Source organism: Vigna unguiculata, chromosome 4, assembly GCF_037176805.1.
Source record: "Vigna unguiculata cultivar grain cowpea cultivar isolate G323 ecotype 2 chromosome 4, ASM3717680v1, whole genome shotgun sequence".
NCBI lineage: Eukaryota > Viridiplantae > Streptophyta > Magnoliopsida > Fabales > Fabaceae > Vigna > Vigna unguiculata.
Genome location: NC_140795.1, coordinates 46,083,372 through 46,189,722, shown reverse-complemented (window position 1 = coordinate 46,189,722; position 106,351 = coordinate 46,083,372). Strand labels below are relative to the sequence as shown.

The 106,351-nt window shown below is 30.6% G+C and overlaps 13 protein-coding genes, 1 long non-coding RNA gene and 3 pseudogenes across 19 annotated transcripts; 10 read left to right on the top strand and 7 right to left on the bottom strand.

The window, feature by feature from the left end:
- The first annotated feature begins 6,199 nt into the window (after nucleotides 1-6,199).
- LOC146887293 (uncharacterized) lies at nucleotides 6,200-9,394 on the top strand (annotated as a pseudogene).
- Nucleotides 9,395-9,509: 115 nt separating this feature from the next.
- On the top strand, nucleotides 9,510-12,368 carry LOC146887292 (uncharacterized). Its single transcript, XM_085672088.1, has 10 exons — nucleotides 9,510-9,794; nucleotides 9,879-10,085; nucleotides 10,165-10,413; nucleotides 10,490-11,121; nucleotides 11,235-11,453; nucleotides 11,528-11,689; nucleotides 11,764-11,868; nucleotides 11,938-12,013; nucleotides 12,095-12,190; nucleotides 12,273-12,368. The coding sequence occupies exons 1-10, from the start codon at nucleotides 9,510-9,512 to the stop codon at nucleotides 12,366-12,368; spliced, it is 2,127 nt and encodes a 708-aa protein (XP_085528214.1).
- Nucleotides 12,369-20,106: 7,738 nt separating this feature from the next.
- LOC114182286 (U4/U6 small nuclear ribonucleoprotein Prp31 homolog) lies at nucleotides 20,107-24,809 on the bottom strand. Of its 2 annotated transcripts, XM_028069124.2 has the most exons (8): nucleotides 24,666-24,809; nucleotides 24,479-24,544; nucleotides 24,224-24,361; nucleotides 22,820-23,712; nucleotides 22,631-22,701; nucleotides 22,077-22,179; nucleotides 21,845-21,920; nucleotides 20,107-20,664 (listed from the first exon to the last, which is right to left on the bottom strand). In XM_028069124.2, the coding sequence occupies exons 1-8, from the start codon at nucleotides 24,666-24,668 to the stop codon at nucleotides 20,557-20,559; spliced, it is 1,458 nt and encodes a 485-aa protein (XP_027924925.1). In that variant the 5' UTR covers nucleotides 24,669-24,809; the 3' UTR covers nucleotides 20,107-20,556. The 2 variants fall into 2 exon arrangements, with proteins under 2 accessions (XP_027924925.1, XP_027924927.1); XM_028069126.2 differs by lacking the exon at nucleotides 24,666-24,809 and having other exon boundaries at nucleotides 24,243-24,361; nucleotides 24,479-24,545.
- Nucleotides 24,810-27,128: 2,319 nt separating this feature from the next.
- On the top strand, nucleotides 27,129-27,888 carry LOC114182768 (subtilisin inhibitor CLSI-II-like). The gene has a single exon (XM_028069707.2). It carries the CDS (start codon nucleotides 27,165-27,167, stop codon nucleotides 27,777-27,779), a length of 615 nt encoding a protein of 204 aa, XP_027925508.1. The 5' UTR covers nucleotides 27,129-27,164; the 3' UTR covers nucleotides 27,780-27,888.
- Nucleotides 27,889-32,925: 5,037 nt separating this feature from the next.
- Nucleotides 32,926-33,748, top strand: LOC114182613 (subtilisin inhibitor CLSI-II-like). The gene has a single exon (XM_028069511.2). The coding sequence runs from the start codon at nucleotides 32,960-32,962 to the stop codon at nucleotides 33,575-33,577; it is 618 nt and encodes a 205-aa protein (XP_027925312.1). The 5' UTR covers nucleotides 32,926-32,959; the 3' UTR covers nucleotides 33,578-33,748.
- A 1,995-nt stretch (nucleotides 33,749-35,743) lies between these two features.
- Nucleotides 35,744-38,002, bottom strand: LOC114180899 (protein PLASTID MOVEMENT IMPAIRED 1-like). The gene is made up of 3 exons (XM_028067194.2): nucleotides 37,711-38,002; nucleotides 36,616-36,992; nucleotides 35,744-36,382 (listed from the first exon to the last, which is right to left on the bottom strand). Exons 1-3 carry the CDS (start codon nucleotides 37,951-37,953, stop codon nucleotides 35,977-35,979), a joined length of 1,026 nt encoding a protein of 341 aa, XP_027922995.1. The 5' UTR covers nucleotides 37,954-38,002; the 3' UTR covers nucleotides 35,744-35,976.
- Nucleotides 38,003-41,306: 3,304 nt separating this feature from the next.
- LOC114181438 (protein PLASTID MOVEMENT IMPAIRED 1 pseudogene) lies at nucleotides 41,307-44,439 on the bottom strand (annotated as a pseudogene).
- A 5,351-nt stretch (nucleotides 44,440-49,790) lies between these two features.
- On the top strand, nucleotides 49,791-51,101 carry LOC114182636 (kunitz-type trypsin inhibitor-like 1 protein). Its single transcript, XM_028069548.2, has 2 exons — nucleotides 49,791-50,132; nucleotides 50,737-51,101. The coding sequence occupies exons 1-2, from the start codon at nucleotides 49,841-49,843 to the stop codon at nucleotides 51,054-51,056; spliced, it is 612 nt and encodes a 203-aa protein (XP_027925349.1). The 5' UTR covers nucleotides 49,791-49,840; the 3' UTR covers nucleotides 51,057-51,101.
- A 6,324-nt stretch (nucleotides 51,102-57,425) lies between these two features.
- LOC114181016 (kunitz-type trypsin inhibitor-like 2 protein) lies at nucleotides 57,426-58,932 on the top strand. The gene is made up of 2 exons (XM_028067331.2): nucleotides 57,426-57,765; nucleotides 58,455-58,932. Exons 1-2 carry the CDS (start codon nucleotides 57,471-57,473, stop codon nucleotides 58,799-58,801), a joined length of 642 nt encoding a protein of 213 aa, XP_027923132.1. The 5' UTR covers nucleotides 57,426-57,470; the 3' UTR covers nucleotides 58,802-58,932.
- A 7,176-nt stretch (nucleotides 58,933-66,108) lies between these two features.
- LOC114181727 (kunitz-type trypsin inhibitor-like 1 protein) lies at nucleotides 66,109-67,707 on the top strand. Its single transcript, XM_028068262.2, has 2 exons — nucleotides 66,109-66,434; nucleotides 67,307-67,707. The coding sequence occupies exons 1-2, from the start codon at nucleotides 66,149-66,151 to the stop codon at nucleotides 67,642-67,644; spliced, it is 624 nt and encodes a 207-aa protein (XP_027924063.1). The 5' UTR covers nucleotides 66,109-66,148; the 3' UTR covers nucleotides 67,645-67,707.
- A 4,707-nt stretch (nucleotides 67,708-72,414) lies between these two features.
- LOC114180898 (kunitz-type trypsin inhibitor-like 1 protein) lies at nucleotides 72,415-74,009 on the top strand. The gene is made up of 3 exons (XM_028067193.2): nucleotides 72,415-72,760; nucleotides 72,842-72,989; nucleotides 73,676-74,009. Exons 1-3 carry the CDS (start codon nucleotides 72,463-72,465, stop codon nucleotides 73,887-73,889), a joined length of 660 nt encoding a protein of 219 aa, XP_027922994.1. The 5' UTR covers nucleotides 72,415-72,462; the 3' UTR covers nucleotides 73,890-74,009.
- Nucleotides 74,010-77,559: 3,550 nt separating this feature from the next.
- Nucleotides 77,560-78,496, top strand: LOC114180897 (kunitz-type trypsin inhibitor-like 2 protein; annotated as a pseudogene). Its single transcript, XR_014994346.1, has 2 exons — nucleotides 77,560-77,891; nucleotides 78,053-78,496. The product of XR_014994346.1 is annotated as a kunitz-type trypsin inhibitor-like 2 protein (transcript).
- A 96-nt stretch (nucleotides 78,497-78,592) lies between these two features.
- On the bottom strand, nucleotides 78,593-79,708 carry LOC114182510 (22.7 kDa class IV heat shock protein-like). The gene has a single exon (XM_028069394.2). It carries the CDS (start codon nucleotides 79,373-79,375, stop codon nucleotides 78,824-78,826), a length of 552 nt encoding a protein of 183 aa, XP_027925195.1. The 5' UTR covers nucleotides 79,376-79,708; the 3' UTR covers nucleotides 78,593-78,823.
- A 3,987-nt stretch (nucleotides 79,709-83,695) lies between these two features.
- On the bottom strand, nucleotides 83,696-86,957 carry LOC114181036 (Pentatricopeptide repeat (PPR) superfamily protein). 2 transcript variants are annotated; one of them, XM_085672114.1, is made up of 3 exons: nucleotides 84,835-86,957; nucleotides 84,207-84,312; nucleotides 83,696-84,024 (listed from the first exon to the last, which is right to left on the bottom strand). In XM_085672114.1, exon 1 carries the CDS (start codon nucleotides 86,896-86,898, stop codon nucleotides 85,330-85,332), a length of 1,569 nt encoding a protein of 522 aa, XP_085528240.1. In that variant the 5' UTR covers nucleotides 86,899-86,957; the 3' UTR covers nucleotides 83,696-84,024; nucleotides 84,207-84,312; nucleotides 84,835-85,329. The 2 variants fall into 2 exon arrangements, with proteins under 2 accessions (XP_085528240.1, XP_027923156.1); XM_028067355.2 differs by having other exon boundaries at nucleotides 83,696-84,312.
- LOC114181037 (22.7 kDa class IV heat shock protein-like) lies at nucleotides 83,820-84,380 on the top strand. Its single transcript, XM_028067356.2, has one exon. It carries the CDS (start codon nucleotides 83,820-83,822, stop codon nucleotides 84,378-84,380), a length of 561 nt encoding a protein of 186 aa, XP_027923157.1.
- Nucleotides 86,958-88,936: 1,979 nt separating the features above from the next.
- Nucleotides 88,937-90,741, bottom strand: LOC114181017 (uncharacterized). The gene is made up of 3 exons (XR_003603720.1): nucleotides 90,641-90,741; nucleotides 90,446-90,523; nucleotides 88,937-89,210 (listed from the first exon to the last, which is right to left on the bottom strand). It is a non-coding gene; the product is annotated as an uncharacterized LOC114181017 (long non-coding RNA).
- A 3,493-nt stretch (nucleotides 90,742-94,234) lies between these two features.
- LOC114181946 (uncharacterized) lies at nucleotides 94,235-98,783 on the bottom strand. 3 transcript variants are annotated; one of them, XM_028068633.2, is made up of 3 exons: nucleotides 98,591-98,783; nucleotides 98,247-98,372; nucleotides 94,235-97,220 (listed from the first exon to the last, which is right to left on the bottom strand). In XM_028068633.2, the coding sequence occupies exon 3, from the start codon at nucleotides 97,052-97,054 to the stop codon at nucleotides 94,637-94,639; it is 2,418 nt and encodes an 805-aa protein (XP_027924434.1). In that variant the 5' UTR covers nucleotides 97,055-97,220; nucleotides 98,247-98,372; nucleotides 98,591-98,783; the 3' UTR covers nucleotides 94,235-94,636. The 3 variants fall into 3 exon arrangements, with proteins under 3 accessions (XP_027924434.1, XP_027924435.1, XP_027924436.1); XM_028068634.2 differs by having other exon boundaries at nucleotides 98,247-98,351; XM_028068635.2 differs by lacking the exon at nucleotides 98,247-98,372.
- Nucleotides 98,784-106,351: the final 7,568 nt, after the last annotated feature.

Here is a 106,351-nt window from a genome sequence, read left to right as displayed (position 1 = left end):
AACTCAATTCAATGTAATGTATATTAAAATATGTTATGTTTTATTTATAATGGAGTTAAATCAACCCAAAATAAACTATCACACTCTTCGTTAGGTGTCACCACGAGAGTACGAGAAACTTGAGTTCTAATATGAAATGTATTTTGATTCTTTTATTAATTGTGTTATACTTTTCTTTATATTAAATGAGTTTTGATAATGTGACAGTTCATTTGAAGAAGTATTGAATCAACGTTTGATCGAAATAGTTTATTTTTGTTAGTAAATATTGAAAATTATAACCTTAAAAAAATAGTTTTACATTATCTTGATTCAATTGACTTGCCTAATCTTACTCATCTAAAAGTAAGTTGAATTTGAATGAATTTAACATAAAAAGAGTACAAAAAAATCCTACAAAACTCAGTATCTTTTTAGGATTTGATTATAATTTATTTGTCTTTTTATCAGCACTATTATAATTTATAGTGTCGTTTTAAACAACAAGACATGTTATAAGAGGAAATGAAAAAAAAAAATCAATGACAACATTATAAAATTGGGACATTTAAGAGGACATAGTATTTGATCTTTTATAGAAAAAAAAAGAGTTGTTGTATGCTTGTTTTAAGGGTTGTTTTTTATAGGCATTTGTGTACATTGTTTTAAGAGTTTCTTTATTTGTTTGCTATTTTTTTTTATATTCAGATTATTTTACAACTTTATCCTACAATTTTAAAAATTTCTAATTTAGTTTCACTTTTTTTAAAAGTAAACTAATATATTTATTAATTAATGAACGATGACGATTGACATTAGGGTGATCATGGATTGAATTTGTAATGATCCAATTCACATCCATTTTGGATCCAACTAATTGGATTAGATTTTCGATTCAAATCCATTTTTTTAAAAAAAGTAGATTGAATTTTTTTAAAATCTAGATCCAAATATTTAGATCAAGTTTAAATCCAGATCTAAATATTTGAATCAAGTTCAAAATCTAAAAATCCATTTTTCATAAAATAAATTCAAATTAAAGTTTTGAAAACTTGTGTCCATAGGGCTGACACCATAGAATTTGACAGATTTTTTGTCGAGGTCAACGAGGCCAAATTTCAGCATGGGATGAACTTGGATGACTTTCGAACGAATTTCGGTCGGAGACGACGTGACCAAATTTGGGCCAAGGTCGACTTGACAAAATTTCAGTCGAGATCGACTGGACTGGATTCGATTGAATTTCGGCCAGGGCCAATTTTACCTAATACGACCAAATTTTGGCCAGAGCCAACTTGGCCAAATATGGCCACATTTGGGCTAGGGCCTGATCAGTCAAGTTTCGGTCAGGGTTGACTCCACTAAGTTCGTCGGCCGGGATCGACTTGACTGAACATGGACAATTTTCGATCACAGCCGACTAAGTTGAATATAGTTAAATTTCGTTCGGGACTTACTCGACTGAATACGGCTAAATTTGGGCTAGTGCCGACTCGACCAAATTTTGGTCATGACCAACTCGACTGAATTTGGCCAAATTTAGGTTAGGACCGACTCGCCTAAATATGACTAAATTTCGATCGTGATCGACTCTGCCAAATACGACCAAATTCAAGCCAGGACCAACTCAGTCAAATTTTGGTTGAGGCCAACACGACCGAACGATCGTGGCTGACTCAAATGAATACGGCCAAATTTTGATCGTGACTGACTCATTTGAAATTTCATCTTAGGTCGTCTCAGCCGAATACGACCAAATTTGACTAGGGCCGACTCGGCCAAATCTCAATCGGGGCCAACTCGATTGAATTCGACCGAATTTTGACTGGAGCCAACTAGGCTAAATACAGCCAAATTTTGGTCGCGGTTGTCTCGGCCGAATACAGTCAAATTTTGTCTAGGTAGACTCAGCCCAATGTAGTCAAATTTGGGTCGAGGTGAACTCAACCGAATACTTCCAAATTTTGTCTAGAACCAGTTGGGCAAAAATTCGATCGGGACCGACTTGACAGAATTTGGCCTAATTCAACCAAATTTTGTATATGGTCACGCCAACTCAATTAAATACGACTATGGATATACAATCCATAAAATATATAAAATGTAGATGAGATTGATATCCAAATCCAATAAAATGGATTGGATTTTTAATAAAATGAATATTAAATGGATTGGAACATAGCAAAAATGGATTGGATCATGAAAATTAGATTTTTGCCATCATTAGTTTAACTTTTCAGATCATCCTCTATTTTCTTCTGCTCATTTAAGAGTTCAATAAATATAAATTATTGTTGTTATCCTCATAATTTTGATTTTTATGTGTTAAATAAACATTAATTATTACTTTTACCCTCATATTTTTATTCTTTCAATTTTATATGTATTTAATCTCTTTTTATTAATACATTTTTTACAAGAGTATAATTTAAATTTGATAGTACAAATTTATTGATACATTAACAATTCTTTTATTAAACTTCTAAAATTTTCAATTAAATTGTAAGCTTTAAAGTTTATGAATATAAATTTCAAGGTTTAGTGTTTACGGACGTCGCACGTCGTACGTCGCACGTCGCACGTCTCACGTTCCACGTCCCACGTTCCACGTCTCACGTTCCACGTCTCACGTCCCACGACTCATGTCTCACGTCCCACGTCTCACGTCTTACGTCTCAAGTCTCACGTCCCACGTCTGACGTCTGACGTCTCACGTCCCACGTCTCACATCCCACGTCCCACGCCCACGTCCCACGTCCCACGTTTCACGTTTCACGTCCCACGTCCCGCATCTCACGTCCCACGTCTCTCGTCTCACGTCTCTTGTCTCACGTCTCACGTCTCACGTCGCACGTCTATGTCCCACGTCTCACATGCCACTTTCCACGTCCCACGTCTCACGTCTAATGTCTAACTTTCAAGGGCTCACGTCCAACGTCTTACGTTCCACGTCCTACGTCTCACGTCTCATGTCTCACGTCTCATGTCTTACGTTTCACGTCTTACGTCTCACCTCCCATGTTTCACATCTCACGTCTCACGTTCCACGTCTCACGTCCAAAGTCTCACGTCCCACGTCTCACGTTCTACGTCTCACATCCTACGACTATCGTCTCACGTCCCATGTCTCACCTCTCACCTCTCACATCTCACCTCTCACGTCCCACGTTTCACGTCTTACGTCTCACGTCTCACGTCTAATGTCCCACGTCCCATATTCCACGTCTAACGTCTCTCGCCTCACGTCTAACGTCTCTCGCCTCACGTCTCACGTCGCACGTCCATGTCTCACATCTCACGTCCCATGTCTCACGTCTCATGTCTCACGTTTAACGGCTCACGTCCAACGTCTTGTGTCTCACGTCTTACGTTCCATGTCCCATGTTCCACGTCCAGCGACCCACGTCCCATGTTCCACGTCCTACGTCTCACGGCCCACGTCCCACATCTTAGGTCTCACATCTCACGTTTCACGTCCCACGTCCCACGTCTCATGTCCCATGTCTTACGTCTCACGTTTCACGTCCCACATTCCATGTTTTTCGTCCCACGTCTCATGTCCCACGTTCCACGTCCCACGTATCACGTCCCACATCTCATGTCTCTTGTCTCACGTCCCACGACTCACGTCCCACGACTCACGTCTCACGTCTCACGTTTTACGTCCCACATCTCACGTCTTACGTTTCACGTCTCACGTCTCATGTCTCACGTATCACGTCTTACGTCTTACGTCTCACGTCTTACGTCTCACGTCTCACGTCCCACGTCCCGTGTCTCACGTTCTAAGTCTCACGTCGCACGTCCCACGTCTCACGTTTCACGTCCATGTCCCATTTCTCACGTCTTACGTCTCACGTTACACGTCTCATATCTCATGTCTCACGTCCAACGTCTTATGTCTCATGTCTCATGTCTCACGTCTCACGTCTTACGTCCCACGTCCCATGTTCCATGTCTCACGTCTTACGTCCCATGTCTCACGTTTCACGTCCATTTCCCATTTCTCACGTCTTACGTATCACGTCTTACGTCTCACGTTACACGTCTCATATCTCACGTCCCACGTCTTATGTCTCATGTCTCACGTCCAACGTCTATCGTCTCACGTCTCACGTCCAACGTCTTACGTCCCACGTCCCATGTCCCACGACTCACGTCTCACCTCTCACGTCTCACGTCCCACGTCCTACGTCCCACGTCCCACGTCCCACGTCCCACGTCTCACGTCTCACGTCCCACGTCCAACGTCCCACGTCCCACGTCTCACGTCTCACGTCGCACGTCCCACGTCTCACGTTTCACGTCTCACGTCGCACGTCCCACATCTCACGTTACACGTCTCACGTTACACGTCTCACGTTACACGTCTCATATCTCACGTCTCACGTCTTACGTCCCACGTCCCACATGCCACTTCCTGTAACATCCCTTTTTTTTAATAAACTGTATTATTTATTTTAAATAAAACAATTAGAAAATGTTATATTTTTACTAATGTTTCATATTTTATCTAAATGCATTTTAAACATTAAAAAATATATTTTATCATGATGTAATTTTACTTATTGAAAATAATAAGAATAAAACAAAACAAATATTATATATATATATATATATATGTATATGTATATATTAGGTAAAAATATTTTAATTAAATAGGTGTGTGTGAAATATATATATATATATATATATATATATATATATATATATATATATATATATATATATATATATATATATATATATATATATATATATATATGAAGAATTTTTAAAAGAGAACAAAAATAATATAGAAAAGAAAAAGAAAAAAAAAAGAAAAGAATAAGAAAGGATAAGAAGATAAGAAGAAAAGATAAGAAGAAAAAAAAAAGGAAGATAATGATGATTTGGATAAACATGTACATGGTTTGCTTTATATATATATATATATATATATGGAATGAGAGAAGTTACGGTGAGGTGAGAAAGTGAGAAAGTGACACTAATGTATTTTAGAGCTTTTACAGCGCTGTATATGCCTCGGTTCATGCGGACCCGCTGCATAAAAGCACGCGGTGGCAGTTTTGTAATTAAATTGAACTTTTATGCCTCGGTTGTCATAATAACCGAGGCATATAGTGCTAAAAAAATTTGACTCAGCGCGTTGACCACTAATTTAATTTATTTATTTTTTTCACTGATGCAATATGCCTCGGTTCTCTCTTAACCGAGGCAGTAGAGACACTTAATTATTTTGACCACTGCGTTGACCCCTAATTTGAATTTTTTATTTTTTTTTACTGAAGGAATATGCCTCGGTTCTTTAATAACCGAGGCAGTAAGTGTAATATATGCCTCGGTTTCGAATAACCGAGGCAGTATCTCTTCGTAGGGTTAAAAAACCCCAATTCCTTCGTTGTTCTGCGATTTCATCTTCTCCGTTCTTCTGCGAATTCGTCTTCTTCGGCCAACCTTCAGTTCTCCGACGACCAACACCACCTTCACGCACAGGTCCCATCGTCCGACGCACCTCCGGCGCACCTCCGACGCTCCAGCGCGGCTCTGCGCCACCGTCTCGACGCTCCAGCGCCGCGGCTTCTTCTTCTTCGACCAACCACCACCGCACTGCTCCGCCCTTCTCCGACGACCAGCGCAGCTCTGCGCCACCGTCCCGCACACCTCCGACGTTCCAGGGCATCGTTTCGTCGCAGCACCGCACCGCCGCGACTTCTTCTTCTTCTTCGACCAACCACCACCGTCGCTGCACCTTTGAGGAGTCGTGCACTGCCACCGGAGCCGCAGCGTGTTTGTTCTTTGAGCAACCATCACCAACGGCTACTGCAATTCTGTTCAGTCTGCCTCCACCGCCACTGCACGCAGCTCGAGGAGGTTCTTCTGGTGCCGTTGCCATTGCCTCCATTCAATCCACCGCTCCTTGGTATGTTTATTTTTACGATTTGGATTATTTTTGGATCCGCTGGATTTAATTTTTTTGGATTGCTTGTATGTTTTTATATTTTCAATCTTGAATTTGAGATTATTAAAAATATGGAAGAAATTTTGGATTGTTTGTACTAGAAGATAATTTGGATCCTAGGAGTTAGTATGTATCAATTTCATGAGAATTTATTTTAAACTTTTGATAGTGTTGACGTAGTATCCCTGTTGTCCGACTGTGGGTACTGAAATTTTAAAGATTACTGAAATTGTTCACACAATTTCAGTATATAAACGTATGGATCGAGACTGGATTTACTTGCCACGCATCAGTGTTGAGTATGAGAAAGGAGTAGAAGAATTTATACAATTTGCGCAACGTTATGAAGGTAGAAGTGATGATGAAGTGAAGTTTAGATGTCCTTGTGTGAATTGTTTGAATGCGAGAAAGTTGAATGCAACTGCAATTAGGGAACATCTTATTTGCGATGGTTTCCTTCCAAGTTATACAATATGGACATGGCATGGCGAATTAATAGACTTTCCAACTGTCTCCCGAACTGAAAATTTTGTGGATTCCATCGTGGAAGATCAACATGAAGAAGACAAATTAGAGGACATGATTCGTGATGTTGGCGTTGAAGCTTTTGCCCAAGCGCACGTGTATGAGACAATCTCTACTGATTCAGAGACTCCGTTGTATGTTGGTTCAACTAAGTTTACAAGGTTGTCAGCGGTGTTAAGATTGATGAATTTGAAGGCGACTAATGGGTGGACCGATAAGAGTTTCACAGAATTATTAGTGTTGTTGAATGAAATGCTTCCAGATGGAAATACACTACCCACTCGCAACTATGATGCCAAAAAAATTCTTTGTCCGATGGGTATGGAGTATAAACGGATACATGCATGTCCTAATGATTGCATACTCTATAGGAAAGAATTTGAAGGATTGAAAAAGTGTCCGAAGTGTGGCTTATCACGGTACAAGGAGAAAATCAACAATGAAGATAAAGGTGAGTTAGAAAAGGATGGACCCGCTTTGAAAGTAGTCTGGTACCTTCCAATCGTACCTAGACTTAAGCGTTTGTTTGCGAATCCAAAAGACGCTAAAAACCTTCGATGGCATGCAGATGAGAGAAGATGTGACGGCCTGCTTCGTCATCCAGCTGATTCAATGCAATGGAAAAATATTGATCACGAGTTCCCCCAATTCGGTGAAGAATGTAGAAATATTCGCTTTGGTTTAGCTACTGATGGAATGAATCCATTTGGTAATTTAAGTACCAACCACAGCTGCTGGCCCGTTATATTATTTATTTACAACTTGTCTCCTGGACTTTGCATGAAGAGAAAGTACATGATGTTGTCTATGATGATATCCGGTCCAAGACAGCCTGGAAATGACATAGATGTTTATCTCAGTCCACTAGTTGAAGACTTGAAGATGTTGTGGGAGGATGGGGTTGAAACATTTGATGCTTTTACTTCTAAGACTTTCATGATGCGTGCAATGTTATTTTGCACAATTAATGATTTTCCAGCTTACGGTAATTTGTCAGGATATAGTGTCAAGGGTCATAAAGCATGTCCTATATGTGAAGAAAATACTGCAGCTCATCAATTGAAATACGGAAGGAAAACAGTATATATGCGCCATCGAAGATTTTTGCAATCGAATCATCCTTATCGAAGGTTAAAAAAATCATTTAATGGACATCAAGAGAATGATGATGCACCAATTCCATTGAATGGCTTTCAAATTCATGAAAAAGTTAATAAAATACATCATGTATTTGGGAAAACCTCTAAGAAATCATCTACAACGAGCCCTTGGAAGAAAAAATCAATATTTTTTGATCTTCCATATTGGTCGAAGTTAGAGGTTAGACACTGCATAGATGTAATGCATGTGGAGAAGAATGTGTGTGATAGCTTGATTGGTACACTACTTAACATTCAAGGAAAGACAAAAGATGGAGTAAATGCTCGGTTGGATATGCTTGAAATGAATATTCGCAAAGACTTGGCACCAAGGGACGCTGGTAAGCGTACTTATTTGCCTCCCGCATGTTACACCATGTCTAGAGAAGAAAAGATAAGTTTTTGCCTTTGTCTTAAAAGTGTCAAGGTACCACAAGGATACTCTTCAAATATTAAGAGTTTAGTGTCAATGCAGGATTTGAAGCTTGTTGGCCTGAAGTCTCATGATTGTCACGTCTTAATGCAACAATTGTTACTGGTGGCTATTCGTGGAATTTTGCCAAAAAATGTTCGACAAGCTATAACTCGTTTGTGTTCATTTTTCTCTTCAATTTGTAGTAAAGTCATCGATCCTTTAAAGTTAGATGACCTTCAAAGTGAGATTGTTATCATCTTGTGTCAGCTGGAGATGTTTTTCCCTCCATCCTTTTTTGATGTTATGGTACATTTGCTTGTTCATTTGGTAAGAGAAATCAAGTTCTGTGGGCCAGTATACTTAAGATGGATGTATCCTATTGAACGCTATATGAAGATTTTGAAAGGGTACGTGAAAAATCAATATCGTCCAGAAGCTTCAATGATTGAAAGGTATATAGCAGAAGAAAGTATTGAGTTTTGTTCAGATTACATGACAAAAGCAAATCCGATAGGAGTTCCTCCTAGATCATGGTTGAACAGGTGTTCTATAAGTAACAACATCCGGGGTGTGAATGTGGTAACCAAATCTCGCGCAGAACTATTGCAAGCACATCTATACATATTGAACAACACTGATGAGGTGATCCCTTACTTATCTGCACACAAAGCCATTGTAAAGAAACAACATCCAAGACAATAAGAGAAATGGCAGTTGATGGAGCATAACAAAACGTTCATGCCTTGGTTTAAATCTGAGGTTTTGAAAGATTCACAATCTTCTGAGACTTTGATGTGGCTAGCAAATGGATTGAAATTTGATGTCGTAACTTCTACAGGTTATGAAATTAATAATTGCACATTCTACACAAAGTCTTTGGATGATAAAAGCACAGTACAAAATAGTGGAGTGAGTCTTGAAGCTGAGTCGCTGCAATTTTCCACATCCAAAGATCAAAATCCGGTAATTGGGTCAATGACGTACTATGGTGTAATAGAAGAGATATGGGAGGTTGACTATACTGTGTTCACTATTCCACTCTTCAAATGTAAGTGGATTGATAATAAGAGTGGTGTCAAAATTGATGAATCGGGTATGACTCTAGTTGATTTTCGAAAGGTGGGTTATCGAGACGAGCCTTTTATCATGGCACATCAACCATCTCAAGTTTTTTATGTAAAAGATCTTGCAACTGAACATTGGTTTGTTGCTCTTCATGGCAAGAAACAAATTGATGTTAATGAAGAGAATTTGAGTAACCTTCATATTGCTGACACTCATTCATTTAAAACAGCGATAAATTTTGATGAGGCCCCAGTACTTGACGATGTACAAGCAATTCGGGAAGATCACAATGAGGGAATATACATATGACCAATCCATAACTTTATGTATGAATCTGAATTGTTTATATAAATTTACGTGTTTTGTGAAATAATATGTTATTTGTTATTAATCTTTTGTATTTTTTTGTTTTAACAACAGATATATGGCTGACCATCAGACTTCATCATCATCATCATCGGAGGATGAATTGCCTAAAAAGAGAACCACCAAAGGAGCCACTAGATTGAGGAAGCTCATGTTGAGAAAAGCTAAAGGTAAGAAGACTCATGTCATTATTGACGTCATCACTGGTCAAGCTTCAGGTCGTAATGGAGACCTCTTTAGAAGCTATTTAGGAGTACTGGCACGTGAAAGAATATCCATCCTTACTCCTAGTTTCGATCATGTGTCTGAAGTTCAACGGAACATGATATGGCAGGATCTAACGGTAAATTATGTCACGTAATTTTTTTAATTTATATTTTTATTATATTGGTAAAACACTTATTGATGTTCATTTTCTTTATTGCAGACGACATTTGATATTCCAAATGTGCCGACACTTAAACATAGATGTCTGGCAGCAGTCGCCGAAGATTTTCGTGGTTTTAAGACAAAACTAACGTCTAGGTATGTCTATGGATCTAAAAAGAATGAAGATCCACGTGAGCTATACACTTCAATTGATGAAGACACTTGGCGTCAGTTTGTTGAGTCTCGTACATCTGAGCGATGGAAGGTTAGTTTACTTGAATTCAAAAATTTGTTGAAATTGTCTACAAGTTGAACTAATTCATAAAATCAATTATATGTTACAGGAAATAAGGACAAAAGCCCAAGCAATAAGTAAAAAAAATAAAAACCCACACATATTGTCTCGTGGTGGGTATAGAAAGCTTGAAGAAAAGATATTGAAGGAAAAAGAAAAATCTAGGCCCCCACCTTCTGAAGATGATTGTCTTGCGCCTCCTTCACCACCATCTCGTCATCAAAAGTGGAAGTTAGCCCGCCTACGATCATCGGGCACCTACACTTCCGAAACTGCACGAGAAATCTCTGAAAAAATTGTAAGAGTTAACTTTACTAAAATATTAATATCATTTTATACCGAGTTTCTCTTAATTTTCTTGTGTTATATTGTAGGACTCCTTGGTTGAGCAGAGCTCCCAAGGTACTTTCATTCCAGAAGGTCGTCATGATATTCTTGCTACTGCAATTGGACAACCTGAGCACCCCGGACGTGTGCGTGCTGCTGGATCAGGAGTCGGCATTCGTCAATTTTTTGGTGGCTCCTCTAGTCAATCTTCATGGACACATAGTGCTGAGTATGAAGAAAAACTGACTCAACGGTTGACAGAACAAATCACTGAAAGGGTTATGCGTCAATTCGAGCAACATTTTGGTGGTCATGGCAACCCTCCGCAACTAATTCCCCAAGCAGAACCTTTTGTGCCCCCAACAGGTAGAAGCAAAAAGGGGAGTTGCTCGGGTCCAGCTGTACCAGGGGATGATGCAGACAACACTCATCGATGTGAACTATATGTTCTGCATGGTACAGGGAAGACACTAGTTGCTCGTGGAACAAAATTTGAGGCAGCCATTATTCTTCATGGTATGGAGCTGGCGGATGATGAGGTTAAGGTCACTGTAGAGGAAGTTATTATACCAGATGCTTTAGTTCCTGTGCCAACAGATGAGGTATATACTGTGGCACAGGCATTTCAGTCTTTCCTCGCCTGGCCTAAAGATTTAGTTGGTTCTATTTCTGACCCTTCGCTATGGATCCCCAAACTCACCTTATAGTACTTTGCATTTTAAGTTTACATGTTATTTATGTTCACAATCAAATTATTTTTTCCATGTACTAATAGTCGCATGAAGTGGAAAGTCCTGAACCTATGAAGATTCCAATATCTTTGGACGATCCTCTTGGTGCATTACACCAGCTTGCTGACATCATTAGTGATAAGGCGATGGTAGTTCCATGGGATTCTGATGTATTTGGGAGAGATAGTGACATCCCAATGTACCTGCATAAGCAAGATGTCTTAGAGCTTGCGTCGGGTACAGAAGAACTGAATATTACCCTTATTCAGTTATGGATGATGTAAGCATCTAAACTATTCATTATGTTTAATTAATTTATATAGTAACTTATATTAAATAAATGTTTTTGTCCAGGTATATTTTTAGTGTCAGTAACAATATGGGGTTGAGTGATGTATATGGGTTCATAGACCCCCAACTCACTCATGTAGGCAATAAATTTGATGACATTCAAGCATACGTCACTGAATGCTTTGGACAAGGGAAACAAATATATTTTGTCCCTTATATTTCTGGGTAAGTGTAGTTTGTTGACTTCTAATTATAATATATTATTTTAAGGTACAACAACGAATTTTTTTATATTGCAGGCGTCATTGGCAACTAGTTGTAATTTCCATGAAGGACAACATTGCTGTGTGGCTTTGTTCCTTGCACAGGCCTCCTCCTAACCATCTGAGACAAGTTATAGATTGGTAAGAACCTTAATTTTATGAACTTTCTTTCTTATATAATTGTATCTTAACACATTACCTTTTTCATAGTTCAATCGCTGGACATAGCATGTTGTTAGGGAAATCAACTGCTATGACAAAAAGGCTAGCATGGTTGAGCCTCAAGGTTTGCTATTTTGGTCTATAGTATTATAATTATTCAATTTCTTTTCTTCATCAATTACTTATATATGTGCATTCATTGTAGTGTAATTTACAAACCGGCTCATATGAGTGCGGTTACTATGTAATGCAATGGATATCAACCATTGTACGTGCTCGTATCACAAGTGGTTGGGAAACGGTAATTGTTTCACTATATGAAATACTTATATGCAATTTTGGCTTAGTTTATATACTAATTTAAATTATTCTCTTGTGTGCAGAGATTTGGTACCAGTACATCAATCCCCGTCAAGTCCATCAAATATTTAAGGATAGCTTTGGCAAAGTATATTATTCAAATATACAATAGTACTTAGTATATTTGTTTATGGAAGCACATGATATTGTAATGAGTGCTACAATATGAATAGTATTTAAGTATTGTAATGAGTCCATCAATTATAATATGATATTGTTTCTGGCTGGGTTTGTATTTCTGGTTCAAAATTTGCAGGTTAAATGTGCTAGATTTGAATGAAATAGGACTAGAATTTAAAAAAAAAATAGCTTTATGCCTCGGTTGTAACCAAAACCGAGGCAGAAGATCATCGAATTTTTAATTTTTTTTTAAATGGCCATATGCCTCGGTTAGACCAGAACCGAGGCAGTAAAGTGCACTTTCTGTTGCGGTCAAAACAGACCCGAGGCAGAAAGTATATTAAATTTTTTTTATTTTTTGAATTTCTAGTACGCATTAGGCCTCGGTTGGGCGGAAACCGAGGCAGTAAATATTTTATATGCCTCGGGTTGTAACCGAGGCATAAACTACTGGCTTTTTACCTCGGTCGTATATGCAGCGGTTGCGGACCCGAAGCCAAAAGCTGAAAATAACGGCTGTCATTTCCCTTCCCTGCACTAGTGTGAGAAAGTGAGAAAGAAAGAAAGAAAGAAAGGAGGGAGAGAGAGAAAGAAAGGAGAAAGAAAAAGAGAAAGAGAAAGAAAGGAGAGAGAGAGAAAGAGGAAGAGAAAGAAGAGAGGGAAAGAAAGTATAGAGCAAAGATTCAAAGATATCTTAGTCTTCTTCAAAGATTATTAGTGTGCCCTTCAATCAATAAGGTAAGGGGGAGTGAGGTTAAGCTCTTATATATTAATCTTGATAAGCTCATGGGTTTTATATTAATCTTTTATTTATTTTGACTCATATATTATTCTTTTTACTTTCATTTAACTTATTTTCATTTATTATCCTCTTATATTTATTTTATTTAATCTCCAATTATATACTGATCCTGTTTATTTATTTATTTTATTTAATCTCCAAATATGTATTGATCCTGTTTATTTATTTTATTTAATCTTTAGTTACGCACTGATCCTGTTTATTTATTTTATTTTATTTACCTCCAGTTACGCATTGGTCCTATTTATTTATTTTATTTTATTTATCTCCAGTTACGCATTGGTCCTGTTTATTTATTTTATTTTATTTATCTTCAGTTACGCACTGTTCCTGGTTATTTATTTTATTTTATTTATCTCCAGTTACGCACTGGTCCTGTTTATTTAGTTTATTTTATTTATCTCCAGTTACGCACTGGTCCTATTTATTTATTTTATTTATTTTATTTATTTTATTTATCTCCAGTTACGCACTGGTCCTGTTTATTTATTTTATTTTATTTACCTCCAGTTACGCACTGGTCCTATTTATTTATTTTATTTTATTTATCTCTAGTTACGCACTGATCCTGTTTATTTATTTTATTTTATTTACCTCCAGTCACGCACTGGTCCTCTTTATTTATTTTATTTTATTTATCTCCAGTTACGCACTGGTCCTGTTTATTTTATTTTATTTTATTTATCTCCAGTTACGCACTGGTCCTGTTTATTTATTTTATTTAATCTCCAATTACGTACTGCTCCTGTTTAATTTATATTTTTGTTTATTTATAACGTTCTTACCCTTATCTAATTATTTATTTAAAGTTCTTGCTTTGATTCTTATTTTATCATTATTTTTACAATTAAAAATAAATAAATGTGAAGTGAAAGTATATATTATTTTATTTAGTGAGCTTGGATATAAGAAAATTGTATGTACATTTTATCGTTGTTTTATATTCTTTGTATAGGTTATACGATGACATGAATTGATAGTCATCACATTTAATGACCTTTGAAAATATCCAAGAGTATGTCGGTTAAGTAAGAGTTAAGTCTGGTTTCAATAAGTTGAGATTAAACCAGTGTCAAAGTGTTCGTATTTGGGAAGTCACAGTTTGGTACACTGCGGGATGAAAGGCAGGGACCATGGTGGGGTCTAAGGAAGTTTTACCAAGTAGGTGAATATCTGGATAGTTCAGAATAGCGCCCTGGACTAGGATATTCATAGGTCAAACTTGGGACTATCCGATACCTGCTCGGCATCGCCAAGGTTAGGTAGTGAGTATATATCTCTTTTGTGAGCCGATGAATGGCTAATATTCTCGAGAAAGAAATAATTATGATTGTACCAATGTTTTATGAGAAATACTCAACTACCTAATCACTTCCCAAAGTAACTTTTGATGTTCAGATTGGATCATCAAAAGTGAAATATGGATCCATATGTCTGGTAAAACAAGATCAAGTTTTGTGGTTGTAGGTCTAGGCCCCCGGTGTCTGCATTGTTTGTTGAGTTTATTAAGATTGATATTTAAGGCTTATAAAGACCTCACTCCTTTCATATTTTTCTTTCATATGTACCTGTTGCATGAGCAGAAGAGGAACCTGCTCAGTGAGAGTTGTTCGGGATATTATTGGTGGATCTTCTGAAGATTGACTCATGGATAATTTTTATTAATATATTTAGGAGATATTAAAAATATAGATAATCTTTTATTCTGATGTAGAACTCTTAATATTTTACAAATACATATTTTTGTAATATTTTATGAACAATTACATAGATGCAAACTACATATATGAATATGAAATTATGTTATTATTAATGTTCTCTCAAGGATAATCGTATGAAAAAAAAATTGATTCCATATCTTTTTATCAAATAATAATTATTTAGTATAATAGTCAGGGCGTCACATTGAGTGGTATCAGAGCAGTTCCTTCTGTCAAGACCTTGGGTATGGTGTCTTCCATGTTTGTAGTCTCTACTAGTAAGTAGAGGTGCAAGTTGTTTGTTCTTACATTTTTCTTGTAAAGGAGAAATGCAAGATAAGTAGACTAATAAAAGTAAGTAATAACAACAATTAATACTTGTAGTAAGGATAAGTTTTAACAATAGTGGAGTCAACCCTGGCCAAGATTTGACTGATCAGGTCGTGACCCAAATGTGGCCATATTTGGCCAAGTCGGCTCTGGTCAAAATTTGGTCGTATTAGGCAAAATCGGCCCTGGCAGAAATTCAGTTGAGTCTAGTCAAGTTGATCTCGACTGAAATTTTGTCGAGCCGACCTTAGCCCAAATTTGGTCATGTCGTCCTCGATCGAAATTCGTTCGAAAGTCATCAAAGTTCATTCCATGCTTAAATTTGGCCTCGTTGGCCTTGACAAAAAATCTGCCAAATTTTATAGTGTAAGCCTTATCGAAAATCTAATCCACATCCATTTTGGATCCAAATAATGGATGTGGATCCAAATTTGTGTCCATAGGGCTGACACCGAAGAATTTGACAGATTTGGCCGAATACTTCCAAATTTTGTCCAGGACCAACTGGGTCAAATCTTAATCGGGACCGACTTGACAGAATTTGGCCTAATTCGGCCAAATTTTGTACAGGGTCACGCCAACTCAATCAAATACGACTAAATTTGGGCTAGTCTGTCTCAACCTTTAGCCTAACCTAACAAAAAAATATAAAGTGAAAATTTGGATTGGATATTTTGGATTATCCATTTTGAAAATCTAGATTTCGAGAATGGATATTCAATTCATAAAATATATAAAATGTAGATTAGATTGATATCCAGATCCAATAAAATGGATTTTAAATGGATTGGATTTTTAATAGAATGGATATTAAATGGATTGGATCATAGAAAAAATGGATTGGATCATAAAAGTTAGATTTTTTGTCCACCCTTAATTGACATTTGTTATTAATAGTGGAATATATATATATATATATATATATATATATATATATATATATATATATATATATATATATATATAGGTTAAATTATACTTTTAGTCCCAATTTTCGTAGCAAAAATTGAATTTGGTCCCTCAATTATTTTTTATCTCAATCTGGTCCCTATTTTGGGAAATTTGACTCAATCAAGTCCTTTCCGTTAGTGGTGGAGTAACGGTGTTAAATGGGGTGCCACGTGTCAGCTTCTGGATTTTTTGAATTTTTTTTTGAATTTTTTTTATTTTTTTTGAATTTTTTTTAAATTTTTTAAAAAATTAAAATTTTGCTACGTGTCAAGCTGACATCGTGCCACGTGGCAGTGACAGTGCCACGTGTCACTATTTGGGAGGTGTCATTTTCTCATTCTCAATTTGGTCCCTGTATTTTATCTTTTGTCTCAATTTAGTCCCAATTTTTGTAAAAATTGTGCAATTTCGTCCCCCTCCAAATTGAAACAAAAATTATAAAATGTTATACAAATATTTTTATTAAATTTGATTTTTTTTTATTCAAATTGATATTTTTATTATATATTTTCAATAAAACCAAGTTTCTTTAAATTTGTTTCACATTAAATTTTACTTAAAATTGTTTTCAAATTTTAAATTTATTTGTTTTTTATTGTTACATAAACTAGTTAATTTTTCTTAAATTATATAATTTTTATTTTTATACTAACTAAAATATTTGTATAGAAATTATTGAATTTTACACATTTTAAAAATATGCAATTATTTAAAATATAAATTCAAATAAAAAACAATATTAAAATATAATGTAATAAAATATCAATATAATTTATGAATTTTTTTATTAATATTATTTTCTATTAACAACTTTAAAACAATTTTAAATAAAGTTTAACGTAAAATATAAATTAAAATAAACTTAATCTTGTTAAAAATATTTACTTGAAATATCAATTTTGATAGAAATATCTCTGCATATTTATATAGAAATTAAATTTGGTTTCAATTTGGAGAGGGACAAAATTGCACAATTTTTACAAAAATTGGGACTAAATTGAGATAAAAAATAAAATACAGGGACCAAATTGAGAATGAGAAAATGACAACTCCCAAATACTGTCACGTGGCACTGTCACTGCCACGTGGCACGATGTCCGCTTGACACGTGGCGAAATTTTAATTTTTTAAAAAATTTTAAAAAAATTAATAAAAAAAAAAAATTCAAAAAAATAAAAATAAAAAAATTTCAAAAAATCCAGAAGCTGACACGTGGCACCCCATTTAACACCGTTACTCTACTACTAACGGAAAGGACTTGATTGGGTCAAATTTCCCAAAATAGGGACCAGATTGAGATAAAAAATAATTGAGGAACCAAATTCAAATTTTGCTACGAAAATGGAGACTAAAAATATAATTTAACCATATATATATATATATATATATATATATATATATATATATATATATGTTTGTGTGTACGTAAGTACAGACGTAGTTACCATTAATTAGACATTTGATAAGTAAAGATACTACATTAATTCAATTTTAAAAAATTAAAATAAAATTAATAACAATGTAAAATTTTAGAACAAACTTAAATATATAATTATGTTAGAAAAGTATATTTATAATACTGTTTAGTTATAATTTATGTTTGAATAATAACGAATATTATGTTTTTTTAGTATTACATGAAATACTTATAATGTTATTTTTTATATTTTTAATGCGATGTTTGAAAAATGTAAAATTGTAGAACAAACTTAAATATAGAATTATGTTAGAAAAGTATATTTATAATACTGTTTAGTTATAATTTATGTTTGAATAATAACGAATATTATGTTTTTTTAGTATTACATGAAATACTTATAATGTTATTTTTTATATTTTTAATGCGATGTTTGAAAATTTTAATGATAAAATTAATTTGGCTTTACATGCTCTTTAAATAAACAGAAAAATATTATATTTTGATAATTGTGAATAAAAAAATATTTAACTTTGATATGTATATATCACATAATATCTTATGGGTGAATATCTATTAATTAAAAAAATTATAGTTTTTTTAGCTTTTAGTTATTCATCATGTAATTTCTCTAAAATTTTACAATTATTGACTTTTTTTAATTTATTCTTGTAAACCTTTTTAACCTAAACATGATTTAATTTTTTTATTTACAAGTGAGACTTATCATTGTAGCATCCGGATTAGTAGAAATTATCTACTAATTATAGTATACACTCACTTAAGTTCAAGTTCGTATTTTGATATGGAAAGTTTGGAACGGACTTAGAGAATATTATAGTCATATAGTTATGGAATATGAGAAATCATATAGTTATGAAATATAAGGGATCATATAATAAACCCTATATTTATCGAAAAAAATAATTCACTTCATTGCAAAAGATGAGCAATCAGGGAGGCATGAATAGCAAATGCCAAGATGTACATCTAAATGATCGTCAACACTTGGAGATTATGAGATTATTGTTTTGTTAGAGCAATCCAAACCGTAGTCCATGTGAAGTATTGCTCGAGAATACGAAGTTGGGGAAAAAGTCATTCGAAACTTGATCCAATAATTTTATCTTTCCAAATACGAATTTAGGTGGGATGCAAACTTAAGTAAATATATAATGTAAAACATTTCAAATTGACATTAAGCATAAAAACTAGTTAAGCATACTCCATGCATTATAGTGCTCCTCAATTTGTTTACATACTCAGCTTTTCGAGATATAATAGTTCATGAAAATAAGGAAGATTCAGTGTAATACAACATAGACTATACACAAATAGTTTCAAAAGCCTCTACTACTCTAAGTAACTATTACTATAACATGCCAGAAATATTCTTTTTCAAATCAATTTTCGTCATTGGAAACTTCATCAGTTCTCACTAACTAAATATCTTTTTCTATGTAAGTTATAATATTCAATGAAGTCTGGATAATCTTAATAATTTCCTACCAAGTCCCTATTCAATAAATCTTGCATAAAAGTGAAATATTTTCTACCTTAAAAGTCATTCTACTTTAATCTCATCACAATCATCTATTTGACACAACTTTCTCATCAAATGTTATCGCTGCATTCATACTCCAACCACCACATTAATATATATCTTACACAATTACCAATTCCATAAATTTATTTTATTATCTTAGTTAAAACCTTTCTTTCTCCTAAGCAGCACTATGTCTTACCCCAACGAGTAAATATTAAAAGAAAATTCTTCAATTTTTTTTTTTTAATTTTGTAATTATTATCAGTCACATTCTATATTTTAATAACAAAATATTATTTTAGGTATCTATACAATAACTTTATGACAATTATGCTTTTAGTTATGAACACATTAACATACTATTTTATACGGTTAACTAACCAAATAATTGCTATAACAGTTAAATAATATGTAACTCAAAAGTTAAAAAAAAAAAATTGAATTACACAATATAAAAATAAAAAATAATTTCCTGATTGCACAATATAAAAGTTAAAAATGACTTTCAGATTATATAGCCGAGAAACTATTATTTTCCTAAAAAAATTTTCGCATTACATGATATACAAGTCAGGTGAATTTCAAGTTGTGCAAATAAAAAATGACATTTTTGGCTTCCAGATTATCCGTTCCAAAAGTCATTTCTCATTTTTGCTTTCACATTGTACAATATCTGAAAGTGTTTTTTTTTTTTTTTAAAAAAAACATTTCTAAAGTGTACAATTCTAAAATAAAAAATGACTTCAAATTTATAATCCAGTAATCTTTCAAATTACATAATCCAAAAATTAAAAATTACTTTAAAATTGTACAATCTAAAAATCTTTTTGTTTTTAGGTTCTGTAATTCAGAAATCTATTTTTAAGAAAAAAAAATGACTTACAAATTGTGTAACACAAAAATAATCTTCTGCTTCCAAAAAAAACAAAAATCATTTTCATATTCGTCGAGATGGACAAATTATAAGGGGTGCAGCAAGAATTTGCTAAAATTGTTAGCAAAGAAGCTTGATCTCAATTGACACAAAAATTGGGATAAAAAAAAATACAGCAACACACTTTCAGTCCAGAAAGGGTAATCTGAAATATAAAACTACATTCCGGGTTACCCTATTCATTGATAAAAGGGTGTTGATTTGAGTCTCATTGGGGTGCATGAAATACCAAAACTTGGTCCATTCCAATGAGAATGTTTTTTTTTTCTCAAGCTAACTCATGAAAATGGTCACTATATCGATCATCATTTATGTTACTACGAAAAGCAACCTGGTACAAGGCATAGCAGAAGTCATATACAAGCGAACTTATCAACAACATAACACGGCTACTCTTCAAAAATCTATGATAAAACTGTGAAGTAATATCCATCGGCATCAACAGTTTCCAGGCATGTTAACCAAGGATTGTTGGGACTGAATGAGAATTTGAATTCATGCACGGTTTCATGTCCTCTTAATTCTCGAAAATGTTCCTGTTTCAGAGAAGTAGGTGCTTTGAGTTCCGCTACCAAGTTGATGTGCATGAGCCTGTGGATTTGTCAGCTCAATCCCCTGAAAAACAATACAAGTAACTCAATGTTAATGCAAAACTTAAACGAAAAAAAAAGTAACTGATTATTGTGCTAAAAGTGCTATCAAAATCAAGTATTCCATTGTCCATCATAAATATCAGTTAAATTATTGATATGAACTAACTCATAAGAAAGAACACGTGTATATGCTATCCGATATAAATCCTGCGAACATTTATCCCAATTTTATATTGTTGTCTAATTTAAAATAGGATTTCACAACTAACGTGTTTAAGATTATTTTCTTGCCTCCTTTACTACCTGCTTCTCTTTTTTTGAAAAAACAGAAGGATGCTTCTCATGTTTTCTAACCTAGTAAAACATATCCAAAATTCAAACTGAATTTACTAAGTATAGTTATAAGATGCATTAGATTACACCCAGTCTACAAATCTTTTACGTCTCTTAGTATCAATCAAAACCAAAAGTGTGGTACCGAAATCATCAGTTGGAAATACCAAGCAAACAGAAGGCAGAACAGAAGCACATAGGGAACTTCGAACTCAAAAGTCTTTCCACTGTTTTATACATAATATAGGCATAAGGTTTCACAAGGGCACATAAGGACAGAACAACTTTCCAAAGCTTAACCTAGGGCAAGAAGACGTTTTTGCCAAAGCTAAGAAGTAATAGAAATATTTGCTGGAAGTATCCACCATAAGCTGTGTCTTGTACACTATATTTTGATGCCTTCACAATAAGATATTGTAGGTATACAAAGAGTTATTACTTATTATTGTAATTATTTCAAGGGTAGTAGAGTTTTATATAATGTACCCTCTTGCACTGGTTTACAATCAAGGAATTGAATCATATTTCCTACTCAATTTTTCAAGTATGTTCAACTTATTATATTAATAGTGAATCTTACTATTCACAATACTATGGATATATAAAAGCTAAAACATTTAAAATGCTAAACAATATTCTCATTCACAGCTTCCCACATCCAATTTGGGAGAAATTCACTAATTTTCCATCGATGGCGGAATGACTGCTATTTCGAAGACTATAGGTACATGCTAAATAATTTAAATGCTAAACAATGTTTCCAGTTACAACTTCTCATAACAATTTTGTGAAAAATTCGCTACTTTTGCACTAGTTAGGTACTAGAGAGCAGGAGAAAATATACAAAAACAACAAAAAGATGAGCAAACCTGCACTGGTGTGAATGCAAGACTTGATGTCAAACCAGATGTAGCACCACTGCTACCATAATTCTTTTCCTTGAATCTGACAAATGAAAAATAGTCCACCAGAATTGTCATCGTGGTCAGTCAGATAAATAATGTACTGGAGACATAGATGGTAATTTATCATCTTGCAACAAAATCAGAATATCAAGTAACTATAACATAATATAGAACTCAAGCAATGAGAAGCACTTACCTTTTTGCAACTTTTGCAGCAAGTTTGCTTTGACCAACAGACACACGCAGTTTGCCACTGCCAGCCTGACCAAGCATTCCATAGCCCTCACCCAGACCATCTCCTATAATTCACACGTGCATAAAAGTATAAGAATAAAAGGAGAGATTAAAATTTTTCTATTTTAAGTTTCAAAAGGATTTCATATTCTCTTCAATCCTCTTTTTCACCAACAGCCTAATAGAATATCACATTCCTTTTTTCCGACTACCACCAACTACATTGGCGGGTGGATATATTTTCACTTCCCTCCCTTATTTTTCCCACTAATCCTTCACTTTCCTTATGTGATCGGTATTGGTTCTTATCATACGGTTTTGCATCACTATCACAACTTAATTATTAAAAGTCTAATTACTTCCCGTTCTTCTTTTTATTCCATCTAAATAATCCCTAACTCCCTGTAATTTTCAATATAATAAATATAAATTCAAGCATCAAATTAAAAAATCAAAAGGAAAAAATTGCTATGCAAATGTAATCAGATAAGGACAAGAACAAACTGGTAAAATTACCTAATGAACTCTCTTCTGGGACTCCAAATTGCATCCTATTGGCTAACTTCCTCATATCTGTTATTGCATACCTGTAATTAGAATCAACAGGTCATAAATTAAAAAGCAAAAGAAAAGGCATAAGGCAGTATACCTTCAACACAGCTACCTAAAAATCCAGTACAAACAAGAATTTAAGACTATGCTAACCTTTCCTTCATCTTCCTAAGCCGTCGACCACCTCTCTTCTTTTTAGGCTCAGAATCAGGAACTGGAAGTGGTTTTGGTTGCTTTGCAGGAGGGGGCTCCTGCCACTTCTCAATTTTTTTGTGAATCTCATCCTTGAAAGCCCTTCCAGTATTTCCAGATGGATCCCCCCGTATTGAATCTACACGTGCTGCAAGTGTCGACTTCGCAGCCAGGAGTCGACATGCTCGCATCCTTAGAGATGGAGGAGTAGTCTGAAATATCTCTGTTTGCTCGAGGTAACCTACACGAAATTGAGATGTGGCTGTGGAGAACCCAGCAAGATTTTTCTTCTTGGCACCTAGAAGCTGAACATTACAAGCAGGCATCTTTGCTAGAGATGCTAGACCACCAGCTGTGCCCATGAGTTTAGCTGCAACAGCACTTCCAACAATAGCAGAGAGATTGGGTGCAATGTAGCCCATTCTACTCTCAACGAAATCTAGAACTTTCTTCTTCGCTGAATCAAGATCAAGTGCTCGATCACAGGCCTCAACAGTCTTACTAAGGACTTCTTCCGGAAGAGGCTTGCCAGTTGTAGTTGAAGCAGTAACAGACACAACCATTATAATGGCTGAGGGTAAAAGCCCTTCTAAATCAACAAGAGTCAAATCCATTTCATTTCCTATCTTCTTAACAACACGTGCATAATCGATCGGGTGATGCACCAACGACTCAAGCTCAGGAAATTTCAATCGATATTTGTCACGAATAAAATTGTGGATTATGACAATTTCATTCTCAATGTCAACTGACAGAGCATTGCAATCCACAATCAATTGATATTCAGGATCATCTTCTAGATCCACTCCCTGAGTCGAGACATCTGACCCCATTTTAAGGGCCTCTTCCACTTTCTGCAATAAAAAGAAACATTATACCTTATTCATACACCAATGTCAATATGTACGTGTCTTAATAAATAAAACACCCTAGATATCAGGAAAAAAATGAAACTAAAAAGACAGAACAACACCATTTACAACATAAAAAAGAAAGAAACCTAAATCCCAGCTTAGACAAACTGATTTTAGATTCTACAAAAGTCAATAAAGCACCCAACAGCAATAGCAATAACAATGACTATTCACAGACAAGCCTGGTTTTAAATTGTGACAGTAGTAGTAGTAGCAATTTTGGAGGTCCCACCAACAACAACTGGGAGCAAGGTTTTAAGCTGACCATGATTTTGGCTGCAACATCAAGTTTTATAGGGTGTCTGCAACTCTAACAAGATCACAATGGTGGCTGCATCAACAACATCTGTCCCCAATTTGGCGTAATATTAAGGAACACGATGAAACAGCGTCCACAATTTAAATGCTTCACTGCGGTCAATCGCTTCAAAAGAAATGAGGAGCAACTAACCTGTATAATATCAATGTACCTCTGTGTTTTCTGCAACTTGGAAACACTGTCCAAGTCATCATAGTTGAGGTTTTCTAGGTCAGCCAGATCACCATCAACATCCTCTTCCATGTCAGCAGCATCAACATCGTTATCCTCCTGAAACAAAAGGAACCAACCACCTTATTCGTAACAAAACTTTTCCTGAATTCTTTCAAACTTGGCAGTTTAGATAAAAAAAAAAAAAAAGACGAAGAAGAAGAAGAAGAAGCTTACCGGAATTTCTGCCTCGTTATCCGACAGTTCATCGAGGTCGGCGAGAAAAGAATCAGCAAGGGTAGCCTGCAATCAAATACGCACAATAATAAAATCCCAAATGTTCATACTTCAAAATTAAAATTTGAAACTGAAAATGTCAATTAAAACACAGAAAACAAAACGGGAAAAAATAACAAAAACAAACCATGTCTATGGACGAGGTTGGTAGAATCGATGTTGTTGTGAATTGGTATTCTGGTTAGTGACCTTCCAGAACTCAGAAAATAGGATTAGAGAATCAAGGATGAAAGCACGAGCGTGAACGTAATGGGCTCAACTTATTTGGATGAAGGGTATTTCTTCCTGCACCCTCTTCTTTTCTTCCTGCAACTCCACAACTCAAGTGAAATGACTTAAGTATTCTTCGTTCAAAAATTATTTAAAACCCTAATATTTCACCTCAGCTTTCGGGACTTTTTTTTTTAATTTATAATCCAAATTTGTATTTCATATTATGTAATGTAAATTTATATTTTGAATTATACATGTTTAAAATTAATATTTTTAAATTTTGGATTGTATAATCAAAATATTTTTACAGATAGTATAATCGAACCTAAACAGGGGGTGATAAAGAAATTCTCTTGGATGAAATACCTAACTAATCCCGTTTTTTCATAAGGAAAATGATATTTTAACCCACTTTTTTTGACCCACTTTTAACTCATTGCTTTAACCACCATTAGATCATCTTTTTTTATTCTTTTTAGTGATGTGATGTATGATCTAATGGTGATTGAAGTGGTGGGTTAAAAGTGAGTCAAAAAAAGTGGATTAAAGTATCATTGTCCTTTTCATAAATCCTCGTCTTCCACGTAATAAAGTAAAAGGTTAAGGATGGGTTTGAATGAAATTTTCTTTTAAGAAAATTAATACAAAAAGTAATTATTATAATCTTTTTAGATATTTTTTACTTTAAAAGAAAATTACAAATTAAAAGTTACTTAGTTTTATAAACTATTCAAAGTAGTTAATAAAAATAAATTGGTAAAGTTGTTTTCAAAAACATAGAGGAACACTTTTAATTATTCAAAAGCTCTTCAATTTTAATTTTAAGCTAAAACAAACTCACCTTAAATATAGTTTTAAACACTGTCAAATGAAAAAGGTTTGATTTCAATATTTATAAGAAACAAATCTTAATTTTTTTATCCTTTAAAAGTTTTTGGTCAATTAATTTTAGTCCTTACAAAAAATGAAAAAAGTTTTCTCTTTGTAAAATATTTTCCCCTAATTTTCACCCTTCTAAATATTAAAATCGCTACTTTGTATCGCTAGCATTCATTTTAAGATAGATAACTAACATTTCACATTTCATGAGTGTTAGATATTCTCATTATATTAAATATATTATTGACATGACTTGGAACAGTTTGTTGACTTTTTATATTAAAATTACATATTACCGAGATCAATAGTAGTGACTTACAATATTAAAGAATAATATATATATATATATATATATATAAAATAAAATATATATAATTAGTAAAACAATAATAATAAAATATATATAAATTTAAATAAAAAAATTATTTGTACATATAATTAATTATAATTTTAATATAATTATTATGTATTGCAATAATGTATTGAATTCATAATCGGTGACTCCTTTATTTATTTAATTGGCAAATTCGTTTGAATGAGAAAAGTTAAAATTAAACTTTTATTATTTGTTGTCTTTACACAATTTTTCGAACTATCTTCTTCTTTTCATGGTATTTGTGCATATATAGCATAGTATTAAAACGAATCCAAACACATTAAGGATAGTTAATGTCTTTTATTGAATACGTTTTTGTGAGTCAAATATATCAATTTCATAATTCTAATACAGTAAAATATAAATACACATATATTAAAACTGAAATTGGAAAAGGATATTCTCAGTTGGTCAATTAATTAGTTTGAAAGAAAATATATCTACAATGAATGAAACACTTTAAATTCAACTAATGTACACACAAGCATCGTTGCTTCTTTGTTACGCATTTTTTAAATATACATAATATTATATTAATAAGTGATATTATATTAATAGATGATGATGATATAATATTATTAAGTTAATATATAAAATAAAATTATATTTATTAAAAATAAAGTAAAATATATAAAAAAAGATAAGAGAATAACTGTTAATAAATAGAAAAAAAAGAGAAGAGCAGATAAATGATTTTATAAAAACTTTATAAAAATAACTATTAATTTTTAAAAACCTTATAAATAATTATATTTTAAAAAATAAAATTGTTATTTTAAAATGTACACGAAATTCTTTATATATTGTTATAGATTAAACATATCATTATTAATGCATTCACCACAGAAAATATTAGTTATTAAATACTTATTACTATATTGACTAATTAGCAAGATGAAAAAATACATTAAGACTCACTAATTACATTACTAAGATGAGATCTACTACATTAATAGAACATTATACAATTTGGAAACACCTTTGAAAAACTACGAATCAAAAGTATTTATTTTGGACCATCAACCAACAAATTCGAAAAAAAAAAAATTGCTTCATATGAAACCCTAAGCGAATCCTTATAAAAGGAGGTTGAACCAGCAACACAAAAAACATCATCGACATCATCGACATAAACCTAAACCAGCCAAACACAGAAACATGATGAAGTCTGCACCATCTCTCACCCTTTCCTTCTTCTTCCTCTTTGCCATCACCACCATCAACTTCACACCATCGTTCTCAGAAGCTTCCGAAAAAGTGGTAGACTCACAAGAAAGACCCGTTTCTTCCGCTGCAAAATACTACGTTCTGCCATTTTTTTCTGGCCCAGAAGGTGGCGGTGTAACATTAGGTCAAGCTGAGAACTCAGCATGCCCTGTTGCTGTTCTACAAACTACCGATGAGAGTGACCGTGGCCTGGCCGTGAAGTTCGGCACCGGAGGAAACACAAGCTCCGGTGACATCTTCACAGAAAAGCCTTTGGATGTTGCGTTTGTAGATAAACCTTCGTGTGCTTCATCTTCCAACTGGGTGGTGGTTTCTGATGATTTTCCGGGGATATGGGTGGGGATTGGTGGCGAGGGAGACCATCCGGGGAAGAAGGTAGTGACCGGAAAGTTTATCGTTCAGAAATTTGACGTGGGTTACAAGCTTGTGTTCTGTTTCGACAGCAGCAGCAATTGTTATGGCATTGGGAGACATGATGATGTGCAAGGAAGGCGTCTTGTGTTAAACAATAAACCCTTTGAGTTTTCGTTTAACTATGGTAGTTAATGCTGTTGGAGGTTCCACGAATTGTATAAAACCTCTGTTTTACAATAAAAGACCAACTATAGAATATGGTTTGATTTACTGGATTGTTATTCAAATGATTGTATATCGATGCATGTAATAATATTTATATGTTATAATAATATTAATTATATAAACCTGTCTTATTATAAAATCAGATTTCTATTCACTTTTATATATATATATATATATATATATATATATATATATATATATATATATATATATATATATATATATATATATATATACGAGCGCGATACTAGCGAAACACAGACGTTATCGCGCCTGTATGTATATATTTTTTAAATATGCATGATATTATATTAGTAGATAATAATATTATAATATTATTAAGTTAATATATATATATATATATTAAAATTATATTTATTAAAAATAAAGTGAAATATATCAAAATAGATAAAAGAATAACCATTGATAAATATTAAAGAAGAGAAGAAGTATAGACATATGATTTTATAAAAAATTATAAAAGTAACGGTCAATTTTTAAAAATTTAATAAATTATTATATTTAAAGGATAAAATCGGTATTTTGAAAATTGGACACAAAAAAAGAAATTTCCTTTATATATTGTTATATATTGTTATGGGTATTATAAATTTTTCTTATTTTTAATTTCTTGATATAAGATTTTCAATCCAGTGTACTTTATTATTTTTTAGACGGTTGAAAAATGTATTATATACCAACTTTACATTATTTATTCATACTATAATTTAAAATGGTACTAATTTAGCTTATCACTAATTGAACTAAAGTATTGTGGTTTTAAAATAAAAATCGGTGTCATATTTATTTATTATAATTAAGTGATAATTGATTTTTACCTTATCACAAAATATAGGAAATGATTATAAATGTTTTAAAATAGATTATGAAATAATTTAATGTGTTACTATTAATATATTTTCATATATAAAATAATTCAATAATTATACTAATTTAACTAAAATATTATACAAGTTTAATCATTATTAAAAATTTTCATATTACACATAACTTTTTCTACAAATTTATTAAAAAATTTATAAGAAATTTTTTTCTTATTACTTTTTCTAAAAATTTTAATTGATAAATAATTTTTTCATGCATAATTATTTTTTAAAAATTATAAAATTTATAAGTATTTTGTATAATTATTTTGCGAAAAAAGGTTTCATATACAATATTTTTGAAAAAAATTGGTAACAACTTTTTACAATTTTTTTTAACTATTTTTTTTAAAAAAAAATTCACAGGAGATATAAATTTTTTCGGTAGTGAACCGTGAAATAATAAAATAGGTATAGTCGTTTATATATATTTTATTTATTTTTTAACGCTCCTGAACTGTATAGTTTTTATTTTTTGTTGTAGCACATGTTTCGCACAATTCAATAACCATGAAATAGAAATTGAAGATGCATTTTAAACCTCTGACAAAGTAGGAAATTATAGATCGAAATATGTGGTAAAGTAGGATACACTTATGATGATGATTAAACGAAAATGGAAAATACCAGAATAATAGTTGCTACTCTCGTCAATGATGATAGCGATGACAATTATAGTGATATATGAATGGTAATACTATTAGGATAATAATAATAATTAATGAAAATGTAATGAATCAATGGTCTTCACTTAATGTGTATAAAAATGGGTTGAATTGTGTTTCTCTTTATTTAGTATAAGATTGATCAGATTGACATACTATTATTTTTTGTTAAATTTATATTATTTTGAAAAGAAATAATATCTAACCTTACACTAAAAGACAATTTCAAATGAGCTTATATTAGTGCTAATTATAATATTCGTAGTTTCTTATATAATAAATAGTTTTAAAACGGTGTTTACACACCTATTGATGTTCTTTTGAATTTTTTCTATATGAATGAACATTATTATTTTCAAGGAGATTTGGAGATGGAGAAAATATGGATAAAAATATAAATTAATTCTTTAGAAATATGTAACAACAAAATAAATATAGATAAATAAATAAATTAATATTAAATGACTGAAAAACTATTTTTTAGAACACATATCAACGTAATAAATATAGATAATAAAATAAATTTTCTAATATAATCTTTTCTTATATTTATATATTTATAGTAAATAATAATAACTATTATAATAAAGAAGGTTAAATATGTTTTTAGTCCCTTAACTTTCGGTAAATTTTGGAATTAGTCCATTTTGAAATTTTGGATCAATTTAGTCCTTAATCTTTTGTGATACGTGAATTTAGTCATTTTAATCAAATTTTGTTAAGTTTATTTGACATTTCAAGCGTGTTTCATAATAATATTTGACTTAACACAAAGCAAAAATGTGTCAAACAGTATAAACAACTTAAATACAATCCTGAAATGCATATGAAACATCAAATAAACCTACCAAAATTTGATTAAAATGACTAAATCCATGCATTTCGAAAGATGAAGGACTAAATTGGTCCAAAGTTTCAAAATAGACTAATTCCAAAATTCACTTAAAGTTAAGGGACCAAAAACATATTTAATCCTTATAATAATATAAAAGTCTAAGGACATATGCTTATAATACACTTATAAAAGAAAATGTTAACACCCCTAATATATTTTTCCAAGATCCACCCATAACTAAGATATATGCTTAAATTGAATAATGATATTTTAACCCATTTTTTTATCTACTTTTAACCCACTACTTCAATCGTCATTAGATCATTTATTTTGATTATTTTTAATGATATAATATGATGATCTAATAGTAATTAAAATGATAGGTTAAAAGTAAAAAAAAAATGGATTAAAATATCATTATCAACTTAAATTATTTTTGAAAAACTCTAAGTATCACTTCTGATTCTTAGACTAGTAAAGCTGAGTGAAGACTTGGATCTTTTGCGAGCAAAAGATGTAACCTTTCTGAACCTGCTAGACTTGAATCTGCAGCGCCTTGATCAACCCTTGATGGCATTGTCTGAACACTCCGGTCTCCTTCTTTCTAACACAAACAGAAAGCCTTAGTCCATTTATGGATGAAGGAAGGCCTTGAGCAGTGACCACTTTAACAGAAAACAAACAATTTAGTTTTTTCATTCCAATATGATAAATTGTCCTTAAAGGGTTCCACCTCCAAATTCCTATCTTCTCATTTTCCATGTTATCAAACTTCTTGGTATTGTTGAAATTAATCAAAGAGTTGTTTGTTTCTTTTATAGTTGCAATAACTATAATATTTCGTGTGTGATTGTAATAACTGTCATCCTGACAGTTTATATAATTTGTGTATTGCTGTTGCAGTTAATAAGAAAATTTTTATCCTGTTTTTCTCTGCATATTGTGTGTGTGCGTGACCTGTAGTGTTAGACAGTTCCAACAGGTATGTGACTGAATGAGAGTTATCTTGGCATCTTCAAGCTTTGGCCTTGGAGACAAGGACATGCCACGAGATCTAGTTACGGATGACTTAAGAATTTGAGAGACTTAAAACAAATTTAAAATTATCAATTTTTATTTTTTTTAAATATATTAATTATAAAAAAAATTAAATTCTTTTATCTTAAATATAATTTCATAATTAATTTAATAAAGGTATATTAATATTAAAAAAATTGAAGTTTTTAATTTTTTAAATATAATTTTATAATTAATTTAATAAAGATATATTAGTATTAAAAAAATTAAGCTTTTTTTTTCTAAATAATTCTATAATTAATTTAATAGAAAAAAAATAGTACTAAAAATAAATTTTTTGAATTTTTTTAGTTAAAAATCTAAATCAAATATTTTACCTGCTTTACTGTTGAGTTGGTTCTAGACCGAGTTTTGTTGTCTTGTTTATTGTTAACTTTAGCAATGTCATTGCCATCTTCGGCCGACGGGACAAAAGGAGACGCGCCTGAGCTTGGTAGAGCTAATGAAACTGTTATTATTCTGGTTCTGTCTGCGGAATGTGATTGGTAAAGGGTTTCACTAAGAGCTTCAAATTCTTGTAGGAGCTCATGAACATTGGAATTTCTCTTATTTTCTGTCATAATTGTGAACGAAGAAGTTGTTGCTACCAAAAACGAAGAGACAGTTTTGGGATGAGTAAGAGAAAAATGATGCTCACATTGGAAAGTTTGGTTAGTTAAATTTGGTGTAGGAGTTGTGCATTGGTGGTGGAAACAGTGAAGGTGTTGGAGCTTTCTCAACCAAGAATGTGATGAGGTATGTTAAATTTGGTTAGTTAAATTTTTCGAACTATCTTCTTCTTTTCATGCTATTTGTGCATATATATATATATATATATAGCATAGTATTAAAACGAATCCAAACACATTAAAGATAGTTAATATCTTTTATTGAATACGTTTTGTGAGTCAAATATATCAATCTCATAATTCTAATACAGTAAAATATAAATACACATATATAAAACTGAAATCGGAAAAGGATATTCTCAGTTGGTCGATTAATTAGTTTGTAAGAAAATATATCTACAATGAATGAAACACTTTAAATTCAACTGGCGTACAGGTCCGTGTATATAAATATACATGATATTATATTAATTGATGATGATAATGTAATTTTATTAAGTTAATATATAAAATAAAATTATATTATTAAAAATAAAGTAAAATATATCAAAAAAAAAATGAGAGAATAACTGTTAATAAATAAAGAAAAAAGAGAAAAACTTATGAACGATTTTATAAAAAAAATTATAAAAACAACCATTAATTTTTAAAATTTTTATAAATAATTATATTTTAAATGATAAAATTGTTATTTTAAAATGTGGATGAATATCTTCCTATATTATTATAGATGAAACGTATAATTATTAATGCATTCACCACAAAAAAAAATGATTAGTTATTAAAGACTTATTATTATATTGACTAATTAGTAAGATGAAAAAATACATTAATTAAGACTCACTAATTACATTACTAAAGTTAGATCTACTACATTAATAGAACACTATACAATTTGGAAACACCTTTGAAAAAACTACTAATCAAAAGTATTTATTTTGGACCATCAACCAACAAATTCGAAAAAAAAAATTAATTGCTTCATATGAAACCCTAAGCGAATCCTTATAAAAGGAGGTTGAACCAGCAACACAAAAAACATCATCGACATAAACCTAAACCAGCAAAACGCAGAAACATGGTGAAGTCTGCACCATCTCTCACCCTTTCCTTCTTCTTCCTCTTTGGCATCACCACCCTCAACTTCACACCATCGTTCTCAGAAGCTCCCGAAAAAGTGGTGGACTCACAAGAAAGACCCGTTTCTTCCGCTGCAAAATACTACCTTCTGCCATTTTTTCCTGGCCCAGAAGGTGGCGCTATAACATTAGGTCAAGCTGAGAACTCAGCATGCCCTGTTGCTGTTCTACAACCTACCGACGAGACTGACCCTGGCCTGGCTGTGAAGTTCGGCACCGGAGGAACAAGCTCCGGCGACATCTTCACAGAAACGCCTTTGGATGTTGCGTTTGTGGATAAACCTTCGTGTGCTTCATCTTTCAACTGGGTGGTGGTTTCTGATGATTTTCCGGGGATATGGGTGGGGATTGGTGGCGAGGGAGACCATCCGGGGAAGAAGGTAGTGCCCGGAAAGTTTATCGTTCAGAAATTTGGCTTGGGTTACAAGCTTGTGTTCTGTTTCGACAGCAGCGACAGCAGCACTTGTTATGGCATTGGGAGACACGATGATGTGCAAGAAAGGCGTCTTGTGTTAAACAATGAACCCTTTGAGTTTTCGATTATCAATGGTAGTTAATGCTGTTGGAGGTTCCACGAATTCTATAAAACCTCTGTTTTACAATAAAAGACCAACTATAGAATATGGTTTGATTTACTTTTACTGTATCGTTCTTCAAATGATCGTATATTGGTGCATGTAATTATATTTACATGTTATAATAATATTAATCCGTTCTTCAAATGATTGTATATCGGTGCATCTAGTTATATTTACATGTTATAATAATATTAATCCGGTAGATTAAATTAACAAACTTTAAAATTGATATGTGAAGAAGTGAGATTTAGTCATACATACCAACAAATCATAAATCAGTTTACAAGAGATTTTAAAAATGATTTTTTATACTGTAGTAATAAGAAGTAAATTTTAAATTTAACTCAATCTTCTAAATCTAATTTGTAAAATGAAGCTTGAATTCATTTATGTATTATAAATTCGCCTTCTATTTCATTGATACGAGACTTTGAAAATAGTGTACTCTATTATCTTTTGGACGGTTGAAAAATGTATTATGTACCAACTTCACATTATTTATTCGTACTATAATTTAAAATGGTACTAATTTAACCTATCACTAATTGAACTAAAGTATTGTGGTTTTAAAATAAAAATCGGTGTCATATATATTCATTATAATTAAGTGGGAATTTATTTTCACCTTATCGCAACATAGGAAATGATTATAAATGTTTAAAAACAGATTATGAAATAATTGAATGTGTTACTATTAATATATTTTTCATATATAAAAATAAATCAATAATTATACTAATTTAACTAAAACACTATACTAGTTTAATCACTATTAAAAAAAATTATATTACATATGATTTTTTCTACAAATTTATTAAAAAATTTATAAGAATTTTTTTTTTCTAAAAATTCTAATTGATAAATAAATTTTCATGGATAATTATTTTTTAAAAATTATAAAATTTATAAGTATTTTGTATAATTATTTTGCAAAAAAAAAATTATATACAATATTTTTGAAAAAAATGGGTAACAACTTTTTATAATTTTTTTTATAACAAAGTTTGTAACTATTATTTAAAAAGAAAATTTAAAACAAAATTTACAAGAGATATAAGTTTTTTGGGTAGTGAACCGTGAAATAAAAAAAAAATAGATATAGTCGTTTATATATTTTTTATTTATTTTTTAACGCTCCTGAACTGTATAGTTTTTATTTTTTGTTGTAGCACATGCTTCGCACAATTCAATAACCATGAAATAGAAATTGAAGATGCATTTTAAACCTCTGACAAAGTAGGAAAGAAATTATAGATCGAAATATGTGGTAAAGTAGGATACACTTATGATGATGATTAAACGAAAATGGAAAATACCAGAATAATAGTTGCTACTCTCGTCAATGATGATAGCGATGACAATTATAGTAATATATGAATGGTAATACTATAAGATTGATCACATTGACACACTATTTTTTTTTTTTTGTTAAATTTATATTATTTTGAACAGAAGTAATATCAAACCTTACACTAAAAAGACATTTTGGATGACCTTATATTAGTTCTAACTATAATATTCGTAGTTTCTTATATAATAAATAGTTTTAAAACGGTGTTTACACACCTATTGATGTTCTTTTGATTTTTTTTTATATGAATGGATATATATTATATTCAAGGTGATTATGGAGAGAATATGAATAAAAGTATAAATTAACTCAGTAGACATACGTAACAACAAAATAAATATAAATAAATAGATAAATTAATATTAAATGACTGAAAAACTATTTTTAAGAACACATATCAATATGATAAATATGGATAATAAAATAAATTTTCTAATATAATCTTTTCTTATATTTATATATATTTATAGTAGATAATAATATATTTAAGTTTATTTGACATTTTAAGCACGTTTCATAATAGTATTTGACTTAACATTAAAGCAAAAGTATGTCAAACATTATAAAGAATTCAAATACAATCCTGAAATGCCTACGAAACATAAAATAAACCTAACAAAATTTGATTAAAAAGACTAAATCTACGTATTTCGAAAGATTAAAGACTAAATTAGTCCAAAGTTTCAAAATGGACTAATTCCAAAATTCACTGAAAGTTAAGGGATCAAAAACATATTTAACCCTTATAATAATATAAAAGTCTAAGGACATATGCTTATAATACACTTATAAAAGAAAATTTTAACACCCTTGATATATTTTTCCAAGATCCACCCATAACTAAGATATATGCTTAAATTGAATAATGATATTTTAATCCATTTTTTTATCCACTTTTAACCCACTATTTCAATCGTCATTAGATCACCTATTTTGATTTTTTTTTAATCATGTGATGTGATGATTTAATGATGTAAAAAAAATGAGTTAAAGTATTATTATCCATTTAAATTGTCTTCAAAAAAGTCTAAGCATCACTTCTACTTCTTATTCTTGGACTAGTAAAGCTGAGTGAAGACTTGGATCTTTTGCGAGCAAAAGATGTAACCTTTCTGAACCTACTAGGCTTAAAAAAATTCTCTTCCTGCTTGTACATCTCAACTTCTCCATCTTTCTCCATGATATGGACCCCAAGTTTCAAAACCAGCTCTCCTCCTTTTGCCTTTCCCGTTAACCCAAAGCTTGTGTTCCACTGCTTCACACGCGTGCCTTGCTGGCTTCTCTCAATGGATTCTTCAACCAACTGGCTCAAATCCACACAGTTTCTTCCGAAACTAAGCTCTTTCACATCAACTGCAATAGGGTATATCCAAAACGGCCTTGGCTCAAACTTAAGTTGCTTCCCACTACCTTGGTTGTAATAAACATGACACCTATCGGAAAAAAAATAAGGGTTAAATATGTTTTGGATCTCTTAATTTTCGGTGAATTTTGGAATTAGTTCATTTCGAAACTTTTGACCAATTTAGTCTTTCGTTTTTTAAAATACATGGATTTAGTCATTTTAATCATTTTTTGTTAAATTTATTTGACATTTCAAACACGTTTCATTACCATATTTATCTCAAGAACCAACTTATTAACAGAGAAATAATATCAACAATACCTTATGAAAAAAATCTCTTCGAAATCTGCAGCACCTTGATCAACCCTTGATGGCATTGTCTGAACACTCCCATCTTTGGTCTCTTTCTTTCTAACACAAACAGAAAGCCTTAGTCCATTCATGGATGAAGGAAGGCCTTGAGCAGTGACCACTTTAACAGAAAACAAACAGCTCAGTTTTTTCATTCCAATATGAGAAATTGCCCTCAAAGGATTCCACCTCCAAATTCCTATCTTGTCATTTTCCATGTTATCAAACTTCTTGGTATATGGCTGAGTGAGAGTTGCCTTGGCATCTTCAAGCTTTGGCCTTGATCTCCACGGAGACAAGGACATGCCGCGAGACCTAGCCATGGATGGCTTAAAAGTTTGAGAGACCTAAAACAAATTTAAAAATTATCACTTTTATTCTTTTTGAAGTATGTTAGTAATAAAAAAATTTTGAAATTTATTTTTATTAAATATAATTTTATAATTAATTTAAGGGTTAAATATGTTTTTGGTTCCTCAAGGTTCAATGAAATTTGAAATTAGTTCCTCTTCAAAACTTTTGACCAATTTAGTCTTTCACATTTAGAAATGTGTGAATTTAGTCATTTTAACCAAATTTTGTTAAGTTTATCTAACATTTCAAGCGCATTTCATGATAGTATTTGAATTGTTTACACCGTTTGACATATTTTTGTTTCAATTTTAACTCATATTATCATAAAATGCGTTTAAAATGTCAAATAAACTTAACAAAATTTGGTAAGAACGACTAAATCCATGCATTTCTAAAGATGAATGACTAAATTGATATAAAGTTTTGAAGAAGGACTAATTCCAAAATTTACTGAAATTTGAGAGACCAAAAACATATTTAACCCTTAATTTAATAGATGTATATTAGTATTAAAAATAGAAAATTTGAAGTTTTTTTATTTCTTAAATATAATTTTATAATTAATTCAATAGAAATATATTAGTATCAAAAGAATTTAAGCTTTCTTTTAAAAAAAATAATTTTATAATTAATTTAATAAAAAAAAATTAATACTAAAAATAATTTTTTTTTGAAAGTTTTTTTATTAAAAGTCTAAAACGAATATTTTACCTGCTTTACTTTTAAGTTGGTTCTAGACCGAATTTTGTTGTTTTGTTTGTTGTTAACTTTAGCAGTGTCATTGCCATCTTCAGCCGACGAGACAAAAGGAGACGCGCCTGATCTTGGTAGAGCTAATGAAGTTGTTGTTATTCTGGTTCTGTCTGAGGAATGTGATTGGTAAAGGGTTTCACTGAGAGCTTGAAGTTCTTGTAGGAGCTCATGAACATTGGAGTTTCTCTTATTTTCTGTCATCACTGTGATCAAAGAATTGTTGCTACCAAAAACGAAGAGACAGTTTTGGGATGAGTAAGAAGAAAAATGATGCTCACATTGGAAAGGTTGGTTAGTTAAATTTGGTGTAGGAGTTGTGCATTGGTGGTGGAAACAGTGAAGGTGTTGGAGCTTTCTCAACCAAGAATGTGATGAGGTATATCTTGTGGTGGATAAAACAACTTTGAAGGCAAATGGTCCAATCGAATTTAATGTTGAATATTTTATGAGGAATATTTTAGTTGACATGTCTAAGTTCAAATATTAATTTTGGTAGTTATTTGTTAATAAAGTCACACGTGTACACTTTATGGATATTTTATTAGACAACGATATTTTCACTGTTAAATTTTGATAATTTTTTCTTATAATATGATATGACATATTTTAAGTGGTTTTAGAAAATTGAGAATGAAAAGTTGAAAAAATGACAAATCACTTAAAAAATAATAATACTTAAGATTATAAGAGAAAGTTGTCAAAATTTAGTACTCAATTTTTTTTTTTTTATTTTTATTTGATTATAGTTTGTTGGGCATTAATTTTTTGTTGGAAGCCCTAGTTGTTCTAGATGGTGGAGGTGTTTATATGAACATGCGTGGTGCATACAATTGTTAACCTCTTTCTGGAATTTTCCTCTTATAAAGATTTTGGCTTTCAATTTACTCAAGAGTTGTCTGTGACGATGTTGACATAAAATTGATAGAGCTCTTGCATCTGATCTTTTGGGATTTTTTTAGTAAGGATATTATTTGATATACATTAAGTTCATTTGATATATTATAAGAAAGTAAAAATTTTATATTTGTAAGAAAAAGAAAAAATAAAGAAAGATAGCACAAATAAATGTAAAAATTTTGTGTCAATGAATATTCGTGTCCTTATCCTTCTGAACTTCCTCTTGAGAATACTGCATAACAATTTCTAAATAATTTTGTGAAAACCCTCTCGACCAGTATTTTTAACAAGAAAAAAAAAAGGTTTTTTAACTTCCTATTACTCAACTCATATGAGTAGTATGATTCATTTTTGAATACAGTATAATTATTAAAAAAATTATATCTATTAAAAAATAAATAAAAAATTTTCGGGTATAGGGTCAAACGTTGGATGGGTAGTATTGTTCAAGATATGAGTTTATCATACCTGATCGGTCAAGTGGGTTATGTTGGATATTAGAGTAACAGTAATAACACAAATATTCACTACTAAAATATAAGATAGAAAATAAAATATACATTAAAAATAATAAAATAGAAAATAGAAAATAAAATATACATTAAAAATAATAGATAAATAATATAACTTTAGTAAAGAAAGAAAAATTTTCGAGAAAAAATAATGACAATCTCTCTTGAAAACAGAGAATAATAAATATAAAGAAAAAAATCTAGAAACTAATTTTTATTCTAGAGGTCACTAATTTTCTATTTTAAAAAAGAAATTAATTTTTTCTTTTAATTCTTCTCTCGAACAATAAAGTAAAAGAAATGAAAATCAAAAAATTTTGAGATGTTCTTCTAATAAAACACTAAACTATTTTCTATAACATGAAAAGCAAGTCTTAAGCTAAGTTCTCACCATGTGAAACTTCTTTTCTAACATTCTCCCACCTACATATTTTGATGAAATTAATCAACTCTTCATACCATATATATTTTATTTTTTGCCATCATGTTGTAACATCCGAGATACCTTTAATGTATCTTAGGATCCTCTACTTAACAATACTTCAATGCTCTCCACTTGAGTTTGTTGGGTTTTTAATAAACTTAAATGTATTAACCACTATGGGTAACTAGTCGTTATAAGAAATTAGCTGTTGTGAGTGGTTAATGCACTAGTCGTTGGAGTCTAGGTAGTTAATGAATTAACCGTTTATAGTTGTTTATAGCCGTTGAGAGTACAATGGTCAAGCAATGTGGATTTATAAATATATTATGTATTGTATGAACAACAACACAATAGGTGAATAAAGTTTTTTTACAAGATTATAGAGTTGTTGTCTTACAAAGTGCTAACAGAACCTACTAACCACTCCCATTGCTTAATGTTTGGTCTTGTATAAATCATAGGATATATAAGACTACCCACCATACGGTACTCAAGACATCTCCACCCCTCTGTTTTACTGCTATGCATGAAGAACAATTAATAGAAAGCGAGGTAAAAATTGACATGTAATCTTGCATGCGTGTTGAAGTGTTGGTGAATCTGCATTCCTAAAATTTTGTTTGTTAGTCTCAAGTCTGTCTGATCAAGCCTTTAACTAAACGTGCCTTCAATTTATGTTGGGACCTACCTCCAACATATGATAAAATCATCATCACCAGACCTATTATAATAAGTATAATGGTCTATAAACTCAGTTTCTTGTAACCAAGGCTAATGGCATAGGAATGAAATCTGTTGCATGAAACACCTAGCACCCGCTTAAAAACTATACACAGATATGTTTAACTTGCAAACCGTACAAAGATATTTTTGTTTGATTGTAGTTTGTTGGGCATTAACTTTTGTTGGAAGCCCAAGTTCTTCTTGATGGTGAAGTTGTATTATATATACTATTGAAAACATGGTGGAGTTGTATTACATATACTATTGAAAACATATACGTATATGTGTTTACTTTCTTGTGATAGAAAAATAACAAAATTATTGTAATTATAAAAATAAACATAAATAATTTTTATAATTTAATTATAGATTGTTTTTATTTATTTAGTAGATAATTTTTATTTATTTAATTTTTGAAAATAACTAAATTTAAATAAAATGTGTGGTGTATATAATTAATTGTTGTTGTGTGAAATTATAAGATGTTCTTACAAGACTTTTTTCTGTTTCGGTGTCCCCAGATATATATTTTTTTATCTCTTTGACCGAGATGTTTCTTCCTGTAGTTTAAAGAACATGGATGGTACATTCTGGATGGTGTCAATTATTTTCTTCTTATATATCAATCTTGGCTTACAATTTACTCAACATGAAGCTCTTGCATCAGATACTTCTGCTTGAGTTTCCTCAAAAAAAAAAAAAATACAATGGATTGATAACATATATGTTTAGGCTCAAGTGTTTCCTCCCATCGTTCAGATCTGAAATGGGAAGAAAAATGATCGCTTTATCCTCTGTAGTGCAAAGATTTGAAGGAAAAAGCATGCTCGCTTTGTTGGTTTAACCAAAATTATCTTACTAAGTCACACAATACATTTGATTCCAACATCAATTATATAAGCGAGAGTAGAAATTTTATATACACTACATGCACAGCCTTTTCTCAAATTAATCACAGAAGAGACAAAAAGTTGTTATCAATGGTTTGATGTGAGGAATGTGAGAAAATTGGTACCAGGTTTTTATTAGTTCTTCAAAAAGCAACTAAGACCCATGAATAATTATTTGGCACAATTATTTTATCTATAAACCTCAAGAACTAACAACTAACAAGAATATTCTCTCCAATTTTTTTCTGGAGCCCATGCACGAGACATGTTTGCAACATTGTGTAGTTGTATATATCGTAACCTGCTAAAACTACCTGCATAATTAACAGCACAGTGGATATATGCTTATTCCTTCTGAAACAAATCAACATCTGGATTTCTCATGGTTTTGAGCCACATGTCAGCAACTATACTTGATGAAATGCTCCACAAAAATCCTTGCTCTTTCACCAATGCATGCTTGCCTTTCTTCTTTGCCTTCCCCAACCCATTTTCAATCAACCAGTGCATTGCAGTTAGTCTTTGCTTCTCACTGTCCCATTCATTGTTGTTCTTTGTAGCACTCCTCACCTTCAATCCTCCCACATGCATGCTTGTTACCTTGAACCTTTTCTCTTCATCATCTTGGTGATTATCACTCCCTCTTGTCTCTTCACTTGATGCATGAATGAGCACCATCACAGGACCTCCAACTGCTTCAAATCTTCTTATAGGATCTCTTAGTTGGACAACAAATATGAGTGTGATATTTGAGGGCTCACCATCAGAACTTCTACCAGTGCTAGTGAAGCTTTGGTCTCTGATCCAATCCTCCAGTGAAACAGCAGAACCTAATAGATCATTGTCTTTGTTTCCTTCCATTTTAAGTGGTGAAGCATCATAGGGAGCTTCTTTCTCTGCCATATCAGCTTGGATTTTCAACCCTTCAACCACCATGAACTCAATCTTTTGCATTGTGAAGGCTAGAATTTTCTCTGCTGTAAGTGGAGTTTCATCCACATTCCAAAGTCCTGTTGAGATCCGCTCTTGTCTTCCTGAACTCATTGCATTTGCCATGCCCTTGAGGGCAGAAACTATACGTGCAGCACTTGAACTGGCTCCTTCTTTGTTTCTTCCTTGTATGATGGCTGAAGCAATGCCTTCGAATGCTATCTGTTCTGCAGTTTTACCTATCAGTTCATCTAAGGGCATCATGGAGAAAACTTGTGAGCTGAGTTCATCAAGACCAATGCCAGCCAATTTCTGAAACAACTCTAACCCATTTAGAGACTGATTTGATGGCAGCACATAAGGCTTTGACATCTGCATTACTAGCTTTGGAGTCTCATTTCTAGCTACAACTTTATCCAAAGGATTCATAGATGTTAAGTAGCCTCCATCCCTTGTTTGAACCACACACCCCAAGCCCTTGCCAAGATCTGGGAGATACACTTCAGATTCTACCTCTGCAACTTCTGATGGAGATTTTTCAGATTGGTTGGTTTTGAAACCTCTGATGTTTTCATCCTCAAGCATGTGAAGAAATTCCTTTGTCACAATTTCTTCATCAGAATCCAATCTTAGTGACTCAGTTTCATCACCTTTTATGGAAGTATTGTTATCTTCCATCATGGACACAAGCTCCTTTATCTGCTTGGCAATTGAATCAAGCTCGGTTAGTCTAGTCTGGCGAAACTGATCATGCACTATTTCCTTGACGACCTCACTTGTAGCTGATTTCACTTTAATGGATTTCTCAGACCCTTCTCCTTCATATTTTTTCTTCTCTTGAACCTCAACTCCTTTATCAACAACCTCAAAATCCAGCAGATCAAAATCCTCCACCTTCTCTTTGCCACCATCAAGTTTCTGGGTAGAGGGAGGATCATCGAGGTTAAAATCATCAACACCTTGAATGTCTTCTGCTAACCTTCTCTGTGAAGGAGTCCAAGCATCTCTTCTGCTTGTTATTCTTGGACTAGGCATGCTGAATGATGAATTAGATTGCTTGCGAGCAAAAGTAGTGAGATTTTTGAACCTGCTAGACTTAAAATTCTCTTCAGGGTTATATATCTGAACTCCTCCATCTTTCTCCATGATTTGGAAGCCAAGTTTCAGAATCAGTTCTCCTCCTTTTGCCTTCCCTGATAAGCCAAAGCTTGTGTCCCACTGCCTCACACGCGTCCCTTGCTGGCTTTTCTCAATGGATTCTTGAATCAACTGGCTCAAGTCCACACAGTTTTTTCCAAAACCAAGCTCTTTGGCATCAACTGCAACAAGGTATATCCAAAATGGCCTCGGCTCAAACTTAAGCTGCTTTCCACTACCATGGCTGCAATAAACATGGCACCTTATGAAAAGGGTCTCCTCAAAATCTGCAGCACCTTGATCAACCCTTGATGGCATGGCCTGAACACTCCCATCTTTGGTCTCTTTCTTTCTAACACAAACAGAAAGCCTCAGTCCATTCATGGAAGAAGGAAGGCCTTGAGCAGTGACCACTTCAACAGAAAACAAACAGCTGAGTTTATGCATTCCAATATGGGAAATGGCCCTCACAGGCTTCCAGCTCCAAAACCCTTTCTTTTCATCTGAATTTTCCGTGTCATTAAACTTTTTGGCTTCTGGCTGAGCAAGAGTTGCCTTGGCATCTTCAGGCTTTGGCTTTGATCGCCATATAGACAAGGACATGCGGCGAGACCGAGTTTTGTTGCTTTGTTTGTTGTCAATTTTAGCAGTGTCATTGTCATCTTCAGCAGATGAGACAAGAGGAGGTGAAGAAGCTCTTGGTAGAGCCAATGAAGCAGTTCTTCTAGTTGTGTTTGAGGTGTGTGATTGGTAAAGGCTTTCACTGAGAGCCTCTAGTTCTTCTAGGAGCTGAACGTTGGAGTTTCTCTTGGTAGAGTTATCTTCTGCCATCATTATAGTGAATGAAGAAGTTGTAGCTATGAAAAAGGTCTTGAAGATTATTATGTCACAGTTGAAGAGAGATTGAGAGTGAGAAAGAGATTTTGGACGAGGAAGAAGAAAAGGTGAAGCTCACATGGTTGGAAGGTTGGTGGAAGTACTATTCATTGGTGGTGGAAAAGAGAAGGTGCTGGACCTTTCTAAACCAAGGATGTGAAGAGGTAACTTGTGGTGGATGAAACATGAACGATGGCATTGGCATTGCATTGCCTTTATGGCTAAGACAAGTTTGAAAATTCATAGCCAAAAGGGTCCCATTGAATTTAATACAGCACCAGAATATGTAATGAGGGGTATCTTAGTTGATATGGCAAAGACCAAATATGCAGAATTTGGGTATTTTATATTTGATCATAATTGTTGGCATTTATTTTTTCTTAGTTCTGTCTGTTCTTGATGATCACGATACACATGAGCTTGTGAAGGAAAAGTATTTGCATTGAAAACTTTACATGTGGTCCATGCAATTTTAACAGGTTATGTCAATTATTTTCCTCTTACATATTGATGATCGTGACTTACAAATTGCTCAAGAGTTGTATAGTATAGTTTATTTGTCTGTGACGATTTTGACAGTCCATGAAGCTCTGGTTGCATCAGGTACTGCTGCCTCTAGGGATTTATTACCTTCTTTTTCACGTCCTTATCTTCTGAACTTTCTCAAATACAACATTACTTAAAAAATACTGTGTTTGGCCTTTATCTAACAACCGTAATAATTTCTCAATAATGCAGGGCAAATGCTCAATCAGTAGTTTTTCATGTTATTATATTACATTCGGTCGAAAATAAGGTTAAATATATTTTTTATCTTTAAATTTTCACGCGAAATTTTATTTTAATAAAAATTATTTTAGGTAATAATACAAAATTGTAAATTAAATCACAAAAACTGTGGGTTAAAGTTTAGATAACAACTTTTTAGGTATAGTCTAGATGAGCATAGCTGTAAGTAATAGGTCACAGTTTGCAAGACGATAACAATTTCAAAATCGTTATTTAAAATTCTCATAAAAGACAACAGTTTTTATGTACATATTTTACAAAATTTCACATTTTCAACATTGTGAACTCTTAGACTTTTCGATCTAAAATCAAATGGAGGGAAAAAATTCAAATTTTTGCATTTTTAGAATAAGGTTTTGCATTTTCAGTCAAAAAAGAGAGAGGGAATATTTCTAATTTAAAAACTTTAATTTTCAATGTATTTTAGACTACATTTTTATGGATTAACCCAAACTTTTTACAAGCAAAATTTTTATAAATGTTGTTTAAGATAATTTTTAAGTCACGTCTAACAAAATGTTACATTTACTCTATTTAGATGACATTTTTATATATGTGGTCTCGTTTAATGTTGTCTAAAATCATTTTTGTTGTAGTGTCCTAAATTTTGATACAGTTTGATCTTTAAATTTTAAATAATAAATGAATACAATTTTTTTAACTCAACTGTGTTAAATTATTTTGATGCGTCAATTACGTTTAGGATAATATTTGAATTGTTTACATCATTTTAACAAGATCCAGCTTAGATGTTAGTCTAAAACACCATTTAACAAGTTCAAAAAAATTAGTGTCATTAATTTAAAAGATCTGTATTCATTTACTTATAAAGTGTTGAGATTAAAATGTATCAAAAGTTGAAACATGACAAATTTTAATTTCAAAACGTCTAAATTTAGGACTAAAAACGTATTTATTATATATCTTTTTATGCGATACAACTTAATTAACTTTAGGTGGAAGGACCATGTTATTAACGATGATTGAAACAATGAAAGTGGTGGACCTTTGTGAACCAAGAAAATCTGAAGCAGTATATTTGAAGTGGATATAACATGGACGGTGGTCTTGGTTACCAAGACCAATCTGAAAATTAATAGGCAAATTGGCCCCAGTAAATTTAATGCTGGTTTTCCCTTGAATATGCATGGTTAATTCTTCACTTGATAAACTTTGTATTGATAGGAAATTTTCTCTATTTTTAATGCTCAGTAGAGGATAGTAAAAAAAATAATAGAGAATTTGGATTCGTGAGATGTAAAGGAAGTACATGTTAATAAAAATCTATAAATGCAAGCTAGAATATCTTGAAACCTAATATGACGTAGGCTTAATAGTATTTGTAACGATGATATGATGTTTTTTTCTTAGGTTTTTTAAATGATTTAATGTAATTTTTCATTAGATCAACGTTAATGTCATTTTTTTTCCATTTTTATTTTTAAAGTAATTTAGGTTTGGCAATTTGATGCATTATGTACACTACTTTGATTCATCAATTAAAGAAATTTGTCGGTCATAATGGTACTGCTGCATGAACTCAAGATCCTACCAAACAGTTCAATTGTTTTCTCAATCTTTGATTTTCAAGGAAATGGGACCAAATGGTTAAAAATGTGTTGACACAGAGTTTGGTCTGCTTGAAGAAAGAAAAATAACAGTGATTGGACCTTGTTTAGCTTACTAATAAAACCCATCACCAGTGATTGGGCCTCGTTTAGACTCAAGAAATGAAAAAGGCCCATTAAATAAAGAACATATAAGTAAAGTTGGTAAAGATTTTTCTCAAGGGAGCTTCTCGGTGCATCTCCAACTACTTCTCTTCTCTTGTACCTCCAAAAAATTTGTTAAGTTCCCACTTTACCCTTCAGTTAAAAGCAATTACTTTTTTTCTCTGACTGATCCACACCAATTTTTTTTTTTAAATGGATGTCACGATCCAGTACCTTATTTTGTTCTACAAATGTTGATATCTGGTATTTTTTTGTTGTTTCAATTTTAACCTGTTATGGATGTTGACATCCAGTATTCAATTTTGTTATACGGATGTTAACATCTAGAACTTCATTTTGTTTTTTCTTTACCGGATGTGGACATCCGGTATATATATATATATATATATATATATATATATATATATATATATATATATATATATATATATATATATATATATATATATATATATATATATATTCTTTAATTTTATTATTTTATTTTCTAATTCATTTTTTATTTACTTTTATCTTGTACCGTTAATCTTTATAAATTTGATATTTATTTTAACCTTTTAATTTATTTACTATATATTTTAAAAATAAAATAAAATATTAATAGATATTTATATTTAAATATATAATTAAGTTATTTTCATATAATCTATGACACAAATAATATTTTGAAATAAATTAAATTAAAAAATTAATTTTCTAACAAAAACACTTAAAAGAGTATATATATATATATATATATATATATATATATATATATATAACTCAACCAAGAGGAGGTGAATTGGTTATCCAATCTTTTACTGATTTTAAATGAATCGTGAAATCCTTTTCAATCTTTATGACCCCAAACAACTAGGAATGGACTCAATTAATCAATTAGGAATGGCATAAAAGATGAAAAAAGCAAAGAACACAACAATTTTTATACGGGTTTGATTCAAGATGCATCTACGTCCAATATTCTTCTAAGCAACCTAAGCTTAGGAGGATTCCACTAAATCAAAAGAGTTACAAGAATTACAAGAGCATCTATATAATTCAAGACCCTAAAGATTAAGAAGTTTGATCTACAAATCAAGAGATGTGATGCCTCCACACAATTGCAACTAGACCTTCACTCACACAATGAATCAACTGTAAACAGAAATACAATAAAAAGGAGCAAGGAACGAATACACCTAGTGGATGTGCATATGTAACCCTTAATCCTAGATCCAAGCTTGACCCTCCAAGATTGAATCCATTATCAGTCCTCTTGAATATTCAAATGAATGATCTCCAAGAAAGTAAGAACTTTGTGAATCTTAATCCCATAAAGAAATCCCTCAAAAAGTCTCTTCGTGATTCAGTTATTCGTGAAAAAACCCAAACTGATTTCAAAACTGTTTTTAAATCAGAGTTCTGCTGCTGAAATTAATGGATTAAGGAATTACCAAATCGAGTATCGTGGGTGAATTTTCACTGCATCAATGCTGTGTCCTCTAATAATCCATTAGTAAAATGTCCAATCCATCAGCAAGTTCTGCATATGACATATTTAATAGACTGACAACTAATCTATACAACTCAACTTAGTTTACATTAAATCCTATATATGCATCACCTATTTACAAGATAAGTTTAGAATTAAGTCTAAAACACTAAAATAGTGATACAATGACTTTGAACATCATCAAAATTAGCTTTGTATTATTAAGCGGGCTCCCCCTTTCAACACCCCGTACCTATGCTGAGCCAATGCAAGGATTCTCCGTCAAAATGGAGATGAGTATGGGCAATACCCACGGGACGAGTTTATTTACCATCCCTAAACACAATTGATAAAACTGAACGAAAATAGAAACCAAATTAATGTTTTATTTTTTTTTTGTGGTGAAATATTAATTGTCTTTTAATTTTAAAAAAAAAAACTTCGACACCTTAAACAATGATACATTTAGTTGAGAACCTATACTAATAATATTATAATATATTCTAGTATTTTAAGTTACAAAATAAAATTTAATGGAAACATTGATTTTCTTAGTTATTAAGTATATATTTTTGTCTTGTAAACATATAAACTCTCTTTCATTAAAAAAAAATATGTTGCCAACTTATACAATAAATGCATTAATTAAATTTATAACCTTTTTCTAGTAATATTATACTATACATTAATATGCTCAATTAAAAAAAGAAAAAAATACGTAATTAAAAATATGTTTAATAGATTTTTTTGTCTTAATATTTGAAAATTTTATTGAATGTGATTCCTCAATTTTGTTTTCTTAGTTCCATTTTAATTTGAAAGAAATTAACCTAGAATTTTTATTGGATTGACATTAATACTATTTGAAATGTGATTAAGTGTTAATGACTCTAGGCTTTTCCGAACTGACCCTTCATTCTTTGTTTCTAATCACTGCATTTCCATGATTTCTGAGGGAGTGAAGGGTTGGTTAGAGAAGTTTAGATTCACTCGTAGTTATTAACTTCCAAAGTATTAACCTCTCAGCATCAATTTAACAAAAGGACAACATTTTTTCCTTTCAAATAAAATGAGAATTGAAATTGAAGAAGAAAAAAATTGAGGAACCACATTGAATAAATCTCTCAAATGTTGGTGACTAGAAATCCTATTAAGCCTTAAAAATATTAATTTATTGAGTTATAAAATAAAGATTTAATTAAGTTTTAAATTTGAGATAAATTTAACTAAATTTGACTATGTTCAGTTGAGCCCTAAATATTTTTTTATGCTCTAATAGAAGGTTTTGTTCTTTTTAATGAGTCCAAATTTTCTCTTAACTAATTAGATGACTTGAGTGTTATTTTATCTTGACATGACACGTTATGTTGTGCATTTATTATCGAAATTGAACTCCAATATGTTTTTTGATTATTATTTCTTTAGGTGGAAAAATATAATGCTATAACGACATGTTTGTTTTATATAAAAAATTGTTTGATATATTATTATTTGACAATTTTTATAAAAGTAAAATGTTCTTCACAAAAATTAACTTTAATATATTTTTTAAAGGAAAATAAAATGAATAATAATAATCGACGGTGTCAAATGTTATTAAAAAAAAAAACTATGATGTCTAAGATAGAAGTTTCCTTGTTCTATATATAAAGATCCAAAATCAATTCACCCCAACATCTCCAAGAACAACATCCACTAAATCAACCATGAAACCAACCCTAGTTGTTGCTCTCTCCTTCATTGCTTTCCTCACCAACCTTCCCCTAACTTTCTCTGTTGATCAAGTCAGGGACATAAGAGGGAATGGCGTTTTCCCAGGTCTCAAATACAACATCTTTCCAGCTTTCGGTAGCAAAAATAGCGGTGGTGGATTGAAACTTGCCGAAACTGGGTTATCAAACTGTCCTCTTACTCTCATGCAAAATCCCTCACGTCAGGCCCATAACCTCACTATGAGAATGATCATACCTGGAATCAGTACTGGAATCATCTTCACAGGTACTCATCGAAAAATAATATTTTAACAACTAAATTTTGACAATTTTCTCTTACAATTTGAGATGACATCTTCTAAATGATTTTAAATATAAAGAAATAAAAAACTAGTTAAAATATGTCACCTCGGACTAAAAGAGAATATTATCAAAATTTAATTATTAAAAAATATTATAATATTATTCAATAATATTTGAATAGTTTAAATATTTAAGAGTTAAATATGTTTTTTTTCCTTAACTTTTCAGTGAATTTTGGAATTAGTCGAAACTTTGGACTAATTTAGTCCTTCATCTTTCGAAATAAGTGGATTTAGTCATTTTAAATCAAATTTTGTTAGGTTTATTTGATGTTTCGTACGTATTTCAGAATTGTATTTGAATTGTTTATACTGTTTGACACATTTTTGCTTTAGTGTTAAGTCAAATGTGCTTCAAATGTCAAATAAACTTAACAAAATTTTATTAAAAAAATTAAATTCACTTATTTCGAGAGATAAAAGACTAAATTGGTCTGAACTAATTCCAAAATTCACTGAAACACATAAGAGATCAAAAACATATTTAACCCGATATTTAATTGTCGACTTTTGGAAACATTGGTATAGGTACCCGTATTGTGATCAAGGTGATAGATACACCACCACCGTGTGCAGCATCCCCGGATTGGTTGGTGTACCTGGACCCAGAGACGAATAAGGCTGGTTTGGGAATCGGTGGTCCCGAAGGGCATCCAGGGCAAACAATTTTTAATGGCACATTTCACATTGAAGAATCCGATCATGGGTATAGGTTTGTGTTCTGCGTCGATGGTTTACAAGCTTGTTCCGATGTTGGCCTCTTGGATCCACGCAAGGGTGAGGATGGAAGACGCTTGAATCTCACTCGTACTGAACCCTTCGAATTTGAGTTCATAGAGACAGTTTAATTAATAAGACATATAATTACTATATATGCTTTCATTCTTGCCTCAGATCTTCCTCTCTTTCATTTCTTTCAAACTTCAATCAAATATTAGGTTTAATATTCTAACTATAGACTCACACACAACACAATTATCCAAAATTAAGAATATCGAGACTTCGAATTTAATTATGGTACCACGTGGTTCTTTTTCAATACTTATAACGTCTAAGAGATTTTTAATGGTTAATGTCTGGCTCAAGAGTTAAAGAGTCAAAATTAAGAATAATTTAAATATACATTATTTCTTTAACTATCTAATATATTTTTAAAGACAAAATTATGGTAGAAATTGACTTGTCTTGAATATATATGGTAAGAAAACTCTTAATTAGTACAATTTTAGTGATTAAGAATTGTTAAGAATTATAGTGGTCAATTTAGATATTAATTTATAAAATTAAAATTATTAGTTACTAAAATAGTCACTATTATGAATAAAAAATTATAATCGACTATTAGAATAATCACTTAGTGTATGTATTAATGTAGGAATTTGTTCGGAATCCAAATGCGAGTCTAAATCCCACATTGAGTAAAAATGATAAAGTTGACCACTATATAAAAACTCAAACCCATCGTTTTAAGATGATGTCAATCCCTTTGGGTTCATGCTCATTGGTATTGTATTTCTCTCGAAAGACCCAACATGATTCAATATTGGAGGTCATCTGACACTCTAATAATCATCCAAACTCATATAGAGGAGGATGAGTTATGTGGTGAGAATAGTATGAGGTCCTAGTCTAGGAACTTTCCCATGGCCTAAGACGAGGGATATAAATGCATGGATCTGGATAAATTGAGTATAACACCACAAGTGCACAACTTGTCAAAATCTGATATAGATGCATGGATCTGGATAAATTGAGTATAAAAGAGTCTTTAATTGTGTGGCTATGTCTTTTACCATTGTTTAACTTATTGTGTATGTTGATACAACATAACATGTTTAATTTAAGTATGATGCTTCTTTTGCAAATTAGTTTACCCTCATGTGTTTCTTAGTGTAGTGGTGTGTTATTTTCTTCTCTTTACAATGATCATCGTATTGGTGTGAACATATGAAGATATAGGTGTAGAGACATTAAGTCATTGGACGATATTAGATCATATTAGGTATAGTGTTTAGAACAAACCAAACTATAATATATATATATATATATATATATATATGTTATATTACTATATATAGTCTTCTCTTTCAAATACTAATATATTACATATCTTAAATTATTTGTTTTTTAAATATTTATAATGAAATATTTTATTTTAGTAGTATTATATTATTAAATAAGACGTTACAATTAATACACAGATAATCTTCCACGAATCTTTACTTTTATTTTGTAAATTTAAAATCCTTAGTGCTTCTTTCAAAATTAAATTCTTATCAATATTGTCTTCTGGATTTTTCTTTTTGTGTGTTATCATTTATTGAACACTAAAATTATACTAATATTAATATATTAAAATTCTTTTTTAACATATTTCAAAATATCAAAATCATCCCATATTCTATATTTTGAAAGCATAATAAAGGAATAACTCATAACCCAATCCGTGAACCTTATATTAGTTTTGCCACTTTTAATCAAGACCAAATACATATTCAATTACATTAATATTTAATGGAGTTCAAACAAAATTAATGAAACTAAAATTTTACAAAAAAGGCTATAATTTCTTTTATTGTATTAAAAATTAAACATGTTAATATTTATCATAAATAACCAAACCCTAAATTATTAATTAATAGTTAATAAATAATTTATTTCACAATCAGAACGTTTTAGAAAAGAAATGTTTTGATGTGAAAATTAATCGTATTAATTGCAGTAATAACTGTTATTAAAGAGGTGCATTAATAACAAATTAATGCATAATGTAGTTATGTAGTGCATTTAATTCAATTATTATTTTTTATCTCAAATCAAATATTCCAAGTGAAAAATAAATTATTAGTTTACTATTAATAAATAATTTATTTACATAATTGTTTGGATTAAGAAAAAAAATTATGAAAAAATTGTAGTTGATTTGATTGATATACCCAAAAAATTAAATTAATTGAATAATATAACAAATTACAAAAAGAATATTTAATTTTTTTTATTAAAAGGGAGTACTAATTAAAATTTTAAAATAATTAGTTTGTAAAATTGAAATAATATTGAAATTTACTTTATTATTCAATGAATTTAAAGAATTTTAAATTTTTAATATAAATTTACATTTCTATATAACTTTAATTTATTTTATTAATATTTGTTTTAAAAGAAAAAAAATAAAAACTATACAAAAAATTCTTATACAATAACTAATTTTAATGATTCAGAATTGTTAGTCATCGGTATAAATACCAATTTACAAAACTACAAATTATTAGTCACTAACCCGTCACTATTAAGAATAAAAAATTATAATCAATTTATAAAGTTAGCTATTTAGACTTTGACTTAAAAAAAGTTACATGTTTTACTATAAACTAAATTTATGTCTTGGAAACTTTGCTATAGGTCCCTAGTTGTAAATAACTCCATTTCTTGAGTTCTAGAACCTAGCCTTGCGGAAAGTTAATATCAAGTAAGAAAAGCTAGTAAAAGTTATACTATTGTTGATTTCGGATTTATGACGATAACGATGATAAGATTGATAAATGAATGAGATATATGAAATTGTTTGTGATTGGGTATTTATGTTGTTTTATTGAGTGAATTGATCTATGATGTATATGTATTGTCAATTGGACTATGTGGAGTGTGTTTTGTATTAGATTTGATGTTTGGATAAGAAAAGAGTAAATGATTTGGGTAAACCCAATAAGCTAATTAAGTACATATATTTTAGTCAAAAGGGTAAAATCTGATCAATCGACCTGAAGGATTGGACAATTTAAGAGCAACAACTGATGCAGATGACAAAATTAAAAAGGAGGTTAAGGAGAAATAAAGGAGGGTGAAGCTAAGAGGTCAAGAAAAATAAGGATAAAGGGATCATTGATGTTACGGAAAGGCAGATCACTCATTGTATTGTCTGGTTGAATCATATTTTATCCTTTTGACTAGAACAACATATATATATATGTTTTTGAATTATGCATTCTTGTTGAGTGAGAATTCAGTGATATTGAATGTGAGTAGATATTTTTCAATCTAAAGAGCTCTTAGCTTTCTTTTCACTAAGCGCAAGTAAATATTTTTCAGGAGTTGGGTTGTTAAGCGAGAGGAAATCGTTGGGCAAAAACAGTTTCTTAAAAATCTAGAGAACAGAATAATGTTGGCATCTGGTCGAATTTGTTAGAAATATGCTCCTAGCATGCAAAACAATTTTTTTAATTGAAAAATAACATAATTTCACTAGGTGAGCCATGCTACTTCTGAGCGAGTCTAGGGATGTCAACGGGGCGGGTATGGTACGAGTAGTAGCTGCCCCGTACCCTACATGCTGGATAAATATTTGTCCCATACCCGTACCCATATCCGTCGAGTATCCGTTATGCGGGTACCTGCCTATTTTTTTCATATCCGCGAGTATCCACGGGTATCCGCGGGTATTTGCAAAATTATTTAAAAAACAAATATTTAATCATAAATTCAAATAAAATACATTACTATTATAAATTTTAAATAAATTTCAAATAAACTCAAGTTGATACAAGTCCAAATAATTGTAAAAGTAAATATAAAATGACGTTCAACACAATGAAAATTCTTTAATTAGTGTTTTGATCAACAAACTCACTTTCTTCAATTGATTTCTGAAAAATAAACAAATAATAAACCTCAATTGCCACGTGCCAAATATTCTTATTTTGATTTCATCATTTGACAACAAACATATCATAAATGTCATTGTCTATATAAGGTTTGATGTATATGTCCAATTTCAAAGAAAGGAAAGAGAAGAATGTCAAGAGGTGTAAGTTTAGCGGGTACGGGTATTCACGGGTATGGATACTATGATACCCATACACGCCCCGTTAACATGCGGGTATCAAAAATACTCGTACCCGCAGGTAACGGATATCCATTTTTAATATTTGTTTTCAACCCGTTGCAGGTTTTATCCGCAGATACCCGCAAATACAGATTTTGTTGACATCCTTAAGCGAGTCTATCTTCCAAGGTAACTCATTGGATGAGAGAATAGAAGTGCTAAAATGCTTTACATATATGATTATATAATTGTGTTTAGGAGAAATTTTTCAGAATTTTGTTTTTATGAATTTGTAACTTTTAATATGTTGAAATTATAAACAAAATTAATTATAAATCGACAGAAAAATATTTTGGTGGCAAACCGAATCTAACTAATATGGTAGAGGATGAAATTACTTTTTAATTTTCCGCTAAATAATTTTATATTTCCTATTCTTTTATTTTTCAAAACTAAAATATTTATTATTTTAATATATAGATTGTGTTATAAACTTTAAATTGACTAAAAATAAAATCAATAAATTTACTAAATATAAATATAAATAGATATAAACCTCATCATTAAATTTAAATCGATTAAATTCAAAATCCACTTCTTACTAACTATAAATCTTTTTTTTATAATTCAATTTTATAAAATTAAATTAAACTTAAAATGTATTTAATAAAGTTCATTAAATATATATTCACTCGGGACTTTATTATTATACTTCAACATAATGTTTTATTAGAGAGAAACAAAATCCTATCCCTCTTCAAAACAAATAAGGTCGTGTTGCACGGGAAACATAAAATATTCCTCGCCACGAGCTTTAATATTATAATTGATTTATTATTATTGCTGTGCTTCGTGAAGCTCGTGGATTTTAACCTTTCTTAAAATAAGAAATAAAACTTCGCTTTTCATCAAAAGCTGATTAGTTATGTTATCTCTGATGTCTAATTTTTTTTTTTATATTATATCTTTTCTAATTATTAAAAGAAGGTTATGCTCTCTTTTGTGACACTCGTCTCAATAAAATAAATCTAATTAAGTTGGTAAGAGTGTAAGATGTAAAATTAAAAATAAAGTAAAAATCTTGTTTTAATTTGTATCAAGTAAGTTTTTACGATTTCAAATTACAAAATAAACCCATATATATATATATTAATATTAGAAAAACTATATAATAAATAAAAATATATAAATTTCAATTTTGTAACTTTCTTAACTTAGTTATATTACATTAAAATAACTCGGTCCAACTTCGTCCTTATTCAACTATTGTACTTGCATCGTATTGATCTGATTAATGTTTTACCTACTAACTAAATATGTCGCATTAGTCTCTTCGATTTATTTTTTTAATCTTTTATAATAAATGAATTTGAATTAATTTTATTCGAATAACATCAAAGAATAAAAAGTTCACTACTAAGAAAAACTTATAATTTTTGTTAATTTTATTTTAAAATTTTTTTAAAAAAATATTTATAAATTTTGTTATAACTTTTTTCAGAAAATTGATGTCAATTTTTTTATAAAATATTTTGTATAAAATATTTTTTACAACAAATTTTATTAAAAATATTTATAAATTTTATAATTTTGTAAAAAATAATTATTCATAAAAAAATTATTTATCAATTAAATTTTTTTTAAAAAATAACAGAAAAAAAGTCTTTATTAATTTATAAAAAAATTTATGTAATATGAGAATTTTTAAAAGAAAATTACCATAATTATCTTCGTATAATTATAAATCATAATTACCGATTCTGTTATGAAACTTACAAATATATTATCTTCGTACATATATATATATATATATATATATATATTGCTAAAACCAACATTGAAAATGCTGATTTTCAGATAAAAACTCGTTTCAAAATTTTATGATATCATATTTCCCAGCATTATGGATCAAACTACCAATAACTACTTCACATTTCTTTATTTAAAACTACCACGAATTCTTTACATTTCTCCACCTATAACGTTTGAAATATGTTTACACGCACATTATTTTTTTCATTAAAAATTGAGTAATTTTAAAAAATATATTTTATTATTTTAATAAATAACCATTATTCAGTTGTTAAATTAAAAAAATATATATATTAAAATAATTTACCTACATGTTATGAATGTCATGTCAATCCCTTTCACAAGTCTTTGTCCATTCTTCCCATAAAGGTTTGTTGCTATGTCCATCATAACATCCTTTTACATTTGTTGCTGCCACATGTTTCTATTCTGAGCTCTTTCTTTCTTTCCTTTTTTTTTTTCTTTCTCTCTCTTGAAAATTGAACTGTGCATACCTAAACCATGCATTATCTTATCATTATTCAAGTAGAAGAAACACGTGCTGCTATAGCACCATCTTTGTTTCTATATAAAGAACCAAAACTAATCCACAACAACATCTCCAACAACACCTTCCACTGAATCAACCATGAAGCAAACCCTAGTTCTTGCTCTCTCCCTCCTTGCTTTCTTCACCAACCTTCCCTTAGGTTTCTCAAATGATGTTGAACAAGTTGTGGACATAAACAGTAACCCCATTTTCCCAGGTTTCACATACTACATCTTCCCAGCAATCCGTGGTCCACCCGGTGGTGGATTGAAACTTGGCCAAACTGGGAACTCAGAGTGCCCTCTCACTGTCCTCCAAGATTACTCAGAAGTCTTCCGTGGCCTCCCTGTCAGATTCACCATCCCCGGAGTCAGCCCTGGAATCATCTTCACAGGTACTCATCAATAGTTTATCAGTTTAATTATCTTTCTATGCAGCAGCCAAGATTTACACTAGCTAATTAGTAATTAATTACAAACTTTATAAGTGAATTTTATAAGATTAAGTTAAATTTAAATTAATATGATATCAGAGTTACGTGTTAAAGTCAATTTTAATGAAGTTTTTTTTTTATTGGACCTATTTTGGATTTTTTTGTATTTCAGGGTTCATTTAAATTAAAATTTGTAAAAACGGGTTAGTTGAATTTATTTTTGTAAAATAGAATTAAGCTATCGTGGTGGAGGACGACATTATAGGTGAAATCGTCCTCCATCATGTCGACTTTATCCTATTTTACCAAAAAAGGTTTAACAGATCTATTTTTACAAATTTGAGTTTAATTAGATATGAAAATACAAAAAAATCCCTATTCTGTAACTAGTTATGGAAAAATTTATTATTTGTTAAATCTATCATATCACCCATTCTTGAAGTACACATTAATGTATTGTTCCACATTAATTACTGATCAAATGAGTTTATAGTATATAAATGGGTGTAAATCTCATGTTATAAATTAATTTTGTAAGTTTGAGTTAGATCAAAAGTCCACTTTTTAACTGTATTTTCCAAGTAAAGAAAAATACAGTGACGAGACTCTCATCTGCTACTAATTTAAACTTTTTGAAAACATCCCTACAGGTACCAAACTGGATATCGAGTTCGTAGAGAAGCCATGGTGCACAGAATCCTCCAAGTGGTCGGTGTTCGTGGACGAAGAAATCCAGAAGGCATGTGTGGGAATTGGTGGTGCCCAAGGTCATCCAGGGCAACAAACTTTTAATGGAAAATTTCACATTGAGAAATACCAATTTGGGTACAAGCTTGTGTTCTGCATCACTGGTTCACCAACTTGTTTGGATATTGGGAGGTTTGATGCACGGAACGGTGAGGATGGAAGACGCTTGAATCTCACTGAGCATGAAGCATTCGATATTGTGTTCGTTCCATCTTTTGAAGCTGATAAGGTTATTAAGTCCGTAGTTTGAACCTAATTTCTCTAGTTAATCAGTGTTGAGTTAATGCAATCATGTGTTGTTGTTGTTTTGATTTGCATTATCTAAGTGAAACTCATCCATAGATTGAATAAGGAAGATAACGGCTATGCTTTCTTGAGTCAGATCTTTCTCTCTTTCTTCTCTTTCAAACTTCGTATGAAAGGAAGACATTAGAAAAATCTTAGGTTTAATATTCTGATACGCACGTGGTTCTGTCATGCACAACTTTAAACACCAAACATAGCATATATAAAATAAATATAATAAAATATTAGTCCTCGTGACCCTCGAGCTATCGTTATATTCATTAATAGTTTATTGTATTTTATATTTTTTTGTTGACTGTTTGAAAGTGTTGTGTTGTGCCCTTAGTGATTCCAATTCTATGTAACGTTTAATTATGCTCATGTGGTTTGATTATTTTATACTTGGTCATACTTTTTTTTTATTATTTACATTGTTACTTACATTAGTGGAAACTGGCTCTCAAATTAAAAACAATAGGTTATAATAAATCAAAATGTGGAAGAGTGTGTGAGTTCTATTTTAATTGTAGCAAGAAAATATTACACTACGAGAAGAGATATCATCGCTATGATTATTACATTACACCACTTACAATATGTATGGCCGAATTTCTCTTCAAGAACTTTTGGGGAGGAAAAAAAATGAAATTAGTATCTCAATAAATGAAAACTAATTTATTCGTAAATTAATTTATTGAGTTTTCTTAACGTAGCTTCTTAACAAAATTATTTTTAAGTTACGTATAATGCCATTTTAGTTTATGAACAACTTTATGTATTTCTATTTTTATCTCTTAAAAGTTATGGAGAAAGTCATTACAATAAAGACTACTATCATATATTTAGAGAGAATACATGATTTAATGTGTGGACCTTTTGGTGGAATAAACGGTCAATTAACATAACATGGTAGGGATTATCATTGATCAAACACACAGTTATACCAACAAACAGCAACGTAAGTTTTTTTTTTTTTTTTTATCTAATCAACAAAGAATAAATATAATTATATTACTAATCCATTTACATAATATTTACATATATTGGTTACATAGTTTAGTATAATCATATGTTTAAAGTATAAATAATTTGATATAGTTCTAGTCCTTTAGAATTATGTTGTCTTGAAAAGTTATTTGCGTAAGGATGTCTTCTCACTTCAGTTCATCTTTCGAAATACATGAATTTAGTCATTTTAATCAAATGTTGTTAAGTTTATTTGACATTTCAAGCGTGTTTCATAATAGTATTTGACTTAACATTAAAGCAAAAATGCGTTAAACAGTATAAACATTTCAAATACAATCCTGAAATGCGTATGAAACATCAAATAAACCTAACAAAATTTTATTTAAAGGACTAAATCCATGTATTTCGAAAGATAGAGGACTAAATTGGTTCAAAGTTTTGAAATTGACTAATTCCAAAATTCCCTAAAAATTAAGGGACTAAAAACATATTTAACCCTATTTTTTATATTGATTCCATAACTAACATAAATACAAACAATATATAAACTTTTCATTTTTCATTACAATTTTGAAATTGATTTAGCAAGTTTACATTCTATGACACCATAATCGGTATAGAAAGTGATAGGGTTGGCTTATTCACCTACAACAAGGCACCCAACCTTTCCTTCATCGTCTAATAGAACCCCCAAAAAATCTCTAATGCCATTATCCATCTCCTTTGTCCTCCAATTTTTTCAAAAGGTATTTTCTTTCCCATTACAAACCACATGCCCAACCTCTCCTTCCAAATTTTCTCCAATTTCATACACAGAGCACACCCTTCCTCTCATCTCTACCAGACCCCTATCAATTATAATAATTAGTTTTAAATTATAATAATGAGTTTTTATTAGTCAGATTTTATATATCAGATTTTCTCTTTATTTAGGTTAATTGTTAGTGCTAAATTGGTGGAGTTTGTTCCCTGATTCTTTCCAATTTACGTTACCAATCTGTATATTTATACTACTGCAATCCAAGAATAAAATATCAATTCAAACTATATCTCTATATGGTATCAAATTAATACATGATCCTCTCATTCCTTACTTTTCTAGCACAAGACGCCGCTCCTTCCTTTCTTTTCTTTTTTTTTTCTTCTTTTTTTTCCTCTCATGGCCACCGACAACTCCTCCATTAGAAACCCTTATGAGCCCTCTAAACCCTTCACTTGCATCACTCTCAGCAGTGTCACCAGGCTTCTTCCCTCCAATTACCTTACCTGGAAACTTCAAGTTGAAGCTCTCCTTGATGGTCATGATCTTCTCAAATATCCCGATGGATCCTTTCCTGCGTTAGCGACAACGGTCTCCACCACTGATGACCCTCCAGTGACAATTTCAAATCCTGCTTATCAAACTTGGCGTCGCCAAGACCGTCTTATATATGGTGCTCTCCTCACCACTCTATTCCCTGAAGTGGCCTCCTTGGTGTCTCAAAAAACGACATCCCATGATCTCTGGACTCTTCTCCAACGCACCTATGCCAAGGCATCCCGCAGTCACGTTCGACAGTTGAAAGAGCGTCTCCACACGGCATCCAAAGGTACCCAATCCATCACCACCTACATGCATTCTCTGAAGCAAACTGCTGATCTCCTTGCATCACTTGGCTCTCCTGTCTCCGTTGAAGACATGACTGACCATGTCTTACGTGGTCTCGACGACGGCTATAGAGTTGTCATTGATGGCGTCAATGCAAGGGACACTGCCATTCTTTTTTATGACCTTCTCGAGAAGCTTCTCATTCATGAACTCTCTCTTGTTGCTGTTCAACGGCAGGTTCCTACTCCCATGACAGCCTTGCATGCACATGCTCGACCCAACCATTATGATAAAACTCGGTATGGCCAATTTTTTGTATCCTCAACTTCACGCCCTGGCAACCGCAAACCGTTTCTTGGTCGCTGCCAATGGTGCAATGTCAAGGGCCATGTTCTGTCTCAGTGTCTCACCTTCAAATAGCAGCACCCTAGTGTCTCACCGCCTCCTCGTTCCTCTTCTGCTACCCCTGGACAGGTTTAGGTCCATACTGCAATTGTTTATGTTGGTTATAGCTAGAACTGATATAAAAAGTCTTTTACCTATATGATTATCACTACGCCAACTTTTTGTAGAATCAATATAAAAATAATTTTACTTTATTACAAAACTATTAACACACTAACATTTTATGTCGGTTCTAGTGATAATCGACATATAAAGTATTCTCATATTTACAGTACTACCGTCACATCACATATTATGACAAGTGAATTAGAATTGACTTAATAAGTTATCATAAAATGTGGATTTTGTACTAGTAAGTGTTGTGATTTGTTTGTCATGTACCAGAATAAATATATAAAAGTATGAAAGTTGGTCAAGTGATAAAGCAAAATAAATGGACAATAATTTTAAGAAACTTTTGATTTGTTTTAATGGAACTTCACAATCAGTTCAACAAATATGTCATGGAAGAGATATATATAAACATCAACAATTTATATTGATTTAGATCAACGTGAGATTATGTTCAATTTTTTACAATCTATCAAGTCCTTTTAACCATCATTAACCCAAAAACAAATATTACATTAAGGTTTGTTTATATTTTCTCTAGAAGTATTTCACTTGGGGATGAAACGAAATGGGACAAGGACACGTTTCATTATTTCCTTCTTATATCTGTAGTAAAAAAATGTATCCTCATCTTCATATTCGATAAATATAAATTTTTGCTTCATCCCTATATATATATATATATATATATATATGGAAAACGGGTAGTCATATTCATTTTTTTACTATTTTTTTATTAGTTAATTAATTTTTATAAAAAAATAAAAATTATGATAAAAGAAAGATAATAATATTATCAAATATTCAATATAAAAAAAATTGACTATCAAACATTCTCATTTATTCAATATAATATTATCAAATATTATCAAATAAAAAATTAACTATTCAATATAATATTATCAAATATTCTCATTTATTCACTATCAAACATTTTTAAAAATATATAATTTCATAAATTTGTAATCAAAGTATCAATTATAATTGAAAAAAAAAGTGAAAGAACTATATTAAATATTACACCATCACACATAAATAAAATTTCATAACAATAATTTTTTTTAATGGTTATTGAAACAAAATTGATAAATTTTAAAAATATTTTTAAAAATTATAAAAGAAAACTAAATATTCAAGTTTTTAAATATTTCAATTGTGTCTTTACTTCCTTTCTCTGGATTCTAATGATATTTCTCTTTTTATGAACTATTAAATGTTATAATACATCACTTCAATAAAATTGGACTGAAAAAAATATTAAACTAATAATAATTAAAATTTAGATATAAATTTTATATCTTTTTAACTTTAATCTAGGATGAATGATAATAAACATAATTATATTAAATAAAACACCTTTTATACATTTGGTGATAAAATTACCCTTTGATAATAAATTAAAAATAAAAATAATTATATAAAAAATTACCAAAATAGTGTTATGCTTGATTAAAGAAAACAAACAATAAAAATATTAAAAAATATATGAAATATGTGTATTTTATAAATAATTTGATACATATTAAACAAAATAACACAATAAAAAAATATACAATAAAATATATGATAAGATCGAAAGCATTTTGAATATATAAATTTTTTTTCTAAATATCATAGTCAAATATTGTCTAGAGATAATGATTTTTTTTTCCATATCTTAGTTATAAATGCTTTATTTTTCTCTACCAATAGCTTTTCGAAATATTTTTATGTAATTAAATTACTAAGTAGATTTAATTATGAATAAAATAAAATAAAATTATTATTTTAAATTTTAATTTTTTATTGTAATATTTTTTATACAAAATCTCACTATTAGTTATATCTAATAATTTATTTAGACTATTAAAAAATAAATTTTAAATTGGAATAAATTTATGAAATATTGATTATTTTTAATATTACATTTTTATTTTTTAATTTTATTATGACTTCATTTTCAAAAGGAAGTTGAAAAATTATATTAGAATTCAATTTCTAATCACCAAATTTTAACCTATTACTTTATAAAGATAGACGAAAATGAAAGTAAAAAGATTACAAAAAATAATCTTCTTAATAATAATGCTATAAATTAACCGGTCCAATTTCTTCTTTATTCAATTATTGTACTTGCATTGATATAATATCTTACCTACTCATCACGTGGCATAATACATCTTATATACTCTCGTTGATTTCATTTATTATTTTTATATAATAAATGAATTTGAAATAATTTGATTTGAGTAACATTCAAGAAAGAAAAAGCATAAAAAGATATGTTATAATAACCTTCCTCCCAAGGTAGGGACGGGATAGGTCGGTACAAATTTTGTTATCTTATATTTATCTTTATGAAAAAAATTCATTTTCATTTTATATTTAAATTTGACGGATATCAAATTTTTGTCTCATTTCTATCAAGTAATGGGTATATTCGTATCCATACTCATACCCGTTTTCTTATTGTTTCAAATATTAATTAACTAATTTTTATAAATTAATAAAAAGTTACAGAAAAGAAAACATAATATTATCAAATATTCAATATTAAAAGGAGAGTTGTTTCTTTGATATCAAGTACTTAGAAAAAAAATTATAATCATATACATTTCAAATTAAAATACCAAATAAAATTTCATGAGAACCAAAATATTTATCAAATTTGCAAACATTAATGAAACCTAGTTGATAAAATTTAAAAATATTTTAAAAGATATGAAAGGAAAACAAATATTCAAATTAAAATATTTTTTAAAAATATTTTTTTACTTCAATTTTTTAAATTCTAATGAATATATTTTTTATACACTAATAAAAGTTAAAATACTTCACTTAAACAAAATCATGTAAAAAATAAAGATTAAAATAATAATAATAAAAATTTAACATAGATCTTGTATCTTTTAAACTTTGATATATGTTCTATGGTGATTAAAAAGAATTCATCATAATTACATTAAAATTTTTTATTGCAACAAATAAAAATGTATATAATGATAAAATTATAGTACGATGATGAGTTGGAAAATAAAATATAATTGTATAAAATATGATGTTAGAGATATAATTACTGAATTTTATTATGAAGCTTACATATATTTACAAATATAATTAATGATTATTATATTTTCTTTTTTTCTCTCAAACCCAATATTTAAAATACATATTTTCAAAAAGTATTTTTTAAGGTAAAAAATTTGGTTTTCGAATAAAAAAACTGGTTTCACAATGTAATTATATGGTATATGATATTTGACAGCATTATTATTGATCACAGTACCAATAATTGTTTCAGAGTTCTTTTCTTTAACAACTGTTTCCTCTTTCTCTAAATTGAAAGACCATCTTGCCGACAAATCTTTTACATTTCTCTACCTATAAATTTGAAATATCTTTACATTATTTTTCACTAAAAATCTAATTATTTATAATGTATATTTTATTATTTTTAATCTAATTATTTAAATAACCAATTTTCATTTGTTAAATAAAAAAAAAAAATTGTTTCTGCTACGTCGATTCTTAGCATCTGTTTATATTTATTGCTGCCGATGTTTCAATTAGCCCCTTTCTTTTTTCTTTTTTCTTTTTTCTTTTTTCTTTTCTGTCATCCAATTCAACTCTACGTACAACCTATGTAGGCCGATAATTTGGCATCTAAAAAATGTTTGCCAATGTTTCCTCATTTTATTTATTTATTTATTTTGAATAAGATATTTCTGGTTGGAAACTCGTGCAAATATCTGTTGAATCTGAAAGTTTTGAATATTAACAAGTTTGGAAGATAAACAAGTAACATTGTAATAAGGAAATTAGAAAATGAACAATAACACTGGGTAAAGAAATAATCCTAATGTAAAAAGTTACATTTAAATTCTTATTAAAAATTAAAAAAATTATGGTATGATTCTATTTTTTATTTTCATCCTTTATTTATCTTTTAACGTAATTTAATATAAATTATTGATTTTTTCAAAAAATAAAATAATAATTCATTAATCAAATACATACACTAAACCACGTTAAAAAAAATAAATAAAGAATCAATATCATAAAAATGGTAATCATAATTTTTTTTTCCAAAACATAAATAAATTTCAAGTTTTTAAAACCCACCAAACTCAACAAACTATGTCCTGTGTGTCTTTTGAATTAGAAAAACGTGGTTTATAACAGTGTCCTTGTTTGTTTGTATATAAAGAACCGAAACCAGTTCATGAAAACACAAGCTCACCACCTTCGACTGAATCAAGCATGAAGCGAACCCTAGTTGTTGCTTTCTCCTTCCTTGCTTTCCTCACGAACCTTCCCTCAGGTTTCTCCGATGACGCAGTTTTTGACATATCGGGGAACCCCGTGGTAACAGATCGGCGATACTACATCTTACCAGCAATCCGTGGGCCACAGGGTGGTGGATTGAAACTTGCAAAAACTGGAAACTCACAGTGCCCTCTTACTGTCTTGCAAGATTACTCAGAAGTCTTCCGTGGCAGCCCTGTCAAATTCACCGTAGCTGAACCAACCCCTCTAATCCTCACAGGTTATTAACATCTTTCATGTTCTTTTGCCACGCTAATCAACAGTGAAATTAATAATCAAACGACTTCAGGTTCTTGGCTGAACTTGTTGGTGTTGTCATTTACATACTGTTTAAGATACATCAATCATAATGTCGTTGATATTTTAAAAATAGTAATCATTTGACTACTAAATTTTGACAATTTTTTCTTATAATACGAGATGTTATCTTCTAAGTGATTTTTGAATATTGAGAAAATGAAAAAATAGAAAATCACTAAAAAAATCACAGCTAAAGTTGTAAGAGAAAGTTGTCAAAATTTAGTAGTCAAAAGATCATTTTTCTTTTAAAAATTCTTTTAGGTTAAGGAATGATTTTAGTCCATGAAAGTTGACGCAAAATTGGAATTTGTTCATGTCTGAAATTTTGATGCATTTTGATTTTCAGACTTTAAAATTTTGATACTTTTGTGTTAGTATTTGAGTTGTTTGTACAATTTGACACGTTAACGCTTCAATATCTATTACGAAACGTGTTTGATACATACAAAAAATTAACGTAATTGAATTAAAAAGATTATATCCATTTATTTTTTGAGTTTAGGGACCAAAATATATTAAAATTTCAGACTGAGATGAATTCCAATTTTACATTAAAGTTGAGGGACTCAATATATATTTAACACATTTTCTTAATATGTTTTAAAACATTAAAATTAGTGTTCATCGATATATTTTTAATGCTTAGAAAATAACACCAAAAAACTCAGTAGAGAATCATAACTCTAACAAAAATGTGTTAGTGATTTACTTGTGTCAATGTTCTTGAGTGGCTAAATTGTAGTGAGAATTTATGTTGTGTTACTAATTAAAATTTTTGGAAAAATGGTATAGATAGCAGCCTGGATATCGAGTTCGTAGATAAGCCAGAGTGTGCAGAATCCCCCAAATGGATAGTGTTTTTGGACAATGAAATCTACACGCCATATGTGGGACTTAGTGGACAAACGGGGCCAATTTTAGATGGGAAATTTAAAATAGAGAAGCAAGGACTCGGGTACAAGCTTGTGTTCTGCGTCGATGACTCACAAAATTGTTTCGATATTGGGAGGTCTGATGCACAGAACGGTGAGGATGGAAGACGCTTGAGTTTCACTCAGGAAGATGTCTTCAATGTTGTGTTCGTACAGGCATTTGAAGATGATGATAAGGTTATTAAATCCGTTGTTTGAATCAAATATCTCAACTATGCTTAATAAATGTTGAGTTAATGCAATCATATACATGTTCTTCTTCTTGTGATTTGCATTACCTAAGTCAATAAGAGAGATCTTTCTCTCTTTCATTCCTTTCCAATTTCAAAGTCATTAGAAGAGTATTAGGTTTAATAAAAATAAATTTTATTGTACTTAATTAATAATAATAAAATATCATACTTCATGAATAAAAATAAAATAATACTTTTTAGGAGTGTCAAATAAAAGTATAAAAAGAAAATTCAACATGACCATACAAAAATTGTAGTTTGACTACATATAAAACAAAAAATGCATCAATTTTAAATTTTATTGTAACAATTTAATAATATTCCAATAATTAATACTAAAATGTTAATATTTTGAATTATCAAAAGATTATATATATTTTTTTAAAGAAACCTCTCATTTCATTTTCCGACCAAAAAAGTATTATCACCTTATGATAATAGTTGGTTATATTGACTGTCTAAAATAATTATATTTTTTAATTAAACATATGTGTTATTTAATTTTGTGGTCAAATGGAATGATACAATGATTTGATTTCAACTATCTACTTCAATTATCTATCTATTCTGAAATGGCGTGATGTGTCTCATGGAGTGGTTGTTGTGTGATTTGTGATGTTTTGAAAAGCAGATCCAACACCACCATTTGATTCTTGTGGGTTTCATCGTCTTTCCTTTCCTTAAAACGAGTAATTACTGCACAGGCATTCACACTTCTTTTATTACTTTGTTTTTATTTTGGGTTTATCATAAGGTGGTTAGTACTATTATTTATATTATTATTATTATATACTACGATTAACATTATTATTATTATTATTAAAAAAATTAGTATTAATATTATTATTATTATTTTAACTAACTAACTAATAATAACAATAATAATAATAATATTAATATTAATATTAATATAAGGGCTAAAAAACCATCAAGAACTACAAATTCCACATAAAAGTTTACAAGACCAAAATAACAACAAAGACCAAACCATGACCAATGTAATACTTAAAAATTTAAAATACAATATATAAATAATGAATGATAGTATTTTAGTAGGTGATAATAATGTAATGTTATTAAGTTAATATATAAAATAAATTTATATTTATTAAAAATGAAGTGAAATGAATAGAAAAGTTAATTGTTGATGAATAAAAAAAATAAGATAAACAATTTTATAGAAAATAGGTGAAAATAACCATTAATTTTAAAAAATAATAAATAATTATATTATAAAAGATAGAATTGGTATTATGAAATGTGGACACAAAAGAGGAAATTCTCTTTATTATTGTTATAGATATAAATTAATTCATTAAAAGTAATATTATAAATTAAATTTATAAATGAAAAGAAAAAGAAAAACAAATTAAATAAATGCTACGCACCTAAAAAAAATCTTATCCTAATCAAAAGACTTATTTTGTAATGAATACTACACCTCAATATTAATAATAATAATAATAATCCTTTATCACATTTTTAAAATCTGAGGATAGAATGGAATCAACTTTTTACTCCAAGAAAAATAGTGTAAATTTACTACAAAGAAATCATGTAAATTTATTAAAAAAAATCCTTAAATAACAATTATTTTAAAGACAAATAATAATCGATCACTATAATTAATTTATATATTAATTTATAAATTTAAAATTATTGATCTTTAAAATAATTACTATTATAAATAAAAAATATATAATTAATGATTAATTAAACTTTAAAGTAGTTATTAATATTAGTTATAAAAATTTTTGTTATCATGACAACAAAACTAAAGCTTCATCACTTGCCATTGATCGATATCACTTGAACCTTACCAAAAACAAAAACAAACTCATGAAATTATTAGAGTTGGATACCTTGGTACATAATAAATAAGTTGTCATAGGAGGGCTCGAAAGAAAAATGTTTTAAGGAAAGGAGAAAGAGAGAGGAAGAAAGAAGAGAGAAAAGGGAAGAAATAGAAGAAGATAAGAGAAAGAGAACACATATTTTTAGATTTTCAACGATCATTGAGATAATGAGACTTGACATTTATTATTTTATTTATTTACTTATTTATTTATGTTTAATTTCTTTTTTATATTTACTTAGTGACATGTCGTTAATCTCATTTTATTTATTATTTATTATTTATATTTATTTTAATTTATGTATTGATCTATTTAATTATTTATATTAGGTTAAATATTTTTAGTCTTTAAAAATGGATGTGAATTTGGAATTTTTTATTGTTCAAAATTTTGATACATTTTGGTTTCAAATCATAGAAATAAATGAATGTAGTCTTTTTAAGTTAAATACGTTAATTGTTTTGAACTTGTTAAACAACATTTGAGTTAAAACTTGTCTAAATAGTGTAAGTAATTGAAACACCATCTTAAAACGTGCTTGACATATAAAAATTTGGGTTAAATATGTTTTTTGGTCCTTAACTTTTAGTGAAAATTTGAATTAGTCAATTTTTAAAACTTTTGTTCAATTTAATCTCACGACTTTATAAATGCGTGAATTTAATCATTTTAATCAAAATTTGATAAATTTATTTGACGTTCCAAATGCATCTTATTATACAACTGAAGTTGTTTATACCATTTGACACATCTTCGCTTTAATATTAGCTAAAAAAATGCTCAACCACTATTATAAAATGTGTTTGAAATGTCTAATAATCAAAATAAAATTCTATTAAAAAAGATTAAATTCACACATTTATGAATAAATAATAAAATTAAATTAAAAAATAATTAATATTTAAATAAAATTAAGAAAAAAATTATATATATATATATATATACTATTTTACATTTTATGTTTTTTTATTATACATTTATTAAACTTAAAAAAATATATAATTATATATTTTAATTTAATTTTTTATTTTGTTTGATTTTGTTAATTTTATTTACAGGTTTTTTTTTAATTTTAAATACTTTTTCTATACTTTTTTTTTGTTTTTCTATTTTTTATTTTTTAATGTTTCTTTTTTTAAAATTTGTATATTTTGAAACTTTTTAATATATATTTAATATATATATATATATATATATATATATATATATATATATATATATATATTTGAATTTGTCAGATTAATGGAATTTCAAAATCTAGTTACTTTTTTAACTGGATTTCAAAATCTGATACTTCTTCAACCACATTTTCAAATCCAGTACCTGTATGTGAGTGTATTTGTCAAAAAATCAAAAACTCATTTTAAGTATTTTAAAAGAATTTGGGATGTCGAAGAAAAATTGGAAGTAGAAGGAGAAACACGTGCTCTCATATCATAAACAACCTGAATGCCTTTTCTTCCTACACCTCCATAATTTTGACAAGCACCCCTGTACAGCTAATGAGTGTTGAGTTAATGCAATGATATGCTTTCTTTTCTCTCTTTGAAACTTGAATGAAAGACATTAGAAAATTATAATTGAGACGCCCACAAACGCCCACAAACGCCCACGTATACTTCTGCAATGCACAACTTTTAAATACCAAACATATCCAATTATTGAACTTCCACTTAATATCTTACCACCTACTCAGCACTCAAATAATGCATCTTATAGACTCTCCTTGATTTTTTTTTCATATAATAAATGAACTTCAATAACATTAAAGAATAAAAAGTATAAAAAAAGTTTAGCATAATTATCTTCGAAAGGGAAGTACAACTATAATTAGAAATGATAATTATCTAATTCCGTCATCATCTCTACAAATATTTAGTTATTAGACACCATATAAATAAGTAAAATTGATTCTATTTTTTTTTCGTTAAAATCAATATTGAAAATACTGATTTTTTTCAAAGGGTTAAAGAACATGTAGTTTTCAGATAAAAAAACTTGTTTCAAAATCTGGCGGTATAATATTTTACAACATGACCGATCAAACTACCAATAATTGCTTCACATTTGTTTTTTTTTTAACAATTACAAAAGTCTGTTTCTCGAAATTGTATGTCCCATCTAAGCCAATAATTCTACATTTCTGCAGACACACACCAGAAAGGAAAATTATATTATAATTTTTGTTTTTCACTTTTATATTTTACTTACCGACGTAATTACACATTACGTTAAGATATCAAGAATAAGATTTAAAAAAATGGAAGATAATAATATTTTAATTACTAAATTTTTTGATAATTTTGTTTTTATATGAGATAATAGTTTTAAAATATTAAAAATAAAAAATCAATTAAAAATAACATTTAAGATTATGTCGAAAGTCTTATTAGTCGATAAGACTAATTCACAATATATAAGTGGATGCAATCTTTACCTTACCAGTTGATTTTGTGAAGTTGAGTTAAGCTTAAAGTCCACTTCTAACATAATATCAAAATAAGGTCGAAGTCTATCTTAACGAACTTTTTTAGATATTTTATTCCAAATCCCATATCAAATCGCTAATAGATTACCCACTAATTTTTTATCTCACACATAAAATAAATATACCTCAACGTAATAATTTTATGAAATTAAATTAGATTTAAAATCCATTTTTATAAAAAAAAATTTCCAGAAATGGAAGTGATAATATTCTACAAATACACCCTTACGAGTAATTTCAACTGTCTTATCAGTCTCTTCCACATCACTGACCAAAATTGAAGTGTACATATCTAACCCATGCAGTATCTTATCTTTTTCCAAAGTACAAACACGTGGTGGGTGGTACATAGCAGCATATCTTTGTTTCTATATAAGGAAAGAACAAAAACAAATCCATCACAAGATCTGAAACAACAACACCTCCCAGTGAATCAAGCATGAAGCGAACCCTAGTTCTTGCTCTCTCCTTCTTTGCTTTCTTCACCAATCTTCCCTTAGGTTTCTCAGATGATGCTGAGCAAGTTGTGGACAAAGATGGCGACCCCCTTGAACCATCTCGCCAATACTACATCTTTCCATCATTCTTTGGCCCAGCAGGTGGTGGTGTGAAATATGCCAGAACTGCGAATTCAGAGTGCCCTCTTACTGTCTTTCAAGAATACTCACAATTCTATCGTGGCAACCCGGTCAAATTCACCGTAGCTGGAGACACCGACACCTCTGATATATTCACAGGTACTCACTCACTCATCAAGGATGAAAACTGAATAGTTTGTTATTTATCACTCATTTGAATTATTTGAAACATGAGAATAGGTACGGAAGTGGAAATCGAGTTCGTAGATAAGCCAAGGTGTGCGGAATCATCCAAGTGGTTGGTGTTTTTGGACGTAACAATAAACAAGGCATGTGTGGGAATTGGTGGTGCCGAAGACCATCCAGGGCAAGAAATTTTTGATGGGAAATTTCATGATGGGGAAAACAATAACAAATAATATACCAGAAAATGCAGCGGATATAATTTCTCTTAACTTATAAGAATCTATGAGGAGCAATAATCAAAAAGCAGCAATAATAAATCACCAAAAACACAAATAAAGGCACCAAGATTTATAACGTGGAAAACCCCTCAAATCAAGAGTAAAAACCACGAGTCGTCCAGACCAAAGAAATAGTTCCACTATGATCAACAAGAGTACAAGAGAGTCTCAATCAATAGTACAAATTAGTGCCAACACCCAACCAAATAACAAAACAACAAAGCTTTCAAATAGAGAAGAACAAGAGAGGAAACCTCTACAAATCACTGCTGCAGTGCGAAATTAATATCTCCCAACTCAGACCTCGTATCAAAGATCCGACCGGTCAGAATGAAGAGCAACGAGTTCCGAACCTGCTGTAAAAATTTCAGCCCGATCCAACGGTGAACGAATCCGCAGCGCCGAATTTACTGCGACAGCTCTATGAAAAACGTGAACAGAATTTTCACTCTACCTCTCCCTCTATGTGTTAGGGCTTTCAGTGTATTCTGATTCTATTGTTCTGCCTCTCTCTTTATTTTATAGCCCCTCTCCACTAGGTTAAGTGAGACATGGACTTCTCAAATTTTGAGTCTTTTTCTCCACATAGGAAGGGAGTCCAATACCCAACATTTCACATTAAGAAATATGGAATTGGGTACAAGCTTGTGTTTTGCAGGACTGAGTCAGCACAAGCTTGTTTGAATATTGAGAGGTTTGATGCTTATAACGGTGAGGAGGGTAGACGCTTGACTCTGACTGAGGAAGAATATGGTGCCTCCGATATTGTGTTCATACGGGCATATGATGATGATGATGATAAGGTTATTAAGTCCGTTGTTTGAATCAAATATCTCAAATTTGGTTAATAAATGTTGAGTTAATGCAATCGTATATGCTCTACTTGTTGTGATTTGCATTACCTAAGTGAATAAGAGATCATGACTATGCTTTCTTCTGTGAGATCTTTCTCTCTTTTCTTCTTTCCAATTTCATAGAAAGAAAAATATTAGGTTTAATATATATTCTAACTCTACAATTCGTTCAGAAACAAAAATCATCCATTTATATGTTCAGTACGATGAGATACGCATGTCGTAAAGTCCTACATTTTCTATAATAAGAAAGAGAATGTGTGTTTATAGCTATATAATAAATTTAATTTTTATTTTGAAGAGAGTAAGTGTGCATGGAATTAAAGGGCATGTGATTTTTATTCGATTTTAGTTATCTGTTAATAGAACGATGATATTTTTAATTGATGATGTATTTTTTTACACAAGCATGAAAGTGATGAAGAAAGGAGAGAAAGAGAAGATGCAAATGTTTATATTCTGCTGTTCAACTTTCACACTTGGACAAAACATTTTGTATAAAGACGAACTCGTGTTTTAAAAAGACAAATGATTAATTTGCAAACTCATTGGATAACAATAAAAAGGAACCATTAAAACTTTAATTATTTTTATAAAATTATAATTTTGTTAAAGTTAAATACTGAAAAAAAAACAATATATGAAACAATGTTATTTGGTGAATATACCTAAGGTTTCACAATTTCTTTCATTATTTCATTTTTTTAATGTCAAAGTTTGTATTGTTACGTTGAAAATATAAAATCAAGCGAGTATATTATAACTCAATTTAGAAATATGAAAATTTTATACATTCAATACCAAGAAAATTTGAAATCAAAATTAAATATACTCCCATTTATGAGAATTTTAAAAAATTAATCATACCTATTTTATACAATAGTGATGATGAAAGGGAAATTACTGAAAAACTTATAATTAAGTCTGACGTAAAAAATAATAATATAAAATAAATAAATAAATAAATATATATATATATATATATATATATATATATATATATTTTAAAATGGAAGCAAAACATATAAAATCAAGTATCTTGAGTAATTTAACTATGGTAAAATTGTTAAGACGCCTACACCTGTCCACTTGATTCTGCGATGCAAAACATTAAATGTAGCAGGGTAGTGTGGGAGAACTTCACAAGCCTCCCATGGAGGAAAACTTAATATTTACCGTTTAATCCGTTGAATATCGTGAATTTTATATGTTCATATAAACTTCGTAAACAAGATGGAGTATTTACATGTAATACTCCAAGCTTGGAAATGTTATTAGGGAAAGTAGATGTTCATTTGGAACCATACAAGGATGAGTAGTTGCAGTGATTTGGAAGATGAGTGATTTTTTTTATCTAGTGTGTATCGGGCGGATTTGAAGGATTGTTTCACCAAATTATCCTTTGTCACCTTTTTTTTTTCCACGTGTTGTATGTAGCAAAAATTACTCTTTTTTCACGTGTTAGATCGATCCCAAATTTGTAGATTCGATCCCTCATAATTTTTGGAACGGAGCTCCTCTTCGCTGGATTCGATATGGGGGTGGAGAGTGGATTGGACTCCTTTTTTGTGGTGACTCCATTCTTACAACTTCCTTCCTACAACTAAATTAATTTATTCTATTAATTTTTTTATGTATTTATTTAAAGTGTTGTATTAAATAAAAATTTAAAAAATTATTATAACTAATACAAATACTAATTTATACTACTTATTACTTAAAGGGCAAAATGGTAATCTCTCTTTTCTATATATTAAAATGGTAATCACAGTTATATTTAATAATTTATTTAAACTATTAAAAAATAAAATTTAAATAGGACTAACGTTATAAATATTGATTATTTTTTGTTATATTTTTAATTTTTAATTTCTAATTTCTTTTTCAAATGAAAGTAAATAATTAACAAAAGTAGTACGTAAATCATACTATATAGTATGTGGGTAAAAAGTTTTTTAACAATTATGCTATTATAAAAAATCTATCAAAATTACTCGGTCGAGTTTCATCCTTATCCAATTATTGTACTTGCATTTATCTAATATCTTACCTACTTGGCACATAGGATAAGTTGATATTTTTTTATATATATAATAAAAGAAGTTGAATTAATTTGACTTGAATAACATTAAAGAATAAAAAATATACATAAAATTGAGCATAATTATCTTCCATTCCAAAGGGTAGTATAAGTATAATTAGATATAATAATTACCCAATTCTTTTATGAAGCTTACAAATACTTATATTATCAGACACGACATAAATAAGTAAATCGATTAGTATATATTTTTTATCTGTTAAAACAAATATTGAAATTCCAATTTTCAAAATGTATTTTTTTTGTGGGTCAAAAAGTTTGGTTTTCGGATAAAAAAAGCTATTTAAAAAAAATGTGATTATATCATATTTCACAGCATTATTGATCAAACTACCAATAATTGCTTCACATTTCCTTTTTTTTTAAACAATTATATTCCCTCCAAATTGTAAGTGGCATATGAACCACAAAAATTTTCACATTTCTCTACCTGTACATTTGAAATATCTCTGCACATACATGTTTTTTCATTAAAAATCGAGTTATATTTAAAATATATTTTTATTACTATACTTTAATAATTTTAATCTAATTATTCAAATAAATAACTAAGATTCATTTGTTAAATTAAGAAGAAGAAAAAAACCTCCGGTCTTAAAATTATTAAAACATTAAAAAAATGTTATAAATGTTTTGTCAGTCTCTTTAATACCTCTGTATTTTTCCTACACTTCAATAATACACCTTTGCTGCTACGTCGATTCTTAACATCCGTGTACATTTGTTGCTGCCTATGTTTCAATTTTGAGCTCTTTCTTCTTTTTCTTGTTTTTTTCTTCCTTTTCTCTCTCATAATTGGACTTTCCATACCTAACTATGTACTATCTTTTTCTAATAAGAAAAACGTGGTGCTATAACAGCATATTCGGCAAAATCATTAAACCAGTAAATTTTATTTTTAAAATTATTGAAATGTCTTTAATTTAAAAAAAAAATATAAAAATAAATTTGTGTCAAATTGGTACGATAAAAATTAATACTACTTTATCGTGACTTTATGATAAATTAGCATGACTTTAATTAAAACAAAAAAATTTTAATATTTTAAAATTGCATCAAATTGACATCCTTTTAATTTAGATTAATATAAATGTTGAAAATTTGAATATGAATTTAAGTTTTATGTAGTAAAAAATAAGAAAGTTGAATATTATATGACTCATAAAATCAGTGTTTTAAAATTTTGAGTAAAAGATCGTATTAATTCGTTATATATAAATTTTATATATAGATTAAATTCATATTTTATTAATATTGTATTTTCCTAATTCATCATAAGATTTATCTATATCAAAATCTAATTCTTATAATGACATGTTGTAAAGAAAAAAACTCATGAACTCATCAAATCTCGTGTTTATGAAGTACAATCATGTTTCATTAATTTTGGATATTTCTATTAATCTTTTCTGGAAAGACCGGTGAATAAGTCTTATTAAACTTGACACGAATTTAATTAAAATTAAAACAAAAATGACAATGCCCCTTATGGGTGCATTTCTCATCCTTGTTTCTATATAAAGAAGCAAAACCCGTTCATGGAAACACAAACACAACATCAAGAACACCCTCCCACTGAATCAAGCATGAAGCAAACCTTAGTTCTTGCTTTCTCCTTCCTCGCATTCCTCACGAACCTTCCCTCAGCTTTCTCAGATAATGCTCCTACGCCAGTTCTGGACGTAATGAATAACACCGTGGAAACAGATCGGCAATACTACATCATACCATCAATCCGTGGCCCACCAGGTGGCGGATTGAAACTTGCCAAAACCGGCAACTCAGACTTGTCTTGCAAGATTTCTCAGAAGTCTTCCGTGGCCGTTCTGTCAAATTCACCACCGGCGGAGACAGCACTGTAGTCCTCACAGGTACTCATCAATCATTTTTTGTTACTATAAGATTTTGTTAGTGAAAAGAAATATAATATTATTAGAAAAATTGAACTCATACGTCTTTTTGTTAGTAGTTTCTAAATTGAATTATTTTCCTAAAAATGATAATGTTGGGTTACTAATTTGATATGGTATAGGTCAGAATCTGGTTATCGAGTTCGTAAATAAGCCAGAGTGTGCAGAATCCGGCAAGTGGGAGGTGATTTTGGACTTCAAATTCCCCGTGCCATACGTGGGAATTAGTGCTCAGCAACGAGTTGTTAGTGGCTCATTTCAGATTCAGAAGTACCGATTTGGTGTTGGGTACAAGCTTGTGTTTTGTCGAGATGGCGGAGAAACTTGTTTGAATATTGGGAGATTTGATGCAAAGAACGGTGAGGATGGAACACGCTTGAGGCTGGATGACCCAGATCCCTTCGATGTTGTCTTCGTAGAGGCTTTTGAAGATAAATGAGGTTATTAAGTCCGTACTTTGAATCAAATATCTCAACTGTGCTTAATAGTTGTTGAGTTAATGTAATCATATGCTCTTCTTGTTATTTGCATTATCCAAGTTAATAAGAGATATTAATTGTTATATATGGTTGCTTTTGTGAGATCTTATTCTCTTTTATCTCTTTCAACTTCGAATAAAATTAAATTTTGTCCAACTTCTTTTTACAACTTAGAGATAAAAATTGTAAAAATTTATTCGTTATAATTTCATTATCCTTTAAAATTCTAACTCTAACAAGTAAATCAAACAAGACCACAGCAACATGATAACTTAGTAACATCCTCACAACAAAAGATCTTAGTAGAACCTTATTATCCACAAATTCAAACCCTTCCTTTTTCATTTATCATTTACCATCACACAAACAAGAAGTTCATGACAGGATACATAGCTCTCACCATTTATGAGCAATTCAAAGATCTTGTTTTCCTCCATCATCCTCTGCAATGCTAACAACCCTAGAAGCTCTGATCTTATCAGGTGCCAACTTGGCCATGGTGAGAGTAAGAACTCCATTCTCTAACTTAGCCTTGAGAGAATCAAAATCCACATTCTCTGGAACCTTAAACTGTCTCCAGAATCTGCCATAAGATCTCTCCACTCTGTGCCAGTGATCCCCTTCCTTCTCCTCCTCCTTCTTCCTTTCTCCACTCACTCTCACCACTCTGTTCCCTTCCACTTCTATCTTTATCTCATCTTTCTTCAACCCTGGAACATCCATCATGATAACATGTCCCTCTGCTGTCTCCTTCCAATCCACTCTTGCAGGTGACAATGCCTGATCTTTGCCAACCCCAAATGGGATTTGCTCCAACACGCGATATGGATCAAGGAAGCGATCAGACCATATGTCAGCCCAGAGTGCACCAGGACGATCCGTGAATGGTTGCAGAGACCCTTTTGCCTTCCACGAAAAACCGGCAAGAACAAGCAAGATCAGTGGTGCTAGTGCGAAGTTTCTCATCTGAGCTTTGAAATGTGTGAATGGGTTTTCGCTGATGAATTGGAGAGTCGAGAGAAACAGATTCTGTGTTTGATTTTGGCTGTATTTGAAGATTGTTTTGAAACTGGTTGAAGATTAAGGTGGATGGTGGTTCTGTATATATAGGGAGAGAGAATGTGGCGAAGGGTTAACGTGGTTGTTGAAACATGCAATGGTGGAATTGAAGTGTCGTAGTATAATGTAGAGAGAAGAAGAAGGTTCTGGTGTTTCATATTTGGAAGAGGAGAAGAGGGTTCTGGATGTGAGAGAGGGTGCAAGAATGTTCTGACGTGTTCCAGTGATTTCTAATCAAAGTTTTTTTTTTGACAAATAATAATGAATATGTGGTGGCACTTTAATAATGGAAAAAAGATGTTATTTAACAAAAGAAAGAAATTTTTTTGGTGTGAGTTGAAAAATAAAAATAAATGTTATCAAAATAAACTTTATCAAAATAGCATAGACCGAGTTGAGAGACCATTTGCTTACGAGTTTTATTTCTTATATGTAGAAAAATTAGTCTGCTAAATTATCACATCAGACATCACACAATCCATTTTTTTTTCTAGTTCATTTTGTTAATTTATTACTTTTATACGTTATATCTTCAATAGTTTTTACCGTCCGTTTGGATTATTAACTTTTTTAAATCTAGTATTTTAATTTATCTAAATTAAAATAGTAACTAATTATTTTTTATTTTTAAAATTAATTGTTATTTAATAATTTTTAAAAATTTTAAATATTAATCAAACTAATTTAGTGACCAATAATTGTTAATAATTATAATGACCAATTTAGATGTCAATTTACAAAAATAAAAATTATTGATTACTAAAATAGTCATTATTGATTAGATGTTATGTTTGTAATTCTTTTGAAATAGTGAAAAAATTCTCTGGTTAAGGTTGCTAGGAAAACTGGATGTAGATTGCAAAGAATCGAACTTCTAAATCTTTGTGTTTGTATGTTTTATCTTTCCTTTACCTTATTTTGATATGGTATAAACAATCCAACATTAGAGCTTCCAATTACATTGTGTTAACAAGTTTGAGAAGATTGGCCATATCATTTTGACATTTTGGAGTGTCAAAGTCAGAGGATAAATGTCTCTGGATAGATACACCAGTGCAGAATGGGCTTTTGGCCCCGGTTGTTTTTGTTATTCTGCCTCGGTTTTAGAACCGAGGCATATTGGGGTGAGGCCAAAAGGTATGACTTTTGGCCTCGGGTGTTAACCGGAATCATAAAACGCTTTTTCTGCCTCGGGTAACGTAAGAACCGAGGCCATAGGGGACATTTTTTTGGACCACCACTACAGTTGTGGTAAGTCGTTCGAGCACCACTGCAGTTGGAAGAACCCCTCTGTGGTATCATCCTCATTACCATCCACTTCCAGATCTGGTTTCAGCCCCTCTTCCACTTTGCATTTCAACCACCCTTTTCAACAAACCCTAAAAACTACATATAAAATTTAATCAACGAATCAGGAAATGGAGGTGGAGGAAATGGAGCTGCAGTGAACCAGCGGCTGCAGCGAACAGCGGCGGCAGCGACCCAGCGGCGGCAACGACCCAACGGCGAGGAAATGGAGGTGCAGCGAACAGCAGCGGCAGCGACCCAGCGGCGGCAACGACCCAGCGGCGAGGAAATGGAGGTGCAGCGAACAGCGGCGGCAGCGACCCAGCGGCGAGGACGAACCAGCGAACCAGCGACGGTGGAGGGGTAGGTTGCAGGGAGAGAGAAGAGAGAAATGGAGACTGCGGCGGGGAAGGAGAAAAAGAAAAAAGGGCTGGCTAGGTTGCAGGGAGAGAGAAGAGAGAAATGGAGTTGTTTAGAGAAATGGAGACTGCGGCGGGGAAGAAGAAGAAGAAAAAAGGGCACGCATTTTGGCACCGGTTGTCAATCACCCGAGGCCAAATGGAAGTGTATAGGCCCCGGTTCTTCGCCACCCGAGGCCAAATCTCTGTTATAGGCCTCGTTTTTCTGTCACCCGAGGCCAAAGCGTGCGCTGTCAGTGGCAGTTTTGTAAATCTGGGTGACACAGATGGGTTATATGCTTCGGTTAGTTTGGGACCCGAGGCAGAATGCTGAGAAAAATTTCAAAAATGCCACCGCCTCCTTATAGGCTTCGGTCCCGCAGTAACCGAAGCCTATAAGGCGAGTTAAAAACCCCATTCTGCACTAGTGATAACTCTATTGATTGGTGTTTGATATTTAGTCCTTGAGTGTCGAGGTTATAGCACAAATGTCTTTAGATTAATAACTCTATGAACTGAGACTTATTTGCGAGAGTCTTTAAAGTGTCAAAGTTAAAGGACAAATCTCTCTAGATAGAGAACTCTATTCATTGATCTTTGATGTTCTTAAGTGTCAAGATTAAAGGACGAACTTCTCTAGAATGGAAACTCTTTGACTAATGTTTGTTTGTGAGGGTCTTTGGAGTGTTAATGTCAGAGGATGGATATATATATATATATATATATATATATATATATATATATATATATATATATATATCTAGACATAAAAATCAATTGACTGATATTTGATACTTGGATTTTGGGTTTTAAGGTCAAAAGATAAATGTCTCTAGACTGAGAATTCTATGACTCAAGACTTTGTTGTGTTTTAAAAATTATTTGTAGTTGATTTTAGTTATCTAAATTTTGTAATAAGTGTTGAAATGTGTGAAAATGATCTTAGAAAGACTTTGGCTAGGAAAGACAGTTTTTATGTTGTTTATTTGTGATTTTTTTTCCTAGGAGTCTAACTTGGTGAACTTCCCTATATTTTAAATTTAACAAAGAAAATGATTTTGAAAATAGTTATTATTTTTCATATGTTTGGGATTTTAAACACTTTTTGAGTTTATTTTCAAAATTGAGGTTTTTACTTGTTTATTAGGTCATCCTTCTACTTTGTGGGTATGACTGACTTTCACTTACGATGATCATGTACCACGGAAGTTAATGATCGTACAGATATTAAGGAAGATGTATAACACTAATAAGAGTAATCAATATTGAAAGATATTTGAGATAGTCTTTTAGTCTTATATTTTTTCTTTTTAATAAAATTTATAGTTGTAAAATAATGATTTTCATTGAGGTTCAAATAAATTAATGATAAATCTTATTTTTAATTATGAAATTAATAAGTATATTCATGTTAGTTATAAACCTCAGAAAAGGGGAAAATTGAAATGTTACGTATGGACTTAAATTGTTGTTTTCCATTAATTGAAATTACTACATTCTTTTCCTCTAAAATTGACACAATCTCTTATTCAGAGCTTTTTCATTTATCTTTTTTTGTTTTAGTATATATTGTGAAAATTTATTATCATATTCATTATATGATCATATTAAATTGAGAAGGTGTCCATATAAGTATTGTTTAATAATATAGGACAAAAGTTTATATTTGTTTGTAAAAGGTTTAAGCATCCTAAATGCTTTTTATTAATTTATTTTTTGTTGATAAAAAAACATATTAAATTGAGAAGGTACGCAAAGTTTTCTCTACTACCTTTCTGTTGCGTACCTCTTCTTTATGAGACCAATAATACAAGTGAAATAATGTTCAATGCTTTCTAAGTTTGACATCTCACATTTGTCATAATCTCTGCAAAAATTGCAACTTCGATTTTGGTGTCTTCTCATTTTAAAGTGTTCTACACATTTTTAACAATTTTGCAATTCACAGTTTTACCGAAAATAAAATAATCTACTCCTTGTTAGATTCGCGATAGTATCAAGTTATCTTTCCTTTGATTTTCTTCATTAGCTTCATCTAGTAAATCCTAGTGAACGAAGTTTTAAATTTTGAGTCTTTAAATGTGAAGTTATTCACAACTCCTTATATTTATAATAAAGTTTTTCATTTAGTTAGAATCTCACCATATAATATTATAATTTATTATCATAACTCCCTCTTATAATATATGTTTTATCACTACCAACACTCTTGTTTCTCACTCTATATTTTTTTTTTCTGCTATAACTTTTTATACTCACTCTCTAAGCTTACAATAGCAATTAATGTGACATCTAATCAGCTCTGATACCAATGGGACATTACAATACTCGAATAAAATTTACAGTCAATCAAAAGCATGAAATAAGGAATAGAACTTCTTAAAACATGATTTAATAAATCATTATTTCTGGTGTTACGGAATATACGTAAAAGCCTTTAGACAGGCTTCATTAAATACATTAAATAATTAAAATAAATAAGAAAACTATGGGTAACTCTTAAATCTAATGGAAACCCATAAATAAAGGGAAAAGAATAAGATGACTTGGTAAAACTTGATTAGTATATATAAAGTTTCAAGACAAACTTCAGATATAACCAAAATCAAACACAATCTGCTTCTCAATTTTCCAAACAGAAGGCACATACACATCTCAAAACAAAGATGAGAAAATTAGTACTAGTACCACTGATCTTGCTTGTTCTTGCTGGTTTTCCATCCAAGGCAAAAGGGTTTATGCAACCGTTTACAGATCGTCCTGATGCACTCTTGGCTGACATATTGTCTGATCGTTTACTTGATCCATTTCGTGCGTTAGAGCAAATCCCATTTGGGGTTGGCAAAGATCAGGCTTCCATGGCTGTGTCACCTGCAAGAGTAGATTGGAAGGAGACACCACAGGGACATGTTATAATGATAGATGTGCCAGGGTTGAAGAAAGATGACATAAAGATAGAAGTGGAGGGGGATGCAGAGCTGAAAGTGAGTGGAGAAAGGAAGAAGGAGGAGGAGAAGGAAGGGGATCACTGGCATAGAATGGAGAGATCTTACGGCAAATTCTGGAGGCAGTTCAAGTTACCAGAGAATGTAGATTTTGATTCTCTCAGGGCTAGGTTAGAGAATGGAGTGCTTACTCTCACCATGGCCAAGTTGTCACCTGAAAAGACCAAAGCTTCAAGGGTGGTTAACATTGGAGGGGATGATGAACGCAAGCAAGATATTTGAATTATTAATAAATGATAATAACTATACTCCAGTGGACTTTTTGTGTGCCAATTAATGATCAATAAAAAGGGGTATGTACTCTGGGCAAGGATTTTGTGGATAAAAGAGTTCCGCAAAGATCTTTGGTTGTTATCATGTAACACTGGTCTTGTCTGATTAGCTGGTTGATTTTATTTTGTGGTCTAACTCAAATTTTAGCCTTTGATTATTAAATAAAGTAGTAAGGGAATAACACAATCATGGAGCACATTAATAAAAGAAAACACGTAACAAAGTACTATGGGCTCCGTTAGTGGGGAATGTTATCCATTTATTAAAGCTTTTAAAATCTTCGCTTCCATCAAGACAATGTGAGACATACTTAAAACAGATATGACACAGATTATGTCATTACATGGTGTGCAAAATAAATATTCTAGCATTCAATAGCATTTACACGGTGTAAACTGCAAACCTTTGGTTGTATAATGTGGCTGAAGAATTTTGTCATGTTTGCATGAGAATCAGATATACTAAAGCATCCTTCAATTACATCTTTCAGAGAAACGAAATTCAAAGATTGTGAGTATGTCTTCCATCTGTAGTTTACGTTGCCAAAAAAACAGCCCAGGAATAAAAAACTGGACTAGGTTTAGAAAGCATGCTGATATGATACAGTGGTCAAACCAAAATAAATAAAATCATGGCCGTTCTTTTCCTCTGTTTCTCTGTTCTTGATAAACTTCGGAGTTGCAAGGACACAAGCGAATAATTACGTCGAAAAAAATTTGGTGTCCCTAGAAAAATCCTTGGTCATGTGATGTGACTGTATGTACCAGGAATCAGTTGCAAGGTCAGCACTGTCTTTTGTCAAAAAATTGGGTTTCTATTTACTGAAGTACATTGATTCTTCGTCTTCTGTTTAATCCTCCAAATGTATGGTGAATTCAAAACAGTTTCAGGTCACGGACTACAGATCAACCACGACTTCATTTTTAAAACCAACTAGACTTTCCAAGAGCCCGTACAACTCTTCTATCTTTGGATTCGATTTGTCAAGAGAATAGAACTGATGAACCTGGTCATCGACCTCAATCCAGCTGCACCCTGGAACTTTATAAGACTTTTGCTGCTTCAGTGTTCTCCTCAAATTCCTCACTTCATCCCACTGTCCCAACTCCCCGTATACATTGGCCAACATTATACCGTAACCTCCATTGTGTGGATCTATTTCAAGCAGTTTTTTGGCCGCAAATTCAGCCAAATCAGTCCGGCCGTGCACCTTACATCCATTAAGCAAAGAACCCCAAACAACCTCATCTGGTTCCATGCTCATACCATTGACAACTTCCATTGCCTCATCAAACCTCCCTGCTCGACCAAGAAGGTCTATCAAACACCCGTAGTGCTCGATCCTCGGCTCTATCCCATATTCACGACCCATCATCTCAAAATACCTATAACCCTGCTCAACCAATCCACCATGAGTACAAGCATTCAACAAACCAATGAAGGTGACCTCATCCGGTCTCACGCCACCACCAGACCCCACCATTTGCTCAAAAATGGCAATTGCACTCTCACTCTGCCCGTGCAACGCAAAGCAGTTAATCATCGAGTTCCATGAAGTCAACCCCTTCTCCGGATTCATCCCAAAAACCTTCCTTGCTTTCCCAAGGCTTCCACATTTCCCATACATATCAACAAGCGCATTCGAGACAAACGAGTCAAATACAAACCCATTCTTGTACACATAACCATGTATCCATCTCCCAAGCTGGAGCATCCCCGTGTGGCCGCAAGCCGAAAGTGCACAAACCACAGTAACCCCATTCGGCATATTACGCTCCCAAACCATTCTCCTAAACAACTCAATCCCCTGAGTGAAAGCCCCATTCTGAGCGCACCCGGAAATGAGAGCATTCCACGACGGTACATCCCTCTCGGGCATCTCGTCAAACACCCTCACCGCACTCTCGACATCCCCCACCCTAGCAAACCCAGAAACCATAACGGTAAAAGACACCACATTTCTCTCAGACATTTCATCAAACACTTTCTTTGCATCCGGCAAACCACCGGAAATCTTGGAGTAAGAGTCAACAAGCGCCGTTTGCACAACAGGGTAGAAGAGAAACCCGGATTTAACGATCTGGGCATGCAGGGAGTCAACAGCGCATGAGTCCGGACATGCTTTGAGCGCGTGGGGGAAGATAAATTGGTTGGGCCGCGTGGTCTGGGAGCGGAGCATGCGGCGGAAGAGGATGAGGACGGAGGGGTAGTTGGCGGGGTGGGCGGCGTAGGCGGTGATGATTGCGGTGAAGAGGTGGGTGTTGGGGGATGGGTGGTGGTGGAAGATGAGGCGTGCATAGGAGAGGTCAGAGAGAGTGAGGGCGCAGAAGCGAATAAGCTTGAAGGCGTAGAAGTGGGTGTGGGCATGGCCGAGAGCGGTGAGGTAACCCTGAAGTTGCTTCAGATGGTTCAGATGATTGCACTTGCTCAGTGTTTCCAACACATGTTCGTTCAGGTTTCGCTTCATTTGCAATTTTTTCTTCAGACGAAGAACATCAAATACTTAAAAAACACGAGTTGGTGACACTGTCACACTTGATACGTTATGGATAAATTTATTAATGGATTAAATATATTTTTGAATCGGTTACTTTTATAAATTTTATATTAATTTAGTTGTTTTTAAAATTTTGTATTAATTTAGTTCTTTATATTTAGAAATATGTGAATTTAATTTAGTTATTAAATTTTGATAATTTTATTTGATATTTTAAATGTATTGTATTATAATATTTGAATTAATATTGAAGTGAAAATGTGTCAAATGTAAATCATTCAAATACTATTATGAAATACGCTTGAAACGTTAAATAAACTTAATAAAATTTAGTTAAAATAACTAAATTCAGATATTTTAAGAAATAAAAGACTAAATTAGTTAAATATTTTGAAAAAAAAACTAATTTCAAATTTAAGTAAAACTTGAGGAACATAGACCATATTTAACCCTTTAATAATTTGTTATATTTAAAAATCAAAATAAAAATTTATTACAACTATAAGCACCAATTTATATGGTTAACCCTTTTTGGTTAGGGTGAACATTTATTTTCATTTTCGAAAATCATTCACGGGCACGAAGAAAATTAAAAAATATTCCTATTTTGACATTATCAAATTTTCATATACACTTTTCTTCCACAATTTTATTTTTTTAAATTTTTTTTACAAATTTAAAAATTAACATTTCTAATGACCAAAATATCCATAAAATGAGTTTTGATTTTCGAAAATCATTCACGGGCATGAAGAAAATTAAAAGATTTGACACTTAAACAAAATTTTATATACACTTTACCTCTAGTATTTTTTTTTTCAATTTTTTTTTTACAGATTTAAAACTTAATATTTCTAACGATCAAAATATACTTAAAATGAGTAGTCAACTAGTGCAAATAGTATAAAAAAGTATTTTATGTATTAAAATTCTGGAAAGTTTAATGAAAATATAATGTGTTAGTTAGTTTAGTCTCACTAATAAAGGGATTTGATAGTGTTTTATTTTAACATTTTCATTTCAACCCTAGTTCTTAAGTTTGCAAGTTATCGCAATATATGAGAAGTCAATCTCGTTTTTATTTTAAAAATTTAAAAGTTAAAGATGAATTTAAGAAGTATATTTTGCGAAGAAATCATTAAATGTAAATGGGATTTGATCTTGCTCAATACATACATAACTTGTTGAGTTTTTCTTAACAAGTGATATCATGTAATTTATTGAATTTTGTTTTATGAATTGAACAGAAAATAGGTAGCTTTGTTTGAAATTAAATTTGTGAAACTAGTTGATTTGGAACGATAATTTTTGTAAAATAACTAGAATTGATACTTTTATGTTAGAGTGTGGGTATGAAATTTTTAATTTAAAGTGAATTAAAATAGTTGATTGATAGGAGAATATGAGAAATTGAAATATGTTGAAAAAATTGAATTTTATTTCGGTTTGAGATTTAATAAAATTTTATTTTGATTTTAAATTGAAGATGCTGTAGAGATTTATCTTGTGAAAATGAAAAGTTTTGTACTACAAATTCTTACAAAAATCCATTTGGTGGATCTAAAATCATTTTGTGCATTTAAGACAATGTTAAAAAAAAATCTAGGGAATTATTTAAGCGAAATTCATCGAACAAAAATATAAATTAATTGTGCTAAAAACTACTTAATGGGTAAAAAAACTTCTCACCAAATTTAAAAGAAAACTTAAAATTTTATGATTTATGTGGTTTGAACAACTTTGTTATACATAGTTATAATCCATAACAAGGATATGAACTACTTAATGAATATATTTTGTATGAATATGTTTTATATGGATTTGAATATAAGATTCTATGAATTTTATTATTTAGTTACTTATTCTAATAATATTTTATTAAAAAAAAGTCCTTTACCTATATACCACTTCATTCATATCCTAATGAAATAAAGAAAATAATCGCAACATGTTCTTAGTGTGACATCCCATTTGAATAGACAAAATCTACTAAATAAAACATCACACAGTCATAATAAAGAGCAGTCAGATTTGGAACAACATACATAAGAAACCCAACTGTTACAGTCATTCAAGAATGTACTCAAAAGGGGTTCTAGGCATATAACTACGTCATAGTCAAAACAGAAACAACAAAGTTCACAGTTAAACAAAAGAAAAGCTCCTAGAGCAAGGGATTACAATAGGCACTAGGACCATAGAATGCTCCTGAGAGGCACACAAACAGATCCGCTAAGTTGCGCCACTGCCACCACCAGGCCTACTCCCAGAATTTCCTCCATCTGCTCCCACCAAGGGTGATCATCGCAAAAGAGAAAATACAACAGGAACATAAACAGAAATGCAAGGGTAAGCTAGTGCAATTTAATCTTATCATGATATAACGGACAAGTACTTAAACATTCCTTAACATGCAACACAACAGGCACAGAGAATCATGTTATAGCAAACAAGCAGGACACTATGACTCAATTATCCAGATAAATATACTAAGATCGGATTCACTGGACGCTTGCACTTGTGGTGGCCTCTACTGCTCTCCAGAGCCATTGCCAATGGGTTTCACCCTACCACACACAAGGTCATAGAAGGGCCTCCCGCTACTCTCACCACTTGGGTCAGTTTGCTCTACATGAGACTCACTGACCCTTTAGAATTTCGGGATGCGGTCCTTACTTGAATCCATATCTTAATATACACACTACACGCCACCATAAAGTCTCCCCACGAGACTCATGGAATTACGCCTATCTCACACCAATTTCATGTTTCGTAACTCATAACCACCACTTGTTATCTCAACATTAATTTCTCATGCACATTCTCAACCAACCAAACAAAATTTCATATATTACTCATGCTCCCATACAGATTTCAATGCATACAACTCATACAACTCATGCAATCACACCTTAATCTTGCATGTTCGAGATAATTAGCCACACCCAAGGTAAACACGAATCCAAAAACATAAATCTGCACTATTCTCGCCTGGGCTAGAAGCCCTCGCCTAAGCTACAGCAACTGTCTCGCTTAAGCTAGGCCTTCTCGCCTAGGCGAGGCCTGGAACAGTGGCACTCTGCGAGCCCTCGCTTGGGCGAGTCCAGCTCACCTGGGCGAGATTGTCATTCGCCCAAAAATATAAAACCCCTCGCCTAAACGAGGAGGCAAACATAGTACATTGGCTTTCCTCGAGTACTCGCTTGGGCGAGCCATTCTCGCCTGAGCAAGACAACGCGTTGCTCAAAACAAGCTTTGGTCGCCTGAGCGAGATGCTCGAGCAGCACCAGGGCGAGCTCTCTGCTATTCTCGCCTGAGCGAGACGAGCTCGTTTAGGCGAGAATACCAGTTCTCCCCCACTATTTCACACATGCAGCACCACAAACAAATAACATCCACCAAACAGTTCATTCACATACAAGCACAACATTTTTAAATCATCCCATTCACGAAATAGAGCACAAATATATGGAAAACCACTAAAATTTTACGAACAAAAAAGACTAGCTTCCCTTACCTTTTTGATGCAAGAAAAGGGACAACAACTTAAAGAGCACGACTTAGGCACGACGGCTCCACAGACTAGGATGGTGAACTGAAGCAAAACCCCACGACCCAAACTAGAGTGAGTAAATGAGTCTTAAACACAACAGAACACTCAACTAGAAAAGGAGAAGGAAAAAGGCCACTACAGGTCCGAGGAGTAACTTACCGGAAGAGGACGACTGAACTAGCTCGAAGATGGAGTTTTCTCTATGCCCTAGCAGAGCTTTTGTTGTCATAGAGAGAGGTGAGAGGAAATTGTTTTTCTGAAACAGAGGTAAGTGAGAATGTGAGGGGGCTGGCAGGGTATTGGGGTCCTTCAGAAGGGCTGACCTTGGGCCTACGAAAGGCCAGGCCCAACCCTTTTTGGGACAGAAAAAGGGGCTTACACTTAGTATATCAAGCATGGAAAGAGATGATCTTATGTGATGTTTGGGTCTATATTTTAGTTGTTTTACATTGTTTTTATTAAATTGATTAAAATCTTTGTTTGTTTATTTTTTTTACCTAAATTAAAATATAACATATTATTATTGGTTTGAGTTGGATGTTAAATTATTTCACGGTTTTTTCTTTAAAAAATTTCTTAAAAATTGAAAAAGGAAAAAACATTTAAATTTTTCTTAACATCCACTCTTAAATTACATGGAATGAAACTATTGAGGTGAAAGCTATTTTTTATAAAAAAGTTGTTGATGAGAGAAGAATATATGAAGTTGTGTATTTTCGTAATGTGTATGCAAAGTGAAGATGACAGGGAAACGTTATTTTACCTTGTTAATTTCAAATCAATTTTCAGGTTTTTGATTTATTATTTTTTTTTTCATGTTAAAAAGAAGCTTCATCCTAATTTCGGCTCAGAATTTTTATAGGTATTTTAGTCTTATAAACTTTTAAAATAAAATAAAAATTACCCTAATTTTTTTCTCTAGTCCACATAGATCAAAACTAACGTTATGTTTGTTTGCGATCATTTTCTGTTTGAAAGGAAAAGAAAAGATGAATTGGTAGGTGATTTTCATGTTCGTTCGAAGGGTGAACTCGAAAGTCGCGATTTGTAGGATTTTTGGGATTTATCACTTTTGTAATTTCGTGCAATACCAGCAGATTTGAGAGCATGATTGAGGTTGTGTTCACTTGGGGGAGAGTATTCAAAAGAGAGTGAGTGGATGGGTTTGAGTTGATTTAAGAGTGAATTATGTGTTGTTTTTTTAATGGATTTAGAGATGATTGTGAGTAAATTTGGAAGTAATTTTTGTGAAAGTTTGTGAGAGATTTGATTGATGTGATAAATTAAAAAATATGTTTTAATAGAAGTATTGATAAGATTATCATTTTGTCCTTAGTTTAATAAGAAGTATAAATTGATATTTGTATGAATAAATTTTTATTTCATAATTTTTTTTAACCATTAAATTTGAAGAAAAAAAATACTACAAAGAAAAAAAATATGTGTGTACATACATACATACATATATATAGTTAACCAAGCATATAGATATGCTCCATGACACATGGATCGAAGCCCATATCCAATCCATTCAAGTGGGATTGAATCCCTCACAAAGTAGCATAGATCCGATAGAGTCGGGATCAAATCTCTCATTTCCTCTCTTCACATGGATCCCTTACATTGCAGTGGGATCGGATCCCTTGTACACCCATCTTTCCACGTTGACCTCGCACACACCATGAGTGGATGAGTTCCAACTTTGCAATGCACGTGAGAGAGGAGAGAGTAAAATTGTTATTAACCTCGTCAATCTACTCAAATCTGCGCATCAGTGGCGAGATTACCATTCTAGTGCATCCCGCATATCATTGTTATACCTTCCTCTCAAAACCTTGCAAGCGAATAGATAAAGAACTTAACAATCCATCGTCGTTAAACCACTCAACCTCAAAGGAACACAACACGAAGAAAAGACTATATTTTGCCCTAGGTCATGCTTTATTTCCAACATGTTACTTGTAGCAGATAAATCCAATCTCATGATTGTTTGGAATAGATCTAGTGAAGTTGGAGAGAAAGGGATTTGATCCCTTGTGTGTAGATTTGATCCCTATGCAATGGATATGTTCTTCATTCATTAGATTTAATCTGCTTATTGGCTTGTGACTGAACGTGTTTTTTTTTTTTTTCAGGATGTGGTGGAGGATGCCAGTGCAGGGGTTTGAGGAGGCTGAACGTAGTGTTTATAATTTATTTTTTTCAATTTTAGTAATAAAAGAAATAAAATAATCGTAACTCATAAAAATATTAATTTATATTACTTATTAAATAAAGGGCAATATGCTAATATATCTTTTATATCTATTAAGACATTTTTTAATTTATCATATTAATTAAATCACTCAAAAACTTTACTTCCAAATTCACTAAGAATCACCTCTAAACCCCTTTAAAAAGATAATACACAATTTACTCTTATATCCACTCAAATTCATTTACTCTCTCCCTCAAATTCATCTCTTCAAGGGAATAGCTCTAAGTCTTTTGGACGAAACAAGTTTAGAGGTCTAGATGGTGGTCTCTTTTTTCTTTATCTCATGAATAACATTCACAAATTCATGTTCAAAAATTCAAATTATGTAACTTTACGAGGAACTGAACATTAACATCTAAAAATACGATAATAGACTTAAAAGTGTGGGTCTTTCTTAACAAAATAAGAAACAACCAAGAATAAATTTATACAAATAAAGTTAAAGACCAAAATATTTGTAAACTTTAATATAAAATGAAGAAATTGATGGTATATTTTCTTGAAAATGTATTCGTCTTGAGTAGGGAGAAGGATAGGAAGGGGGTGAAAAAACACATGTAAAAGAAATGTCATGGGAAAGAAAAAGATAAATAGAAAAATAAGTAAAAGATTTCTAATAAAAAAATCTTTAAAATTATTATTATATTGTCCATTTTGCTTAAAAGTGGGATATTTTATAAATTCTCTATGAAGAATGGAACAAGATATAAACAATTCAGTATTATTTAATTAGTTAACAAAAATGATGATATTAGCATGAATATATATATATATATATATATATATATATATATATATATATATATATATGCGCCCGTTTTTAAATGTTAAGTTTAATTATGAAAATATTTGAAATCACGTATTCCAAAATTTAAAGTATTAAAACTAAATACGAATTTCCAAACAAAGAACAAAAGTATAAAAAGCATTTTTTTTCCTTTTACATGTAACTTTCAAAAAATAATATATTTATCAAATGTAATGTCCTTAACAAAACAACTGTTCTTTTTAATTTCCGTAAATTTGTTTTCAAAATCTAATATATAAAAAAGCAAAGATAGTACAAAATCTTAGGCAGGAAACATATCTAGTAAATGACTTATCAAATCTCTTAACACTTTAGACAAAAACTTGTCAAGTTACCAATTTTTTGACATTGCTATTACGCTAAACCTAAAAATTTACTTCACTTTAAAGCCTACAACGAGATCCATATATAATAATTATATATAGTACTTCATAAAACCCAGTATGCTTGAAATTGATATGCAGTGAAGAATATGGTATTTAGATAGGTTTAAAGTCACGCTAAGTAATAACTAGCCGATATTTTAAGTAATTTTTTAATTAGTAGAGAGAAGATGAAGATCCTATAATCTGCATAAAAGATGTTGTTTGATGCACCATGCCCTAAATACGCATATTAGACGCAGCACGTATTAAATGAGAGAAATCAGGGTAACACAACATTTAGATCCTGATTCAAAAAAACATGATTTGAGAAACTGGAATCAATTTGTAAGGCCTGTATTAATTTTGAACGGAGCTAAATATCTTACAAACTTATAGACAGCAGTTGAAGAACATACCACTACTCTGATTTACAAAAACAAAATTGAGTAAGACCCTAAAAATTTAAATAGGTGTATGAGTACGAGCTATAGAAATGTTAGAAAAGAAGTGAAATCCCTGAATTTGTGACAGCAAATAACATATAATAGCTAGAAAAAATTTGACAAAAATTTACCTTTGTATAATAACTAATCACAATGTCAACTCTATCTGGATCCTGTTTTGTCAAATTAATTCTGGCTTTCTAGTATTGTTCATCCTTGCACGAGCCAGAGATTCCAAAAGTTCATCACATCTAGCATGCTACATTCCTTCGCCGCTACAAGCTACTGCATATCTTGTTTCTCTCTGTCCTCTTCCAAAGTTTCTACTGACTGCATATCTTTGTCCTTTCCCTGCTTTCCTTCCCCATGTTTCCCCACATCATTGATCATTTCCTCATTATTAGCTTTTGTCATGTTTTCACTTGTATCTACTTCCTGCATGTCTTCATCCTTCCCCTCCTTTTCTTCCTCAATTTTTCCCATATAGTCGATCATTTCCTCATTTCTATCTTTTTTCATGTTATCACTTAGTTCTTTGACATCAGTTTCATCTTTGTCTGCCAGGTCTTCTTCCTCCTTCACAACTTCTATTAGCTGAAGAAACTCTATTGGAGTAGCAGCTGGGTCCAACACCCTGCAACCCTTTGGAGCATCTGGAGCTTCTTGACCAGTGAGTACATATGAAGGTATTTGATGAGAGAATCGAAACATCTCTTCCATCGGAATGATCCTGATTTCTGTTGGATCTAAGTGGTGGTGAAATACCGTCCTGAATCCAGCCACTTTGAGCAGTGGGATAACATCTATGCCATGCCCTTCAATAAAATCCTCAAGTACTTCAACCACATCAAACTTGTGTATAACCTCGTCTGGTGTTAGCTCATCCCAGTCAGGAGACCAATTCCTGTATAAGGCCCAAACATCCCCTTTCCTGGGATATATACAAATAGCCCCATCAGCACCTGTTCTCCATCTAACCTTGTGGGAGAAAAAGTTGGGCGAGCTACAGATTTCAGGTCTGCTCAATCTGAAATCCCCACATATTTTTGAAAATCCTGAAGCAACCCATTTAATGGGGTCCAGTTTACTGTTGGTGTTTGGGTTGAGCCAACTGATCTTTATCTTGAATGGATTCAGGGAGATGATGCCACGAATCATAGCATAACATCGAGGCATCCCGTCGTCGTTATCATATACAGCCCATACTTGGTTTTCAGTGAAAGATACTTCAGTTCGGTCTTTGTAAAAATCATGGAAGTCAGAATCTGGTACATCTATAGCTGTTGTTTCTAGAAATTTTCTATTACCTTTAGCAATTGTAGAGCCTGCAAACGACTTGATGGCAGTGTTATCTTGAGCACACATTTCAGAATTTCTTAGGATTTTTTCTCCTTTATCGTTTACTTTACAGAAGTTATTTCCACTCTCTTTCTTCAATGTTTTATCAACAGCATTTGACTGATTTTCCCGGAGTTTATTGCTAATTTCTTTTCTAGCTTTCTCCATAAGAAGATTCCGAAGTTCAACCGGGGAGATATCCCCCACACTGTCAGCCTTGTTGATTCCATTAACCCTATTATATTCAAAATTAGCCTGTTTAGATGAGTTTGTTCCCCCACCCATTCGGTTTTCCTTACCACCACTTGCACTTGCATCCTCTGTGCCCCCTCTTCTTCTCTTAGCAGGATTATAGTAACCCTTTTTAGAAGCTTGCTGCTTCCTTTTTAAGGCCTCTTCCCTTTTGCTAGCCGCTTGTGCCTCCTCACGATCTCGCCTCACTTTGTCATATGCTTGCTGAACCACACTTGCAGCTTGAGCAGCGTTGGAAACACCAGATGACTTTGAGAATGGAGCCCATTGGAAACTGGCTGTGTCAGTATTATTATAAGACCCTGCTCCAACATTTGGGGCAGCCATGTCATGCTTTCCGACATTTGATTTGCTTTTACTAGGTACTTGGCGATTGGAATTTTGCTTCTTCTGTGTAAAATTCCATTGAGTTGCAGGCCTAATACCACTTGCAGGTGGAGGAGCAGTCTCTACAGCAACAAATGCTGTACGGCAGCTGGGACATAAGAGCTTAAGGTTTAGATAAACTCTAAGATACTCGTACTGCATTTTGCACCTAGTGCAAACAGTCCAAAATGTATTAGATTTTGACTTATGAGCAGAAGATGAAGTGTGTTCTTTAGCGGTGTTCTTCTGAGCAGTTGCACTTGAAGGGGTAGTCTTGGTAAAATTGTAACTACCATTAGTGCCTTTTTGTGCTGATGAACCTCCAAACTTGGTAGAAACTTTCCGTTCTTTTCCACTTCTCTTATCATATGCTGTTCTTTTAGCCCTATCTGATAGTAAACTCCATGCCTCTGACACAAGTTTAAAGGCCCCATCAGCACCGATAGACTTGTTCTTATCAGGGTGAAGCATGAGAGCTAACTTCCTGTATTGTCTCCTTACTGTATCATCGTCAGCAAGGGAATCCACACCAAGTACACCGTACCAATCTGCTTCTCCGTTTGCTTTATTCTCAGCAGAAATATATACATCAAGTGTTGCTACCATTTGAGAAATACCCTCAAGTTCAGGAAATAGATTTAGGGCCTTCAAAGCAAATTTCTTTGCACCTGATATATCCTTTGCAGCAAACTTCCTCTCCGCAATTTCTTTAGCCCTGGTAGCCTCATCCTTATTGCATTCCATTTTTTTCGCCCTGCCTTCTCAATGCCCTTGTCTATTTTCTCAATAATTTGTTTTGATATAACAATATCAACATTTCAATCTAAAAATATCATGTTTCTTTAAACATTTCTACATAGTTTGAACTCCCATAAAGCTTTGAAAAGAAATTTGTCAATGGCAACCGAACCTGCAAAGACAAAGCAAGTTTTAGTTAATAAATTAACAACTAAAGTAGATTGAAAGGAAGAAACCTAATTAACACATGCCAAGTTGATGCAAAAAGTTGATGCAAGCAAAAAGTAGAATTTAATCAAAATTGCCAATCACAAAATACCAGCACAGAGCAGCTGACACCAAATCCTGTTAATTGTAGTAGGATGACCAATATGTTAAAATCTTAACATATGTTAAGTAATTTATGATTACATCACATAATTATAAATGCTTAACAATTCAAAAACCACGAAGCACTCAAAGTTATAAATTAAAAGAGAAAAATTAAAGGGAGAAGAACACCCAGACCGAGAACTAAAAGGGAATAAATTCACAAGATTCCCTCAACTAGTCAAGTCTTAAATTAACACCTTGCACAGCAAATTATATTCTGCGAAACTCAATTATAGAAAATACAAAGATGATAATATTTGAGTAATGCTACTATACGCTCAAGATTACAAATGCACCTCTTCATTGGACAACAATTACAAATCTGCAACAGTTTATAAAAGTGGGACCTAAACGTTTTGATAAAAAAATAATGCAGCACACAAAATTGCATAAAATTTCATTAAGAAGAATCTCAGTTACATTTACAGCTTTCAGAAAAAGAAAATGGAAAGGTTTCATTACACTAAATTGATGTTTTAAAGCCCTAACCAAACCAACCAGTCAGATCATGAATCCGTAGTTTTTTTTTCCGTCAATTCCCATTATTCCCTACTACCATCAACTTAACCTATTAAACCAATCAATATGTAAACTAAAGGTATTGGTTGGCACTTCGATTTAAAACAAATTGCACTATATGTTTATGTTATTATGCACAGCACATCACACGGGAATAGAATCAACACAAAAAGATCAAAACAACAAGTAACATTAATGAAATAAACATCCACAAAAATCCAAAAACAAGAAACAAAATCAGTCCTCCTACTAAATTGAAAAAAAAAAAAGAAAAAAAAAAAGAGCAGCAACAGCATAACCAAATTACCAATTGCAGAAAAGAACTCAAAACTCCAACACGCCGAATCTTCCACAGAAAAAACCACAGAAAAAGTAGTTCCGGCACTTAACGATCATAGCCGACAGCGAGATTCTGATAAAAGGAAACAAAACCCTAAATAATAAAAATATTAATATCAACCTTTAACAAGAGAAAAATAGAAATGATGGAAAACTAAGAAGAGCGCAACCCTAAAATCAGATAAAGTTAACAACTTTGAATTGAAAAGAGCGAATAAAAGGAAATTTAGTAAAAGGGGTTAAGGAAGCAGAAATAGCAGAATTTTTTCAGGTTGTGTTTTGAAGTAAAGAAGAAGAAAAGTGGAAACTTACGGAATCAAAAGATCATTGAAGAAGAAGAAAGAATAAATGAATTTGCGGGAAGCAGTTTGGTTCCATTCGCTCTTTTCTTCTTAGTTTTGGTGTCTTCGCTGAGAATTGCTCATGCCTTTTTACCTTCTCTCATTTCAGGGTCACACACTTGGAGAGGAACTTCTCTTCACAATAATATGTTTTTTCTATTTTGTTCAATGAATTTTGTAACAAATTTGGTACAATTTATAATATTTGGCGTCAACTAATACCAATAATTATATAATCATGTGTCCAAATTTGTCTTCACATGCAGTAATTTTAAATTTTTTAAATTAAGTATAAAATTAAAATATATTTGTTTATATATTATTAATAAATGAAAACTTTTTTTGGTGTACACAATTTCTTCAATTTTATCCTTAATAATAATAATAATTACTTTTAAAAATTCAAATAAATATTTTTTTAATAACTAATTTTAAAATTTAAATAATTTTTCATAATAAAAAAATTATTTTTCAATTTTGTTTTTTAATAATTAATTTTCTTTTAATTCTAGTATAGGATTCACTCTTTTATAATTTTTCATTTTTAATTTTTTTCATAACTAATTTTAAAAATTTAAATAACTTTTTTTTTTAAATTTCCTTTAATAACTACTTCTTCAAATTTAAATAATTACTCGTAATAAAAAAATATTTTCTAATTTTATTTTTAATAACTATTCTTATAAATTCAAACAATTCTTCATAATAAAAAAAATTCACACGATAAAATATATATATATATATATATATATATATATATATATATAACTATTTAGCATTTTATTTTTAGTTTCATTATTTGATATAAAAAAAAATCTTGTTTTTCTAATAAATCTTTTACAACATTATATTTTTTAACAATTATTTTAAATAAAGTATTCAATGAGCATGTGAACAGTTACAAATAGTAGTAAAAATATATCAGTTTGGATGAGATAAATTTTATATTAATAAAGCATCACCTATTGAATTAAATATAATTAATTTGTACATTGAAGAAGAAGACAATCACACATGCATCCACTCACCTGTTGTCACTATAAAAGAAATTTCATGTGATTTAATGATAACTTGGTAATTATGATATTTTTTTATGAAAATACATGGGCTTTTAAGGAATAAAATAGTCAATAATATTTTTATGTGTTTCAGAAAATTATCTACTATTTGTGATGAAAACAAATAAATGGGAGGGATGCTGAATCTATCTTAACTATTCAATATGCCAAAGCTCAAATTACAAAATATTAGTAATTATTTTTTTCATTTTTAAAATATAATTAATAAGAAAATGACTAACTTTTAGTTTAGGATTTAGAAATTTATCTAATATTTACAGAAATTAGTAAAGGGTCGGAATACAGGGATTTTTGTGATTTTTTGGTTTTCATATGTCGTAAAATTTTAGACCAATGGATGTGAATTTTACGGTTTTTAAATAAGCCGTTTAGTTTTTTAATAAATTATATACATAACAAAAATTAATATATTCATGAATATGGTTTTATAAACCTCCACGTGATTTTTTTGTTTTTTTCATTTTTATGTCATAAAAAAAAAACTCAATCTAAAAGTTGTTCTAGATTCCATCATATCAACCACCACATATTGAATCAAAGTTTATCTTTCAAGCATCAATGCTCTTCAATGTCAAAAACTTCAACCAAGACCTAATGATAAATATAGATCACATATTTTCATAATAAAATAACTAGTTTATATTTTGATGGAGATGAACTTCATAAATAGAAAATTATATATATATATATATATATATATATATATATTATTGTGATGGGTATTGTTACCAAAAAAGGAGAAAAACTTAATTTGATAAAACAAAATCAAATTTATAATGTATTGTGGGAGATATATGATGCATTCATTTAAAATTGTTAGGAAAATTTATTGGATATATTTTTGGAAAGAATAAACATAAATAAGGGTGTGAATATAAGGAGCATTTGTAATTTATTTAGTGTCAAGATAGATACAAAGAAGACAAAACGATCAAAGAAAATGAAGAGTTTTAAATGATGGATTTTATATTATATTTTTCTGTTTTGCAATTATTAAAGTCAAGATAAGTAAGAATACAAAGAGATCAAAGAAAACTAAGAGTTTTAAATGATGGATTTTATATTATATTTTCGCGTTTTGTAATTATTAATTGATTCTCTAATTTTTTTTTATTACAAAAGTTACATAGTAGGTTAATATATTGTTAAATTTAGTCTACTATGGTGATGATTTTGTTTTAGTTGTAAGTTCACTTAATATTGCATCATAATATTTTGACAATAAAAAAAATATTCAGAAAATTTTCTGAAAAAAATAAGCTTCAATAATTAATATATTCACACACTTATTTATGTTTATTCTTTCCAATAATATATCCAAAAAAAAAATTCTTGACAATTTAAAATGAATGGATCATGTTATATATTATATAACTCCCACAACACGTTATAAATTTGATTTTCTGTTATCAAATTAAGTTTTTCTCCTTTTTTTTTTCTTTTTTACAATACCCATCACACAATCATAAAAACCTGTGATCCATATTTTTCATTAGTTCTTGATTGAAGTTTTTAACATTGAAGAGATAAACTTTGATTTAATATGTGGTTTTGATATGATGGAATTTAAAACAACTTTTATACTGAGGCTATTTTTCATATAAATGAAAAAAAATAATAATAATTCATTGGAGGATGAATACATTAATTCTTTTATGTATACCAGCATAAACACAGGCGTGATGACGCCTGTGTGTATGTATTTTTTAAATATGTGTGATATTATATTAATAGGTAATAATATTATAATGTTATTAAGCTAATATATAAACTAAAATTATATTTATTAAAAATAAATTAAAATATATCAAAACAGATGAAGATAAATAAAGAAGAAGAGAAAAAGCAGAGATAGTCGATTTTATAAAAAATTTGTAAAAGTAACGGTTAATTTTTAAAAATTTAATAAATTATTATATTTAAAGGGTAAAATTGGTATTTTGAGATGTGTACAAAAAAGAAGAGTCCCCTGTGATGAGTGAAAACATGTATGATAAGTACATGCTTTTCAGTTTTTTTTTATGATAATTAAAGTAATGAAATTTTTATTTTTATTATAATTAAAATTATAAAATTAAATATAAATATTTTTTATGATTTTATTGTAAGTATTTTTTTATTTATTTCGTTAATATTTTTTAACTAAAAATTGTTGAGTTTAAAAAAAATACTCAAATTAAAAAAAATAGTTAAACTTAAATAAATAACCCCTTAAAAATAATATTGATAAAGTAATTATTTTAATTTAGAAATATATATTAAAAGAATAAAACTAAAAAAAAAATATGAAGACCAAAACAGACTTTTATTATAATATATAGGTATACAAATTTATTTTACATACAAGTGGAGATGATATAATTCAACAAAAAATAAGAGGACTTCCTTAATAAAATTGAAAACCTACATTCTAAACCTTAAACTTAAAAACTCCATAATCCATATCCATTCATCTAAAAATGTATAACATATAGACCGAAAACCACATTCGTTATATGTATCCATTTTTTTTATTCTAGCAAAAATTTATTAAATTATAAAATATTTTGTACTAAAATAATTATAAAAATAAATAATTTGTATAATCTTTTATTATATAGTTTATTTTATAAATAATTATTTGAATTTTTAAAAAATAGTTATTAAAGTAAATTAATAAAATAGTTATCTTATTTATAAAATAATTAAATTTAGACAAGAATATAGAAAAAAAGTGAAAATGTAATTATTTTAATTTTAATTACTTGAAAAAATATATATAAATGAAAACAATGATTCTCTTTATGTTTAGGTATGGATAAATTTATTATTATTATTATATATATATATATATATATATATATATAGAGAGAGAGAGAAAGGGGTTAGGTTATTCTAATCCATGTATTAACTCCAAAACGTTTACATCTCACTCAATAAATGCATTTAGGAGAATTTTCTTAAAATAGCATGATATTAGCTCTATAATTTCATAATTGTCTAATAACTAAATATCTTTTTCCTATCATGGTTTTATGAATCAATCCGTATTTTTAGAATTACATAAAAGATACATAAATAAAATAAATAAAAGACGTGTCACTAATTAAAAAAAAATTTATTATTTGAGTTAAATATGTGCTTGAGGATTAACCCCAACCAATTGAAAATTAGAATTAGTTTTTTTTTTTAATTTTAACTTAATTTAGTTTCTCAAGTTTATAATTGCGTGTGATCAGTTATTTTAACTATTTTTTATTAAATTTATTTAATATTTTGAATATGTTTTATGATAATTTATTAATTAATACTTAAGCGAGTATGTGTCAAATGATGTAAATAATTCAACAACTATTATCAAACATATTTAAAACTAACAACTCAACTAAATTTATCAATAATAGATTAAAATGACTAAATTCACGTAATTTTAAAATAAAAAATAAAATTAATCTAAAGTTAAAAAATAAACTAATTTCAATTTTAACTTGAGAGATAAAAAATTATATTAACTCTTATTATTTTATTAAACATTTTTCAATATGTATTTTGAACCCATGACGTATAAAGAAAAATTTGGTATTCCAACCCTTTACTAATTTATGTAAATATTAGATAAATTTATAAATCTTAAAATAAAAATTAGTCATTTCCTTATTTAGCAAATTTTAAAAACGAAAAAAGAATTGTAAATATTTTATAAATTGAGCTTTAGCATATTGAATAATTAAGACAAATTCAGCGTCCCTACCATTTACTTATTTTCATCATAAATAGTAGATCATTTTCTTAATTTGAAACACACAAAAATATTATTGACTATTTTATTTCTTAAAAGTCCATGTCTTTCCATAAAAAAAAAAAAAAACATAATTAACAAGTTATTATTAAATCACATGAATATAGCACGATCACAATAAATCATGCCTAATACTCAATATTCTTTCGTACATGACAAAATGTGACTAGATGTATATGTGATTCTCTTTATTCTTCGGTGTAAAAGTTAAATTATATTTATTTGGTTAATTAAACTGCAAGTACCTAATAAAATTTAAACTTTTCAATTCTCTCTTTACTAAATTTATATGGTCTTTGAAAAATGTGGTGTGAAAATGAACATGTCATCTCATCCTATTTAAAAGACCCTCATAATATTTTGTCACGAGAAATTTTGTCCTCTGGGTTCATTGTAAAGATTAATTTTAATTTTATTAAAATTATAAAATCATAAAATTATATAATTATAAAATTTAAATTTAAAAAACTTAAAAAATAGTATTGATAATTTTTAAATATGAAATTTGATTATTTTATTAATAAAAGACAAAGTTAAAAATGAAAATTTTTATTAATAGAGTTTAATTTTATAAAAAACATTATTTTTCTAGCATAAACCATATAAGTGATCATAACATCAAAATATACAAATCAATTCCATCAAAATTAATAATAGAGTAATAGAGTAAGTTCACTACTTTTCCTTTTTTTAGATTAATCGGCATTTTTAGTTGTATGTGGGTTGTGGTTTAACACATGTAACTTTAAATAGTTTAAAGTGAAACTTTGTTTGTTTATGATCATAAGGATATGCCTAAAATTCTAATTGAAAATTTGTTTGTAAAGGAAGACCATCATGAAGGAGTGTAGTTGTAAGGAGCAACTTTATGCTTAATTGAACAAGTTGAGATACTCATGTTCAATGGTTTTCTTATATGGCGTTGTGTACTGGATTTGTACCGACACTACCCTTAAATATGAAGTCAATGAGCTTTAGTGAAATTGTTGGATACTCACCTGACAATGAACTCCATAAGTGATTGGCATTGAACGCTACTTAGTCATCGTTGGGCACCATATATACCATTGCACGTTGGACGGCTTGTTGGGCAACAATATTAACTCATTGGGCGTAAGTTTGAAAAATTCTCCCAGAAGCTCTTTGTCTGATCTAGTGTCAGGTGTCCTCTATATCCACCAAACGATTTTGGTGAATTAATACTTTCAGTATTGCGATGTGATATATTAGGAATGATTATGTTGTTGGAGGAATGCTTTCCATAATAGATGTTTAATGTGATGAGATAATGGAATTATTGAATTTAAGTGTTATTAGAATTGTGTGTATTGTATGGACAATGTTTTTCTTAAGGAGGAATATGGTATCATTAGTGTTGTGTGTGCATTGAGTAGGAGTATCTAAGGTGCAATCATCCTAACTTTACTAAACCCATAAACCCATATAGAATGTGAAGTTTAAGGAGTGAGAGTTGAAGGAGATCATATGACAATATTTGGCACGAGAAGTCTACTCATAGAAAGTAAATTAACATTGTCATATGAGATTTTAAACATGGTCAATCTAGGTCGATCTTAATTTTTACGCTACATCATTACATGAAACATGCAGGACTACATGAGAATTCAACTCAATGCATACATCTTTTGGATTTGAGCCTATAATAAATATAGTTGGAGTGTATAACATTATGTTTGAATTATAATGAGAATGCATGAATAGCATATGTGTTAGTAGATTTTGAGCATGTGGATACTCGTTGCCAAATCATTTTTAATTGATGTGAATGAATCGATCGTGGTTGATGGAGAAGCTACAATTAAGGACTTCTCATTGGAAAGTGAATTTTTTAACTACAAATTGATTTTGGAAAACAAACCAAACAACCTATGAACAATATTTTAATGATTTCATATACACCAAAATCAATTATGAATCCATTTGGTGTGAAACAAAAACATACTTTATATTCTATTAATTTCCAATTTTTGGTTGTTTGAAATTATCACTAGTTTACCATTTTTGTTGTTGTTTGAAATTAGCACTAGGTTACTATTTTTGGTTGTTTGTGTTTTTTCCCCTCCGTAATGATCACAACTGAATACGTAAGTAAGGATGCAAGTATAAGTGGATCTTCATCATTATTTTTTGTTTAGTTGATACTAAGGACAATAAATATATATATATATATATATATATAAAATGTATATTTTGTGTAGTACTAATATTTTTTAATAATTTTATAGTTGTAATTAACTTTAAAAGTAATTCCCATTAAATAAATTAAATTTACATAAATGATCATTAAAAAATTAAAATGAAAATGAAAAATGAAAAAAAATTAAATTTTCTTAACCAATGCATTGTACTTAAACCTTAAAAGGAATTACAAAACATGTAAACTAAATAATACTGGTTGAAAACAATACTCAATAGAAATTACAACAGCAAATTTGGAAAAAAGTGTCCGACACTTTGACTTGAAACAAACTGCTAGACTCAGGGAATAGAATCAACACAAAAAGATTAAAACAGCAAGTAAGTAACTTTTATTATGTAATCAATTTACACTTTTCACCTAACAATAATTACATAATTCTTAAAATAAAATTTTAATCATTTAATTTTCCACTATTTTTTTCTGAAAAAATATTTACTTATTTTTATTTTTTTAAAATGATTATAAATAATTAGTGGAAAAATATTCACTTTTTTATGATAAAAATAATAAAATTGTTTAAAAAAGTGAATAATATATATATATATATATAATTTTTACAATTTATTATATTTATTTTTAAGTTATTTTATAGATAGTATTTTTGTTTTAAAAAGTGGTTAAATTTAAAAAACGATCAAATGAAGAAAAAGTTAA

What these genes read in the sequence shown, in the direction of transcription:
- LOC146887292 (XM_085672088.1), top strand. Translation starts at nt 9,510, where the DNA reads ATGGCTGACCATCAGACTTCATCATCATCATCATCGGAGGATGAATTG. An exon ending in TGATATGGCAGGATCTAACG is followed by an intron (nt 9,795 to 9,878) that starts GTAAATTATGTC and finishes TCTTTATTGCAG; the next exon opens with ACGACATTTGATATTCCAAA. An exon ending in TCACAAGTGGTTGGGAAACG is followed by an intron (nt 12,191 to 12,272) that starts GTAATTGTTTCA and finishes TCTTGTGTGCAG; the next exon opens with AGATTTGGTACCAGTACATC.
- LOC114182286 (XM_028069124.2), bottom strand. An exon ending in CTTAGGAAGATGAAGGAAAG is followed by an intron (nt 22,702 to 22,819) that starts GTTAGCATAGTC and finishes TTCTAATTACAG; the next exon opens with GTATGCAATAACAGATATGA. An exon ending in CCCAGAAGAGAGTTCATTAG is followed by an intron (nt 22,180 to 22,630) that starts GTAATTTTACCA and finishes TGTGAATTATAG; the next exon opens with GAGATGGTCTGGGTGAGGGC.
- LOC114182768 (XM_028069707.2), top strand. Translation starts at nt 27,165, where the DNA reads ATGATGAAGTCTGCACCATCTCTCACCCTTTCCTTCTTCTTCCTCTTT.
- LOC114182613 (XM_028069511.2), top strand. Translation starts at nt 32,960, where the DNA reads ATGGTGAAGTCTGCACCATCTCTCACCCTTTCCTTCTTCTTCCTCTTT.
- LOC114180899 (XM_028067194.2), bottom strand. Translation starts at nt 37,953, where the DNA reads ATGACAGAAAATAAGAGAAACTCCAATGTTCATGAGCTCCTACAAGAA. An exon ending in CCAACTTAAAAGTAAAGCAG is followed by an intron (nt 36,993 to 37,710) that starts GTAAAATATTCG and finishes AATTTGTTTTAG; the next exon opens with GTCTCTCAAACTTTTAAGCC. An exon ending in GAAGAGATTTTTTTCATAAG is followed by an intron (nt 36,383 to 36,615) that starts GTATTGTTGATA and finishes TTTTTCCGATAG; the next exon opens with GTGTCATGTTTATTACAACC.
- LOC114182636 (XM_028069548.2), top strand. Translation starts at nt 49,841, where the DNA reads ATGAAACCAACCCTAGTTGTTGCTCTCTCCTTCATTGCTTTCCTCACC. An exon ending in TACTGGAATCATCTTCACAG is followed by an intron (nt 50,133 to 50,736) that starts GTACTCATCGAA and finishes ACATTGGTATAG; the next exon opens with GTACCCGTATTGTGATCAAG.
- LOC114181016 (XM_028067331.2), top strand. Translation starts at nt 57,471, where the DNA reads ATGAAGCAAACCCTAGTTCTTGCTCTCTCCCTCCTTGCTTTCTTCACC. An exon ending in CCCTGGAATCATCTTCACAG is followed by an intron (nt 57,766 to 58,454) that starts GTACTCATCAAT and finishes ACATCCCTACAG; the next exon opens with GTACCAAACTGGATATCGAG.
- LOC114181727 (XM_028068262.2), top strand. Translation starts at nt 66,149, where the DNA reads ATGAAGCGAACCCTAGTTGTTGCTTTCTCCTTCCTTGCTTTCCTCACG. An exon ending in AACCCCTCTAATCCTCACAG is followed by an intron (nt 66,435 to 67,306) that starts GTTATTAACATC and finishes AAAATGGTATAG; the next exon opens with ATAGCAGCCTGGATATCGAG.
- LOC114180898 (XM_028067193.2), top strand. Translation starts at nt 72,463, where the DNA reads ATGAAGCGAACCCTAGTTCTTGCTCTCTCCTTCTTTGCTTTCTTCACC. An exon ending in CACCTCTGATATATTCACAG is followed by an intron (nt 72,761 to 72,841) that starts GTACTCACTCAC and finishes ACATGAGAATAG; the next exon opens with GTACGGAAGTGGAAATCGAG. An exon ending in CAAGAAATTTTTGATGGGAA is followed by an intron (nt 72,990 to 73,675) that starts ATTTCATGATGG and finishes CCAATACCCAAC; the next exon opens with ATTTCACATTAAGAAATATG.
- LOC114182510 (XM_028069394.2), bottom strand. Translation starts at nt 79,375, where the DNA reads ATGAGAAACTTCGCACTAGCACCACTGATCTTGCTTGTTCTTGCCGGT.
- LOC114181037 (XM_028067356.2), top strand. Translation starts at nt 83,820, where the DNA reads ATGAGAAAATTAGTACTAGTACCACTGATCTTGCTTGTTCTTGCTGGT.
- LOC114181036 (XM_028067355.2), bottom strand. Translation starts at nt 86,898, where the DNA reads ATGAAGCGAAACCTGAACGAACATGTGTTGGAAACACTGAGCAAGTGC.
- LOC114181946 (XM_028068633.2), bottom strand. Translation starts at nt 97,054, where the DNA reads ATGGAATGCAATAAGGATGAGGCTACCAGGGCTAAAGAAATTGCGGAG.